The sequence below is a fragment of the Hemitrygon akajei genome, chromosome 27 (genome assembly GCF_048418815.1).
Source record: "Hemitrygon akajei chromosome 27, sHemAka1.3, whole genome shotgun sequence".
NCBI lineage: Eukaryota > Metazoa > Chordata > Chondrichthyes > Myliobatiformes > Dasyatidae > Hemitrygon > Hemitrygon akajei.
The window spans coordinates 49,753,015-49,897,193 of NC_133150.1; the positions used below are offsets into that span (position 1 = coordinate 49,753,015).

General features: G+C 45.6%; 1 protein-coding gene and 1 long non-coding RNA gene across 2 annotated transcripts in view; both read right to left on the reverse strand.

The window, feature by feature from the left end:
* Nucleotides 1–5,076, reverse strand: part of LOC140717053 (uncharacterized) — a 62,890-nt gene extending 57,814 nt beyond the window's left edge. Inside the window, exon 1 of the long non-coding RNA XR_012096431.1 lies at nucleotides 5,013–5,076. This is a non-coding gene — a long non-coding RNA (uncharacterized lncRNA). The remainder of the gene's footprint in view (nucleotides 1–5,012) is intronic.
* A 19,135-nt stretch (nucleotides 5,077–24,211) lies between these two features.
* Nucleotides 24,212–86,035, reverse strand: cd34 (CD34 molecule). Its single transcript, XM_073030936.1, has 5 exons — nucleotides 85,828–86,035; nucleotides 71,752–71,814; nucleotides 67,331–67,515; nucleotides 48,646–48,780; nucleotides 24,212–26,345 (listed from the first exon to the last, which is right to left on the reverse strand). Exons 1-5 carry the CDS (start codon nucleotides 85,904–85,906, stop codon nucleotides 26,157–26,159), a joined length of 651 nt encoding a protein of 216 aa, XP_072887037.1. The 5' UTR covers nucleotides 85,907–86,035; the 3' UTR covers nucleotides 24,212–26,156.
* Nucleotides 86,036–144,179: the final 58,144 nt, after the last annotated feature.

Genomic DNA, 144,179 nt, shown 5'->3' on the forward strand with positions numbered 1-144,179 from the left:
CACACTCACCTGTCCTTTTACATCTCTCACCCCCCCACAGACACACTCACCTGTCCTTTTACATCTCTCACCCCCCCCACAGACACACACACTCACCTGTCCTTTCACATCTCTCACCCCCCCACAGACACACTCACCTGTCCTTTTACATCTCTCACCCCCCCCACAGACACACACACTCACCTGTCCTTTTACATCTCTCACTCCCCCACAGACACACACACTCACCTGTCCTTTTACATCTCTCACCCCCCACAGACACACTCACCTGTCCTTTTACATCTCTCACCCCCCCCACAGACACACTCACCTGTCCTTTTACATCTCTCACCCCCTCCACAGACACACTCACCTGTCCTTTTACATCTCTAACCCCCCCACAGACACACTCACCCGTCCTTTTACATCTCTCACCCCCCACAGACACACTCACCTGTCCTTTTACATCTCTCACCCCCCCACAGACACACTCACCCGTCCTTTTACATCTCTCACCCCCCCACAGACACACTCACCTGTCCTTTTACATCTCTCACCCCCCCCCCAAAGACACACTCACCTGTCCTTTTACATCTCTCACCCCCCCAAAGACACACTCACCTGTCCTTTTACATCTCTCACCCCCCCCCCAAAGACACACTCACCTGTCCTTTTACATCTCTCACCCCCCCACAGACACACTCACCTGTCCTTTTACATCTCTCACCCCCCCACAGACACACTCACCTGTCCTTTTACATCTCTCACCCCCCCACAGACACACTCACCTGTCCTTTTACATCTCTCACCCCCCCACAGACACACTCACCTGTCCTTTTACATCTCTCACCCCCCCCACAGACACACACACGCACCTGTCCTTTTACATCTCTCACTCCCCCACAGACACACTCACCTGTCCTTTTACATCTCTCACCCCCACACAGACACACTCACCTGTCCTTTTACATCTCTCACCCCCCCACAGACACACACACTCACCTGTCCTTTTCCATCTCTCACCCCCCCACAGACACACACACTCACCTGTCCTTTTACATCTCTCACCCCCCCACAGACACACACACTCACCTGTCCTTTTACATCTCTCACCCCCAGACACACTCACCTGTCCTTTTACATCTCTCACCCCCCCACAGACACACTCACCTGTCCTTTTACATCTCTCACCCCCTCCACAGACACACTCACCTGTCCTTTTACATCTCTCACCCCCTCCACAGACACACTCACCTGTCCTTTTACATCTCTCACCCCCCCACAGACACACTCACCCGTCCTTTTACATCTCTCACCCCCCCACAGACACACTCACCTGTCCTTTTACATCTCTCACCCCCCCCACAGACACACTCACCCGTCCTTTTACATCTCTCACCCCCCCACAGACACACTCACCTGTCCTTTTACATCTCTCACCCCCCCACAGACACACTCACCCGTCCTTTTACATCTCTCACCCCCCCACAGACACACTCACCTGTCCTTTTACATCTCTCACCCCCACAGACACACACACTCACCTGTCCTTTTACATCTCTCACCCCCCCACAGACACACACACTCACCTGTCCTTTCACATCTCTCACCCCCCCAAAGACACACTCACCTGTCCTTTTACATCTCTCACCCCCCCAAAGACACACTCACCTGTCCTTTTACATCTCTCACTCCCCCACAGACACACTCACCTGTCCTTTTACATCTCTCACCCCCCCCACAGACACACTCACCTGTCCTTTTACATCTCTCACCCCCCCACAGACACACTCACCTGTCCTTTTACATCTCTCACCCCCCCACAGACACACTCACCTGTCCTTTTACATCTCTCACCCCCACACAGACACACTCACCTGTCCTTTTACATCTCTCACCCCCCCCCACACTCACCTGTCCTTTTACATCTCTCACCCCCCCCCACAGACACACTCACCTGTCCTTTTACATCTCTCACCCCCACACAGACACACTCACCTGTCCTTTTACATCTCTCACCCCCCCCACACACACTCACCCGTCCTTTTACATCTCTCACCCCCTCCACAGACACACTCACCTGTCCTTTTACATCTCTCACCCCCCCACAGACACACTCACCTGTCCTTTTACATCTCTCACCCCCCCACACACACACTCACCTGTCCTTTTACATCTCTCACCCCCCCACAGACACACACACTCACCTGTCCTTTTACATCTCTCACCCCCCCCACACTCACCTGTCCTTTTACATCTCTCACCCCCCCACACTCACCTGTCCTTTTACATCTCTCACCCCCCCCCCACAGACACACTCACCTGTCCTTTTACATCTCTCACCCCCCCACAGACACACTCACCCGTCCTTTTACATCTCTCACCCCCCCCACACAGACACACTCACCTGTCCTTTTACATCTCTCACCCCCCCCACACTCACCTGTCCTTTTACATCTCTCACCCCCCCACAGACACACACACTCACCTGTCCTTTTACATCTCTCACCCCCCCCACACAGACACACTCACCTGTCCTTTTACATCTCTCACCCCCCCACACACACACTCACCTGTCCTTTTACATCTCTCACCCCCCCACAGACACACACACTCACCTGTCCTTTTACATCTCTCACCCCCCCCACACTCACCTGTCCTTTTACATCTCTCACCCCCCACACTCACCTGTCCTTTTACATCTCTCACCCCCCCCCACAGACACACTCACCTGTCCTTTTACATCTCTCACCCCCCCACAGACACACTCACCCGTCCTTTTACATCTCTCACCCCCCCCACACAGACACACTCACCTGTCCTTTTACATCTCTCACCCCCCCCCCAAAGACACACTCACCTGTCCTTTTACATCTCTCACCCCCCCACAGACACACTCACCTGTCCTTTTACATCTCTCACCCCCCCACAGACACACACACCTGTCCTTTTACATCTCTCACCCCCCCACAGACACACTCACTCACCTGTCCTTTTACATCTCACCCCCACACAGACACACTCACCTGTCCTTTTACATCTCTCACCCCCCCACAGACACACTCACCCGTCCTTTTACATCTCTCACCCCCCCACAGACACACTCACCTGTCCTTTTACATCTCTCACCCCCCCACAGACACACTCACCCGTCCTTTTACATCTCTCACCCCCCACAGACACACTCACCCGTCCTTTTACGTCTCTCACCCCCCACAGACACACTCACCCGTCCTTTTACATCTCTCACCCCCCACAGACACACTCACCTGTCCTTTTACATCTCTCACCCCCCCACAGACACACTCACCTGTCCTTTTACATCTCTCACCCCCCACAGACACACTCACCCGTCCTTTTACATCTCTCACCCCCCCACAGACACACTCACCTGTCCTTTTACATCTCTCACCCCCTCCACAGACACACTCACCTGTCCTTTTACATCTCTCACCCCCAGACACACTCACCTGTCCTTTTACATCTCTCACCCCCCCACAGACACACTCACCTGTCCTTTTACATCTCTCACCCCCCACAGACACACTCACCTGTCCTTTTACATCTCTCACCCCCTCCACAGACACACTCACCTGTCCTTTTACATCTCTCACCCCCCCAAAGACACACTCACCTGTCCTTTTACATCTCTCACCCCCTCCACAGACACACTCACCTGTCCTTTTACATCTCTCACCCCCCACAGACACACTCACCTGTCCTTTTACATCTCTCACCCCCCCACAGACACACTCACCTGTCCTTTTACATCTCTCACCCACCCACAGACACACTCACCTGTCCTTTTACATCTCTCACCCCCCCCAAAGACACACTCACCTGTCCTTTTACATCTCTCACACACCCACAGACACACTCACCTGTCCTTTTACATCTCTCACCCCCCCACAGACACACACACTCACCTGTCCTTTTACATCTCTCACCCCCCCAGACACACTCACCTGTCCTTTTACATCTCACCCCCCACAGACACACACACTCACCTGTCCTTTTACATCTCTCACCCACCCACAGACACACTCACCTGTCCTTTTACATCTCTCACCCCCCCACAGACACACTCATCTGTCCTTTTACATCTCTCACCCCCCCACAGACACACTCACCTGTCCTTTTACATCTCTCACCCCCCCACAGACACACTCACCTGTCCTTTTACATCTCTCACCCCCCAGACACTCACACTCACCTGTCCTTTTACATCTCTCACCCCCTCCACAGACACACTCATCTGTCCTTTTACATCTCTCACCCCCCCACAGACACACTCACCTGTCCTTTTACATCTCTCACCCCCCCACAGACACACTCACCTGTCCTTTTACATCTCTCACCCCCCAGACACTCACACTCACCTGTCCTTTTACATCTGTCACCCCTCCAGACACTCACCTGTCCTTTTACATCTCTCACCCCCCCACAGACACACTCACTCACCCGTCCTTTTACATCTCTCACCCCCCACAGACACACACACTCACCCGTCCTTTTACATCTCTCACCCACCCACAGACACACTCACCTGTCCTTTTACATCTCTCACCCCTCCAGACACTCACCTGTCCTTTTACATCTCTCACCCCCACACAGACACACTCACCTGTCCTTTTACATCTCTCACCCCCCCACAGACACACCCACCTGTCCTTTTACATCTCTCACCCCCCCACAGACACACTCACCTGTCCTTTTACATCTCTCACCCCCCCACAGACACACTCACCTGTCCTTTTACATCTCTCACCCCCCCACAGACACACTCACCTGTTGTCCCTGTCCTCACCCCCCCACAGACACACCCACCTGTCCTTTTACATCTCTCACCCCCCCCACAGACACACTCACCTGTCCTTTTACATCTCTCACCCCCCCACAGACACACTCACCTGTCCTTTTACATCTCTCACCCCCCCACAGACACACTCACCCGTCCTTTTACATCTCTCACCCCCCCACAGACACACTCACCTGTCCTTTTACATCTCTCACCCCCCCACAGACACACTCACCTGTTGTCCCTGTCCTCACCCAACACGCACCTGTTTCGCCTCGGAACTCTGCCCTCTCTCGCTCCCCATTCAGAAATTTGAGACAGTCACGCAGCCCAGTGACGTCAGACGCACGATGACGCGAGATAAAAGTCCAGCGGCAGCTCGTGGCCGTGACGTACTTTCAAAACAGCAACACTGCGGCTGCCATGGAAACCCGGGGCCGGGGGCGGGGTCGATGGACTGGCGGAAGTATCACTCTTCCCTCCCGTCCTTCTCAAATTACCCACCCCTCCATCCGTCCTACAGCCTCCTCTAATTCCCTCCTCCTCCTACACCCACCACCCTCCTCGCCGTCCCCCACCTTCTCTCCACCCTGCCCTCCCACCCTCCTCTCCATCACTCCAAATTTACACCTCTCCCACACCCTCTTCTCTACCTTTCCACTCTTCTCCCCATTGCACACCTCTCCACCACTGCTGTACCTCTCCTACCCGTTCCTCCGCTTCACCACTCTCCTCCCCTCTTATCCCTCCCACACCCTCCTCTCCACATCACTCCTCCTTCAACCCCCAAAACTGTACCCCACCCTCATCCTCCTTCACCACTCCCCTGCGATCCTCTTCTTTCTACAATCCTACAACACCTCCCCGACGCCGCCCCCTGCAACCCCCTCCCCTTGGTCCCACACCTCCCCTCCAGCCCTCCTCTACTTCATTCCACACCCTCCGCCACTCTACCCTTCTCCTCCGTCTCTCTCACTTCCTCCATCACCACTAAATCCTCTGCTCCATCCCTCACCTCACTTCCCGCGTCCATCCAACCCTCTTGCTTTTACCTGCTTCACTCCTTTGCCTATCCCACACCTGTCTCCCTTCTCCACGCAGGCCACCCAATCACGTCCCCTGCAAACGCCCCCACCAGACCTGCATCATCTCCCACCCACATCGCATGTCTGCCACACACCTACCCCCCGGAGGTCTTCATAGTCCACAGTTCTCCAGTCTCCGATAATTCAGCACTCTCACCTGTCTGTGGTGGATCACAGCATTCCTTCGGCCAGTCCTGTTGCCTGTGTTCAGCCATACCACTCCTCACCACACACCTATCCAAATGGCCCCTGAAAGCTGCTCAGCCACTTCCTCTAGCAGCTCACATCTCTCTGAAGAAGTTACCCCTCAGGTCTCTTTAATTTCCTCCCTCTGAACTTTTACGTATCCCCTCTATTTTCGGATCTCCATCCATTCTTCTTCTGCTCTAATGGTGACTTGCACCTATCAGGAAGGTGCACTACCGCCACCTAGTGTCACGGAGTATGAAGGCAGCCGTGAAGGGGATCAGATCCCACCTCCCAAACCTGTACTAATTCAACAGTTCATCAGTGCCTTACAGGATTTAACTCTCCTTGCCTCAGGTGCTGGAATAATCAGCAAACAAGGCACCCCAGGTCTACCCAATAATTGCATAAAAGCTTCCCACATTCCAACGAATATCTATGGCACAGCATAAATGCATGTTCCACAGTCCCTGGGAGCTTACAGAATTCACACCAGCCATTCCCATTCTTGGCAACAGGTGCCCAGAATGGTGCACCTACCTTCCTGATAGGTGCAAGTCACCATTAGAGCAGAAGAAGAATGGATGGAGATCCAAAAATAGAGGGGATACGTAAAAGTTCAGAGGGAGGAAATTAAAGAGACCTGAGGGGTAACTTCTTTAGAGAGAAGTGAGCTGCTGTTCTTGGCAACAGGTGCCCAGAATGGAGTGCAAACCCGTCAATCTCACCAACCTCACATCTTCCCTCCCAAAAAGTGCCTCTCCTGGACTGATGGAAAGAAATGGTAATACCACCTCCCTGTCCCACTCCTATCCCACAATTTCTGCCATTTCCCAATCCCAGCCAACTTCATACAGGATTTGGCTTCACTCTTTCACATATTAACTATAATATCTACCTCTGACTTAGTGCCTGCTTTGCTATAACATGGGCCCTTTCCTTGCCCGATACACCCACATGTGTTGGTACTGAACTAGTATTCCCACACTCGCAAGCAGTTAGATCATAATACATGTCCATCAATAGATCAGGTCTCCTTCAACACTTTGACTCCAAACTCTGCAATACTGAGGCAAGAGTCCAGGCAGATCACGACCCTACTTGGCTTAACTTGTTCCACCCGTTGCAAACGAATGATAGGAGCCATAAATTCTGCTGTACAGACAGACATCTGTCAGGCTTTTCTCCACCTCAATATTAAACCAGGGGATAAACATCCCTGAGCCCACCTGATTACTAACTGGGCCTTTAGGACCATCTGTAAAGGCGGCAAAAGGGAAAAATACTGCTGCCATAACTGACCAGACACCCTCTCACCACTCACAAGACCCTGTCTATCCTTCAGTAATCTCAAATCTATTCCTGCATCTGGAAATTTCCACAGCGGAACTCCTGGCCAAGCCTCAGTACGGCTCAATCTGCAAATCCCCAAGTGCTTTACTCCCACACATATTCTCTAATTATCCGCCCAGAACATTTACCAACACTGCTAGTATATTCCCAACAATGTATTAAAACTCAACACGTCAAGTGGGACACCCTCCCACCCTACTAAGGAAGTCCAGTAGGCAAAGCTCAATTTTTCCCTCACAGGTCAAGAAGCAACTGGCCTAGTTTAACCCCCTAATGCCCCTCGGTGTGGTCCAGAATGCTCCACCACAGATATTAAGTGCCCTGGCCCGTGGGACATCCAACCTATATAAAACTGAAAGTGGTGCCTCCCCATAAATCATACAACCATAATCCAGACAAGAGAGCATTAAAGTGCGATAAATTGTCACTAAAACACCCCTAGAAGTGCCCCAGTCCTACCCAGCCACACAACTCAAAGTTAGTGACCTGCTTACATTTATCTTTCAATAACTTTCAAGAACAGTACAGCACAGGAACAGGCCATTCGGCCCACAATGCTGTGCTGAACCAGTTAAAAAGTAAATCAAAACACCCAAACACTAATCCCTCCTACCTACACCATGTCCATATCTCTCCATCTTCCTCACATCCATGTGCCTATCCAAACACCTCTGAGAAGCCATTAATGTATTTGCCTCTACCACCACACCAGGCATCCACCATTCTCTGAGTAAAAAGCTTACCCCTCACATCCCTCCCTTACCTTCATATGTGTTTTCCACGTCAGTCTTGCATTCAGCCAAATATTTAAACACGGGGGACCCTAGACAGTGAACCACCACACAGAGTAAGCAGATCCCCCTCCTCCTTTTGCTCTGATGGTGGCTTGCACCTGTCGGAAAGGTGCATTACCGCCATCTACTGTCGTGGAGTATGAAGGACGCCCCGAGGCAGATCAGGCCCTGTCTCCCAAACCTGTTTTAGATAGATAGATAGATAGATAGATACTTTATTCATCCCCATGGGGAAATTCAACTTTTTTCCAATGTCCCATACACTTGTTGTAGCAAAACTAATTACATACAATACTTAACTCAATCACGCGGTAGAATTGTAAAGCCTAATGGCATTGGGGAGTATTGACCTCTTCATCCTGTCTGAGGAGCATTGCATCGATAGTAACCTGTCGCTGAAACTGCTTCTCTGTCTCTGGATGGTGCTATGTAGAGGATGTTCAGAGTTTTCCATAATTGACCGTAGCCTACTCAGCGCCCTTCGCTCAGCTACCAATGTTAAACTCTCCAGCACTTTGCCCACGACAGAGCCCGCCTTCCTTACCAGCTTATTAAGACGTGAGGCGTCCCTCTTCTTAATGCTTCCTCCCCAACACGCCACCACAAAGAAGAGGGCGCTCTCCACAACTGACCTATAGAACATCTTCAGCATCTCACTACAGACATTGAATGACGCCAACCTTCTAAGGAAGTACAGTCGACTCTGTGCCTTCCTGCACAAGGCATCTGTGTTGGCAGTCCAGTCTAGCTTCTCGTCTAACTGTACTCCCAGATACTTGTAGGTCTTAACCTGCTCCACACATTCTCCATTAATGATCACTGGCTCCATATGAGGCCTAGATCTCCTAAAGTCCACCACCATCTCCTTGGTCTTGGTGATATTGAGACGCAGGTAGTTTGAGTTGCACCATATCACAAAGTCCTGTATCAGTTTCCTATACTCCTCCTCCTGTCCATTCCTGACACACCCCACTATGGCCGTGTCATCAGCGAACTTCTGCACATGGCCCGAACCAGGCCCGCCTTCCAGGCCCACACCAGGTTCACCAGGGCCCGACAGGATTTAACTGCCCCTGCCTCAGGGGTCAGAATATATCCCCATCCTACGGGGTTAAAATCTTTTTAATGGCTGCAGTCAATCAGTTAAGTTGTCAAATTAACTAACAATTTACAATTTTCCCTCTTTTAGGGTTCCAATAAGTGAAAGTCACCAGCAAGTTCAGAAAGCCAATTCTTTCTACACATTCATCTCCATCTGCTAAACTTTCATCCAGTCACTCAACTTGTCCTTCTGCAGAGACTCGGCATTCCCTCTACCATATGTTCTCCATCGCACTCCATGTCACTGGTAAACCTGGCAACCCGCTTCTCTACACCATGAACATAAACTGGTCCCAACATACACACCTTGCTCATGGTAAGATGGTGGCGTGCTTGGACACAGCAACTTCAGCAGGGTCAGCCAAAGGTGTTATTGTCTTTTTTAAATGTATTTTTTTTAAGAATCACAAGACCTCGCTGGACATTGAGAACTTAAAGTTCTGCAGGTCTACCCCATCAGTGGGTTGGGACATGTTCGGCACAACTTTGTGGGCCGAAGGGCCTGTATTGTGCTGTAGGTTTTCTATGTTCTAAACTTGAAGGAGCTGGACTGCGATGATGCCTACGACAGAGAGGCGTCGGTGCGTGAAGGAAGGGTGCGGTCTAACAACAGGTAATCATCTTAGCTGCTTTTCTTGTGCTCACAAGAGCCCGTTGGACAAGGGTGGTTGGAATGTTGCCAGTGCAATTCATTGGTTTTTTGGCGAACGGCTTGAGAGCTGCATGGCCTCGGTCATGGTGAGGACTAGGCCTCGTCACCTACTTGCGGCCGTCCGGGGAGACAGCGGAGTGGGGCACTCCTCCGGGGTGCTGGAGGTGGTTTCGGCACTGTGTCCATGCTGGAGTCGGTGCTGCCCCCCGGTGTTCGCTTGGCAGAATGCAAGCTGCATTGTCCATAGACTCAGGCTATGTCACACTAGACCAGATAAATCCATAACCGAAGCTTTTTCTCTTCGTTTTGACCCTCTGTCCACACTGAAACAGCATCTTCCTCCCCCAAAAATGGAGCTTTTCTAAAACGCCCTCCAGAGTGTGTAAATTTGAAAATGGGCAAGAGTAGTGTGGACGGGGTAACCGGAGATTTCTAGAAACGCTGTCATGATGTGCTGGAACAGATGGTGACATTTCATTGTTTTCTTGAACGCAACCCCCACACAATCTGACAATTTCAGAACAGACGGCAACGAGACCGAAGCCAGAAGAGTTAGAAATGTACTCACCAAATACTTACTGAATAAATAAGTATACTCACTTTGCCCTGTTTTCTGTCCTTGCTTGAATGAAGGTGGTTTACCTATTTATGCAAGTACTTCTCTGACAATAGATGTGTAACAGTCAAATGTAACATTGTATGGAAATACAAGTTAACACTGATGCAGACAAGTTTTATACATTTAACAAGGTGCTTTATTAATGCAACAGAGTTAGTCAGTTTTTCAATGTTTGTCATCAGCCGGGTCATACTGTCTGTGAACTCCCTGTCGGTTGCCTCTATATGCTTCAGTATTTGTTTTTTTTTTAGTTTTAAGCCCTCCTGCGCAACAGCCAACAGCTGACTGTCATTTGGCAATTTTGTTTTAAGTTGTTCTAGTCTGTAACTGGACAAACGTGCCTTTTCACTGCGAGATTCGACCCCAAACATGTCGCTTGTTTTCTGTAGATGTGTCCTGCACATGCCCAGTAGGAGGAGATTCGCACAAATATCTGATTCAATGTGGACGGAGGGTTTTTCAAAAACGCTTGGTGTGGACGCCTATCGTTTTTACGTGAAACCGGCATTTTCAAAATTATCTAAGGTGGATGTGCCTTAGAGCCTTGGTGTGTGACTGTATTTTACTGGTAACTTATACGTGCCTTTAGCTGTGTGCAAAAGGCCTGCAGCACAATACAGGCCCTTCGGCCCACAAAGCTGTGCTGTGTGTGACTGTTGTACTGTGTGTTGTACCGTGACCCTACAGTGACACTGTCACATTTGGCTGTAGTCATGTATGGTTGAATGACAGTTAAACTTCAACTTGAACAATTATAAAGGAGGCATGAGGCGGTTACACTTAATTAGGAATTTGAGGAGATCTGGTATGCCAGTTAACATTCCAGTACATTTCGACAGGTGTCATTCTGACAGACTTAGCTCAGTATTCCTCTGTTGCATTTTTTATTTATTTTGTAATTTTTGCTCTGCGACTGATTATTATTCTGTGATTTGCTGTTTGGAGATCTGCAGTCGCCAAGCGGATTCCATGAGATAGAGGCAGCGTGCGCGAGCCTCGTGGCGGGGCAGGCGCAAGCCGATGTTTGACTCCATTTCATGGATTAAAGCTTTCATTAAAGCAACGAGGGGTTGCGACATCGAGGCGAACGCAGAAGGTGAGCACTGGCTGCCCGCCTTTTGATCGCCCTGCTAGCGGAGACAGGAGAGACTGCTACTGTGCCGTGAGAGTTAAAATCCCTCAGTATACACACCACCGGTGATCCCACCTGGACGGTACACACTGGCTTTGTGGCAAGAAAATGTCCCTCGGTATACACACCAACGGTGATCCCACCTGGACGGTACACACCGGCTTTGTGGCATAAAAATGTCCCTCGGTATACACACCACCGGTGATCCCACCTGGACGGTACACACCGGCTTTGTGGCATAAAAATGTCCCTCGGTATACACACCACCGGTGATCCCACCTGGAAGGTACACACCGGCTTTGTGGCATAAAAATGTCCCTCGGTATACACACCACCGGTGATCCCACCTGGACGGTACACACCGGCTTTGTGGTAAGAAAATGTCCCTCGGTATACACACCACCGGTGATCCCACCTGGACGGTACACACCGGCTTTGTGGCATAAAAATGTCCCTCGGTATACACACCACCGGTGATCCCACCTGGACGGTACACACCGGCTTTGTGGCATAAAAATGTCCCTCGGTATACACACCACCGGTGATCCCACCTGGACGGTACACACCGGCTTTGTGGCATAAAAATGTCCCTCGGTATACACACCACCGGTGATCCCACCTGGACGGTACACACCGGCTTTGTGGCATAAAAATGTCCCTCGGTATACACACCACCGGTGATCCCACCTGGACGGTACACACCGGCTTTGTGGCATAAAAATGTCCCTCGGTATACACACCACCGGTGATCCCACCTGGACGGTACACACCGGCTTTGTGGCATAAAAATGTCCCTCGGTATACACACCACCGGTGATCCCACCTGGACGGTACACACCGGCTTTGTGGCATAAAAATGTCCCTCGGTATACACACCACCGGGGATCCCACCTGGACGGTACACACCGGCTTTGTGGCATAAAAATGTCCCTCGGTATACACACCACCGGTGATCCCACCTGGACGGTACACACCGGCTTTGTGGTAAGAAAATGTCCCTCGGTATACACACCACCGGTGATCCCACCTGGACGGTACACACCGGCTTTGTGGCAAGAAAATGTCCCTCGGTATACACACCACCGGTGATCCCACCTGGACGGTACACACCGGCTTTGTGGCAAGAAAATGTCCCTCGGTATACACACCACCGGTGATCCCACCTGGACGGTACACACCGGCTTTGTGGCATAAAAATGTCCCTCGGTATACACACCACCGGTGATCCCACCTGGACGGTACACACCGGCTTTTTGGCAAAAAGAAGCACAACAACGTCTCTTCCACCTCGGGCGACTGAAGAAGTTCGCCATGGGCCCCCAAATCCTCAAGACCTTTTACAGGGCACCATTGGGAGTATCCTGACTGGCTGTATCACCGCCTGGAATGGGAACTGTACCAACCTTGATCACTGGGCACTGCAGAGAGTGGTACGGACAGCCCAGCACATCTGTAGATGTGAACTTCCCTCCTCTGAGGACATTTACAGCAGCAGGTGCAGAAAGAAGGCCTGGAAGATCATCGGGGACACCAGTCACCCCAACCATAAACTGTTTCAGCTGCTTCATCTGGCAAACGGTACCACAGCATTAAAGCCAGGACCAACAGGCTATGGGACAGTTTCTTTCTACAAGCCATTAGACTTCTAAATTCACATGACTGTACATTGCAACAGAGTCAGAACACAAGGATTTTTACTCCCTCACGTTGTGGGATGGATGTAAGATTTAAATAAATAAATAAAATAAAGAGAATGTTACCCAGCTTTTCTGTGTTTTGAAAATGGACTGTAGACTTTTCTTCAGTCTTATAATTTTTTATATTCTGTGTTCTTACCCGATCTCTCTTCTGTTTTTTTTTGTGTCGAGAGGGGGATTTAGGGGTCGATGTGGCTGTTCTGTATTTGCTTTTTTTGTGCGGGGAGGGGGGATTTTTGGGGTTGAAGATCGTGTTGTCTTTCTTTTCTTGGTTTCATGGTGACCCAGAGAACTGCAGAGTTGTACAGATTGATAATAAATGAACCTTTGATTTGTAGTAATTTTATGTCCTGTTCTATACTGCTGTCACAGAACAACAAACTTCATTCAATCTAAGCCAATGGTTATAAACGTGAAACTGATTCTGAGAATCAATCAAATCTGGTAGATGACAACTAGATTGTTCCCCATTTCTATCACCACCCACCACCCAGGACTTGCTCTATTCTTCTTCTCAGGAGGAAGGTACAAGAGCCTCAGGGTTCACACTGCTAGCCACAGTAACAGTTATTACCCTTCACCCAGGCCCTAGAACCAAAGGATAACTTCACCCAGCTTCACTTGCCCCGTCAGTGAACTGTGTGGCCACTGGGAAATGCTGCCTTTTGTCGGGGTAGAGTGAAGATGCTCAACGACTGTGTTTAATAAAGCAGGTCAAAGAAGCTAAATTAACACCTTTGAGTAAACAATGTGGCAGGAGCTGGTGGCAGACCAGAGGATTAGGATGGATCCAAAATACATGGCAAGGGACATGGTAGGCCAGAAGACTGGGATGGATCCAAATCTCAAAGGAAGGGAGAAAAGTGATTTTGAGAGAAATCATGTATGTAATAACAAAGCAAAGAGTTTCTCTGGCTACGCAAACAGGAGGAAGGCAGTTAAGACAGGTATGGTATGTCTAGAAAGCAATGCAGCATCCATCATCAGGTAGTCCCACCACCAACATCAGGCTCTCTTCTCGCTGCTGCTATCAGGAAGAAGGTACAGAAACCTCAGGACCTCACCACCAGGTTCAGGAACAGATATCACCCCTCAGCCATCAGGCTCCTGAACCAATGGGATAACTTCACTCAACTTCACTTGCCCCATCACTGAAGTGTTCCCACAACCTACGAGCTCACTTTCAAAGACTCTTCATCTCATGTTCTCGATATTTAGCTCCCTATTTATTTATTATTTCTTTATCTTTTGTATTTGCACAGTTTGTTGTCTTTTGCACACTGTTGGAATGCTCACATTGGTGCAGTCTTTCATTGATTCTATTGTGGTTATTATTCTATAGATTTATTGACTATACCCACAAGAAAATGAATCTCAGGGTGACATCTATGTACCGGTACTTTTATAATAAATTTATGGTGACATCTATGTACTTTTAAAATAAATTTACTTTGAGCTTTGGTCAGTTAAAAACAGGAACAAAGAAATTGGTTGCTTTGGTAAATAATTTTTTTGTATCAGTCTTCACTGTGGAAGATGCTGTTAATATCCCTAATGTAAGAGATTGGCTAAATCCAACAAGAAGGATGAATTTGTAAGTCTCAGTCAGAAGGGATATTTATTAAAGAAATACATGGGGCTAGAAGCGGATCAATCTCTGGGATCGATTGATTGCATCCTAGGCTTTGAAGGAAGATGTAGTGGACTCACTGGTTGAAACTCAGCAAACTCTGTGGACTGGAAAACACAGCACGTCTCTTTACTCAGTAACGGAGAAGGCAGTAGGCAGGGGAAGCGACAGGCCGGGTAGTTTGACAGGTATTATTGGCAAGATGCTAGAGCCAAGAGCAAATAGCTAATCATTTTGGAAAGTTAAATATAACTTAGTCTCATTGACATGATTTTATTAAAGTAAATCATATTTTAGAATTCTTTTGTAGACATGACAGAGAGATGTTGAAAGGGAAGCTATAGCAGTGTACAGGTTGTAACTCTACTCTGATCACACAAAGGTTAAAATCAACTGTCTCTATTACACTTTTCAAAAATGTTGCTTCCCCAGATAGTTTTTTTAAGATAAGCTGCTTGAAGCTAAACATAAATATTGTTTCAGACTATTTCTATCACATAGGAATTTAGAGCACAAGAAATTAGCTTTTATTGAATGTTATGGATTTAGTTGCTTAGCAGTACTGACACTTCGCAACACTTTTAACAAAGCTAAACATGTTTTGTTGATCAGTTTTATTTGTACTCAGTACCTGAGGCTTCTCATATAAATGTCCGACAATAATCAGCCAGCAATTATGGTTTCCCGTTGCCCTGATACAGTTTCTCCATTTCTGCAAAGCCCTGGTGAAACCTTTCACCACGTTCATCACTGACAATGCCAGGATTTGCAGGGAAGAAGCTTAAACAGGAATGCAGAAAATGAATCTTTAGTGACTTGTTGTACTCCATGACTTTGTATTTTGGAAGCATGTTGTCAGCCAGCTGCACGTAGTTTGGTGCACTGTAGTTGCCAAGAAAATTTTCAACAACATCCTTAAATGCCTTCCATGTGATTTTCTCCAGTCCCATCAGAAGATCTTCAAATTGCCTGTCTTTGATGACCTGTTTGATTTGTGGACCAACAAAAATGCTTTCCTTAATCTTGGCATCAGTTATTCTGGGAAACATTTGTCTCAAAATTTGAAATTTAGAGCCTTTCTAAATCCTGTCCTGCTGTGTAGCATCCACCCCGCCTAAGCAAGCCCAGATATGCCTGGACAAGGTAGAAAACATCAGCTTACACCGTGGGCAACATTTTAATTGATGAAAGCTCGTAATGAGGGGTCTTGGTTTGAAATGTTGACTATTTATTCCTGTCCGTAGATGCTGCCTGACCTGCTGAGCTCCTCCAGCAGATTGTGTGTATTGCTGTAGATGTCCAGCATCTGCAGGACCTCTTGTGTCTAACATTTTAATTGACTTGATTTATGAATTGAAATAACCAGGGGGAGACTTGGTTTGACATCTAAGACTTACAGATTTTTACTGATGTACATTGAAGAGCATTCTGAATGGTTCCCCACTGCCTGGTACGGAAGCCCCTATACACAGGATCACAGGAGGCTGCAGAGAGTTGTAGTCACAGTTCCATTAAAGGTGCAACCACCCCCCTCTCCCACCATCGAGGGCATCTTCAGGTGGCAATGCCTCAAGAAGGTGTCATCCATCTTTAAGGACCCTCAGTCCAGGATGTGCCCTCTTCTTTTTCTTGCCATCAGTGAGGAGATACAGGACCTTGATGACCCACACTCAATGTTTGACGAACAACTTCTTCCTCACCCACCATCAAATTTTTGAATGGGGCATGAACTCCACTGTCATTTCATTTTTATTGCACTATTTATTTATGTTTTTAATTTTTAATAATGTTTATATCTTTGCACTGTACTGCTCCCACAAAATAACAAACTTCACGTATCTTGGTCAGTAATATTGAAACCCATTCTGTTTCTGAAGTGCTGATGTGTCAGCACCTACTAAACCAGCAACGAATTTGACCTCATTCTGCCAGGAGGGGGCAGCTCTGAGCCAGTTTTTTTCTGGAAGGTCCATCAAAACCCCAAATTAACACAGCAGAAAAGTGGATTAAAACCAGCCCGAGCCGATAATAGAGAATATAATTTGTGCTGCGAAATTTCCATTAGATGAAGCGTGAAGTGCGTGTAGCAACTGGTAACTGGCCCAAGGGCAGAGACAGACTAGAAACACTGACAACAGATTATTGAGATCAGTTAGTTTTCTATACACCAGGGCGCAATGCAATTGAGTGTACAACACGTTAGCACAATGCTTTACTGTACCAGCAACCCAGGTTCAATTCCCACCACTGTCTGTACCGAGTTTGTAAATAATCCACATGACTGGGTTTCCTCCCACAGTCCAAAGACCTACCAGTTGGTATGTTAATTAGTCATTGTTAAATTGTCCCGTGACTAGGCTAGAGTTAAATCTGGGTGGCACAACTGGAAGGGCCAGAAGGGCCTATTGAACGTTGTACCTCAATAAATAAATTAATAAATAAACAGATAAACAATAAATACAGCAACATGTGTAAAACAGCAGAATGTTGCAAAGCGCAGTCATGTAAACTGAGGTAGTACAAAAATAAATGTTAAGGTGACAATAACATTTGAGGCAGCACGGTAGTGTTGTGGTTAGTCCATCATTTTAGAGTACTAGCGACCCGGGTTCAGTTCCCACTGCTGTCCGTTAGGAATTTATACTTTCTCACCGTGAATGTGTGGGTTTCATCCAGGTTGTCTGGTTTCCCCCCACAGTCCAAAGATGTGTTGGTTGGTAGGCTAATTGGTCATTGTAAATTGTCCCGTAGTTTGGCTCAAAGGGCCAAAAGGGCCTTTTCTGTGCTGTATCTAAAAAAAAACCAATAAATAAATAACTAAATAGATAAATAGCAGAAGAGGTAGGAAGTGAGCAAGAACACGGCAACACGACAGGGAGGGGAATGTATGAGAGAGGGGATTGCTTCTGGAGTCTAACAGCACGGAGGAAGAAGATGTTTTTGATCTAGCCCTTCAAGCCATCGCAACAACAACCTTGTACTCAGCGTGAGTAAGACCAAGGAACTGATTGTGGACACCAGGAAAGGGAAGTCAAGGAAAAACACACAAGTCCTCTTCAAGGGATTAGCAGTGGAAAGGTCGAGCAGGTTCAAGTTCCTGGGTGTCAACATCTCTGAAGATCTATCCTGGGTTGAGCATGTTGACGCAATTACAAAGAAGGCACAATGGTGGCCGTACTTCATTAAGAGTTTGAGGAGATTTGGTTTGTCACCAAATGTCTACAGATGTACCATGGAGAGCATTCGAACTGGCTGCATCACCACTGGTGTGGACATGCCACAGCTTCACCGTGGGCACTGGCCTCCCCAGCATCCAGGACATCTTCAAAAGGTGATGCTTCAGAAAGGCAGTACCCGTCATTGAGGTCCCCCATCACCCAGTCACTGAATTTATCTTTAATATATTGTAATTTATAGATTTTATTATTACATATTGCATGCACTGCTCCCACAAAACAACAAATTTCATGACATATGGCAGTGACATTAAACGTGGTTCTGATTCTCCCAGAAGGTGGAAGAGGGAAAAGGGAGTGGCCAGGGTGACAGGCGTTGTTGATAACACCGCTGGCTTTCCGTGAAGATGGACTGGATAGAAGTAAGGCATGAGCCGGTGATGGACTGGACAGCATCGACACTCCCTGACCTGACCAGACCAGACCAGAGCAGTGGCCATGACAGGCTGAAATGTAACCTGTCAGGATGTTTTCCACAGCATGTCTGTAAATATTTACACACTGATGTGTTTTCTTCATCACTATAGCAGTGTGGAAGGACCAGGAGAGGGGTCAGGTGTGTGGAGGGATGAGGAGAGGGGTCAGGTGTGTGGAGGGATGAGGAGAGGGTTTAGGTGTGTGGAGGGACCAGGAGAGGGTTCAGGTGTGTGGAGGGATGAGGAGAGGGTTCAGGTGTGTGGAGGAACCAGGAGAGGGGTCAGGTGTGTGGAGGAACCAGGGGAGGGTACAGGTGTGTGGAGGGACCAGGTGAGGGTTCAGGTGTGTGGAGGGATGAGGAGAGGGTTCAGGTGTGTGGAGGAACCAGGAGAGGGGTCAGGTGTGTGGAGGAACCAGGGGAGGGTACAGGTGTGTGGAGGGACCAGGTGAGGGTTCAGGTGTGAGGAGGAACCAGGAGAGGGGTCAGGTGTGTGGAGGAACCAGGGGAGGGTACAGGTGTGTGGAGGGACCAGGTGAGGGTTCAGGTGTGAGGAGGAACCAGGAGAGGGGTCAGTTGTGTGGAGGAACCAGGGGAGGGTACAGGTGTGTGGAGGGACCAGGTGAGGGTTCAGGTGTGAGGAGGAACCAGGAGAGGGGTCAGGTGTGTGGAGGAACCAGGGGAGGGTACAGGTGTGTGGAGGGACCAGGAGAGGGGTCAGGTGTGTGGAGGAACCAGGGGAGGGTACAGGTGTGTGGAGGGACCAGGTGAGGGTTCAGGTGTGAGAAGGAACCAGGAGAGGGGTCAGGTGTGTGGAGGAACCAGGGGAGGGTACAGGTGTGTGGAGGGACCAGGTGAGGGTTCAGGTGTGTGGAGGGTGTTCAGGTGATTTGGATGCCCAGGGACCTGAAGCTGTCGACCATCTCTGCAGCCGCTGTGTTAGGGTTGAGCATGTAAGTGTACACAAAGAAGATACAATTGTGCTTTTACTTTCTTACAAGTTTGCTCAGATTTGGAATGTCATCCAGAACTTTGACAAATGGAGAGAATCCTGACCAGTTACATCACACAGGACGCAGAATAGAGTGTAACAGCTACAGAGCAGGTACACAAAGGGGTGCAAGGCCATGACGAAACAGATAATGAGGTAAAAATCCATCTTATTGTATTCAGAAACCATTCAGTAGTCTTCTCTTGAGTGAGACTGCCCTTGAGCCTCATATATTGGTACTGGTTACACAGCAACATGCGCAAGATGCTGGAAGCATTCAGCAGGTCACAGCATCAGTGGAGAGGAATAAAGAGCCGATGTTTCGGGCTGAGACCCTCCATCTGTTCCGTGAAAGACAGGTCTTTCCCTCTACCTCGGCTCATGTGACAATAATAAACCAATTCCAGTATCCTCACGGGCGTCCCTCCACGGGGCCCCGGCGCACCATTCACGAATCCAGGATTCAAAAATATATTCAAGGTCATTTCCACTACAAGTGTAAAGGAGAATGAAATAATTGTTACTCCGGGTCCAATGCAGCACAAAAACGTACACAAATATAAGGAACAGAATAATAAAAATATATAAAAGGACATCAGATAGCGTGCACACAGATTGATAAAGTGACACTAGGCATTTGATGGACGTCCAACCCGAGAGGCGGTCAGTCCCTCACCCCCACCCTGCTGGCCCCATCCCCTGCAACATCACATCTGCTGTTTATTACAACAGCTGGCTCAGGAGCCCAGTTCTCCAAATGTTGATGTCACATCCAGGCCACACCCTTCCTCCCTGTCCTGACACGAACTGGCAGCCCTTCCTGCCCACGCTGTTAGACCAGGACAGCTCGGTACACCTGCACTGTCTTCACACTGACGATGCTGGCTCACTTCCCAGTAACTGACCGCTTCACATACAATAACCCTCACCTGCCCACGGCATGCTGAAGGGGAGCTGGAGGGCGATTTCCTACACACAGCGGCCTGCAGCCTCCCATACCCTCATTCCCTGCCTCTGTGCAGCCAACACCCATGTTGTTATACGGCAATAGATTTATTGAGTACTAGAGCACAGAAACAGGCCTTTCAGCCCATCTAGTTCATGCCAAAAATTGTTCTCCCACTTCCCATGGGCTGCACCTGAGTCTCCATACTCCAAACGCTGGAGGAACTCGGCAGGTCAGGCAGCATCCATGGAAGAGAGTCAACAGTCAATGTCTTGGGTTAAGACTCCTCGTCAGGAATTTGTGTGTGTTTCTTTGGGTTCCTTCCATACTCCCATTCATGTACCTATCTAAACTTCTCTTAAATGGTTCTCATCTCTGTTCTAAAGGGACGTCCTTGTATTCTGTGGCTGTGCCCTCTGCTCCTAGTCTCCACCACTGTTGAAAACATCATCTCCATGTCCACTCTTTCCAGGCTTTTCAATATTTGGCAGGCTTCAATAAGATCCCCATCCTTCCTTTAAACTCCAGCGAGTACAGGCCCAGAGCCATCAAACACTCTTCGTACATTAACCGTATCGCAGCCGGGAACATTCTCGTAATTCTTCTCTAGATATTCACGTCCTGTTTAGTTGCTGCCATCTCACTGGGCCGAACAATCCCAGTGTTCAATCAGTCATTACATTTACTACCAACAAAGTCCCACTTGGGCAGCCCTCAAAAGCTGTCATTTTCAAACTGCATTATTTAAATAACAATCGGAAACAGAATTTTTAAAAGGATAAAAAAAATCCCGTGAATGAATGGTATGAAAGCCAGCCTGAGGCCCAGTTACTGCTGGGATCAAAGTTCAAATTTCAAAAGTCAAAGTAAATTATTTATTATCAAAGTACATACAATACCGACTTACTTACAAACTGCCCATTACGCCAGTGGTATTTAGGGCAGCAATGAAGATCCCCCATCTCTGGCGGTGATCAGGGCTTCCTTCATCGTGTCAGTAGCTTCCTGTCAGTCACACAAGTCGCGGGTGGAGACTCAGGAATACCGTCACACTCAGATGCAGAAGGATTCTTCATTGCTATTTTTGTGACAATTTTTTTTTTGACCAGTCATGGTTGATAGTCCTGAGCTGAACCCCAGAACCTGGGGGATCGGTGGACCACTCTTAGTCTGGCCTCTACTAGGTGGCATGAGTGACCATACCAAGAGTCAAAACATAAAGCCCTGACTGAGTGATCGAGAGTCACAAGTCTTCAAACAATGACAAGCTTGTGCTCCTCCTGGAGCAGAGCACCTATATGACACCTTGGGTTTCATTTTCTGTGCTGGCATTTACAATATAGAAATACAATAGAATTTATAAAAAACGATACATTAACAAAGACTGACAAACAACCAATGGGCAAAGGAAGACTAATCCTGCAAATAAAAACCCAGAAGCCCCAGATGAACCATGAGATCTGCAATCTGCTGAGTGGCATTCAGGTCTGGCGACCACGGAGAATGCAAGAGATCTCTGGAAAACCATCTCAGGTGCAGAGTGGAGAACCTGGACCAAACGTGAATCACTGAAGGATGCTCGACAGCTGTGGCAGGGCTTGGATGCTCCTGTAAAGTGACTCCAAGCAACGTAGGTGACTCACAGCTTTGCTCCCAGATGAGCTCAATGCCTTTAATGCTTGTGTTGGCCATCAAACATGGAGGCATCTCAACAAATTCCCACAGCACTCGCTGACTCTGTGATTTTAATCTCTGAGACCAATGTGAGAGCATCCTTCAGGAGGGTGAGCGGGGCACCTAACTGGGTAGTAAAGACCTGTGCTGGAGTGTTCACCAATATCTTTAACCCCTCGCTTCAGCAGTCTGAGGCACACACCTACTTCAAGCAGTCTTCAATTATACCCGTGCTAGAGAAAAACTTGGTTACCAGCCTCAATGACTATCGTCCAGTAGCACTTACATCCACTGTGATGAAACACTCTGAGATGTTGGTGATGAAACCTTTCAACTCATGCTTGGGAAGTGACTTGGACAGCTCAAATATACCTACTGTCACAACAGGTCAACAGTTACTGCCATTTCATCAGCTCTTCACTCAACCCTGAAACATCTGGATGCTGCAGGTGCATAAATCAGGATGCTCTTTATTGACTACAGCTCAGCATTCAGTACCATCATCCCCTCAAAACTAATCAATAAGCTCCAACACGTAGGCCTCAATACCTCCTTATGCACGTGAATCAGTGTGGATTGGCAACAACCTTTCACTCATCGTCAGCAAGACCAAGGAGATGACGATTAACTTCTGAGGTAGAAACCTGGAGGTCATGAGTATCAGGGGATCAGAGTTGGAGAGGGTTAGCAATCGTAAGTTCCTCAGTGTTATCCCTTCACAGGATTTGTCCTGGTTCCAGCACGTAAGTGCCGTTATGAAGAAAGCACGGCGGCGCCTCTACGTTCTTAGCAGTTTGGGAAGTTTCGGCACTTTGTCCCAAACTTTGACAAACTTCTATAGATGTATATTGACTGGCTGCCTTACAGCCTGGTATGGAAACACCAATGCCCTTGAAAGGAATATTGTACAAAGAAGTAGTGGATACAGCCCAGTCCATCACAGGTACAGTCCTCCCCACCACTGAGCACACCCACTCAGAGCACTGTCACAAGAAAGCAGCATCCACCAGCAAGGACCCCCATTATCCAGGCCATGTCCTGTCTCGCTGCTGCTATCAGGAAGAAGGTACAGGTTGACGTGGGTAGGCAGTTTAAATGGTTCAGCAAGGACTAGATGGGCCCAAAGGCCTATTTCTGTCCTGTACTTTCCTACAACTCTATGAGCCTATAGAGTCACAAGTAACTACAGAACAGAAACAGGTCCTTCAGCCCATCTATTCCATGCAGAATTATATTTAGCATGAAGGATCACGTTACTGTGACCACTGGACACAGATGTTACAACAGAGTTCCCCTGCTTTGGAATCCCACTCTCATTAGCTGACGAGGTGTCTGGCTGGCAGATCGACACTCAGCCCAGTCCCACTCCTGGGCTGGACTCAGTACTCTTGGCCTCTGGGGGGGGGGGGGGGGGGGGAGGAGAAGGGACTGTTTTGCCTCCCAGATCCACAAGCAGAGCCCTCTCCACCACATGGAGCCCTGTCACCAGAACGTAGCATCCCCCATCAAGGACAGCCACCATCTCTTCCTGCTGCTACCATTGAGAAGGACGTACAGGAGCCTTTGATTTATAAAGGCCAATGTGCCAAAAGCTTTCTTTATGAGCCTATCCACCTGTGAAGCCTGTATTCCCAGATCCTTGTTCCACCGCACTCCTCAGTGCCCTACTGTTCACTGTGTAGGACCTACCCTGGTTGGTCCTACTGAAATGCAACGCCTGGCACCTGTCTGCATTAAATTGCATCTGCCATTTTCAGCCTTGTCCAGCTGGTTCAGATCCCACCACAAGCCGTGATCCACTACACTCCCAATCTTGGTGTCATGTCTATTCTGCTGGGACTTGTCACCTGGTAAACCTGTGTTCAAGTTTGCTCACTCTTCATGAACAAGGATTCTGTCGTCAATCCAAAAGTGCAATGTACATTATTTCAGAGACCTTTATTTCTGTTTAAAGTACAATTCACATTTATAAGACAACATTAGAATGTTCTGGGTACCTTCCCCAGGGGCACTTAACACCCAGAGAAACTATAAAATGAGACAATATGGTTACCTCGTGCTTACACACAAGGTGTTTTCTCCAAATATTGTTTTGTCATTTTTTAATCAAAAACAAGCACTTAACGTATTTCAAAGCACTCACAGACTGAATAAAATGCAACACTGCATGTCATATTTTACCAGCTTATACTGTGGCTGGAAGATCAGAGTTTAGTGGTGTGTTATTACAAGTTTCAGTCATTTACACAGTTCAATAATCGGGCAGGACCTCAGGAGATAGATAACCTTTGCAGGAAAGTTTGAAATGTTAGAATGCGAGTTTTACTTTAGTTTAAACACATGCCATTGACAGAGGAATCAGCCCACGTCTCCCACCCATCCTGTGAGCTGCTGGATTTATGGCCCCGTGGTCACCTGGCGCAGAATTAGCAGAAAAGTGAGGAATATACTGTGATCATTAAATTAGCCAGTATCTACGTCTACAACATTCTAACTTGATGATCTGAAATTAATCATTTACAGCAGGGGTTCCCAACCTTTATTATGCCATGGGCCCCTACCATTAACGGAGGGGTCTGTGGCTCCCGGGTTGGCAACCCCTGATTTTCAGGATGTTCTAACTTTGTAGATCAAGTTGACGTTCACAGGGATCGAGTACTATAGGTCCGTTATCAGAACAAGACCAGCTATCTGTAGGGCAGTTTGTCTGAAAGGGAAGACCTTGGCCCCAGGTTTGGGACTCTCTGGAGCCTGCGCCACAGTCACCTAACGCACACAGCTCAGGTTCCTCGGGAAGTGCGCAAATCCCCCCTGAGAAACGCGATGGAGGAGGAGACTGAGGGAGGAGAGTGAGTGACGAGGGACTCGGGGAAGAGAGTGACAGGGAGGGAGGAGGGTTTGAGGATATTGTCCATTGTTCCCAGTGATACCTGAGTGACCGTGCAGTCAGTGAACACACCAGGGTGCCTCTTGTCACTGTGCACACGGACCGTACGCTCCAGGGGCGGGTGGTGAAGGGGGCAGTTCCAGCCTTGTGCCTCTGGGAGAGATCGGCTCTTGGTCAATGTGTTAACATGATCCTCATCGCGTCAGCTTTCACTGACCAATCCACTTTGGACACTTCCCAACTGAGAATCTAACCATCTGTGTCAGCCTGCAGCCGGAGGGAGAAGGTTGCACCGCCCAGCCGAAGCAGGTCATGTCCTACTGCAGCAACAATCTCCCGTTAGTCACCAGGGGTGCCAGCCAGACCCTGAAGGACCAGTGTATTAACAAGTGAGAAGGAAATACCACCACCCCCACCCCCCCGTGTCCATGAATCTCCTAGGCAGAGTGACCTTGTGGTTTCGGAACCGTGGCGCTCTCCCGCGTCAGGAATGGAAAGGGAACCAGGCTGATTCAGCCTGTGACTACCCCTCCACCATGTGGATCAGACACATAACAAGCTCATCATGAGCAGCGTCTCAGAGGCTGGTTTGTCTTCCAGTGTTGTTGTGTGTCCAGGACAATGAGCGTGTGGATGAGCTGAATGGTCTGTTCTGTAAATGAGCCTATAGTACTGAGGTTTGGGAGTGATGGGCAAGAGATTTCACCACTGGTGATAGGTAAACACGTCTCCTGCCCCACCGATCAGAGAGACCCCCTTCCACGCAATCACCAGGTGAGTTATTTTCTGTTCAGAATGAGTGGAATGGGTACCTTCACCAGCTCTCTAAGTGAAGGCATCTTCCACTAGATCGCAAACTGGACCATCCTTACCCTAACCCTTTGTGAGCTCGTGTTTTAATGTTGTTTTCAAATCCAATGCTTTATGCCGAGTTCCTTTAGCCAGACGTATGGTACCTTCTGTGAGATCTGCCCCCTTGCTCTAGAGCTCCGTGTCCCCCTCCTCTTTGCCTTTCTTCGCTGGCCTCTCCCCTGCCTCTGCACTTGCTGCATCCTTGCTCGTCTTCTCCTTCTCCTGGGCTTCTCCGTTCTGTTTAGGCTTGTCAGCTTGGTCTTCCGAAGCAGCAGAGAAACGTACGGTGTCATGATCCCGTGCATCGGCTTCCTCGTTCTTGAAAGACGAAGGACAGTTTTAGTAACAGCGGCTGGTTGGTTAAGTTGCACAGAACACAGAACACAGAACGTAGAACATAGAACACAGAATGTAGACTGTAGAACACAGAAAACAGAACATGATGGATATAAAACACAGAACACAGAACATAGAACACAGAACACAGAACACAGAACACAGAACGTAGAACATAGAACACAGAATGTAGACTGTAGAACACAGAAAACAGAACATGATGGATATAAAACACAGAACACAGAACATAGAACACAGAACAAAGAACACAGAACACAGAATGTAGACTGTAGAACACAGAACACAGAACACGATGGATATAAAACACAGAACACAGAACGTAGAACACAGAACACAATGGACATAAAACACAGAACACAGAACGTAGAACACAGAACACAGAACACAGAATGTAGACCGTAGAACACAGAACACAAAGGATGTAAAACACAGAACACAGAACGTAGAACACAGAACACAAAGGATGTAAAACACAGAACACAGACCGTAGAACAGAATCAGAATCAGAATTAGAATCAGAATCAGGTTTATTATCACTGGCATGTGACGTGAAATTTGTTAACTTAGCAGCAGCGATTCAATGCAATACATAATCTAACAGAGAGAAAAAATTAATAATAAATAAACAAGTGAATCAATTACGTATATCAAATAGATTAAAAATGTGCAGAGCAGAAATACTGTATATTTTAAAAAGTGAGGTAGTGTCCAAAGCTTCAATGTCCATTAAGGAATCAGATGGCAGAGGGGAAGAATCTGTTCCTGAATCGCTGAGTGTGTGCCTTCAGGCTTCTGTATCTCCTACCTGATGGTAACAGTGAGAAAAGGGCATTCCCTGGGTGCTGGAGGTTTTTAATAATGGATGCTGCTGTTCTGAGACACCGCTCCCTAAAGATGTCCTGGGTACTTTGTAGGCTAGTACCCAAGATGGAGCTGACTAAATTTACAACCTTAGCGTAGAACCATAGAACATTACAGCACAGTACAGGCCCTTCAGCCCTCCAAGTTGTGCTGACCCATATAATCCTTAAAAAAAAGTACTAAGCCCACACTACCCCATAACCTTCTATTTTCCTTTCATCCGTGTGCCTGTCCAAGAGGCTCTTAAATACCCCTAATGTGTTAGCCTCCCCCACCATCCCTGGTAAGTCATTCCAGGCACTCACAACCCTCTGTGTAAAAAACTTACCCCTGATGTCTCCCCTAAACTTCCCTCCCTTACTTTTGTACATATGCCCTCTGGTGTTTGCTATTGGTGCCCTGGGAAACAGGTACTGACTATCCACCCTATCTATGTCTCTCATAATCTTGTTGACTTCCATCAAGTCCCCTCTCATTCTTTTACGCTTCAAAGAGAAAAGTCCCAGCTTTGTTAATCTTGCTTCATATGACTTGTTCTTCAAACCAGGCAACATCCTGGTAAATCCTGCACAGTAGCCCCTCCATACCAGACAGTGATGTAACCTGTCAGAATGCTCACCACAGCACAACTGTAGAAGTTTTTGAGTGTATTTGTTGACATGCCAAATCTCTTCGAACTCCTAATAACATAGCTGTTGTCTTGCCTTCCTTATAACACACCACACTCCTCATCCAACACTCCACACTCCTCATCCAACACTCCACACTCTTCATCCAACACATCACACTCCTCATCCAACACTCCACACTCCTCATCCAACACACCACACTCCTCATCCAACACACACACTCCTCATCCAACGCACCACACTCCTCATCCAACACTCCACAATCCTCATCCAACACTCCACACTCCTCATCCAACGCACCACACTCCTCATCCAACACTCCACACTCCTCATCCAACACACCACACTCCTCATCCAACACACACACTCCTCATCCAACACTCCACACTCCTCATCCAACGCACCACACTCCTCATCCAACGCACCACACTCCTCATCCAACACTCCACAATCCTCATCCAACACTCCACACTCCTCATCCAACGCACCACACTCCTCATCCAACACTCCACACTCCTCATCCAACACTCCACACTCCTCATCCAACACACACACTCCTCATCCAACACTCCACACTCCTCATCCAACGCACCACACTCCTCATCCAACATACACACTCCTCATCCAACGCACCACACTCCTCATCCAACACATCACACTCCTCGTCCAACACACACACTCCTCATCCAACACTCCACACTCCTCATCCAACACATCACACTCCTCATCCAACACTCCACACTCCTCATCCAACGCACCACGCTCCTCATCCAACACTCCACACTCCTCATCCAACACACCACACTCCTCATCCAACGCACCACACTCCTCATCCAACACACCACACTCCTCATCCAACACTCCACACTCCTCATCCAACACACCACACTCCTCATCCAACACTCCACACTCTTCATCCAACACTCCACACTCCTCATCCAACATACACACTCCTCATCCAACACACCACACTCCTCATCCAACACTCCACACTCCTCATCCAACACACCACACTTCTCATCCAACACTCCACACTCCTCATCCAACACTCCACACTCCTCATCCAACATACACACTCCTCATCCAACACACACACTCCTCATCCAACACATCACACTCCTCATCCAACACACACACTCCTCATCCAACACTCCACACTCCTCATCCAACACTCCACACTCCTCATCCAACACATCACACTCCTCATCCAACACACACACTCCTCATCCAACACTCCACACTCCTCATCCAACACATCACACTCCTCATCCAACACTCCACACTCCTCATCCAACGCACCACGCTCCTCATCCAACACTCCACACTCCTCATCCAACACACCACACTCCTCATCCAACGCACCACACTCCTCATCCAACACACCACACTCCTCATCCAACACTCCACACTCCTCATCCAACACACCACACTCCTCATCCAACACTCCACACTCTTCATCCAACACTCCACACTCCTCATCCAACATACACACTCCTCATCCAACACACCACACTCCTCATCCAACACTCCACACTCCTCATCCAACACACCACACTTCTCATCCAACACTCCACACTCCTCATCCAACACTCCACACTCCTCATCCAACATACACACTCCTCATCCAACACACCACACTCCTCATCCAACACACCACACTCCTCATCCAACACACACACTCCTCATTCAACACTCCACACTCCTCATCCAACACACACACACACTCCTCAGCCAACACATCACACTCCTCATCCAACACTCCACACTCCTCATCCAACGCACCACACTCCTCATCCAACACTCCACACTCCTCATCCAACACTCCACACTCCTCATCCAACACTCCACACTCCTCATCCAACACACACACTCCTCATCCAACACTCCACACTCCTCATCCAACACACCACACTCCTCATCCAACACTCCACAATCCTCATCCAACACTCCACACTCCTCATCCAACACTCCACACTCCTCATCCAACACACACACTCCTCATCCAACACACCACACTCCTCATCCAACACACACACTCCTCATCCAACACTCCACACTCCTCATCCAACACTCCACACTCCTCATCCAACACATCACACTCCTCATCCAACACTCCACACTCCTCATCCAACGCACCACGCTCCTCATCCAACACTCCACACTCCTCATCCAACACACCACACTCCTCATCCAACGCACCACACTCCTCATCCAACACACACACTCTTCATCCAACACTCCACACTCCTCATCCAACACACCACACTCCTCATCCAACACTCCACACTCTTCATCCAACACTCCACACTCCTCATCCAACATACACACTCCTCATCCAACATACACACTCCTCATCCAACACACACACTCCTCATCCAACACACCACACTCCTCATCCAACACACCACACTCCTCATCCAACACTCCACACTCCTCATCCAACACTCCACACTCCTCATCCAACATACACACTCCTCATCCAACACACACACTCCTCATCCAACACTCCACACTCCTCATCCAACACATCACACTCCTCATCCAACACTCCACACTCCTCATCCAACACACCACACTCCTCATCCAACACTCCACAATCCTCATCCAACACTCCACACTCTTCATCCAACACTCCACACTCCTCATCCAACACTCCACACTCCTCATCCAACATACACACTCCTCATCCAACATACACACTCCTCATCCAACACACACACTCCTCATCCAACATACACACTCCTCATCCAACATACACACTCCTCATCCAACACACACACTCCTCATCCAACACACCACACTCCTCATCCAACACACCACACTCCTCATCCAACACTCCACACTCCTCATCCAACACTCCACAATCCTCATCCAACACACACACACTCCTCAGCCAACACATCACACTCCTCATCCAACACTCCACACTCCTCATCCAACGCACCACACTCCTCATCCAACACTCCACACTCCTCATCCAACACTCCACACTCCTCATCCAACACTCCACACTCCTCATCCAACACACACACTCCTCATCCAACACTCCACACTCCTCATCCAACGCACCACACTCCTCATCCAACACATCACACTCCTCGTCCAACACACACACTCCTCATCCAACACTCCACACTCCTCATCCAACACTCCACACTCTTCATCCAACACATCACACTCCTCATCCAACACTCCACACTCCTCATCCAACACTCCACACTCCTCATCCAACGCACCACACTCCTCATCCAACGCACCACACTCCTCATCCAACACTCCACACTCCTCATCCAACACATCACACTCCTCATCCAACACTCCACACTCCTCATCCAACACTCCACACTCCTCATCCAACACACACACTCCTCATCCAACACTCCACACTCCTCATCCAACGCACCACACTCCTCATCCAACATACACACTCCTCATCCAACGCACCACACTCCTCATCCAACACATCACACTCCTCGTCCAACACATCACACTCCTCATCCAACACTCCACACTCCTCATCCAACACACCACACTCCTCATCCAACGCACCACACTCCTCATCCAACACACCACACTCCTCATCCAACACTCCACACTCCTCATCCAACACACCACACTCCTCATCCAACACTCCACACTCTTCATCCAACACTCCACACTCCTCATCCAACACACACACTCCTCATCCAACACTCCACACTCCTCATCCAACGCACCACACTCCTCATCCAACACATCACACTCCTCATCCAACACACCACACTCCTCATCCAACACTCCACACTCTTCATCCAACACTCCACACTCCTCATCCAACGCACCACACTCCTCATCCAACACTCCACACTCCTCATCCAACACTCCACACTCCTCATCCAACACACCACACTCCTCATCCAACACTCCACACTCCTCATCCAACACACCACACTCCTCATCCAACACTCCACACTCTTCATCCAACACTCCACACTCCTCATCCAACGCACCACACTCCTCATCCAACACTCCACACTCTTCATCCAACGCACCACACTCCTCATCCAACACACCACACTCCTCATCCAACATACACACTCCTCATCCAACACACCACACTCCTCATCCAACACTCCACACTCCTCATCCAACACTCCACACTCCTCATCCAACACACACACTCGTCATCCAACACACACACTCCTCATCCAACACTCCACACTCCTCATCCAACACACCACGCTCCTCATCCAACGCACCACACTCCTCATCCAACACTCCACACTCCTCATCCAACATACACACTCCTCATCCAACACACACACTCCTCATCCAACACACCACACTCCTCATCCAACATACACACTCCTCATCCAACGCACCACACTCCTCATCCAACACTCCACACTCCTCATCCAACGCACCACACTCCTCATCCAACACACCACACTCCTCATCCAACACTCCACACTCCTCATCCAACACTCCACACTCCTCATCCAACACACCACACTCCTCATCCAACATACACACTCCTCATCCAACGCACCACACTCCTCATCCAACACACCACACTCCTCATCCAACACACCACACTCCTCATCCAACACTCCACACTCCTCATCCAACACACCACACTCCTCATCCAACACTCCACACTCCTCATCCAACACACCACACTCCTCATCCAACACTCCACACTCCTCATCCAACATACACACTCCTCATCCAACACACACACTCCTCATCCAACACACCACACTCCTCATCCAACACACACACTCCTCATTCAACACTCCACACTCCTCATCCAACACACACACACTCCTCAGCCAACACATCACACTCCTCATCCAACACTCCACACTCCTCATCCAACACATCACACTCCTCATCCAACACTCCACACTCTTCATCCAACACATCACACTCCTCATCCAACACTCCACACTCCTCATCCAACACATCACACTCCTCATCCAACACTCCACACTCCTCATCCAACGCACCACGCTCCTCATCCAACACACCACACTCCTCATCCAACACTCCACACTCCTCATCCAACACTCCACACTCCTCATCCAACACTCCACACTCCTCATCCAACACATCACACTCCTCATCCAACACATCACACTCCTCATCCAACACTCCACAATCCTCATCCAACACATCACACTCCTCATCCAACGCACCACACTCCTCATCCAACACTCCACACTCCTCATCCAACATACACACTCCTCATCCAACACACCACACTCCTCATCCAACACACCACACTCCTCATCCAACACACACACTCCTCATTCAACACATCACACTCCTCATCCAACACACCACACTCCTCATCCAACACACACACTCCTCATTCAACACACACACTCCTCATCCAACACTCCACACTCCTCATCCAACACACACACTCCTCATCCAACACATCACACTCCTCATCCAACACACACACTCCTCATCCAACACACCACACTCCTCATCCAACACACCACACTCCTCATCCAACACTCCACAATCCTCATCCAACACACCACACTCCTCATCCAACACTCCACACTCCTCATCCAACACACCACACTCCTCATCCAACACTCCACACTCCTCATCCAACACTCCACACTCCTCATCCAACATACACACTCCTCATCCAACACACACACTCCTCATCCAACACACCACACTCCTCATCCAACACACCACACTCCTCATCCAACACACACACTCCTCATTCAACACTCCACACTCCTCATCCAACACACACACACTCCTCAGCCAACACATCACACTCCTCATCCAACACTCCACACTCCTCATCCAACACTCCACACTCTTCATCCAACACATCACACTCCTCATCCAACACTCCACACTCCTCATCCAACACATCACACTCCTCATCCAACACTCCACACTCCTCATCCAACACATCACACTCCTCATCCAACACTCCACAATCCTCATCCAACACATCACACTCCTCATCCAACACATCACACTCCTCATCCAACACTCCACAATCCTCATCCAACACATCACACTCCTCATCCAACACACCACACTCCTCATCCAACACTCCACACTCTTCATCCAACACTCCACACTCCTCATCCAACACTCCACACTCCTCATCCAACACATCACACTCCTCATCCAACACTCCACACTCCTCATCCAACACTCCACACTCCTCATCCAACACTCCACACTCCTCATCCAACACTCCACACTCCTCATCCAACACACCACACTCCTCATCCAACACTCCACACTCTTCATCCAACACTCCACACTCCTCATCCAACACTCCACACTCCTCATCCAACACACCACACTCCTCATCCAACACTCCACACTCCTCATCCAACACACCACACTCCTCATCCAACACTCCACACTCCTCATCCAACACTCCACACTCCTCATCCAACATACACACTCCTCATCCAACACACACACTCCTCATCCAACACACCACACTCCTCATCCAACACACCACACTCCTCATCCAACACACACACTCCTCATTCAACACTCCACACTCCTCATCCAACACACACACACACTCCTCATCCAACACATCACACTCCTCATCCAACACTCCACACTCCTCATCCAACACATCACACTCCTCATCCAACACTCCACACTCCTCATCCAACACATCACACTCCTCATCCAACACTCCACAATCCTCATCCAACACATCACACTCCTCATCCAACACATCACACTCCTCATCCAACACTCCACACTCCTCATCCAACACTCCACACTCTTCATCCAACACATCACACTCCTCATCCAACACTCCACACTCCTCATCCAACACATCACACTCCTCATCCAACACTCCACACTCCTCATCCAACACATCACACTCCTCATCCAACACTCCACAATCCTCATCCAACACATCACACTCCTCATCCAACACATCACACTCCTCATCCAACACTCCACAATCCTCATCCAACACATCACACTCCTCATCCAACACACCACACTCCTCATCCAACACTCCACACTCTTCATCCAACACTCCACACTCCTCATCCAACACTCCACACTCCTCATCCAACACATCACACTCCTCATCCAACACTCCACACTCCTCATCCAACACTCCACACTCCTCATCCAACACTCCACACTCCTCATCCAACACACCACACTCCTCATCCAACACTCCACACTCTTCATCCAACACTCCACACTCCTCATCCAACACTCCACACTCCTCATCCAACACACCACACTCCTCATCCAACACTCCACACTCCTCATCCAACACACCACACTCCTCATCCAACACTCCACACTCCTCATCCAACACTCCACACTCCTCATCCAACATACACACTCCTCATCCAACACACACACTCCTCATCCAACACACCACACTCCTCATCCAACACACCACACTCCTCATCCAACACACACACTCCTCATTCAACACTCCACACTCCTCATCCAACACACACACACACTCCTCATCCAACACATCACACTCCTCATCCAACACACCACACTCCTCATCCAACACTCCACACTCCTCATCCAACACACCACACTCCTCATCCAACACTCCACACTCCTCATCCAACACATCACACTCCTCATCCAACACACCACACTCCTCATCCAACACACCACACTCCTCATCCAACACTCCACACTCCTCATCCAACACATCACACTCCTCATCCAACACTCCACACTCCTCATCCAACACATCACACTCCTCATCCAACACTCCACAATCCTCATCCAACACATCACACTCCTCATCCAACACATCACACTCCTCATCCAACACTCCACAATCCTCATCCAACACACCACACTCCTCATCCAACACATCACACTCCTCATCCAACACACACACTCCTCATCCAACACTCCACACTCCTCATCCAACATACACACTCCTCATCCAACACACACACTCCTCATCCAACACACCACACTCCTCATCCAACACACCACACTCCTCATCCAACACACCACACTCCTCATCCAACACACACACTCCTCATTCAACACTCCACACTCCTCATCCAACACACACACACTCCTCAGCCAACACATCACACTCCTCATCCAACACTCCACACTCCTCATCCAACACTCCACACTCTTCATCCAACACATCACACTCCTCATCCAACACTCCACACTCCTCATCCAACACATCACACTCCTCATCCAACACTCCACACTCCTCATCCAACACATCACACTCCTCATCCAACACTCCACAATCCTCATCCAACACATCACACTCCTCATCCAACACATCACACTCCTCATCCAACACTCCACAATCCTCATCCAACACATCACACTCCTCATCCAACACACCACACTCCTCATCCAACACTCCACACTCTTCATCCAACACTCCACACTCCTCATCCAACACTCCACACTCCTCATCCAACACATCACACTCCTCATCCAACACTCCACACTCCTCATCCAACACTCCACACTCCTCATCCAACACTCCACACTCCTCATCCAACACACCACACTCCTCATCCAACACTCCACACTCTTCATCCAACACTCCACACTCCTCATCCAACACTCCACACTCCTCATCCAACACACCACACTCCTCATCCAACACTCCACACTCCTCATCCAACACACCACACTCCTCATCCAACACTCCACACTCCTCATCCAACACTCCACACTCCTCATCCAACATACACACTCCTCATCCAACACACACACTCCTCATCCAACACACCACACTCCTCATCCAACACACCACACTCCTCATCCAACACACACACTCCTCATTCAACACTCCACACTCCTCATCCAACACACACACACACTCCTCATCCAACACATCACACTCCTCATCCAACACACCACACTCCTCATCCAACACTCCACACTCCTCATCCAACACACCACACTCCTCATCCAACACTCCACACTCCTCATCCAACACATCACACTCCTCATCCAACACACCACACTCCTCATCCAACACACCACACTCCTCATCCAACACTCCACACTCCTCATCCAACACTCCACACTCCTCATCCAACGCACCACACTCCTCATCCAACACATCACACTCCTCATCCAACACTCCACACTCCTCATCCAACGCATCACACTCCTCATCCAACACTCCACACTCCTCATCCAACACATCACACTCCTCATCCAACACTCCACACTCCTCATCCAACACATCACACTGCTCATCCAACACTCCACAATCCTCATCCAACACATCACACTCCTCATCCAACACATCACACTCCTCATCCAACACTCCACAATCCTCATCCAACACTCCACACTCCTCATCCAACACACCACACTCCTCATCCAACACATCACACTCCTCATCCAACACACACACTCCTCATCCAACACTCCACACTCCTCATCCAACATACTGTTCTCCTTTGCCAACACACCACACTCCTTATTAAACATCCTATTAATTTACACAACTTTGAGAGACACAGTATATAGACATGGACCCCAAGATCCCTCTGTTCCTCCGTAGTACCATTAACCTGTGTTCATGTTCAACCTTTCAAAGTGAATCCCTTGACCCTTTTCCAGATTGAGCTCCATCTGCCATTTCTCCACCCAACCTAGCTACATCCCATGGTGACCCTCTGCACTATCCACAACACCACCAACCTTTGAGACATCTGCAAACTTACTGGCCTGCCCCTCAACTTTCTTATCCAGGTCATTTATAAAAATTAAATGAGTAGGGGTCCTATTTCAGATCCCATGGAAGAACACTGGTCACCGACATCCAGGCAGAATATTTTCCATCTACTACCACCCTCTGCCATTTGTGGGCAAATCAATTTTGAATCCATGCAGGCATAGTTTGTTTGATTCCATGCCTCCTGACAGTCCGAATGGGGAACTTTATCAACACCTTAGTAAAATCCACATACACTACAGCCTCTGCTTCATCAATCTGTTCTTTGTTACTTCATTGAAAAACTCCTTTAGTCTTTAGATCCATCCTGGGCCCAATATATTGATGCAATTACAAAGACAGCAGCTATGTTTCATGTGAAGTTTGGGGAGACTTGGTCTGACAGCAAATTCCTACTGACGTACCGTGGAGAGCATTCTAACTGGTCGTATCACTGTCTGGTATGGAGGGGCAAATCCGCAGGATCAGAAAAAGCTGCAAAAAGTTGTGAACTCTGCCAGCTCTACCATGGGCATGAGCTTCCCCAGCATCCAGCACACTTTCAAAAGGCGACGTCTTCAAAAGGCAGCATCCATGGTTAAAAAGACCCCCATCACCCAGGACATGTCCCCTTCTCAGTGCCACCATCAGGGAGGAGGTAGAGGCGCCTGAAGACCCACTCTCAAAAATTCAGGAACAGCATATTGTCCTCTGCCATCCGATTTCTGAATGGACATTGAACCCCTGATCACTATCTCAATATTTTACTTTGATCTCTTTTTGCACTAAATATTTACTTTTAAAAAATATATTTCTTATTATAAGTTATAGTTTTTGATTATGTATCGTGCTGTACTGCTGTTGCAAAACAACAAATTTCACAACACATGCCAGTGATAATAAACCTGATTCTGATTTTAAGCTACAACCAGCCCCTCAGAAGTCCACGCTGACCATCACTAATCAGACTATGCTCATAAATCCTGTCCCTAAGGGAGGATGCAAAGACCATCATCAATTCCCCAATAATTCCATAGTAACCTGGGGTATATCCTGCCTGGCCCAGGGGACTTATCTATTGTAATATTTTTCTGAAGTTCCACGGTTGATAGGGGACTTCATCTCTCCAAGAGAGGTGTAGGTGATGTCTGTGGGCAAGAGGAGTTGTCAGCATTTCAGGTCAAAACCCTACACCTGCTGATTGACTATGTTATTCCCTCTAAGCTGCAGGGGTGCACGGCCACGCAGTAACTGAAATGGTCCTGCGCACATAGCCTTCGTTGCCGCACAGTTTGAATTTTCTTTTATATAATGTTTTATTAAAGTGCCGCGCGCTTTTCAGGCCAGATAAAAATTTCCTGCTCAGAGGAGTGTTTGCTCCAAGCAGCTGATAAAAAAATAGAGGGAATGTCGATTGACCGGTTGAGTTCCTCCAGCCAATTATTTGCTGCCCATTGTGGTGTGGTTGGTCATGGATTCCACACAGGACACGATGGGAGTTGGCTCCAAATCCCACCTTCTGTGCAAGGAACTCCCAGTTCCAGGCTACCGGAGCAGAGTGAGGAACCAGTGTTAGAGACCAAGGCCTGGGTTCCTCTCCCTCCACTGAGGAGTCCAGTAAATGAAGGACTTCAGATGGAGACACAGGAAGCAGCAGACGCCGCAGTCTGGGAGCAATACTAAGCTGCTGGAGGAACTCAGCAGGTAATGCAGCATCTGTCAGGGGGAGAGGAAAGTTTCAACTGGAGACCATTTGGGCCCCAGTTGTCCAGTTTACGTGGTATTCATTTGGAAACGCAACTCCTCCACTTAGGGAGCATACGCGTTTGTACATAATGACAGTCATAGATTACTGCAGCACAGACAGGCCATTCAGCCTATTTAGCCCATGCTGCACTCCCACCAATCATAGCTGTCCACACCCCTCCCATCCATGTACTTAACCAAACTTCTCTTAAATGTTGTATTTGAACCCACATCCACCACTTTCACCGGCAGCTTGCTCCACCCTATCACCACCTTCTGAGTGCATGTTCCCCTTAAATATTTCACCTTTCACCCTTAACCTATGACCTCTAGCCTCAGCCAACCTCAGTGGGAAAAGCCTGCTCGATCTATACCCTTCATAATTTTGTATACCTCTATCCTATCTCTCCTCAGTCTCCTGCATTCCAGGGAAAAATATCCCAACCTATTCAACCTTTGCTCAAGTCCTGACAACATCTTTGTAATGCTCTTCTGCACTCTTTGAATCTAACTGACACCTTTCCTCAAGCTAATTAACCAGAACTGCACACGATAGTCCAACATCTTATACAGCTTCAAAAAAAAAACACAACTCCTGTAATCAAAACTTTGATTTATGAAGGCCAATGCACCACAAGCTCTCTTTATGACCCTATCTAACTGTGCTGCTGTTTTCAAGGAATTAAGGATCATTTTTCCCAGATCTCTCTGTTCCTCTGCACTCCTCAGTACCCTACGGTTCACTGTGTAAGTCCTACCTTGGTTTGTCCTCCCAAAGTGCAACACTTTCCACGTCTGCATAAAAATCTGCCATTTTAGTTAGAGCAGGGGGTCCCCAACCATTTTTTATTAACCGGAGGGTCTCTGAACCCCAGGTTGGGATCCCCTGGTGGTGCAGAACAGGACTTTCAGCCCTTCGGACTGCCCTACCCAGCAACATGCCCATTCCCAATTTAACTCTAACCTAATCACAGTTTTTCAGCCTATATTCCCATCTAGTCCGGGTTCCACTGTTAGCTTTGACGGTCTTCTTCGCTGTCCGCTACACCCCAGGTCTTGCTGTCATCCGTAAGTTTGCTAGTGCAAATCTATCATCCAGATCATTACCTTATTGTAACCTTATCATAGAAACATAAACCATAGGAATCTACAGCACACTACAGACCCTTCGGCCCACAATGTTGTGCTGACCATGTAACCTACTCTAGAAACCGCCTAGAATTTCCCTACCGCATAGCCCTCTAAGCTGCATGCACCTGTTTAAGAGTCTCTATTGTTTCCAGCTCTATCAGCTTCGCTGGAAGTGTATTCCAAGCATCCACCACTCTCTGTGTGAAAACGTTACCTCTGACATCCCCCTTGTACCTACTTCCAAGCACCTTAAAACTTTGCCCCCTCATGTTAGCTGTTTCAGCCCTGGGAAAAAGCCTCTGACTATCCACACGGTCAATGCCTCTCATCATGTTATACACCTCTATCAGGTCAACTCTCATCCTTCATTGCTCCAAGGAGAAAAGGCCGAGTTCACTCAACCTATTCTCATAAGTCATTTTCTCCTTTCCAGGCAACATCCTTGTAAATCTCCTCTGCACTCTCTCTATAGCATCGTCCAGGTCAATGATATAGATGACAAACAACAACAGACCCTGTGCTGATCCCTGTGGCACACCAATAGTCACAGGCGTCCAGTCAGAGAGCCAAACATTAAGGAACGCCAGCATTTGAACATCAGTCCCAATGGTTTCTGATGACTGGAGATATTTGGAAGGTGGTCCTCCCATTCCCCAACCCCTTACTGTGCTCTGATGCTGAGGATCGGCCCAATGAGATTCAGTGTGACATCATTTATGTCCTCGAATAACTGCAGCCATCAGTCAGTTCATTATAAATGGACTAACAACACTCATGAAGTAATTGGCACTGGAATTTAATATCTGTCCAATAACCTTTGATGAATTCACTTTTAATCTGCAAAGACTGTGCATCATTCTAATAAATTAGAGTTAGCAGGAAGATTATAAACCTTCGCATGAGACCGAGACTAATCAGTGTGTGATTTGTGGTCACCGGCTCACTGGGATTCATTGGCATTGTGATTTCTCTGGCTTGGCGGTCTCACCAGGACAGCGGGATGGGTACAGATCCTGCCCGGCGACTGCCTGTGATGGCCTACTGCCAAATGTGTTGCACCCTGTCTACATCAGTCAGGGCACTGGGTATAAAAGTTGAGAGGTCATGGTGTGGTTGTACAGGACACTGGCGAGGCCAAACTTGGAGCACTGTGTTCAATCTTGGTCAGTTTTACAGTGGAAAGGGGATATTAAGCTGGAAATGACATGGTGCTGCCAGGACTTGAGGGACTGAGTAATAGAGAAAGATTGGCCGGGCCAGAAATTTATTCCTTAGAGCCAGATGGAGTCATAGAAAAGTACAGCACAGGAACAGCTCTTTGGCCCATCTGGTCCATGCTGAACCAAGTGTACAGTAAGAATTTCAAGCTGTACACTGTGTACATCCTTTGATATTCAATTGAACCATGGACTAGATGGGCTGAAGGGCCTGTTTTTCTGCTGTAGTGCTCTATGGCCCTAATTATCTATATGGATAGGAGACTAAGGGGTGATCTTATTGGAATTGTTGCCTGGATTGGGGAGCATGCCTTATGAGAAGAGGTGGAGTGAACTGGGCCTTTTCTCCTTGGACCGAAGGAGGATGAGAGGTGACCTGTTAGAGTTGTACAAGATGATGAGAGGCATTGATCGTGTGGATAGCCAGAGGCTTTTTCCCAAGGCTGAAATGGTTGCCACAAGCGGACTCAGAATTAAGGTGCTGGGGAGTAGGTACAGAGGAGATGTCAGGGGTAAGTTTTTTACTCATAGAGTGGTGGATGCGTGGAAGGGGATGTCAGCAACGGTGGTGGAGGCGGATACGATAGGGTCTTTTAAGAGGCTTTTAGATAGGTACATGGAGCTTAGTAAAATAGAGGGCTATAGGTAAGCCAGTAATTTCTAAGGTAGGGACATGTTCGGCACAGCTTTGTGGGCCGAAGGGCCTGTATTGTGCTGTAGGTTTTCTGTGTTTCTATGTTCTATGTTAGAATCAGGTTTACTACCACTGACATCTGTTGTGAAATTTGTTGCTTTGTAGCAGCTGTACACTGCATTACTGTAAGTTGTAACACAAGTTATAAGAGAAATAGTGAGGTAGTGTTCATGGGCCATTCAGAAATCTACTGACCTCACACAAAGTTGCTCCTGACACACTGAGTGTGTAAAAGCACGAGGGTCACAAGCAGAGTGAATGCACTCAGTCCTCACCCAGAGAAGTGGAATAAGAACCCAAGGGAACAGGTTTAAGGAGAGAGGGGAGGGGTTTAACAGAAACTTGAGGGGAACTGCTTTCAAGTTCAAATTTATTACCTTCTGACTACAGATATTCAGCCAAACTAAACAACACTACTCCGGACACACAAAGGTTTAATATTTATGTGGCATGTCCTGCCAGAGGAAACATGTCCTGCAGGTACAGTAATGACTTTTAAAAGACATTTTGATGGGTATATGGATTGGAAGGATTTAGAATGTTATGGATCAAATGCCAGCAAATTGGACTAGCTAGGATAGAGTCAACGTGGAACAATTGGGCCAAATGGCCTGTTTTTATGTGGTATTGACTCTGTGACTCTCCTTGCTAGTGGCTCTACTGACTAGATAGGGATCTTTAGAAACAGCTGAGAACATTACATAAATAAAAATGTCACAAATAGTTTTTTAATAAAAAAACAATATATTTATTTGAAATCTATTAAACTACATGATGGTTTTAAGGTGTCGTGGTATTAATTCTTTCCTTACAGATTCCAGTTGTTCTTTGGCACTGGTTTGGGACCACAGGGCAGAGTTTGGTGTCCTCTCCCTCCCTCCTGAATAAGTGACACCACTTCTTATCCCATCCAATCTATGGGGACAACTCTAGTCTATGAAAGTTTGGCAGATGAGCCTCCACAAACCACATTTCACACTCATCACCAGCTGCTAGGGATTCATCAGCTTCCAGTCTCACACCGAAGCAAGAAGCCCTAGAGAGCAGGTTCACAGATATTCCCGGGGTGGGTCTGACCAGAGTCTGGCTCAGGGTTTGGGGTCAGTAGGTGCAGAGAGTACTGAGAGGTGTGGACGGGGTGGGAGCAAGAGTTCCAGCATTCTGTGAACAGCTGGCAGCATGTCTGAACACACACTCACACACATAATACATAATGCACACTCATATACGCACACACTCACACACATAATACATAATGCACACTCATTTACACACACTCACACACATAATGCACACTCATATACACACACACACACTCACACATAATGCACACTCATATACACACACACTCACACACATAATACATAATGCACACTCATATACACACACACTCACACACATAATACATAATGCACACTCATATACACACACACTCACACACATAATGCACACTCATATACACACACACTCACACACATAATACATAATGCACACTCATATACACACACACTCACACACATAATACATAATGCACACTCATATACACACACACTTACACACATAATACATAATGCACACTCATACACACACACATAATACATAATGCACACTCATATTCACACACACACTCACACTCACACACACCATCCCCCACCGAACCACAGGCATGAAGATGTGTCGTTATCAAGTGGCCTTGGAGAAGCTTTCAGTGAGAGTCACTCAGCAGAGCATTTTCTCACTACCACTTCCTCATCTCCCTTTTCTCACCTCCTCTTCTTCATGCTCTCCTATCTTCCTCCTCACTACCTCGACCTCATCGCCTCATCCTTACCTCTACACCACTCCCTCAGCTCCACCTTTTCCTTATTGCCTCCCCTCCTCACTGCCTCACCCTCACCTCCTCATCACCTCCTCAGCTTTGCATATTCCTCATTGCCTAATCCTCACCTTCTCAGCGTTTCGACCTCATTGCCTCATCTTCACCTCCTCACTGTCTCACCCTCATCCTCACCTCCTTGCTCCTTTGTTTCTTCCTCATCACCTTATTCTCACCTCCTCACTCATTGCCTCATCCTCCTCACCTCATCACCTCGATCTCATCCCTTCGTCCTCACATCTTCATCTCCTCACCACCTTGTCCTCATCCTCACCACATCCTCACCGACTGACAAGTGAAGTCAGAGCCAAACTGAAAGCAAAAGAGAGGGCATACAAGGAAGCCAGAGCTAGTGGGAAGATAGAGGATTGCGGAACTTTTAAAAACTTGCAGAAGAAAACTAAGAAAGTCATTCGGAGGGAAAAGATGGATTATGAAAGGAAGCTGGTGACTAATATCAAAGAAGATACTGAAAGCTTTTTTAAGTACATAAAGGGTAAAAGAGAGTTGAGGGTAGATATCGGACCAATACAAAATGATGCTGGAGATATTGTAATGTGAGACGCAGAGATGGCAGAGGGAATGAATGTGTATTTTGCATCTGTCTTCACAGTGGAAGACGTCTTCAGTATATCGGACATTCAAGAGTTTTAGGGAAGTTTGTGCAGTGAAAGTTGAGACTGAGAAGGTGCTCAGGAAGCTTAATGGTCTGAGGGTGGATAAATCTCATGGACCTGATGGAATGTACCCTTGGGTTCTGAAGGAAGAATCTGGAGAGATTGCAGAGGCATTAGCGATGATCTTTCAAGAATCGATAGATTCTGGCATTGTACTGGATGACTGGAAAATTGGAAATGTTACTCCGCTATTTAAGAAGGGTGGGAGGCAGCAGAAAGGGAACTATAGACCTGTTACCCTGACATCAGTGGTTGGGAAGTTGTTGGAACTGATTGTTAGGGATGAGATTACGGAGTACCTGGAGGCACATGACAAGATAGGCCAAAGCCAGCGTGGTTTCCTGAAAGGAAAATTCTGCCTGACTAACCTAATGCAATTCTTTGAGGAAATTACAAGCAGGGTAGACAAAGGAGATGCAGTAGACATGGTGTACTTGGATTTTCAGAAGGCCTTTGATAAGGTGCTGCACATGAAGCTGCTTAGCAAGATAAGAGTCCATGGAATTACAGGTAAGTTACTAGCGTGGATGGAGCATTGGCTGGTCGGCAGAAAATAGAGAGTGGGAATAAAGGAATCCTATTCTGGCTGGTTACCAGTGGAGTTCCACAGGGGTTGATGTTGGGACTACTGCTTTTCACAATGTATGTCAATGATTTGGACTACAGTATTAATAGATTTGTGGCAAGATTTGCTGATGATACAAAGATAGGTAGAGGAGCTGGTAGTGTTGAGGAAACAGAGAGCCTGCAGAGAGACTTAGATAGTTTATGGGAATGGGCAAGGAAGTGGCAAATGAAATACAATGTTGGAAAGTGTATAGTCAGACACATTGGTGGAAGAAATTTAAATGGGCAGACTATTATTTAGATGGGGAGAGAATTCAAAATGCAGAGAGTACTTGGGAGTCCTTGTGCAAGATACCCTAAAGGTTAACCTCCAGGTTGAGTTGGTTGTGAAGAAGGCGAATGCAATGTTGGCATTCATTTCTAGAGGTATAGAATATAAGAGCAGGGATGTGATGTTGAGGCTCTATAAGGCACTCGTGAGACCACACTTGGTGTATTGTGTGCAGTTTTGGGTTCTTTATTTTAGAAAGGATATACTGACATTGGAGAGGGTTCAGAGAAGATTCCAGGAATGAAAGGGTTACCATATGAGGAACATCTGGCAGCTCTTGGGCTGTATTCCCTGGAGTTCAGAAGAGTGAGGGGGGATCTCATAGAAACATTCCGAATGTTAAAAGGCCTGAACAAATTAGATATGACAAAGTTATTTCCCATGGTGGGGGATTCTAGGACAAGAGGGGACGACTTCAGAATTGAAGGATGTTCTTTTAGAACAGAGATGCAGAGAAATTACTTTAGTCAGAGGGTGGTAAATCTGTGGAATTTGTTACCACGAGCAGCTGTGGAGACCAAATCATTGGGTGTCTTTAAGGCAGAGATAGATAGGTTCTTGATTAGCCAGACATCAAAGGTTATGGTGAAAGCAGGGGAATGGGGATGACTGGAAGAATTGGATCAGCCCATGACTGAATGGCGGAGTAGACTCGATGGGCCGAATGGCCTACTTCTGCTCCTGTATCTTATGGTCTTCTAGGAACAGGCCTTTCAGCCCGTCGTGTCTGTGCTGACAACAATGCCAATTAAGCTAAAGCCCTTCTACTGCACGTGATCCATGTCCCTCAGATGCATGAACGTGCATGTGTGTCTGTCTAACAGCCTCTTAAACACCACCATTGTTGTTGCCTCCTCCACCACCCGTGGTATCCACGACTCCCTGTATAAACTCTCATCCTATACATCTCCTTTAAACGTTCCCCTCTCGCCTTAGATGCTCACCCTGTCGTACTTGCTGTTGCTATCCTGAGATCAAATCTATGACTATCGACACTATCTCTGCCTCTCATAACGTTATAAACCTCCATCAGTTCTCCCCTCAGCCTCCGTTCCTCCAGAGAAAGCCACCTGAGTTAATTCAACCTCTCCTTGTCTCTACTCCCGGCAGCATCCTGGTGAACTTCAGCACCCTCCCCAAAACCTCCACATCCCTCCTGTAATGGGGCAGCCAGAACTGCACACAATTCTCCAAGCGTGGCACAAGTGACGTTTTATACCACTGCAACATGACCTCCTGCCTCTTATACTCAATACCCCTTGTGATGAAGGCAAGCATGTCCTAATGAAGAACCTTGGCCCAAAATGCTGACTGTTTATTCATTTCTATAGTTACTGCCTGACCTGCTGAGTTCCTCCGGCATTATGTGTGTGTTGCTCTGGATTTCCAGCGTCTGCAGAATCTCTTCTGTTTAAGCATCACATTCACCTTCTTTACCACTCCATCTACTTCTGTAGCCAAGTTCATACAACATAGAACATGGAACACTACAGAACAGTCCAGATCCTTTGTCCCACAACGTTGTGCCAACCTTATAACCTGCTCTAAGATCAAACTAACTCTTCCCTTCCACATAGCCTCCATTTTTCTATCATCCATGTGCCTATCTAAGAATTTCTTACGTCCCTAATGTATGTCTCTATCACCACTCCTAACAGTGCGTTTCAATCACCTACCACTCTCTGTGTAAAAAACTTAACTCTGACATCCCCTCTATACTTTCCTCCAGTCACTTTAAACTTAAGCCATCTGTTCTCTCCTGATACTAGTCGCTGTTGCGACAAGTGTAAAGGGGGCGAGGCTTCCCTTATTCATATGTATTGGGTTTGTCCTAGCTTGGAGAAATTCTGGAGAGGTGTCTTTTTAACTTTATCTCATATACTTAATTGTTACTTGGAACTGAACCCTCTGATTGCTCTTTTCAGCACTTCGGGAGAAGTTGACACAAATCTGACTCTGACTAAGCGTCGTACATTGTCTTTCGCCTCTCTTTTGGCCAGACGTGCAGTCCTTAGGTGGAGAGATGCTGACCTCCCACTCATGCTCAATGGCTGAGAGACATTATGTTCCTGTTTAGACCTTGAAAAGATTCATTATTCACTTCTTAATTTGGACATAAAGTTCCAAAAGGTGTGGGGACCTTTTCTTGAATATTTCATAATTCCCATTTAGATTAAGGGTGCATCCCTCTCTTTTTTCTTTTTGCATTTAAACCCCTTACTTCCAGCTTCTTTTGGTTAAGATTTATGTTTTTTTTGATGTGTAAACATATAATAGCTCAGGTAGTAGGCAATATACCTTCTTTTTATAAATACAGCTCTGTGGTGGTAAATGTTCTGATTAACTTTTTTTATATATTGTAAGGTTGGCTTGGAGTTGGGTAGTGGGAGGGTGGGGTGGTAACTAAATTCATACAATTCTACTATGGGTGCTTTTTCTTAATTGTTATGAACTGTACATTTGAAATGTTTGTTTTGCACTGTATAAGCCTCTTCTTGTACTGTTTTTGTTTGTTTTGTCGCATTGTAGAAACTTATAAAAAATTAATTTAAAAGTATCATGCCATTACTCATTTCCACCCTGGGGAAAAGTCACTGGCTGTCCACTCGATCGAAGCCTCTTATTTTATACACCTCTATCGTCTCATATCCTCCTTTGCTCCAAAGAGAAATGGCCTTGGAGCCTGAGGTTGCTTAGGGTGTGGCCTTTTACAAGTCATCCCCTGGGTCTCTGGCCTCTGCCCATGCAGACACCCAGCACCTGCGTCACTGTATTCTAACCTAATGCTGTTGGGTCTGCCTATGGAATATCAGTAAACCTCTGTGGAAAGGCAGTTACCAGTCTCCTGCACGGGGGAGTCCTGCTCTTCTTGCACGAATGGTAGGTGGCGCCCAGCAACCCTCCAGCACACACCAGCCCCAAGGTAAGTAAAGAGATGAGCACCGTAGGAGGTTTGGTCTTGGGCTCTGTACCCTGAGGAAAAAAAAGATGCCGATCTTAGTGTGAAAATGGCTAAATTAATCTACGCCCCTAGAAACATCAGAGGCTGCTAAAAGTCTTTGGATAATTAAATATTATTGTAATGATATCCTGATTCTCCATGCTTGAAGTCACCTTCAAAGATTAAAGTTCAAAGTAAATTTATTATCAAAGTACATATATATGACCATATGCAACCCTGAGATTTGTTTTCTTGAGGGCATACTCAACAAATCTATAGAATTATAACCATAGCAGAATCAATGAAAGACCGCCTTACTTTGGCGTTCAACCAGAGTGCAGAAGACAACAAACTGTGCAAGAACAAAAGAAAAAAATAGTAATAATTAATGAATAATAATATTGAAAACTTGAGAAGAAGCATCTTTGAATGTGAGTTCACTGGTTGTGGGAACATTTCAATAATGGGGCAAGTGAAGTTGAATGGAGCTTTCCCCTCTGGTTCAAGAGCCTGATGGTTGAGGGGTAGTAACTGTTCCTGAGCACGGTGGTGTGAGACCTGAGGCTCCTTCCTGTATCTTCTCCCTGATGGCAGCAGTGAGAAGAGAGCATGTCCTAGGTGGCGGGAACCCTGATGATGGATGCTGCTTTCCTGTGACAGCACTGGTGGGGAGGGCTTTACTCGTGATGGACGGCTACATCCACTACTTTTTGTAGCATTTACAGGAAAAATAAAGAAATGCAATAGAATTTACAAAAAAAAACTCTACATAAATAAAGTCTGACAAACAACCAGCATGCAAAAGAAGATAAACTGCGCAAATAAAAAATAAACAAGAGAAAATCTGCAGGTGCTGGAAATCCAAGCAACACACACAAGATGCTGGAGGAACTCAGCAGGCCAGGCAGCATCTATGGAAAAGAGTACAGTCGACCATTTGGGCCGAAACCCTTTGGTAGGACTTCCAAAGGGTTTCAGCCCGAAACATCAACTTTTCCATAGATGCTGCCCAGCCTGCTGAATTCCTCCAGTATTTTGTGTGTGTTACTCAAATAAAAAAAATATTGAGAATATGAGTCTGTAGGTTTCAGAATCAGTTCAGAGTTGAGGTGAGTGAAGTTGTCTACACTGGTCCAGGAACCTGATTGTTGTAGGGTTCCTAAATTTTGCTGTGGGACGTAAGGCTTCTTGATAGTTTAAAGATAAAGATTAGCTTTATTTGTCATGCGTACATCGAAATTAACAGTGAAAGATATTGTTTTGCATCAAATCAAATCAGCCTGGATTGTGCTGGGCAGTCCACGAGGGATGCCATGATTCCAATGCCAACGTAGCATGGCCACAACTCACTAACCCTAATTGCATGGCTTTGGAATGTGGGAGGAAATCAGAGCAGCTGAGGAAACCCATACAGTCACAGGGAGAACGTACAAACTCCTTAACAACCGCAGCTGAACCTCGATCTTACCGCTGGCGCTGTGGCATTGTACTAACCGTCACATCACCCACATTTTAATCCCACAACATTTGGCCGATCACTTGCCTCAGAGTTAGATACATGGGTTATGACCAAAGGAAAAATTACTGGAGTTGTTTAACACTTTAGTGCAAGGATGTTTATTAGATGTGTCAGAAATTACCAAGAATATTGAAAAGAAAACTGCCAATAATTACAGAAAGGTATCTACCAAAAAAAATGCAACAATAGCTTCATACTTATTCTTGTCCAGTGTGAGTTCCTGGCAGCACCCATCTGTCTCTCACTGAGCGTAATCTGCTGCTTTATACTTGCCATTAGGATGTACCATCACAACTACCAACAAAGTTAACTTAAGACTACACATGAATCAGAATATGATGCGCTCCACAATCTAGGTACAATCATATTACAAAATAAACAGATGTATCGACCTTTAAAACATACACATATCCCCATTACTAAAGAAGTAGAATATTCCGCTGTGTATGGCAGGAAAGGCAGCATAAAACCAACCCGAGTGCATCAGCTGGGTTTCGGACCCAGTAGACGGCACGGGACCGCCGGGAGACGACTGCCAGTAACAGCAGAACGCTCAACACGTGTTCGGTTAAATACAAATAAAGAATGAAACTACACCAAACTTTGGTGTCTGACTCCGAAGGCATGTAGCAATGTGGAGAGAAAGGAGTGGGTTAATTGTGAGAATATACTGGGGAAGACATTGAAATGTGTACACTCAGCGCATCGCAGAACGACCAGGCGAGAGGATGAACGTGTGTAAGGAGTGCGTTAACCGCATGCGCTCCGTCACACTCAGTGTATCTTGGTTATCAAAATGTGTCACCTGGTCAGAGGGGCTTACAATTTTGAAAACCGTACTAAGGTTCACTTACTTGCCCCGTGTTCATTAGATCGCACTCCACAGGCTAACAGCAATAGAATTTGTTGAACACATTTGTTGAATTTGTTTTGCGCTCTAACCACTGAGGAGAGAACCCTTGGTTCCCGCCAAGGAAATCTGCACTTACTCAATTCTGACATTAAAATTAGCCTGAAGAAATTCAACAATACATCTAAAGACTGGGAAGACATTGCACTTGGAGGAAATCTTTTAGGAGGGAGCTGCATTACATGAGAGAGACCTCCACCGTTTCACAGAGAGCATACACCAGCTGCAAAAAGCGAGTCTGAACAACCGAAAGGCCCAACCAGTGACTCATGCCCACACTACACTAGAATCTGAGGCCACCTGAGGACACACCGACGACAACCCCTCAGGAGAACATTTTATTAGCCATACAGTGAGGACAAGGCCCTTGTGGACCTTCGAGCCAATCCGTGCAACCCCCGATTAGGTCTAAGCTAATCAAGGGACAATGTACAATGATCAATTAACCTACGTGGTACATCTTTGGACTGTGGGAGGAAACCAGAGCACTTGGGGAAACCACGGGGAGGATGTACAGACGTTTTACAGAATGGCACTGGAATTGAACTCTGAACTCTGGAACTCCCGAAGCTGTAATAGCGTTGCACTATCCGCTAGGTTACCATGGCACCCATCATACTCGACTCAAGTGATTGCACCACACTACTGCTTAACTGATACCACAGTGCCTACGCAGTAGGACAGAGCATGAGCAGTATCTTAAAGCCTACACGGTACCTCAGTGATTACCCAATGCCATAGCGCATATACAGTACCTCAAAACAAGCAAAAATGTTTAAAAAAAGGTAGGGCTTGGGACTTGCTGGTGGACCTGGTGAGGTGAGCTAAGGTAAGGTGGGGCGAGGGTAAATTAGCTTTTTAGCCATTGTTGAACACAGTTCTTGGAACTGTGGGGAATTGCAAATCAGAAATCTTTCACTTTCAGACCAAAAATGTTAAAATATCTATGGGAAAAGTGCAAGGAATAATAACTTACCACTATTTAATCCAGAAGCTCAATTGAACTCTTTGAGGGAAAAGCATGAGAAGACAAACAAAGAGGGTATGACCGGAATATCCCAACCCACATAAATAGTTTTGCACAGTAGAAACACTTGTTTCCCTGACTGGTTCTCTGACAGATATATAAGAATGGACAAATATCTGACGAGTTTGCCAAGTGGCTTCATGCTTGGGTCAGGAGTAATTATCTTGGGGTGATTATTTTGCTGAACAATGGGTGATTTATGACAGGGGCACCATGAGTTTGTCGCTGCCAAACCTCAACGATGGAATTATTGTTGGGATCAGAGGCTGCGACTCACATCTGAGGGCTGATAGAAAATTGACTTTGCTGATGGAGAGGCGAGAGACCGCAGCTTGCTGGAAATCTGGAGCATTGCACAAGATGCAGGAGGAACACCATGGAACAGGCACCTTCTGCAGAAGGATAGATGTTTCAGGTCGAGACCCTTCATCTGTTACTGAAATGATAACGGGGAGTCAGTCATTCATTATGTGCTGTGTCATATGACATAGGTGATCATGGTTTTCCCACGATAATGAATTGCTCTTGGCAAATTTGTCCACAGGAGTGGTTTGCCATGGCTTCACGTGACCCTGATTGGGGGACAAAGCAGGTGCTACATTGCCCAAGGGTGACCTGCAGGCTAGTGGAAGGAAGGAGCTCCTTACATCTCCTTCGGTAGAGACGTATCTCCACCTCACCACCCTAAGAGAGGAGATAGCCAGGTTAAAAAGTTTGGGGACGGGGTGGCAGGTGATTGGTGGATCCAGAGGAGTAAGCGGTGATAATAGGCTGGGACCCCTGGCTGGTATTGCTAATGTTATTGGTTTATTTATTATTGTCACACCTTTTGACAAAGTTTGTTTTGCATGGATCATTATGGATCATTTCAAAACATAAATACACTCAAGGGCAGTACAAGGAAGAAACAATGTTAGGCTAAGTACAAAGCAGGAATCGCAGGCGGGATTCAGTCAGGAAGCTTGGCAGGGCAGGCCCAAAATCAAAAAGTCTCCAGGGAACTGGCACTATCTCCAATAACTGTCAGATAAACATGAGGATCTGCAGATGCTGTAAACGTAGAGCAAAACACTCAAAATGCTGCAGGAGCTCAGCAGGACAGGCAGTGCTAGGAAAGGGAATGAGTCCTGATGAATAGTTTCAGTCCAAAATGTTGGTGGTCTGTTCCTCTCCGTAGATGCTGCACGAACTGCTGAGCTCTGTTGGCCCTTTGTGGAATGAAGTTTGGATCTGTCTCAGGTGCTTCCTCCAGGAGGCATCTAACCCAGAGATGTTCCCACTCACCTCACCAGGTTCCCGTGGCAATGCGAGTTGCCAGGAGGAAAGGTAGGAGCAGGACAGGCTCGGCCATATAAAGTCATGGACCCTCACCATCCAGAGCATTCCCTCTCCTCACTACAGAGAGGAGGTACAGGAGCCCGTGGAAGCACACTCAGTGTTTTGCAAACAGCTTCTTATCCTCTGCCATCAGATTTCTGAACAGTCCAGAGATCCGTGAACATTACCACAATATTTTGTTCTCATTTTGTGCTATTTATATTTTGTATATTCTTGTACAAGTTACTTGTAGTAATTTTTTATACATTGCACTGTACTGCTGCTGCACAGCTAGATACTAGACACAAGAATACTACAGCACAGAACAGGCCCTTCAGCCCTCAATGTTGTGCCGACCCATATACCCTTAAAAAGCACTTCTACCTCATAACTCTCCATTTTTCTTTCATCCATGTGCCTGTCCAAGAGGCTCTTAAATATCCCTAATGTTTTAGCCTCCACCACCATCCCTGGCAAGTCATCCCAGGCACTCACAACCCTCTGTGTAAAAAACTTACCCCTGATGTCTCCCCTAAACTTCCCTCCCTTAACTTTGTACATATGCCCTCTGGTGTTTGCTATTGGTGCCCTGGGAAACAGGTACTGGCTATCCACCCTATCTATACCTCTCATAATCTTGTAGACCTCTATCAAGTCCCCTCGCATCCTTCTATGCTCCAAAGAGAAAAGTCCCAGCTCTGCTAACCTTGCCTCGTAAGACTTGTTTTCCAATCCAGGCAACATCCTTGTAAATCTCCTCTGCACCCTCTCCATAGCTTCCACATCCTTCCTATAATGAGGTGACCAGAACTGAACACAATACTCTAAGTGCGGTCTCACCAGAGATTTGTAGAGTTGCAACAAGACCTCTCTACTCTTGAACTCAATCCCCCTAAAAATGAGGCCTAGCATCCCATAGGCCTTTTTAACTATCCTATCGACCTGTGCAGTGACCTTGAGGGATGTATGGATTTGAACCCCAAGGTTCCTCTGTTCATCCACGCTCTTAAGTAACCGACTATTAACCCTGTACTCAGCTTTCTGGTTTGTCCTTCCAAAATGCATCACCTCACACTTGTCCGGATTGAACACCATCTGCCACTTTTCAGCCCAACTCTGCACCCTGTCTATATCCTCTTGTAACCTTCAACAACCTACAGCTCCATTCACAACTCCTCCAATCTTCGTGTCATCTGCAAACTTACACACCCATCCTTCCGTCTCTTCATCCAGGTCGTTTATAAAAATCACAAAGAGCAGGGGTCCCAGGAAAGATCCCTGCAGCACTCCACTAGTCACCGACCTCCAGGCAGAATACTTTCCTTCCACTACTACCCTCTGCTTTCTTCCTGTAAGCCAATATTTTATCCGAACAGCCAAGGTTCCACTGATTCCATGCCTCATGACTTTCTGGATGAGTCTCTCATGGGGAACTTTGTCAAATGCCTTGCTAAAATCCATGTAGACCACATCTACCGCCCTACCCTCACCAACTTCTTTTGTTACCTCTTCAAAAAACTCAATTAGGCTCGTGAGGCACGACCTTCCCTTCATAAAGCCATATTGACTATACTTGAGTAGACTGTACTTCTCCAAATGCTTGTAGATCCTATCCTTAAGAATCCTTTCCAATAGTTTGCAGACCACTGACGTAAGATTCACTGGTCTATAGTTCCCAGGATTCTCCCTATTACCTTTTTTAAACAAAGGAACTACATTTACCGTTCTCCTGTCCTCCGGCACTTCCCCTACAGCCAAAGAGGCTTCAAAAATCATAGCTACTGCTCCAGCGATCTCTTCTCTCATTTCCCACAGCAACCTGGGGTATATCACGCCTGGCCTTGGGGACTTATCAATCCTGATGTTTTTAAGAAGATCCAACACTTCTTCTTCCTTAATCTCCATGTTGTCTAGCACACAGGCCTGATCTATTTTGACCTCGCCCTGATCAAGGTCCTTTTCACTTGTGAATACTGAAGCAAAGTATTCATTTGGGACCTCCCCAACCTCCTCTACCTCCAGGCACGTGTTGCCTTCTTTATCCTTTAGCGGCCCCACCTTCATTCTTGTCATCCTTCTTCACATACACATAGAACACCTTAGGGTTATCCTTAATCCTACATGCCAAGGCCTTCTCATGCCCCCTTTGAGCTCTCCTAAGTCCTTTCTTAAGCTCCTTCCTGGCTACTCTATATTTCTCATGAGCCCCTCCTTTTAGTAGACCCTTTCAGCTCAATGAGCCGCACTGTCCAGCAGCACCCCCCCCCCCCAATTTAACCCAGAACAATTTGCAATGACCAATTAACCTACTAACTGGTACGTCTTCGGACTGTGGGAGGAAACCAGAGCACCTGGAGGAAACCCATGCAGTCATGGGGAGAACGCACAAATCCCTTACAGGTGGCAGCAGATTTGAACTCTGAACTCTTACACTCTGACATGTAATAGCGTCGCACTAACCACTAAGCTCCCTTGGCGCACCTCTGTACTGCACTCAAAGGTTAGATAAAATCTTTAAATATTTCAGAATCTCATCAATAACAAGCCCATGGATTTAAATGCATGTATACGATGTTCATGGCACCAGAAATAAAAGAAGAAATTCTCAGCAGTGGAAAGAGGAGTTAATATTTTTGCTTGGTTCCATTTTGTTAGAATGATTGTGCTGAAGAGTCACTGTCTTGAAACATTAACTGATTCACAGCTGCTGACTGACCTGCTGAGAGTTTACAGCACTTCAAAGTTCAAAGTTCAAAGGAAATTCATTATCAAAGTACATATATATATATATGTCACCCTCGGGTAGATGGAGTTCGTCAGCCTGGGAAGGCAGTCCATCTAAGAGAGGGAAAACTCTGATTTCAAACCTCCGCTGCCTTGCGGCCATACCCACTCATGGGAAAGGCTTCGGGAGTAAACCCTGAGGACAAATCCGGAGCTGGAGTCCCTAAGGCAGTCCGACGTTGTCTTCAACCTTGTTCTGGCAACTCCTGCGATGTCACTGGTGCTAAGCTGTATCGGCCCTTGCCCTTCCCTTGGACAACATCGGTGGCATGGAGAGAGCAGACTTACTGCATGGGCAACTGCCGGTCTTCCATACAACCTTGCCCAGGCCTGTGCCCTGGAAACCCTTCCAAGCGCAGATCCATGGTCTCGCGAGACTAACAGATGCCACCATATATGTCACCATATACATCCCTGAAGTTAGTTTCCTCGCAGACATAATAAATCCATAATAGAATAACAACCATAATGTAATCAATGGAAGACCACACCAGCCGGGCGTTCGACCAAACGACACCAAATCATGCAAATACAAAAAGAAAGAAATAGTAATAACCGTAACAATAAATAAATGAGCAATAAATATTGACGATGTGAGATGAAGAGCCCTTGAAAATGAGTTCAAAGTTTGTGGGGACATTTCAATGATCGGGCAAGTGAAGTTGAGTGATATTATCCCCTTTGGTTCAAGAATCTGATGGCTAAAGTGTAATAACTGTTCCTGAACGTGGTGGTGTGAGACCTATGATTCCTGTGCCTTTGTCCTGATGGCAGCAGTGAGAAGAGAGCATGACCTGGGTGGTGGTGGAGCTGATGATGGCTGCTGCTCTCCTGCGACAATGCTTCACGTAGATGTGCTCAGTGTTGATGGACTGGAACATACCCATCACTTTTTGTAGGACTTTCCATTCGAGGGCATTGGTATTTCCACACCAGGCTGTGATGTATCCAGTCGAAATACTCTCCCTACACTTCTATAGAAGTTTGTAAAGGTTTTAGATGTCACGTCGAATCTTTGCATACTCATAAAGAAGTAGAGGCACTGCTGTGCTTTCTTCGGGTAATTGCACCTACAAGCTGGAATCCTCGGAAATGATAACTACATCACTACGTGATAGTGATGGCAAGAATTGGTGGAGATGGCAGTTGAATGCGTGGCTGAGGAGTAGGTGCAGGGGGCAGGGTTTTAGATTTTTGGACCATTGGGATCTCTTCTGGGGAAGGTGGGACCTGTACAGATTGGATGGGTTGCACCTGAACTCGAGGTGGAGCAATATCCTTGCTGGTAGGTTTGCTAGCATGGTTTGGGAGGGTTTAAACTAATTTGCAAGGGGGATGGGACCCGGAGCGATAGAGCAGTGAAAGAAGTGCATGGAGTAAAGCCAGATCTAACAGATAGGGAGGCTTTGAGGAAAGAGCAGCAGAATAAAGGGTGTAAAGGTAGTAAGGGAGAAGGGCTAAAGTGTGTGCACTTCAATGCAAGAAGCATCAGGAACAAAGGTGATGAACTGAGAGCTTGGATTGTTACGTACTCATGACACGTGACAGTGGTACCCTTGTCACGTGACTGGGGTTGAAGCTATACTGGACTTGAGGTAATGGTCTTGTGATGGTGGAGTGACGTCATTTTCCCGCCAGTAGAGTTCATGTGACAGGTTTTTTTTACAGGGTATAAGAGGAGGACCCCGCCCTGTGGGGAGGGGCAGTTCGTGGCTGGATTTGCCAAGCTGACTTCATGCCACTGCGTGATTTAATGTGATGACGCAGTTTAGTTGAAAGATGAAGTTTTATCTAATGCCTAAAGTTTAAAAGGTCATTGCCAGCAGTTTCTTTACAATACTGCTAGTGGAGAGTGAAGATAAAAGTTCGGGAGTTAAAGATCGAGGAGAATCGAATTTCGACGGTGGAATGGGTTCGACCTTGTGTGATCCTCATTCGGAAGGATTTCGTTGACTGTTCTCGTGTTAATCTCTGCGGGATAGCAGAAGATTGAGGACAGAGTGATAAAGGGAAGGTCAGTGCCTTTAAGCAGTTACGTTTCATAAAATTAGTCGTGGGAAGAGTTGGACACCGGGGATCGAAGGAAAACGACGTGGAAGAGAATTTAAATCGCCTTAAAAAGTCTCTCCTTTTAAATGGACTGAGCATTTTGAACTTTTGGCAATATCGCTTTAAACAACTGTTTTTGCAACATCGCTTTAAGAACTGTTAAGCTGCCGCACAGCAGCTGTTTTCCGGTTACGTTAGTGTTTGTTTACTTTTGGGGGGTTTGTTTTCAGTGTTTAATAAACATGTTATTTGTTATTAAAACCCTTGCCTAAATCACATATATTTATTGTTGCCTGAATACGTAACAGGATACATACATGGAATTATGATGCGGTGGCCATTACGGAGACTTGGCTGGCACCAGGGTAGGAATGGATTCTCAATATTCCTGGATTTCAGTGCTTTAAAAGGGATAGAGAGGGGGGGAAAGGGGAGGAGGGGTGGCATTACTGGTCAGGGATACTATTACAGCTGTAGAAAGGGTGGGTAATGTAGCAGGATCCTCTTTTGAGTCAGTATGGGTGGAAGTCAGGAACAGGAAGGGAGCAGTTACTCTACTGAGGGTATTCTATAGGCCCCCTGGTAGCAGCAGAGATACCGAGCAGCAGATTGGGAGGCAGATTTTGGAAAGGTGCAAAAATAACAGGGTTGTTATCATGGGTGACTTTAACTTCCCTAATATTGATTGGCACTTGATTAGTTCCAAGGGTTTAGATGGGGCAGAATTTAAGTGTGTCCAGGATGGATTCCTGTCACAGTATGTTGACAGGCCAACTAGGGGGAATGCCATACTAGATCTAGTATCAGGTAATCAACCGGGTCAGGTCATAGATGTGTCAGTTGGTGAGCATCTGGGGGACAGTGATCACCACTCCCTGACCTTTAGCATTATCATGGAAAAGGATAGAATCAGAGAGGACAGGAAAATTTTTAATTGGGGAAGGGCAAATTATGAGGCTATAAGGCGAGAACTTGCGGGTGTGAATTGGGATGATGTTTTTGCAGGGAAATGTACTATGGACATGTGGTCAATGTTTAAGGATCTTTTGCAGGATGTTAGGGATAAATTTGTCCCAGTGAGGAAGATAAAGAATGGTAGGGTGAAGGAACCATGGGTGACAAGTGAAGTGGAAAATCTAGTCAGATGGAAGAAGGCAGCATACATAAGGTTTAGGAAGCAAGGATCAGATGGATCTATTGAGGAATATAGGGTAGCAAAAAAGGAGCTTTAGGAGGAGCTGAGAAGAGCAAGAAGGGGGCATGAGAAGGCCTAGGCGAGTAGGGTAAAGGAAAACCCCAAGGCATTCTTCAATTATGTGAAGAACAAAAGGATGACAGGAGTGAAGGTAGGACCGATTAGAGATAAAAGTGGGAAGATGTGCCTGGAGGCTGTGGAAGTGAGTGAGGTCCTCAATGAATACTTCTCTTTGGTATTCACCACTGAGAGGGAACTTGATGACAGTGAGGACAATATGAGTGAGGTTGATGTTGTGGAGCATGTTGATATTAAGGGAGAGGAGGTGTTGGAGTTGTTAAAATACATTAGGATGGATAAGTCCCCGGGGCCTGATGGAACATTCCCCAGGCTGCTTCACGAGGCAAGGGATGAGATTGCTGAGCCTCTGGCTAGGATCTCTATGTCCTTGTTGTCCATGGGAATGGTACCGGAGGATTGGAGGGAGGTGAATGTTGTCCCCTTGTTCAAAAAAGGTAGTAGGGATAGTCCAGGTAATTATAGACCAGTGAGCCTTATGTCTGTGGTGGGAAAGCTGTTGGAAAAGATTCTTAGAGATAGGATCTATGGGCATTTAGAGAATCATGGTCTGATCAGAGACAGTCAGCATGGCTTTGTGAAGGGCAGATCATGCCTAACAAGCCTGATAGAGTTCTTTGAGGAGGTGACCAGGCACATAGATGAGGGTAGTGCAGTGGATGTGATCTACATGGATTTTAGAAAGGCATTTGACAAGGTTCCACACGGTAGGCTTATTCAGAAAGTCAGAAGGCATGGGATCCAGGGAAGTTTGGCCAGGTGGATTCAGAATTGGCTTGCCTGCAGAAGGCAGAGGGTTGTGGTGGAGGGAGTACATTCAGATTGGAGGGTTGTGACTAGTGGTGTCCCACAAGGATCTGTTCTGGGACCTCTACTTTTTGTGATTTTTATTAACGACCTGGATGTGGGGGTAGAAGGGTGGGTTGGCAAGTTTGCAGATGACACAAAGGTTGGTGGTGTTGTAGATAGTGTAGAGGATTGTCGAAGATTGCAGAGAGATATTGATAGGATGCAGAAGTGGGCTGAGAAGTGGCAGATGGAGTTCAACCTGGAGAAGTGTGAGGTGGTACACTTTGGAAGGACAAACTCCAAGGTAGAGTACAGAGTAAATGGCAGGATACTTGGTAGTGTGGAGGAGCAGAGTTGAAAGTTGCCTCACAGGTAGATAGGGTAGTTAAGAAAGCTTATGGGGTGTTAGCTTTCATAAGTTGAGGGATAGAGTTTAAGAGATGCGATGTAATGATGCAGCTCTATAAAACTCTAGTTAGGCCACACTTGGAGTACTGTGTCCAGTTCTGGTTGCCTCATTATAGGAAGCATGTGGAAGGATTGGAGAGGGTACACAGGAGATTTACCAGGATGCTGCCTGGTTTAGAGAGTATGGATTATGATCAGAGAGTAAGGGAGCTAGGGCTTTACTCTTTGGAGAGAAGGAGGATGAGAGGAGACATGATAGAGGTGTACGAGATATTAAGAGGAATAGACAGAGTGGACAGCCAGCGCCTCTTCCCCAGGGCACCACTGCTCAGTACAAGAGGACATGGTTTTAAGGTAAGGGGAGGGAAGTTCAAGGGGGATATTAGAGGAAGGTTTTTCACTCAGAGAGTGGTTGGTGCGTGGAATGCACTGCCTGAGTCAGTGGTGGAGGCAGATACACTAGTGAAGTTTAAGAGACTACTAGACAGGTATATGGAGGAATTTAAGGTGGGGGGTTATATGGGAGGCAGGGTTTGAGGGTTGACACAACATTGTGGGCCGAAGGGCCTGTAATGTGCTGTACTATTCTATGTTCTATGTTCTATAACACCAAGGAATTCAAAGTTGCTGATCCTCTCCAATTCTGATTCACTGATGAAGACTGGCTCATGGACCTCTGTTTTCCTCCTCCTGGAGTCAATAATCAGCTTCTTGGTCTTGCTGACATCGAGTAAGAGGCTGTTGTTGTGGCATCACTCAGCCAGATTTTCAATTTCCCTCCTATGTGCTGATTCGTCACCACCATTGATTCACCCTACATCAGCAGACCTGAAAATGACATTGGGGCTCTACTTAACCACACAGTTATAAGTGTAAAGTGGGTAAAGCAGGTAGCTAAGCACACAGCCTTATGGTGCACCTTTGCTGATGGAGATTGTGGAAGAGATGTTGTTGCCAATCCAAATGACTGGGATCTGCAAGCGAGGAAATCAGGATCCAATTGCCCAAGGACGTATTAAGTCCTTGAAGCTTATTGATTAGTTTTGAGGAGATGATAGTTTTAAATGCGAAGCTGTAGTCAACAAAGAACACCACTGCTTTTATCTGGGAATTCCATCGTATGCTGTATTTTTTCTTTCATTTATGAAAGGCTCAAATTTTCCTCCTTTAGATCTCCCAGATTTCCTGCACTTTTCCATTCACCAAACCAATTCTGTCACAGGACCTTTGGAAGGATTCCCCAGAATGATCTAAATGGTTCCAGATTTCATCAGAAGCTCAAGGCTTCTAGGTATGCATGGATTTTCAATGAAGTAGGCAGAAATATCAGTAAATCCCAACAATTCCCTAATTATCCATCGCTAGTATCTACAGGAGGTGCTGCTTCAAGAAGGCAACAACTATCATCAAAGATAACCGCCACCCGGACCGTGCCAACTTCCCGCAGCTACCATTGGGCAGGAGGTACGGAGTGGCTGAACACAGTGAACTCCCACGATGGCTGAGCGGCTATCCCAGTGCCCTCATGCCCCCGTGCAGCTGAGTGACCGCCCAGCGTCCAAACCAGCAGCTGCTCACTTCCTCCATCCTCTGTTTTGACTTCTGTTGGGTTCCACTCTCATTGTCAATGTATTATAGAGGGAGATACAGTAACAGAACAGGCCCATTCACTCACAGTCATACAGCAATACAGTACGGATATAGGTCTTTCAGCCCATCCACTCTATGCTGACCATGATGCCCACTCAGCTAATCCCAATTTTCTGCATTCGGCCTATCATCTCTCCAAGCCCCACCCATCCTTGACCCATCCAAGTGCTTCTCAAATACAACTGTACCTGCTCAACCACTTCCTGTGGCAGCTGATTCCATACACTCACCAGTCTCTCTGTGAAAAAGTTGCTCCCTAGGTCCCTTTTATGTCTTTCTCCTCTCAACCTAAATCCATGCCCACCAGTTATGGACTTCCCTACACTGGGAAGGGGCTAATAGCATCCACCTTATCATTGTCTCTCTTAACTTCAAACATTTTTCTCATTCTCGGACTTGGCTCTCCCTATAACTCAGGCCCTCTAGTCCTGGAAACATACTTGTAAACATTTTCTGACTTTTACCAGTTTAACTACATGTATCCTAGAATGCTCAGTCATTAAGTGCCCTGTCGTATGACCTAGGCGATCATGGATTTTCCTTGACCATGATTGTTCTTGGCAAGTTTTTCTACAGAAGTGCCTTCTTCTGGGCAGTGTCTTTACAAGATAGGTGACTGGAACCACTGTCAATACTCTTCAGAGATTGTCAGCCTGGCGTCAGTGGTCGCATAACCAGGACTTGTGATATGCACCGGCTGCTCATACGACCATCCATCACCTGTTCCCATGGCTTCACGTGACCCTGATCGGGGGGCTAAGCAGGTGCTACACCTTCCCCAAGGGTGACCAAGACTCTAGCAGATGGAAGGAGAGTTTGATGGCTGGGCCTGTATTCATTGGAAGTCAGAAAAAATTGGGGGGGGGGGTGTTCTCATTGAAGCCTATTGAATGTTGAAAGGTCTCCATAGAATGGATGTGGGGAGAATGCTTCCTTTGGTAGGGGAGTCTCGGACCAGAGGGTACAGTCTCAGAATAGATGGGCATCCATTTAGAACAGAAATGAGGAGGAATTTCTTTAGCCAGAGAGTGGAGAATCTGTAGAATTTGCTGCCACAGGTGGCTGTGGAGGCCAAGACTTTGGGTATATTTAAGGCAAAGGTTGAAGATTTTTCATTAGTCAAGGCATGAAGGGATAAGTGGAGAAGGCAGGAGATTGGGGCTGAGAGGGAAATGGATCAGCTATGACTCGGTTGGGCCAAATGGGTCAACTCTGCTCCTATATCTTACGGTTTTATGGTCGCACACCTCCTTTGGTAGAGATCATTCTCCATCCTGCCACTCATAACAGAGTGACCAGAACTCTACACAGTACTCCCAGTGTGACCTCCGCAACAGCTTATACAACATAAGGACTGCAGTCTACTCTCCCCAGATGATTTCAGCTCCCCCTCACTCGGCTACACGCTAAGGACAATCTGTGCGACCAGTCAAGATGCAACAAAACAGATGAACCCTAGGGAAACAGTCATCTTCACAGGCAGAAGGTGTGAACTCCACACCACCAGCATTGATCCGGGGTCAGCATTGATCCGGGGCCTCTGATGATCAGACAGCAGCTCGGTACTTGCCTGACGGAGTTGTGGCTGTCGACATTATTTTGGCAACAGGCTTTGGGGCCTGTCCTGTCATCTGACAAAAAGTGGAAATATTTACAGATTTTTTGGATAAACCGGGGTCTAAGGAATCACATAAGGATGTTACAAAATGGGCTCTATGGACACATTATTAACAGCAGGAAATAGCTTTTTGGCCGTTTGAGAGAGGATGCTATAAGTTTACATCTTGAAAGAGGGCAATATGAGATAATGTTCCATTGATCCATTGTCAGTCCGTGGGAGTAAGGAAGCACATTTCCTGTTTTTAACGCAAATATATTAAAACATGTTTATGGAACAGCAATTAATCTAGAACTCATTGAGAAAGAAGGATATTTTATCTGCAGAGAAACATGAAGAACTAGTTTTGTTCAGAAGGTGTGTAGGCTTGCCTCTAATCTTCCCCTTCAATGTTCCTTCTAATTTTTTTTGCACATGTGGACCAACCATTGGCTTGAACAGGAATTGTTTACACAGTCTGAAACTGTGCATGTCTTAAAAAACTAAATGTTTAATTGTTTTTTGTCATGTCTATATATGAACATTTAGAAAAATTATAGATTATATTATTAACACATAATGAATTATAGGTATTTCACAAGTATATTAATGAAGATTTCAAAATATTAGCATATTTTTAAATTATATTAACATTATATCAAAGAAAATTCCAGCTGTGCGGCAATGACAGCTAAGTGTGTTGTGGATGGTGTGGAGGGCTGTCAGAGGTTACAGTGGGATATCAATATGATGCAAAACTGGGCTGAGAAGTCGCAGATGGAGTTCCACCCAGATAAGTGTGAAGTGGTTCATTTTAGTAGGTCAAGTATGATGACAGAATATAGTATTAATGGTAAGACTCTTGTCAGTGTGGAGGATCAGAGAGATCTTGGGGTCTGAGTCCATTGGACACTCAAAGCAGCTGTGCAGGTTGACTCTGTGGTTAAGAAGGCATACAGTGCATTGGCCTTCATCAATTGTGGGATTGAGTTTAGGAGCCAAGAGATAATGTTGCCACTACGTAGGACCCAGGTCAGACCACACTTGGAGTACTGTGCTCATTTCTGGTCGCCTCACTATAGGAAGGATGTGGAAGCTGTAGAAAGGGTGCAGAGGAGATTTACAAGGATATTGCCTGGATTGGGGAGCATGCCTTATGAGAATAGGTTGAGTGAACTTGGCCTTTTCTCCTTGCAGCGAAAGAGGATGAGAGGTGACCTGATAGAGGTGTATAAGAAGATGAAAGGCATTGATTGTGTGGATAATCAGAGGCTTTTTCCCAGGGCTGAAATGGCTAGCACAAGGGGGCACATTTAAAGTGCTTGGAAGTAGGTACAGAGGAGATATCAGGGGTAAGACTTTTATGCAGAGGGTGGTGAGAGCGTGGAATGGGCTCTAGTAGTGGAGGCAGAAACGACAGGGTCTTTTAAGAGACTTCTGGACAGGTATATAGAGCTCAGAAAAATTGAGGGCTATGGGTAACCCTAGATAATTTCTAAGTTAAGGACATGTTCGGCACAGCTTTGTGGGCTGAAGGGCCTGTATTGTGCTGTAGGTTTTCTATGTTTCTATGTGTGGGAGCATTTCAGTTACTGTGAGGCTGTGCACCCACCATCTGAGAGGGAACAGTTCGCAGCTATCCTCTTCTGTAGTGATGTGACACTCTAACTGTTCACAGACAAGTAGATCCTCAGATTACACAGCTGAGCAACATCTGACCGAGTTTGAGCTGGGCTGATGTTCCACAAGTGCTGTTCTGAGCCTGACTCGTGTGCCTCTCTCCCACACAGAAACGTTCTTTTGAATAGAGCCAAGGGTGTCAGGTATTAGCGAGTTTCTTTAGGTTCTCATAGCTGGGGGTGTGGGTGTAGTGGGGACGAGCTCCCACTACCTATTGAATGCTCCCAATAGCAAGCATTTCAAATAACCTCTTACAACCATGTCCAGCTCCTGGCCTTCACATGTGGCTTGGCTACTAAGCCTGGCAGAAATATTTCTATTGACAAGACAAGGGGCAAAGGCAGGTAACTGGCTCCTTAAAAACAATCACTCTGAGTAGATGGGGCTTGTCAGCTCATCTAGGAGAAGGAAAACTCTGATCCCATACCTCTTCTGCCTTGCAGCTACACCCACTCATGGGGAAGGGTTCAGGAGTAAATCCAAAGGAAAAATCTGCCGCTGGAGTCCCTATACAGTCCTATGTTGAGTTCTGTGCTGACAGGCAACTCTTGTGACTCCGCTGGTGCGAAACTGTGTTGGAGTCTGTCCTTTCCTTGGATTCATCAGCTGAGAGGGAGAGCTTGTTTATGGGCAACAGCTTGCACCCCACATCGTACTGCCCTGTCTTGCATATATGTAGACAGCTAGGATGCAACGTTAATGGGATTGGCCTTGGCCCACTGAGGTGGAAGTATTACAGACTCAGTTTCTATAGGTCCAGAAGTTGAGCAGCATTCTGGAGTGAAGTTCAGAATGACATAGAGGATGACAGAGGTTGGGAAATCTCTGCCTCAACCAGTGACTGATGTAGGGCCCATTGTTAGGTTTCTGCTGGAGACTGAAGCTGTCCTGCTAAACCAGATTTGGGACAATGGTGGCAGGTCATAGTAGAAAAAAGGTTAGTCAAGATCTCACTAAATTTCAGAGGAGGTTCCTTGGGTTAGGGTCATAGAGTACCACAGCACAAAAACAGGCAAGGAGATAGTGTGTTTATAAAGGCACGCAGTGTATTGTCCTTCATCATTAACGACAGGGACTACAGAAGGAGGGAGGTTATGCTCCAACTTTACAAAAAGTTCCGCTGGGGCACCGCGTGCTTTTCTGGCCACAACTCTATAGGAATTGTGACTTGTTGTATGGTATGGAGTGTTTTGGAGTCATAGAGTGCTACAGCACTGAAACAGGCCCTTCAGCCCATCTAGTCCATGCCAAACTGTTATTTTGTCTAGTCCCGTCAACCTGTACATGCACCATAGCCCTCCATACCCCTCCCAATCATGTACCTATCCAAACTTATCTTAAGTGTTGAAATCAAACCTACATCCACCATTTCCATTGGTCACAGTCGGACCAACCTCTGGGTTCTCCCACATGTTCCACTTAAATACTTCACCTTCTACGCTTAGCCTATGACCTAGTCTCACCCAACCTTACTGGGAAAGCTTGCACGTATGTACCCTATCTACGTATACCTGTCATGTGGAATATAGAATGTTGAACGACACCTCTGTGTTCTCTTGTTCGGAGTGAATAATGTTACCTGCATTTTGGATTTTTCTCCATTTTGTCCGGGTGAATCTTCTGGGTAACTCTCTGCCTGGCGTTCCATAGCAACATCTACGGGGTCAGTGAAGCTCCCACTGGAGATGCTCCTACCAGAACTTGTCCCAATGATTGTGGTGGCATTGATTTCTTGTGTTGAGTTGTCAGTTGTTGAATTCACACCTAAGGAGCAAGACAGGAGTTGTGCAGATCGTAAGACTAAACAACTATAAGATACAGGAACAGAAATATAGGAGCCCAGTTTGGGTTCTGTCAAGGCTACTCAGCTCCTGACCTCATCACCTCCTTGGTCCAAACATGGGCCAAAGAGCTACATACCAGAGGTGAGGTGAGAGTGATAGCCCTCGATATCAGGGCAGCATTTGACCGAGTATAGCATCAAAGTGCCCTAGCTGAAATGGAGTTGATGGGAATTAGGGGAAAACCCTCTGCTGGTTGGAATCACACCTGACACAAAGGAAGATGGTTGTGGTGGTTGGAGGTCAATCATCTCATCCTCAGGACATCACTGCAGGTGTTCCTCAGGGGAGTGTCCTGGGACCAACCACCTTCAGCTGCTTCATCAGTGACCTTCCTTTCATCATAAGCGCAGAAGTGGGGATGTTCACAGATGACTGCACAATGTTCTGTACCATTTGTGATTCCTCAGATAGTGAAGCAGTTCATACCCAAATGCAGCAGGACTGGACAATATCCAGACTTGGGCTGACAAGTGGCAAGTAACATTCAAGCCACGCAAGTGCCAGGCAATGACCATCTCCAACAAGAAAGGCTCTAACCATCGTCCCCTTGACATTCAGTGGCATCACCGTCACTGAATCCCCTACTATCAACATCCTGGGGGTTACCATTGACAGGAAACTGAACTGGTCTAGCCATATAAGCACAGTGGCTACCAGTACAGGTCAAAGGCTAAGAATCCTGTGGCGTGTAACTCACCTCCTGACTCCCCAAAGCCTATCCACCATCTACAAGGATCAGGTCAGGAGTGTAATGGAATACTCACCATTCGCCTGGATGAGTGCAGTTCCATCAACACTCAGGAAACTTGACACCATCCAGTACAAGGCAGCCCACTTGATTGGGACCCCTTCCACAAGCATCCGATCCCCCCACCATCGAACAGTTGCAGCAGTGTGTACTATCTACAAGATGCACTGCAACAACACACCAAAGTTCCTAAGGCAGCACCTTCCAGACCCACAACCACTACCATTTGGAAGGACAAGAACAGCAGATACCTAGGAACCCCATCACTTGGAAATCCCCCTGCAAGTCACTCACCATCCTGACTTGGAAACAAATTACCATTCCTTCATTGTCACTGGGTCAAAATCATGGAACTCCCTCCCTAACAGCACAGTGGGTGCACCTATATCTCAGGGACTGCAGCAGTTCAAGAGGGCAGCTCATCACCACCTTCTCAAGGGCAATTCGGGATGGACAATAAATGTTGGCTTAGCTGGCGATGCTCACTTCCCATAAAATGAATAAATTTAAAAAGAATAGGCAATTTGGCTCATCAAGTCTGATCTGCCATTTCAGCAGCGCCTTATAAAGCCTCAACTCACCCCTCTCAGTGTACCTGGATGGGCATTACGTATAGGCAGTACCATCTTTCACAACCTGTGCAAATGTCAGAGAACTTTTAACATGGGGTTTTGATGTTATGCCTTCAGTTTATTTGTGGTCAGCATGGTAATGAAGCAGTTAGCACAATGCTAAACAGCAACCAGATGCAAGGTTGGGTTTCAATACTGCCACATGTTCTTGATATTTATTGCTTACTTATTATTATTTTTTCTTTTTGTATTTGCAGTTTGTTACCTTTTGCACAATGGTTGAATGCCCAAGTTGGTGAGGTCCTTCAATGATACTGTTTGTCAATGGATTTGCTGAATATGCCCACAAAACAATGAATCTCAGGGTTTTACATGGTGATATATATGTACTTTGAAAACAAATTACTTTGAACTTTTTTGTATGTTCTCACCATGACCATGTGGGTTTCCTCTGGGTCCTACATTTTCCTCCCACACTCCAAAGACATTTGGGGGTGGCATTGTAGTGTGGTGGTTAGCACACTTCATAGCACCAGCAACCCGGGTTCAATTCCTGCCACTGTCTGTAAGGGGTTTGTACATTCTCCCAGTGACCACGTGGGTTTCCTCAGGGTGTTCTGGTGTACTGCCACAGTCCAAAGACGTACTGGATGGTAGGCTTATTGGTTATTGTAAAATTGCCCTATGATTATGCTAGCAATAATTTGGTGGATTTCTGGGTGGTGTGGCTCGAAGAGCGGGAAAAGCCTATTATGCTATCAATCTCAGTAAACAAATAAATAAAGAAGAGGCAGAAAGTTGTGGGCATGAGGTACTGCCACCAGAAACGTGGCAACACTTGCAGAGCACCTCCAGCACAATCCTTGCTGATTTGATTTGACACAAATGATGTATGTTTTAAGGTTTGTGACAAGGTTCATCTGTGATGTTTAAACTACTAACTGATGGAATTTGGTCTGTCGGTGAGCAGATGTTCGAGAACTGATGGAATTTGGTCTGTTGGTGAACAGAGATTCAGGAACTGATGGAATTTGACACTCAGTGAGCAGAGATTTGGGAATAATGGAATTTGGTCTGTTGGTGAGCAGAGATTTGGGAACTAATGGAATTTGGTCTGTTGGTGAGCAGAGATTTGGGAACTGATGGAATTTGGTCTGTATGTGAGCAGAGATTCAGGAACTGATGGAATTTGACTCTCGGTGAGCAGAGATTCGGGAATGATGGAATTTGGTCTGTTGGTGAGCAGAGATTTGGGAATGGTGATTCAGAGATGGTGATGTGTGTGTGTGTGTTCAGTGTAGGAGTAGTGGAAACTGTGGTGTGTGTGTCTGCCTGTTTGTGTGTTTATGTGGCAAATTGTTAGATTGGCGAGCTGAGGTCTAGTAGTCTATTGGACACTTGGTTGGCATAGCATCCCAAAACCGTCCCTGAGGGACTTCTGTTCTGGAACTTCATCAGTTTTTCAACTTTTGGTAAAGTCTTGGTTGTACATCTGTGTGTATGTGGTGGGCAGCTCTGGGAGAGGTTGTGATGTGTGTGTGTGTGTGTGTGTGTGTGTGTGTGTGTGTGTGTGTGTGTGTGTGTGTGTGTGTGTGTGTGTGTGTGTGTGTGTGTGTGTGTGTGTGTGTGTGTGTGTGTGTGTGAGAGAGAGAGAGAGAGAGAGAGAGAGAGAGAGAGAGAGAGAGAGAGAGAGAGAGAGAGAAGAGTTGTCTGCCTATTGAGATACTAGCACAGGTCAAGCTACCACTAAAGCTCAAAAAAAATGTTCTAGCTTCCAAGATGGATTCAAAAACACTGACAAAACCAGCAGTAGTCTTTAAGAGGGAATTGATCTGATCTCTGTTTCACAGTCTGTTATTGTTTTGGTATCTCTGGAGTAACTCTTGGAGGCAGGCCAGGTCTCTCAGACGTGCAGGCCCTGGAAGCTGGTATTGTTTACAAGGTAGTTAGTTGGAGCATTCTCTCTGTGTGGGCGGTGTGCCAACAACTTTCTGAAAGGCAACTCACCTACCTTCAGCCAGTAGGAATTGAGTGTTTATGTCAGAAACCCTCAGCAGAATCCCTCTGCATTTCCTGTTAACAATTATCAAAGGATTAAAGGAACAGGTCTAAACACCTCTGTGTTTCATCTAACAACTCACCTTCAAACAAAATTTATTTTCTGTTGCTGATAAAGATTCCTTATGTACAAATCAGATGTAAAATAAATACGATCCAGCTGGCCAGAGGGTTAAAGCATTTTGTTTTCTCCACGCCTGTGGCTGAATTCTCGATATATTGCTGTTATTAATTACAGGTTTCAAACTGTGTATTGTTCAGCTTAATTTATAAATTTGTGACATTCAAGCTACCTCCGACAGCAATAGAAATAGATTTGTCCATCGGATTCTGACTGCAAACTATTCTATTCACTGAACCCATCTCATGCGATGAGTCTTGATGTTGTTTCAAGTTCACTTTGTCATTCAACCATACACATATATAAAGATAAATGAAACATCGTTCCTCTGGGACTAAGGCGCAGAACACAGTACATACTGTGTACCACATGCAGCACATAAAATTATAGTTTTTAGAAATGTTCTTTTTTATTGAGATACAAAGTGGCATTGTCCCTTCTTGCTCTTCAAGCCGTGCCACCCAACGATCCCCAGTCAGAGTCTAATCACAGGACAATTTACAATGACCAATTAACCTACCAACTGATACATCTTAATAGATGATAAAAACTATTCTCTAGATGTCCAAGATGGCATAAAGTGCATAAAGAGTACAACATTTAGTTAACTACACAACACTATTAGTGTTACTGGACGACAGCCACTCCTGGACTCACCTGGAGTGTATGTAATCTTGCTGGTTTCCGTGGTTTCCTCAGAACAGTGGCAGCTCCGTTGGACTGAGGTTGAAGAAAAATATCACATTAAGTTGGTAAACTGGTAGAATGGTTTGTTATATATACAGTGAAAATCTAGTCTTTCATACCATCCCTAGGAAGTTGTGGGAACTCATGGAAGAAATTGTTGGGCCCTGTGTCATCATACACCCAGGCTGAAGTACTGGAAGAGTGGAAGGCAGCCAAGGTTGTGCCTATATCTACGTAGGGCTGCAGGTGCTAACCAGGGACCTACAGGCCAGTGAGTCCAACGGACCAGAATCACAGAATCATACTGCAGCGAAACAGTTCCTTCAGCTCAACTGGTCCATGCCGACCAAGATTCCCATTGACCTGTGGCCCATAACTTTCCAAACCTTCCCTATCCATGTACCTGTCTAAGTGTGTTTGCTGATCCCTCTGTTCTACTGCATTCCTTAGTGCCCTTCCATTCACTGTGTAAGTCCTACTCTGGTTTGTCCATCCAACACCTCACATTTGTCTGCATTAAATTCTATCTGCTACCCTCCTTTATGTTCTCGGAGCTGGACTATCTACAGCGATCACTGGAAAATGCCTCCATCACTGTCCACAAAAGTACTTCCAGTGGCACTGGGAGATGCCTTCAGTATTGTCCACAAGACTAACTACAGCAGGAACTGAGAAATGCATCCAATATCATTCACAAAAGCACCTGTAGTGGGCACTTGGTACTGCCTTCAACATTCTTCACAAAATTACCTACAGCAGAAACTGGAATAGGGTCCAGCACTGTCTACAGAACTACTTGGAGCACGCACTGGGAAATGGTCCAGCACCGTCTACAGATCTAATTACAGCAGGCACTGGGAAATGTCTCCAGCAGTTTCTGCACAAACCCTCCAGATTCCCAGGAAAAAGGAACAATTTGGCACCAGTGTCCTGTCCCAGCATTGTGTCCAGGGTCACAGTCAGTTACCTTGGGCAGGGCTCGTGTCCAACATCTGGTCCTGAAACAGACCACTGGGGCCAGAGCTCAGGTCAGCTCGGAGATGCTCAGGGGAACAGAGGGAGTGGATCCAGCTCCGCAAGGAAGTGAAGACCTGACCCCTGAGTGCAGCCTTGGTCGGAGCTCTATGGTCAGCTCTGGGGACCACTGCGGGGCGCTGAGTCCCGGATGGGGTGTGGAGGAGATCTTGCAGGTGGCCCCAGGAGAAGAGTTGTGCAAGCTGAGGAGGGAAGGTTGTTCCGGGTTGGGAGGGGAGAGATCATTTGACTCAAAGGAAGTTTGATGAGTATGTGATTGAGCGTTCAAGGTCACGAGGGATGCTGAGGAGCAGCACTGAGTGAAGTAAACTAGATGGGGCTGGAGGTGCTGGAAGATCTGAAAACAAGCAATGAAAAGGGACTGATTTGAACTACTAGCTTGGGTGACTCTCTACAATGCCATCTGACCTGTTGTGAGTTTTTATCTGGCACACAGCGACATAGAAATGTACAGCTCAATACAAGACCTGCGGACCACAACGTTGTGCCGACCATTTAACCTACTCAAAGAACAATTTAACCCTTCCGTCCCACATAGCCTTCCATTTTTCTATCATCCATATGGCTTTCTAAGAGTCTCATAAATGTCCTTAATGTACCTGCCTCTCCCACCACCCCTAGCAGCACATTTCATGCACACACCACTCTCTGTGTAAAAAATCTACCCCAGACCTCCTCCTATATTTTCCTACACTCATTTTAAAATTATGCCCCCTTGTATTCACAATTTCTGCTCAGGGAAACGTCTCTGGCTGTCTACTTGATATACTCCTCTTGCTATCTTGTAGATCTTTATCATCGTCCTTCACTCCAGAGAAAAGCCTTCGCTTGTTCAACTTATCCTCATAAGTCATGCTCTCTAATCCAGTCAGCAAGCTGGTAAATCTCCTCTACACCCTCTCTAAAGCTTTCACATCCTTCTTAAAATGAGATGACCAGAACTGAATACGATATTCCAAGTGTGGTCCAATAAGAGTTTTATAGAAATGCAACGTTACCTCATGGCCACCACACCATACACTACACCTTCTTAACCACCTCATCAACTTTCGTAGCAACTTTGAGGGTTCCATTTCTGTGGGCCCAAGATCCCTTCTTTCCAAGAAGATTCAGACATGATTTTGTTATCTGAAAAGGAAGCTATCAGATTATCAGATTCTACAGGAACTTCTGAAAGGAGTTTGGTAAAACCTGTAAAGGAGTGGGAATACTGGAGCCAGAGGGAAGAATGGGATTGAAAGTTTGATCGGAGAGTTTCGCCAATGAACCAGAGCCAAACATTCGCCAGCTGGGCTTCTCCAAAGATTGTTTCAGGTCATACTGGAATCTGATGACTAAGAATCAGAATATCACGGAATCTAATGATTGTGTATCGGAATGTTCCAGAATCTGATGATTGTGTAATGCCCTGGTTAAGATTTTTACTGTTATTGTGGTAGGGTTTTTCATTTAGTAGCTTTCTGTAGATGCAGTGTGCCCTGCTGATAGCATGTTTGGATTTCGGTGAAAGATAAGTGGCTATGATGTTCAACTTAGGAATGTTGTGTCAGCCAATCAGGATGGTGAAATTGAGAGAAGGTTCTAGAGAAAGCTGGGCAGAGAGAGATTTGTGATGGACACTGATTGGGTTCGCGGTCTGTTTGGTGGGAGCTGCAGAGCTACAGAGGGGACAGGAGAGAAGATGGCTGAGGATGTCATGGGGAATAGTGTCCCCATTGCACAAGGTGCTTTGTGCAGATGAATGGCTTCAAGGAGGAAGGGCCAATACTCCTGAGAGACAGCCCGTTTGTTCGAGAGGGATTCTGAGTGAAGTTTGGTATGGAGGCTGTGGATCCAGCATGTGAGTAAAAAGACAACTTCAAGATGAGCTCCAACGACGTGCACATTTAACCGTAATCAGCCTTTTTATTTTTCCTTTTTTTTTTCCTACTAGCTGTTTGATAAAGCTGATATTCACAAATATGCTTTACTTATAACTTTACAGCGTGTACAATTTGTTATTTCTTGCGGACCAACAATTGTGTATGGAAGGTATTTACGTGCATTTGCTCAGGTTTGAGGTTTATTTAGTCAGAACATAACAGCGTACACAAGAACATAAGAAATAGGAGCAGGAGTTGGCCGTCTGCTCTGTTGAGCCTGCTCCGCCATTCAATAAGATCATGGCTGATCTGGCCATCTCCACCTACCTGCCTTTTCCCCATAGCCCTTAATTCCTTACTATGCAAAAATCTGTCCAACCTTCTCTTAAATATATTTACTGAGGCAGCCTCCACTGCTTCATTGGGCAGAGAATGCCACGGATTTGCCACTCTCTGGGAAAAGCAGTTCTTCCTCTTCTTTGTCCTAAATCTACTCTCCCGAATCTTGTGGCTATGTCCCTTAGTTCTAATCTCATCTACCAGTGGAAACAACTTTCCTGCCTCTATTTTATTTATCTCTTTCATAATTTTATATGTTTCTATAAAATCTCCTCTCATTCTTCTGAATTCCAGTGAGTACAGTCCCAGGTGACTCAAACTCTACTTATAGTCTAACCCCCTCACCTCTAGAATCAACCTGGTGAACCTCCTCTGTACCACCTCCAAACGCCCTGTTTGGCTGGGCCCCAAATCATACCGATTCTAGGCGCCTGTTGTTTATGAAAGGTGGCCTCTTCACCGCTGAGTCCCACGGCCATTAGCGGGGACGGCAATGAGCCAAGTTTCCATACGAGCCCAATAAGGGGGCTGCAGTCGTGTACCAGAAATGGAATCTGATTATCTTATATCAGAATGTTGCCGAATCTGATGATTGTGTATCGGAATGTTCCAGAATCTGGCGATTGTGTGTTGGAATGTTGAAGCCTCATTGTCAGCGTGAGGCCTGAACACAACTGCTGGTTGATGTTATTTTCTGTATAAACTGTCCTCTGGTTTTTAGATGAATTAATCGCATTTGTTCCAAGGAACCCAAGAGGAAGGAACAATCTTGGTGCCATGGGAACAGAACTGATGAGGTCAGTTAATGTCATGGTTACAGTAACACTCTCAGTGACTGATGATTCCCTGCCTGCACACTGAAAACTAACTATGTCCAGCAAGGCAGACTGAATGCAATAACGGGAAAATTATTGATTTTCGCAATCCATGGGAACAGTGCCAACTTGTCCTGGGACAGCTGCAGGGTTTTATGGACTGGCCACTGTCCTGTCACCAGGTTAGCTTAGAGACTCTCCAATACACGAGTATCGGACAGCATCAGCCCCAACTGGAAAAGTCAGGCCCAGGGCGAATCAAGGCAGCAAGGTCCAGGCCCCAGAGCGTATCGAAGCCACTGAACCCTACGTTCAGACGATGATCTAGGTGCCAGGCCAGATTGAGAAGGTCAGGGTGTTGAGGCCCGAGGTGAGGTATGGGCCAGTTCAGCTCGCTGGCTCATGATGTTTACTCAGCTCTGCACTGAACTAAGGATTTGAGGACAGACTGTCCTTGTGGACTTAAGTTTAGAACGTTATTTGTTTGTGTCTATTGTTTGCGTGAGTTTTTTTTCTTTTCTCTGCACATTGGGTGCTTGACGATCTTCTATTTTTTAATGTTTTTTTGGGGGGGGAGTTCTTTGTTCTGTGTTTGCCTGTAAGGAGATGAATCACAAGGTTGTATGATGCATACATATTTTGATGATAAATGTACATTGAACTTTAGTCATGCTGATTCAGAGGTCCATTGGAAGTTAAGAATGAAGCATAAGCTTGCTTACAGCATAAATCCTGTAGATGTGGCCCAACTCTGTGTGATAAGGATGTAATAAATCTGTTCTTGAAGGAGCGGGGTAGGTAGGTCAGTCAGTCCAAAGCAGGATGGTCATTGGGGAAGGGTCCACAGCTAGTCTGGGGGTTACAACGTGGTTGGGGGGTGGAGTTCTGAGAGGGATCTCTCTGTGCTGGGCTCTCATTCTGCCAGTATAGTGTAGACTTTTACCCCACCCTCCTGGCCCAACACCACCCTCAACTCACAGTCCTCACTTGTGACGCCCACCCACCTCAGTGAAACCTGCTGCCTTTAGGATCATAGGTTTGGAGGTTGGAGGCCCCAGCGATGGACTGTCCTGGGGTCTGTGTGTGCAAGTGGGAAAAAGGGGTCTGCTTTGTTGTTGTTGTATGTTGTCTGTGTGTTGTGCTGCTGAACACGCTACATTGGCGCCGGAACATGTGGCACACCTGTGGGCTGCCCCCAGCACATCCTCACATTGTGTTGGCTGTTAACACAAATGATGTATTTCTTTGTCCGTTTTGATGCCATCATCACCATTATTTGTCGTGTCTTATGACGCTGGCGCTCATGGTCTTGATCATGATTTTTCTACTGAAGTGGTTTGCCATTGCCTTCATCAAAACATTGGGGTCTAAGGAGGGGTGACGGTGGAGATACGTCTCTGCCAAAGGAGATGCAAGTCAATATTTCCCTCTGCTAGCCTGCAGGTCACCCTTGGGTAAGGTGGAGCACCTGATAGTCCCCAGTGTTCCAATGTACATGTGATAATTAAATTCAAATCAACTGGTGGTCAAACACGATCCCAGCAGACATGGTGGCTTGGTTCTGCCTACAAGCATAGAAGAGAGAACAGTACAGTATAGTATACAGGCCCTTTGGCTCACAATGTTGTGGCTACCTTATAGCCTACTCTGAGATCAGTCTAACCCATCCCTTCTACATAGCCCTACACTTTTTTTCTATCATCATGCGCCTGGCTACGAAGAAGTGCCCATGATGATGCCATCGCCAATAGTCTTCACTGGATTTTTGTGTTGGGGACGGGGCCGAGGCTGAGGGTGAAACCCTGGCTGTTCTTTTGTTTTCGAACTTCACTCTGGAAAATCTTACAGGGTTGTGCTGACTGAACTGCCTTCATCCCCTTTCAGGACTAGTCCCAGCCAACTCTTGGCAGTCGTGGGTCCTAAGGCGGGAATGAGGCTGCAGATGTCTTGGACTACGTTGCATTGTTCTGCAAGGAACAGCAAGTTGGATAAAGCCCTCGAGATAACATCAGTGAAATGATTTTATGAGAGGTTCACTGGGCACAGAAACTCAAGCAGGAAATTTAGTTTTTTGTAAATTCACTGTTGTAAAAGTAATACACACAATAGGCAGAAAGCAGAGCCAGAGATAAATAATTCATTTTTGTGCTGTTTGACCCATCGTTGATTTCTAACATATTACACTGTCCTGTCACTATAGTTATAATTAATCCCCTAAAGTGTTTTTACGATGCTTGACAGTGATGCATTGCAGTTATTCAGGCCGGCTCTTTGGGCAGCAGCCTCCTAAAACACATCATCCAGCCAGAAGGACGAGGTCAGGAGGCAGCAACAACCTTGCACTCAATGGCATTTAGACCAAAGGCCAAGGTAAGCTGGGGGAACACATTCCAGTCTTCACAGAGGGAGCAAAAGTGGAGAGAGTGAGCAATTTCAAGTTCCGGGGGTAGGGTGGCCAATACCTCTGAGGACCCAACTTGATGCAACTTGACAACATTTATGTTTCATGAGAAGTTTGAAGAGATTTGGTTTGTCAACTAAAACCCTTGAACATTTCTATAAGTTTACCATAGAGAGCATTCTGACTGGCTGCTACCACTGTCTGGTATGAGGTGCTGCAGAGAATTGTAAACTTAGTCAGCTCCGTCATGAGCAATAGCTTCCGCAGTATCCAAGGAGCAGTGACTCAAAAAGGCAGATCCATAGTTAAGGACCCCGATCACCCAGAACATGCCTTGTTCTCATTGTTACCATCAGAAGGAGGTACCGAAGCCTGAAGGCACACACTCAATGATTCAGGAACAGCTTCTTCCCCTCAGCCATCCAATTTATGAATTGACGTTGAACCCATGGACACTACCCCACTACTTTTTTATTTCTATTTTTGCACTAATATAATTTAACTATTTTATATATATAATTCAAAGTTTTTCTCTATTATTATGTATTGCATTGTACTGCTGTCGCAAAGACAGCAAATTTCACGACATATATTAAACCTCAGTCTGATTCCGATCTGGAACACCAAGTCACTCGCCATCCTGAACTGGAAACTTGTTGCTGATCTGTCATTGTCACAGGAGCTAAGGATATTGCTGGGACTTGAGGACCTGAGTTATAGGGAAAGGTTGAATAAGTCAGGACTTTCGCTGAACTTCCCAGTGGTCAAACATTCTAATTTTGATTCCCATATCCATTCCGATGTGTCGGTCCATGGCCTCCTCCTATACCAAGAAGAGGTCACCCTCAGGTGGAGAAGCTATAACATATCCCATCTGGGTAGCCTCCAACTTGATGGCATGAACATCGATCTCTCCTTCCAGTAAAAAAAATTCCCTCTACCTCCCCTCTTCTTTTTTTCTCACACTGGTCTTTTACCTCTTCGCTCCTGCCTATCATCTCTCCCCAGATCCCCTACTCCTTCCTTTTCTATGATGGTCCACTCACCTCTCCTATCAGATTACTTTTTCTCCAACCCTTTACCTCTCCCACCCACCTGGCTTCATCCATCATTTTCTAGCTATCCTCCTTCCCCTCTCCCCACCTTTTCATTCTGGCATCTTTCCCCTTCCTTCTCAGTCCTGAAGAAGGGTCTTGGCCCTAAACATTGACCATTGATTCATTTCCATAGACGTTTCGTAACCCTGCTTAGTTCCTCCGACATTTTGTGGATGTTGCATAAGACTATACTCCCTGGAGCATAGGAGGATGAGGGGAGATTTGATAGAGGTATACAAAATTATGAGGGGTATAAATAGGGTAAGTACAAGCGGGCTTTTTCCACTGAGGTTGGGTGAGAGAAGAATAGAGGTCAGGGGTTAAGGATAACACACACAAAATGCTGGAGGAACTCAACAGGTCAGGCAGCATCTATGGAAAGGAATAAACAGTCAATATTTTGGTTTGAGACCATTCTTCAAGACTCAACCTGAAATGTTGACTTTTACTCCTTTCTTTAGATGCTGTCCGACCTGCTGAGTTCAATAGACAATAGGTGCAGGAGTAAGCCATTCAGCCCTTCGAGCCAGCACCACCATTCAATGTGATCATGGCTGATCATCCACAATCAGTACTCGTTCCTGCTTCTCCCCATATCCCTTGACTCTGCTATCTTTAAGAGCTCTATCTAACTCTTTCTTGAAAGCATCCAGAGAATTGGCCTCTACTGCCTTCTGAGGCAGAGCATTCCATAGATCCACAACTCTCTGGGTGAAAAAGTTTTTCCTCAACTCTGTTCTAAATGGCCTACCCCTTATCCTTAAATTGTGGCCTCTGGTTCTGGACTCCCCCAACATTGGGAACATGTTTCCTGCCTCTAGCGTGTCCAATCCCTTAATAATCTTATATGTTTCAATCAGATCCCCTCATCCTTCTAAATTCCAGTGTGCATTTTGTGTGTGTTACTCCAGATTTCCAGCGTCTGTAAAATCTCTTGTGCTGACAGTTTTATGGTGAAAGGTAAAATATGTGAGGCGATTCTGAGGGGGAGCTCCTTCACTCAGAGGGCTGTATGAGTGTGGAGCAAGCTGCCAGCATAAGTGTTGGATGCAGACTGAATCGTAATGTTTAAACAAAATTTGGACAGGTACATGGATGAGAGGGGTATGGAGAACTATAGTTCAGGCGTTGTTTCATAAGACAAGGCAGAATAAGTTTGATATGGACTGGAAGGGCCAAGGAACCTGTTTCTGTGCTGTAGTGTTCTATGACTATGATTCTATAACCTGAAACTCCCTCCTCAGCAGCACACGGAAGCTCCTTCATAACGTGGACTGCCACGGTTTAAGGTGACGGCCCACCCCAACCTTCTCAAGGTCTGTCAGCGTTGACAGAAAATGCAGAGACAAATCCCAGAAAACCAATGAAATGATGGAGCTGCTGTGCTGTGCGGTAATATTGTTTCACTAAAGTTTAGGAGCCTTCTGAGGCTTCCGGTGCAGAATTTTTCTTGGCTGCAGCCTGGCCACAGAGGAGTGGTGGTGGGACATTGAGTGCATTTAACCTCCAACTCGTCAGGTGGTCGGAAAGCCCTGCTTGAGGGTCTGATTTTGAAGAAAATTCTGTGCTTACCCACTCTTCAACAGAGCAATAGTTTCTAATGGGCCATCATGGAGGAACTGAAAATGTGGGGAGAACAAATCTAGCCGATGAACATTAAACAACACATGTCCCAAATAGCAATGAAACCATTTTGCTTCACTGTAAAAACAATCGGATCTTTAAATTACTGCTGGAGGTTGAGGGATCTTGTCTGAATGACTCCCTTTCCTCAGCCAGAGTCCGTGGTGTTGCTTCTGGTTATCAGTTTTAAGTGGCAGTGTTGATTTTTTCTGGTGGATATTGACCTGTCAATGTTGGTCCTCACCTGCTGCGGGATCAGAAGGAAGCCTAATTGGCAGTTAGTTCGGTGGAACCTTCTCTTCTCCTCATCTGCCTTTCACTTCCTTCTGATGCCCTTCTCTTTCCCTTTCTCCATGGTCCACTCGCCTCTCCTATCAGATTCCTTCACCTTCAGACCTTTACCTTTTCCAACCATCACCTCCCAATTTCTCACTTCATTCCCCCTCCCCCTCCCACCTCACCTGGCTTCACCTATCACCTGCCAGCTTGAACTCCTACCGTATCCCAACTTATTAGTTGGCTTCTGCCCCCTTCCTTTCCAGTCTCGGTGAAGAGTCTCAACCTGAAATGTCAGCTACTTATTCCTCTCCTGATCTGCCGAGTTCCTCCAGCATTTTGTGTGTGTTGCTCCATAGGCAGTGGGAAGTCTCTTTGTTTCATCCATCAAAAAAAGTGGGATCTGTTCAAGGGCATTGGTGTTTCCAAGCAGGCTGTGATGCAGCCATTCACTACACAGTTATAGAAGTTTGTCAGTGTTTTTGACGTCAAGCTGAAGTTTCCCTCAGTAAACTGAGGAAAGTTCAAAGACAGCTGGAGTGCTTGAACCAAAAAAGGTTAGCATATGTTCCCACTTGTCCATGCAGGGAAATAGCACGTTGGCTTTCATTGCGAACAGGTTGGAGTTTAGAAATAGGAAGCTTTTGTTGCAGTTGTCTGGGAAATTGGTGAGGTCATACCTGGAGTGGTGCACAGTTTTCAACCCTTGACCTAAAACAAGGATGCAATAGTATTGGAGGTGGTCTAAAGGAGATTCATTGGGCTAAATAGTGTGCACTGGGGTCCACATCCCCTGAATGAGGGTGAACTTACTGAAACATTAAATTCTAAAGGACAGATTCTGGGATGCTTTCGCTCACAGGAGAACCTTGAACAACGGGGCGTGTTGGTCTGTTATTTAAAACCAAGGCATGGAGGAAGCTCAGGAGTGTGGTGGAGGCTGGATTATCAGACATATTTAAGGTAATGGAAGATGCCTGAAAGACTGGGGATTGAGGGTGGCAGGGAACAGGGACAGTGGAGAAGATCAGGCCTAGAGTGGAGGGCCCCAGGGGAAATCTCTTTTTGCAGGGGTCCCTCCCCATGTGCATTGGGGTGGAAGGTGTTGCACAGGGCAGTAATGTCCAACAGGATTTTAAGCGGGTCCAATGACAGCCTGTGACCGGGAGGAGTCAGTGTACCACGCTGATATGGAGTGGACAGGTTTCCGTCTCCGTTTGAGTATCTGAAGGGGCTCCTGTTCAGGTTCTAGTTGCTCCTCATATACGGGCACCCATATGGAAGGAGGCGGGTCGCGAGGAGGATCTGCTGGTGGGCTTGCTCCTGGGCCTGGCCAAGATGGCCACTCAGGGGTCTATAGGGCAGAAAGTCAAGGACTTTCCAGCGCTGACTGCCTGCCCCTTTCTGAGGATACGTTCGTGCCCGGCTGTCCTTGGAGAGGGAGCCTGCAGTCACTATGGGTACAGCGGGGATTTCTGGCAGCGCTAGGCCCCGCTAAGGAATTGACTGTTTTATAGACAGTAGTAATCATATTTTAATTTGAATTTATTCAGTCTTGTAAATACTTAATGTTTGTACTTTGTGTAAATAAACTTTTATAGCTTTGTTAAAAAAGCAGGCCTAGGGTAGATCAGCCATGATCATACTGAATGCTGGGACAGGTTTGAGGGGCTGAGTGGCCTCCACTGCCCCTGTTTTCATGTTTTCCAGTGAAAGCCCCATTGTTTTCATTAGGGAATGGGTGGAGTGAATCAGGACAGGCGGGAAACACGTCCTCTGCACAACGTCTGTTTCATGGAGTGTGGAGTCCCAGTGGTCTAGGCTCACAATAGATATCGCCTTTCACTCCTTTAACGAGTTGGCTCATTAGTGTGGACATGGAAACCCTCCAACAGTCACTGATGGTGAGGCACAGGCTGCCTCTTTTAACATTTATACACACATATAATTCAAGTAATTATAGTCATCCAAACAATAGTCTGGAGAAAATATTATATGGCTTTAGATTCATTTGTATGTTACATCTGGTTGTCTGAAATACACATGTTACTGATTATTGAATACTGTAATTTTGAGGCTTGTGTGTTTGTGCAACTCCCCACCTTCATGTTGTTTTCTCACACTGTAATCTCACTTTGGCTCCCCTGAACATCGTTGGCAACCTGTTCCCACAATCAAGGGCAAACCACTGGGCTGTTCACCACTGCTGGCTCAAACCAGGGGCAAATACACATGCCTCGTAATGGGGGTCCAGACGTTAAATGTCCTGAGGGTGGAACATAGCTCAACATTTCCCGTACACTTGGTTACTGTTTTCTGTGTTTGCAGTCAGGAGGAGGGTAAAGAATTACACCAGCTCCGAGTAGCATTGGCTGCAGACTGATGTTTGAACCTGGACAACAAGAGCTGGACATTAGGAAGCATCAGGAATGGAGACGAACCCTGGACTTCCACTGTGGCAGCAGGAGGAAATGTCCCAAGACAGAGGGGAAGGGTTGAATGAGAGGTGAGGAGTGGTGGGAAGTGTGCAGGTTGGGGGTCTCCACACTAGGGAGGCACGCACGTTTTTGGTGTGTGCATAGGGCCAAGGTCTGAGAGGAGAGTTGCTGCATTGGTTGAAGGTCTCTGCAGCTTTCAGAGTTAACTTGCAACAGGCACCAATTTATTTCTAGTCACAAAATCAGTGCAGCGTAAACATTTAACCACGCCCTGTCCAAACCAAAACAAAGATTCTCTCTGCCAAGTGCCCGTCTCTGAATCTTTCATTCTTTCCCCCAGGCTCTGGGACAGATGAGTGAACACTTGCCCTGGTCAGCCACAATATCTGATCATCTCCATCTCCTGCAAGGACTCTGTTCCATTCTGCCGGTTTCACCCTGTTTCACATGCCAGATTTGCCCACAGTACATCGGAAATGAATTCCATTATCCTTGACCTCTGGCTGTCAGGATATTGGGCTAGTTCCTGTTTCCTGTGTCTGCTCACTTCCAGAGCCAGGGTGGGGTCCATTGCCGTCTCTTTCCACCTTTCAGTCTTTCCCGACCCTCTTCTGCATTTGCATTCCCCCCTCCAGACTGATGCCACTTGCAGATTCCCTCCTCCCGTTCAGGGTTGAAGGATCATTCTCCCTGTGAACCGTTGGGTCAGTGCAACCAGAGGAGATACGTCACCTGCCCCTTCACCCCACCCATTCTCAACATCTAGACCTCCAGTCACTTCATTGGCTGTTCTCTGATGGATCAACAGTACACATCATTATTACACCCAAACCCAGTCAGCGGTAAGGGTGAGATCGCCAGTCCTGGTTTCAGGACATTCACTCCGCACTCTTTCCACACCATTAAGTGGACCTCTTGATAAGACAATAAGATATAGGAACAGAAGTAGGCTATTCGGCCCATCAAGTCTGCTCTGCCATTCAATCATGGGTTGATCCAATTCTTCCACTCATGCCCACTCCCCTTCCTTCTCCCCATATCCTTTGATGCCCTGGCTAATCAAGAACCTATCTATCTCTGCCTTAATGATAGACTCTTGGCCTCACAATCTACCTCGTTATGATCTTGCACTTTATTTTTACCTGCACTGCACTTTCTCTGTAACTGTAATGCTTTATTCTACATTCTGTTATTGTTTTACCTTGAACACCCTTGGTAATCTGATCTGTATAAACACAGGACATAGTGGAGCACAGTACAGGTCTTTCAGTCCACAATGTTGTGCTGACCTTTTAACCCACTCTCAGATCAATTTAACCCTTCCCTCATTCATAACCATCCATTTTTCTATCACCCATGTGTTCCTTAACTGTCCCTAATGTACCTGCCTCTACCCTGGAAGGTCATTCCACACCCCCACCACTTTCTTCATAAATTACTGGAATGAAATTGATTAGAGTGCTTGATTTTAGCTGTCCTAATCTATTCTGTATTAGGAATCCACTTGATAACATGCCTACAATTCTCACTGGGAGCTGATCAGATTTTAAATGCTCTGCACAGTTTATTTGGCTCTAGAAACTGATTGCCGACTTGAAGCGTTCGCTCTGTTCCCCTCCCCGCAGGAGACGTGTACCTCCACCCTTTTCTGTCTGAGTTCAGATTTTGAGCACGTGCGATGTGTATCACTAGTCTTGTTAGCTTGGCACAGTTTTAAAAAAAGAAACATTGGCAGAGGCTGGGAGTAGTACACAGAGTTTCCGTAAAACTTCATGTGAACACTTTCTTCAAAATGGTACTCATAAAATATAGCTGAATCTTGGAATGCAAAATGTTAAAGCTATATTCGGTGACATGTTGGGATTTTCAGAACAAAAGTGGGTCAGAATTTTAACCAAAACTCGGAGTTACTAACTCACCATTTGAAGATTGCCAATTCCTTGCCATTAAACTTCCAATATTATTATATTTTGACATGTTTAAAAGCAAACTGTTTTTCCTAAAATTATTTTGATTGCTTTTGTAGAATGTAAGAATATTTTTGTCTCCTTTAGGAGGAAGTACTTGCATTAAATAAACATCATCTTTATGTAGTGAAACAAAAGGCACACCTCTGCAGCTCTGGTACATCTGCTTATTAGCTCCACATACTTTACTCACCAATCAAACCCAGGACGCACAACATCAAGGTGAACCGCTGTCCCTTGGAAACATTTACCAAGTTCCAGAAGATGGACATGGTGTTTAAAAGCTGATTTCTTGCTGCAAGTAGCTTCTGGTTACTTTGCAAGCTCAGAGCCCAACATTACACCCAGATGGGTATGGAGTGTGTCTGTTGGGAGCGGATGTTTTATACACAGTTACTCACAGCCCCCTCCCATTCTCTCCACCTCCTTCACGAACAAACACACTCCAGAAGCTAGCCTTCTGGCTGATAGTGCCCCACACAGAGGAAGTAAGTGTATGTGGATGGAACTGCTGCGTGGATAACTAACAGCATCAGGAAACAGCAAAGAAACACACAAAAAGAGTTATAAATGCGTTCTTTGTGTGAGACATTATTCTGTGAGACACATTTTCCCCTGTATCCTGACCTGGTTCATTTCCTTTGGGGTATAAGTGCTAAACACACTTCAATTAAGTGTGTGCTTATTAACCCTGACTTTCCCAGCGTCCTATATTCCTGCAATGAATGTTTTGACAACATAGAACAACAGTGCAGGCTTTGCAGCCCATAATGCTGTGTCGACCTCTTTTAACCTACTCTAAAATTAATCTAGCTCTTCCCTCCCACGTAGCTCTCTATCCTTCTATCGTCCATGTGCTTAAGATTCTCTTAAGTGTCCCAAATGTATCGGCCTCGACCACCACTCCTGGCAGCCTGTTCCACACACTCTCCACTCTGTGTAAAAAAAGCTACCTCTGATGTCCACCTATACTTTCCTCCATTATGCCTTAAATTATGCCTTCACATATTAGCCATTACCACCCTGGGGAAAAGGCACTGACCATCCACTCTATCTCTAATTCTTATCATCGTATAACCTCATCAAGTTACACCCTCAATCTGTATGCCCCTACCATTCTCTGTGTAAAAAAATTACCTCTGACATCACCCTCTCCCAGTGGTTCCTCCAGTCATATTGAAATTATGTCCCCTCGGATTAGTCATTTGAAGGAGATTTGGAGGGAAGTATAGGAAGTGACCAGTTTACAGAGAAAACTGTTTTGAGCTGAGCTGGTGATGAACTTTATACTTACATATTGACAAGTCCATTTATAAACTGGAGTTTATATTACTTTTGAGAAAAAGCTCAGAATTGGCCCTTTGAACTATGCTGCCCAGCAACCCCAATTTAACCACTGAACCAATGTACAATGACCAATTAACCTATCAACTGGTACGTTTTTGGACTGTGGGAGGAAACCAGAGCACCCGGAGGAAACCCGCGCAGTCACAGGGAGAACGCACAAACTCCTTACAGACAGCGGCGGTGGGTATTGAACACAGGTTGCATGTACTGTAAAGCGTCGCGCTACCGAGCAGTCCTCTGAAATACTTCTGGAAACGTGTCAGCAAAAGCCCGGAGCAACAACATGAAAATGTTCGGAATCTGTTACTGCGGGTGTAAATACTGTTCTCAGGATCTGCAGGCTAAGCTGTGAATTAGGGTTCTCTAATACATCTCTCTCCTACCCAAGAGAGAAGGTGATGACATCTGGTAAAATCCACTTGAGTGGAGTTTCAAAGCTCATGCATTAATTGTGAAAACTATGTTCATGCCTAGACCAAGGAATCAGCCATCTGTTATCCTGCTCAGCGACCAACCCCGAGTACTAGAGGCTGAAGTCTACTCTTTTGCTTCCACGCAGTACTTTGTACTAATGCTGCCGACAGCTGCACAGTCGGGGGGGATGCTGGTTCAAGCTGCGCTGCGTGTTAATCAGGAGGGCACCGACAGTCGTGATGGACCACGTTCAGTGCAGCTTCTGCCCACGGCTTATTTTTCATTTAACGTCTGACTTCAAAACACACATTCAGCACGTGGAGTGAAAAGATTTACGAGGATGTTGCCGGGACTTGAGAGACTGAATTGTAGAGAGTGGTTGGGCAGGCTAGGACTTCATTCATCAGAGTGTTGGAGAATGCATGGTGACCTTATGGAGGTATGCCAAATCATGAGGGACACAGATAGGGTGAGAACACACTGTTTTTCCCTATGGCTCGGGGATCAAGAACCAGAGGACAGGGAAGAGGGAAGAGATTTAGTAGGAAACTGAGGGGCAATGCCTTCAATCAGAGGATCAGATCAGTATCGGAAAAGAAAAATCAGCCTTCAATGACAAACAATCTGAGGATGTGCCGAAGGCTGAGGGAGGACTGAGGATCCTTTGCCACACACGAAGCATCTCACAGAGTTCTGACCAAGTCCTCGTTGAGTGCTTGAGAATTCTGGCAAAGAGGCATTCTGCTGAATGACTTTAGTATCTGCTCCAGGAACCATCCCACAAGATCCTGTCGGACATTTTGTGCAGACCACTTCCTGCTAGGCTTGTGATTAGAGAAGTTTTTCCCAAAAAGTGTTTCTCTGATTTGGGGCTGGTGATTTGGGGAAGTCCACCCGAAGAGCATGTTCCACAGTAACAAGGACATGTCCATCTTCATCACCGGGCTCAGCTTATGTCACAACACTTTGTGTTTGTATTCCTTGTTTCACACGTACCACGAGGACTTGCTGGAGTTTAGAAGAATGAAGGGGATCTTAATGAAACCTACTGAATATTGAAAGTCCTAGATGTGGAGAGGCTGTTTCCTGTAGTGGGGGAGTCTACGACCGGAGGACACAACCTCAGAATAGAGAGATGTCTACCTAGAACAGAGATGAGGAAGAATTTCTTTAGCCCGAGGGAAGTGAATCTGGGACATCCATTGCCAGAGGTGGCAATGGAGAGCAAGTCATTGAGTATATTTGAAGCTTTGATTGATAGATTCTTGATTAGTCAGGGCGTCAAAGTTTACAGGGAGAGGACGGGGCTGAGAGGGATAATAAATCAGCCATGATGAAATGGTGGGGCAGGTTCAATGGGCCAAATGGCCTAATTCTGTTCTAGTGTCTTATGGTCTTATGGACTGAGCCACACGTTGAAGGTATGACTGACCAGCTGTTGTGCACTCTCTATCCCTGGTGCAATTCTGAACTATCTTCATTAACTCTGAAATCACGTAGACAGGTCATTACCTGCATTGACTGGCCCCTCCTTGCTCCTTTCTAACAAACGAGCTCAGTGCCGCACAGTTCTTCATTAGAAGTGCTGGTAAAGGCTGCAGAGTCTCTGTTTTCCATACTCCCCTTCTCAGTCATTTCCCCTGCTACCAAACTCCTCACTTGTGAATTACTCAGGAATTTCCTCCTGGTGGCCAGTGTTGTCCGCCCAAGTTTACAATAAGTTTTTCAGATATCCTGAATTACAAACAGACAACCCAGCCTTCGACATTTCATTTCCAGCTTATCTGGATCAAATTCCATCAGAAATCTATCTTAATTCTATAATTGATGTGCCATCCGAACATGGAACAGAGAACATATAACATAGAATATAGAACATAGAACAGTACAGCTCAGTACAGACCCTTTGACCCACAATGTTTTTAACCCCTTTTAACCTACTCCAGATCAGACCAAGCCATCCCTCCCAATTAACCCTCCATTTCTCTATCACCCATCGCCTAAAAGTCCTTTAAACGTCGGAAACGTATCAGCCTCTACTACCACGTCCAGCAGTGTGTTCCACACACCCACCACTCTCTGTGTAAAAGAACTTACCTCTGAAATGCCCCCTATACTTTTGCCTTGAAGTTATGCTCCCTTGTATTAGCCATTTCTACCCTGGGAAAAAGGAGCTGACTGTTCATTTTATCACCTTGTACTTCTCTGTCAAGTCACCTCTCGTCTTCCTTCACACCAAAGGGAAAAGCCCTAGCTTGCTCAACCTATCCTCATAATCCTGATAAATATCCTCTGCGCCCTCTCTAAAGTTTCCACGTCCTTCCTATAAGAACTGAACATAATAAACATCCAACTAAAACTGATATACTGAAAAAAATAAGATTTAATTGTCATATAAATGCTGAACTTTTTCAAAAACTACGGGAGTATTTCCTGTGCCTGAGTTCCAGTAAAATTAATAATCTGTTTCGAAAGGCATGCTTGCCATTGTTTCTGCTCCCTGTATTCTAACAGAACCATCTCCCCTGTGGGTAGATATCAAGTCTGTGCCATCAGAAAGAATGTTGAGATGGAAATGATGAGATTGAGATTGAGATTAAGCTGAAGGAGACAGAGGTGAAACAGATAAACTTCAAACCCAAGGCCTTGGCGCTGAAAAATGTAGAGAACTAGGAAGTTTGTCCACTGGTTTTCATTGCCACAGACGCTGTGGAGGCCAAGTTATTGGAGATATTTAAAACAGAGATGATAGGTTCTTCATTACTCAGGGTGTCAAAGGTTACGGGTAGAAGACAAGAATGGGGTTGAAACATAGAAACATAGAAAATAGGTGCAGGAGTAGGCCATTCGGCCCTTTGAGCCTGCACCGCCATTCAGTATGGTCATGGCTGATCATCCAACTCAGAACCCTGTACCTGCTTTCTCTCCATACCCCCTGATCCCTTTAGCCACAAGGGCCATATCTAACTTCCTCTTAAATATAGCCAATGAACCGGCCTCAACTGTTTCCTGTGGCAGAGAATTCCACAGATTCACCACTCTCTGTGTGAAGGAGTTTTTCCTCATCTCGGTCCTAAAAGGCTTCCCCTTTATCCTTAAACTGTGACCCCTCGTTCTGGACTTCCCCAACATCGGAAACAATCTTCCTGCATCTAGCCTGTCCAATCCCTTTAGAATCTTATACATTTCAATAAGATCTCCCCTCAATCTTCTAAATTCCAGTGAGTATAAGCCTAGTCGATCCAGTCTTTCTTCATATGGAAGTCCTGGGATGGAAGTCCTGCCATCCCAGGAATCAATCTGAGAGGCATATCAGTCATAATTCTGCTCCTTTATCTTCTGGTTGGATCAGTAGATCGGTTGGACATGTGGGCAGAGAAATGGTAGGTGGAGTTTAATCTGAACAAGCGGAGGTGTTGAATTTTAGGAGGTCAAATGGTAGGATTATACTGTGCCCCTGAAAGGGTATGCTGGCATGGAGAAGGTTCAAAAGGGATTCACGAGAATGACTCCGGGATTGAGGTGGCTTATCATGTGAGGAGTGTTTGATGGCTCTGAGCCTGTACTCAGTGGAATTCAGAAGGATGAGGGGGGAATCTCATTGATTCCTGTATCGAATGTTGAAAGGCTTTGATAGAGTAGGTGTGGGGAGGAAGTTATGGTGGGGGAGTCTAGAACCTGAGAACACGGCCTCAGAATAGAGGGTTGTTCATTTAGAACGGAAGTGAGGAGAAATTTCTTTAACCAGTGAGTGGCAAAACTGGAATTTGTAGCCACAGGCAGCTGTGGAGGCCAAGTTATTGGGTATATTTAAGGCAGAAGTTGACAGATTCTTGATTAGTCAGGGCATGAAGGGTTATGAGGAGAAGGCAGGAGATTGGGGCTGAGAGGGAAAATGGATCAGACATTATGAAATGGCAGAGCAGACTTGATAATGGTGTAACTTTGTTCCTATATCTTCTTTCTGGTCTTATGGACCCTTAGGAGCATTAATATATACCAAGAACATGGAAAACCAGCATGCTAGCTTAGAAGTTAGTGAAATCGTTTTACAGTGCTAGCCGTAAAATCAATCTGGGTTCAACGTCAGTGTTGCAATGAGTGACTGAAGCAAACCCAAATGCAGGACACAGGCATGAAGATTGAGTTTGGATGTTTTACACGGGCATAGATGCCGAACAGCAAGCAGGAGGGATCTTGAGATGGAGCCTGATATGCAACCTTGACATGAAGCTTTTGACTCAGAGACTTGACATGAAGCCTTGACTCAGAGAAATGGAGTCTTATAGGTAACCCTGGAAACTGAAGCTAAACTTAGAACAAACAGTTCTAAGCGGTCGGGAAACATAGTTTACTAACGGAAAAAAGACCAACGAACTGGCAACTAGTGTTTGTGACGTAGGGGTTCTTATACTGAGTCTTTGATGGAAACCAGGTGTGCCATCATTAAAGAGAATTGGAAGCAATTAGGGAAATTAACGATCGGGACCATGACATACAGACACTGCCCGTAAGGATTTGTACGTTCTCCTCGTGACCGCGCGGGTTTCCTCTGGGTGCTCCGGTTCCCTTCCATGTTCCAAAGATGTATCGACTAGGGTTTAGTGAGTTATGGGCATGCTACATTGGTGCTGGAAACGTGGCAACACTAACGGGCTGCCCCCAGCACATCCTCAGACCATGTTGTTCCATTGACACATTTCATTGTATATGTGACAAATAAAGTTGATCGCTAATCCTTACAAGAGATTGGGTGCTAAGAAGGTGTGTGGTATGCTTACATTGCTAGGACAGGGTGTTGAGTAATTGGTAATGCTTTATTACACTGGACAACAAACTTTTTCAGAAGTGTTGCTTCCTCAGAATTTCCTTTTGTTTAAGATAGACTTCTTAAAGCTGAAGTGTTGGCATGTGGATAAGGCATCAGACTAGTAATCTGAAAGTCACTGGTTTGAGCCTCAGCTGAGGCAGTGTGTTGTATCCTTGAGCAAGGCACTTAACAACACATTGCCCTGCGACGACACCGGTGCCAAGCTGCTTGGGTCCTAGTGCCCTTCCCTTGGACAACATCGGTGGCGAGGAGAGGGGAAGGCTTGCAGCTTGGGCAACTGCCGGTCTCCCATACAACCCTGCCCAGGCCTGCGCCCTGGAAACCATCCAAGGCACAAATCCATGGTCTCACGAGACTAATGGATGTCTATTTCTTAAAGCTGAATACACATATAATTTTAGACTACTTGTATCATACATGAATTTGGAAAAACCAGAAATTAACTTTTATGGAATGTAATGCATTTAATTGCATAACGGTTTGAATTGATTTGCAATTCAAACTAAACTAAACTCAACTAAAACTTGATGATGATTTTCCTTTGTACTCAGTGTCTGAGGCTTCTCACTTATATGTCCAGCAATAATCAGCCAGCACTGATGGATTCCCGTTTCCCTGATATCGTTTCTCCATGACCGCAATGCCCTGGTGGAACCTTTCAGTGTGCTCATGTAACCAAGGTTAATTAAACTCAAAGATGTAATGTTAGAAAGCTCCACCTGTGCAGGGATGAAAATGATGTTTACAATAAAAAAGGGAACTTGAAAAAGAAGCTGTTTGAGAACCAGGCATGGCTGACAAGGTGACAGGGCTGACAGAAATGCAGCAAACTACAGAAACTAACTAAAGATAAAAACTGTTAAAAGCAGAATTAGTAGTTAGTATTTCTACCCCACTTACTTGAAAACCTCAGGGCAAAACCTCTGGAGGAAAGACAATATCAATAAAAAATCTATTGGAGCTATGGCTATAAGCACCAGTGAGACTATATTGGCAGAGAGTAGTGTCCGAGATCTCTACCGTGTAACCGGGAATTAGTTCTGTTAAATCATACCAAGGGATTGTTGAGTTAAAACACTTTTACTGCTCCGAGTGTATGATTTGTGTGCAAAATATGTTCAGTAGTGTTGTAACAAAGAAATGTTTGGAAATGATAGTGACATTGAGTTACAGTACCTATAAAAAGTATCCACCCCCCCCCCACCCCGGAAGTTTTCATGCTTTATTGCAGTGGATTTAATTTGCTTTTTTGACACTGATCAACAAAGAAAGACTCTTTCGTGTCAAAGTGAAAACATCTCTAGAAAATAATCTAAATTAATTACAAATATAAAATACAAAATAATTGATTTGCTTAAGTATTCACCCCTTTAATATGACACACCAAACCATCACTGGTGCAGCCAATTGGTTTTAGAAGTCACATGATTAGTTAAGTGGAGATCACCTGTGTGCAGTCAAGGTGTTTCAAGTGATCGTGGTAAAAATACACCTGTATCTGGAAGGTCCACCTGCTGGTGAGTCCGTATCCTGGCAAAAACTACACCATGAAGACAAAAGAACACTCCAAGCAACTCCGCAAAAAGGTTATTGAAAAGCACAAGTCAGGAGATGGATACAAGGAAATTTCCAAGTCACTGAACATCCCTTAGAGTACAGTTAAATCAATCATCAAGAAATGGAAAGAATATGGCACAGATGTAAATCTGCCTAGAGCAGGCAGTCTTCAAAATATGATTGACCATGCAAGAAGGGGAGAAGTAAGGGAGGTTACCAAGAGGCCTATGGCAATGCTGGAGGAGTTAGAGGCTTCAGTGGCTGAGATGGGAGAGACTATGCATACAACAACAGTTGCCCAGGTGCTTCACCAGTTGCAGCTTTATGGGAGAGAGGCAAAGAAAAAGCTATTGTTGAAAAAAACTCACAGGAAATCTCAGCTAGAGTTTGCTGGAAGAAGTGGGGGACTCTGAAGTCAGCTGGAAGAAGGTTCTATGGTCTGATGAAACCAAAATTGAGCTTTTTGGCCATCAGACTAAACATTATGTTTGGAGTAAGCCAAACACTGCACATCATTGTAAACACACCATCCCTACCATGAAGCATGGTGGTGGGGCATCATGCTGTGGGGAAGTTTCACTGCAGCAGGCTCTGGAAGGCTTGTGAAGGTAGAGGGTAGAATGAATGCAGCAAAATACAGGGAAATCCTGGAGGAAAACCTGAAGCAGTCTGCAAGAGAACTACAACTTGGGAGAAGATTTGTTTTCCAGCAAGACAATGATACCAAGCATAAAGCCAAAGCTACACAGGAGTGGCTTAAAAGCAACAAAGTTAACATCTTGGACTGACCAAGTCAGAGTCTAGACCACAATCTAATTGAGAATTTGTGCCTGGACTTGAAAAAGACTGTTCACTCATGATCCCCATGCAATCTGACAGAGCTTGAGCAGTTTTGTAAAGAAGAATGGTGAAAATTCCAGTGTTCAGATGTGCAAAGCTGATAGAGACCTGTCCACACAGACTGAAGGCTGTAATTGCTGCCAACGGTGCATCTACTAAATACTGACTTGAAGGCAGATTATGAGATTTGCTGATGACTTACTCTTGCAAGACTCAAATGAGTCAGATCTTCATAGAACATGGAAAACATGTGAAAGTATTCTTCCACCAGCTTCTGATATCATCAAGTCAATAAGCCCTGGAGCTTCACCCGCTAATTGCATACAACTGCCAGATTCAGCTTTTGTCACTGTGGAAAATGGTGACCAAATTCATGAACACATTACAGAGCATGGGTGAAAAACCATCTGCCTACCTACAGTGGCTACAAATAGCGCTGACACTGACTGTAAAAGCAAGGTGGAGTTGCCGAAACTGAGGCTAACAAGCATCTCTTAAAGCAGTTTTAGATAGATAGATAGATACTTTATTCATCCCCATGGGGAAATTCAACTTTTTTTCCAATGTCCCATACACTTGTTGTAGCAAAACTAATTACATACAATACTTAACTCAGTAAAAAATATGATATGCATCTAAATCACTATCTCAAAAAGCATTAATAATAGCCTTTAAAAAGTTCTTAAGTCCTGGTGGTTGAATTGTAAAGCCTAATGGCATTGGGGAGTATTGACCTCTTCATCCTGTCTGAGGAGCATTGCATCGATAGTAACCTGTCGCTGAAACTGCTGGAGATGTTGAAACAGTTCCCTGATCTTACAGCTTCAGCAGGAACAGAAAAAAAGCCTACCATCGTTTACTGGGCTGTTGAGATTCCTATGGACCGAGGAGCACAAGCATGCTTCCAGAACTGCAGACATGAAACAGCATTTAGGGACGGTCAAACAACGTGCGGTTGCAGTCTCAGACTGCAAGTGCCTGTAAAGAAGATGATGTAGCACAGCCAACTTCAGTTACTTCTCAACTGACTAAACAAGCTGCTGAGCTTCCAAGACTCTAACCACAAAACAGCAGAAGTTAAAGTGAGCTCTAAGACAGCAAGTGATATGCCGGGAGAAGGAAAGGCTGACATAAAAGATAAACAAGAGTCCACAACCGCTGACAAGCAGCCAAGTGTCAAACCAAAACCTTGGTACCGTTTTAAATGTGGCAAAGATGGGCACATAGCCAGCTCCTGCTGCTATGAACCCAATCCTGCATTAGTAGTAGAAAAAAGAAGATAGCTCGAAAAGAGAGGGAGTGAGTGGAAGACACGTCATGGTACTCCTAAGCCTCATTTTAAACTAGGAGCGGTTCCTGTGCAGGGGCAACCAGGGACTGATGTTGGCAAAACATGTCCCAAAAGCTCCATGATCTCACTTGGTGAAACTAAGTCTGGAAGATAGACTATTAACCTACCTGAGGGATTAATCAGCACGGTGTGCACTGCTCAAGGAAGCCTAGCCATTAGAAAATACAATTGTTTATTTGATACAGAATCACAGTTCACTACCATCTCTATGTGGTGAACTATATATACCTGTCTGAACACACCCCCCCGCTGACTGCTCCTGTGGCTCCTCCCACGGACCCCGGTATAAAGGCGATTGGGGTCTCCGCCCCGGCCTCAGTCTCCAGGATGTAGTATGGTGGTCAATTGCTGCTTGTTCTTTCTTCCAGCCAATAAAAGCCTATATCTCGTCTCACATCTCCAAGAGTTATTGATGGTGCATCACTCTAAATCCTACTATAATCACAACATGAACATACCAGTTCATTCTCTCACCAACTTGTTGCAGGTGAAGGGTGCTAATGGACAAGCTGTCCCATACCTGGGATGTGTAGATGTCAATGTTACCTTCCCAAAAAACTTTGTGGGAGTGGATACAGAAGCTCCCACCCTGGCATTGATTGTTTTAGATGTCTCTACGTTCACAGTTCTGGTGTTTGTTGGCATGAGTACCCTTGATGAGCTGTATATAGACTACTCCAAGCTGCAAAGAAGCCAGAAATTCTCTCCCAAGTTTGGCTACAAGCAAGTCCTGGAAGTTTTACAAAAGTGACAAAGACAGACTACAGAGGGAAATGTTCGGCTGGTCAGAGTACCCAGCAAGGCCCTTAGAAAAATTCTGGCTGGGCAGTCTCTATACTTGTGTGGGTCGATCGCAGTCAGAACACTGCACCCTGATAAATGGGCTAGTGTGGAGCACGCATTTTCTTCTCTCTTGCCTGGAGGACTTGTAGTAAAGACTTGCCTGGTTACTTTGGAAAACAAGCAACATTGTCTCTCGCCTGTTGTGATCTCCAATATTACAGAACGTGCTGTCACGAATCCTCCCAGGTGCATTATAGCTGAACTATATTCAGTACAACCTGTGCTTCTGAAAGAACCACCAAATAAAATTTCCAGTGAGTCTGAGTCCATTCAAGTGTCAAGCCCAGAGATTAACTTTGGTGATTCTCCTATCCCCGCTGAGTGGAAGGTGAGAGAACATCACTGATGCTTTCTCATGCCTTTAGTTAGATTTCAAATGTACTGACAAGGTGAGCCTTCAGATCAACCTTATTGATGAAACACCGTTCAAACACCAACCTCGATGTGTACACACAGAAGATAGAGAAGAATCTCCAAGAACTGCTAAATGCAGGAGTGATGAGAGAGTCCGAGTCTCCTTTATCTTCTCTAATTGTGGAGAGATGTCCATTTGTCTATCGATTATCAGAGGTTAAATCAACAGACAATTAAAGTTGCCTATGCACTCCCGGAGCTTGAAGTCACTCTTATGGCTTTGTCCAGTTCCAAATGGTTTTCAGTTCTTGATGTAAAATCTGGTTATGACCAGAGAGAGCTTGAAGAAGCCAATAAGCTTAAAACCGTGAGGGAAGTCCTTGTCTTCATCAGCAACATCATTGTGTTCCTGAAAGTCTTGCATGAGTATCAGTTATGAGAGTCCTGAGTTGACTCAGAGAGGATAGTCTGAAACTAGCTCCAGGAAAGAGTGTTTCTGCACAGACCTCAGTCACATACCCCAGACATATTGTGTCTCGTCAAAGAGTTCAAATTGACTCTGAAAAGATAGCTGCAGTCAAAACCTGGCCAATTCCCAGGAATCAGAAGGAATTGAAGTCCCTCCTTGGATTTATCGCATATATCCGCCAACTTATCAATGATTTTTCTCGAAAAGTTAAGTCGGGGTACCAGTCTACCAGAAAGAACTGCAAGATGAAGAATGACAGCCAGTATCATCATCCAAAAGACCCATTTAGAGGCAGGTGGACTACCGCATGTCAAGAAGCATTTGATCTAATCATCTGCTCCAGGGCTGGCATTTACTTATCCTCTGCTGCCATACGTTTTACACACAGATGCCAGCACCGCTTGTTTAGGGGATGCCCTCTACCGAGAACAGGCCGTGCATCATTAGGGTCAATGCTTATGCCAGTAGGGGACTCTCCCATAGTGAATCGTGACATCCTGCCCATAAATAGACTTCCTAGCACTAAAATGAGCAGTCAGTGAAAAATGTCATGATTATCTTTACGGTAGTTCATTTGCTGTGCTAACACACAGTAACCCCCTGACTTGAATGCTTTCCACAGCTAGACTGAATGCAACCAGTTACAGATGGCTAGCTGCTCTGTCAACTGATCATTTCAGGCTGCAGTATAGGTCCAGGAAGCTGAACAATGATGCTGACGGGTTGACCCGACGACCGCGTGGAGGACTATCAGATAATCTCTCGTCCCAGTAAGAGTGGGAACACATTTTGAAGTTCGCTGACGGTCATCAGGTGATGCGGGTGAAGTTAACGCTGACATTGTGCAAGTTGTACGCGAGAGTTGATTTATCCAATAGACAGAATCTGCCACAAATGTCGCCATTTCATTTGTTCTCTCCTTAACGATGCATTCAGTGCTGTACCTGACAGTTACGCACAAGATTATCAGTGTGGGGGACATCTCTCGTCTCTCTGATGCCGAGATTTCAGACTCCCAGTTAGCTGATCCAGGTTTAAGGGAAGTCATCAAGCAGACCAAAATGGAGAAAAACCATCCCCTTCAGTGAAGAACGCAATCCCCAGACTACCCTACCTTCTCAGAGGGTGGGATTGTCCAGAGCTAAAAGACGGAATTCACTACGGGAAAAGATTAATCGGGGATGAAACAACATATCGGCTTATATTAGCTGAAAAGTTTCAGTCTGATGTACTTAAGAGTCTTCACGATGACTTTGGCCACCTGGGTATTGATCGTAGCTTGGATTTAATCAGAAGCTGAGTCTTTTGGCCTAAGTTGGCTACTGATGTGGAACACAAGACTAAAACATGCAATCGATGCATAAGAAGAAAGACCTTGCCTGAGAAAACTGCTCCGTTAGTGAATATTGTGACTAATCGACCCTTACAGCTGGTCTGCATGGACTTTCTTACATTAGACCCCCCAATCAAAATAACACAAATCATGCATTAGTAATAACTAGCAAGAAAAAAAATCTGCAGATACTGAAATCCACACAACACACACAAAATGCTGGAGGAACTCAGCAGGCCAGGCAGCATCTATGGAAAAGAGTACAGCTGACGTTTCGAGCCAAGACCCTTCAGTTCTGTTAAATCATTTGGTGAGTTAAACCACTGTTACTGTTCCGAGTGTATAATTTGTATAGGAAATGTATTCAGTGGTGTGGTAACTGAGAAACATTTGGAAATAACAATGTGATATTGGGTTATTTTAAAAAAGAATGTGTATAAGAACTTGCAGATTGTAATCCTGTTGTATACAGGTCAGTTTGTTTTGTGTAAATATTGTGAATTGATGACCCACCATTTCATCCAGCGAACCAAGAAACAAGATGGTGAGCCAGGCAAGATCAAAGAGCCAGCATGGGAATAGAATGCTTCAAGATGTAGAACATTTGATAGGGTCTGATGTATAATTTTATTTCTCATTCGAAGGATCTGAACCTCATTTTCTGGAAGAACTGATTATTATTGCAAAGACTTTGATAAGTAACTGAAAGAGATTTACTTTTTTTTTTAAGAAGTTGTGATGTTGAAGAATTTTGTGAAAGGAGTTAAGCTGTATGTGTATGTAGACGTGTATATATTATATTATAATTTATTTTGGAGGAGGTGTTGAATTTGAATTTGTAGACACTGACCTGAAAATGAAACTGAAGTTAACCGTAATATTTAGGAAAGTAATTGAATTCCTATTCTTAACTACTAGGGTTAAATAAAAAGGAAAGGTTAGTCTGTAAACCTTTAAGCAGGGAAAAACACTTAATCTAGTTGGTTAGAGAAACTGAAGTACAAAGATTATTCTATGAATCTCACTGATTGTATCTAGAAAGGAATTTTGTTTTTGTTGATATCTGAGATTTGGAACTGAAACAGAATGTTGGAATTTTGAATTGTTCTTACTATTTCTATTTTTATAAACAAATCTACCTTCAGAAGTGTGTGTTTTCTATTCACTGCCTCCTTTCCATACCTAGAGCTTCTGGTGTCCTTCTAGCACCTAGTGTGGTACTATGTAATTTGATTTTCTCATAAACAGTATGGCGACCAGTCACACGGGATAAGATGAGCACGACACAGGTGGTACACTCGTCACTGACAGCGTCAAGATTTGCAGGGAAGAACTATAAATGAGTATGCAGAAACTGATCCTTCAGTGACATGTTGCACTTCATGGTTTTGTATGCTTGAACCATGTTGTCAACCAGCCGCACGTAGTTTGGTGCTCTGTAGTTGCCAAGACAAACTTCAGCAACATCTTTGAATGGCTTCTGCATGATTTTCTCCAGTGCCACTGGAAATTCTTCGAATTGCATGTCATTGATGATCTGATTGATCTGTGGACCAACGAAAGCACCTTCCTTATTCTTGGAATCAGTTATTCTGACTTGAATCATAAATTGAAATAACAAATATAAGTGATTTCAAATAAATGGTGCATGATAGGGAAATCTCGTGGAGACTTTTCATGATCAGCTGCCCAAAAGCATAAGATACACCCAAAAGTATTCAGGAAGCAAAACCTTTGTTATCCAGAGTAATTGTTACATGTACAGTGGTAAATTTTGTCTTTGCATGCCTTCCATACAGTTCATTTTAATCATTCCAGTATGTGGATGTAACACAAGAGAAAAGCATTAACAGAGTGCAGTATAAAGTGTTACAACTACGGAGAAAGTCCAATTAATTCCCACATGGAGGTGTTGATTGATTTTCTTTCCCCTGGTGGTTGTACATTTTCTACACTTGCTCCCTGCTGCTGAACTCTGAATCACAGTACTCTACGTGTTTTACCAACTATTCCCCGTACAGCCATGTTCCTTCCCAGGGTTTGGTCTGTTCACCTGCAAGCTGTGCCTCTTTGAGAACTTTGCCTCTCTGTATCCTGTCAGCTGAAATTTATCATGTCCATTGAGCACAAGAACATTAGGAGCAGGAGTCGACCATCTGGCCCATCAAGCCTGCTCCACCATTCAATAAGATCATGGTTGATCTGGCCATGGCCTCATCTCCACCTACCTGTCTTTTCCCCATAACCCTTAATTCCCCTACTATGCAAAAATCTATCCAACCTTGTCTTAAATATTTACTGAGCTAGCCTCCACTGCTTCTTTGGGCAGAGAATGCCACAGATTCATCACTCTCTGGGAAAAGCATTTTCTTCACATCTCCATCTTCTTCTCTGAATCTTGAGGCTATGTCCCCAAGTTCTAGTCTCACATACTAGTGGAAACAACTTTCTTGCCTCTATCTTATCTATCCCTTTCATAATTTTATATGTTTGTATAAGATCTCCTCTCATTCTTCTAAATTTCAGCGAGTAAAGTCCCAGGCGATTCAATCTCTCCTTTTAATCTAACCCCCTCATCTCTGGAATCAACCTGGTGAACCTCCTCTGCACTGCCTCCAAAGCCAGTATATCCTTCCTCAAGTAAGGAGACCAGAACTGCACACAGTGGCCTCACCAGTACCCTGTACAGTTGCAAAATAACCTTCCTACTCTTAAATTTAATCCCCCTAGCAATGAAGGCCAACATTCCATTTGCCTTCTTGATAGCCTGCTGCACCTGCAAACCAACCTTTTGTGATTCATGTACAAGCACTCCCAAGTCACTCTGCACAGCAGCATGCTGCAGTCTTTTACCATTTAAATAATACGCTGATCTTCCATTTTTCCTTCCAAATTGGATGACCTCACATTTACCAACATTGTACTCCATCTACCACACTCTTGCCCATTCACTTAACCTATCTATATCTCTCTGCAGACTCTCTGTATCTACTGCACAATTTGCTTTTCCACTCAAATTAGTGTCATCAGCAAACTTAGATAAACTACACTCTTCCGGATCGTTAATGTATATCGTGTGCAGTTGTGGGCCCAGTACTGACTCCAGCAGCACACTGCTCGCCACTGATTACCAACCAGAGTAACACCCATGTATCCCAACTCTCTGCTTTATATTAGTTAACCAATTCTCTATTCATGCTAATACATCACCCCCAATTTTATGCTTCCTTATCTTATGGATAAGTCTTTTATGCGGCACCTTATTGAATGCCTTCTGGAAATCCAAGTAAATAACATCTATCTGTTCCCCTCTATACACTGCCTTGTTATATCCTCAAAGAACTACAATAAGTTTGTCAAACAAGACCTGCCTTTGCTGAATCCAAGCTGCGTCTGTCTGATAGATCCATTTCTTTCCAAATGATTTGCTATTTCATCTTTAGTGATAATTTCAAGCATTTTCCCCAACTATAGATGTTAAACTAACTGGCCTATAGTTACCTGCCTTTTCCCTACATCCTTTTTTTTTGATCAGTGGCATGACATTTGCTGTCTTCCAATCTGCTGGGACTTAGCCAGAGTCCAGAGAATTTTGGTAAATTATCACCAAAGCCTCTACTATGACTTCTGCTATTTCTTTCAGTACCCTGGGATGCATTCCATCTGGACCAGGGGTCTTGTCTATCTTCAGGCCCACAAGTTTGCACAGCATTACCTCTTTTGTGATAGCTATTGTATCGAGATCCTCACCTCCCATCGCACCCAAAACATCTCTCTTTGGCATGCTAGACGTGTCCTCAAGCATGAAGACTGACACAAAATAGTCATTCAAGGCCTCAGTCATTTCCTCATTACCCAATACCAACTTCTTGTCCTCCAAGGAATCTATGTCCACTTTAGTCACCTTTTTCCACTTAATATAATTATAAAAACTTTTACTATCTTTTTTATACTTTGTGCTAGTTTATTTTCATAGTCTATCCTCCCTTTCTTTATTGCTCACTTAGTGGTTCTTCGTTGTTTTTAAAACTTTGCCCAGTCTTCCAGTTTCCCGCTACTCTTGGCAATAGTTTGATGTCTTTGTTTATTTCCTTAGTTACCCAAGACTGGCTCTCCCCACCCTTACTGTTAAGGAGTTCAGGCATAGTCGCTGTGGTGTTTGAATAGGAAATCATGTTTCACCAATTTATGATTCCCTGAAGAAGAGTATGGACAAGGGGGAGCATATCAATATGGTATACCAAGGTTTCCAGTAGGTATCTTACCAGGAGTCACATCAAAGTTTATCAAACTACATCAAAGCTCATGATGTAGGAGATGATGTTTTGCTCTGGATTGAAGATTGCCGGCCACAGGAAGTGGAAAGTGGGCAAAAGCAGGCCCTTGGCTGGTTGGTCAAAGCACTGAGGGCAGGGTCACATAGATCAGAGCTGGGGCATCAAGGTTTTTAATCGCTTACATAAATAAATTGGATGGAAGTGCCGAGGGTATCATTATTGAAGATACAGGGATAGGTAGCAATGTAAATAGTAAAGGGAACAAAATCAGTAAGGGGACGTCGATATGGTGGGCGACCCTGGTCGAGACCCTGGAACTGGGGCTGTGTATGGGAAAATGTGGAATTGTCCAATGCAATCCCAGTAACTGATTGCAGAGCTGAGGGAGGCAGAGATTCACAGTGGACAAGTACTTAGGTGCTTCAAGGAAATCAGAAAGGATCAAGGATCAATTATTCACCTTGTACATTTACATGCATTAAGAACTTGCTGCGGTGTGTTGGTTGGGGTGCAACATGCACCAGAAACAACAATCTTCAACAGTTATAAAGGATAAAAACTATATAAAAATAGACATTTATAAATAAAAAATAGCTAATAAAGTTAGAGATTAAAGGACAGATGTGGAATAAAATGTACGTACTTAAATAAAGACCTTCTCCTATTTTTTTTTGCTTTTGTTTGATTTGTGATCATTCGAGTCGAGTATGTTGTTCCCCAAATGGAGAACGCCTGCACGTGACTTTGTTTAACAAGGGGTGCCTAATGCACGGGCAGCCACCACACGGTCCTTGACAGGTAGGGGCTTGTGTCCAGAGGCATGCAATGCAAGACAACTGGGGACCCTTCCCTGCTGCAGCCTCCCTCCACCTTCACTGCCTTGTGGTGTGTCACCATCTTCTGCCAGCTCCACCAATGAGGTCTTGGTTGGATCGCTCCTTGTCTGGAACCTCCCCCTTGGCCTTTCTGTGAGCAGCTAAACTCCACGAGGCATCGCTCCCTAGATGCCATCTGCTGGAGTTTACAAGAGTGGGAATGAACTACAATGGACCCAGAAGGGTCTCAAGGTGGACAGAATGAGAGAATCTCGATCTGAAAAGTCATTAATTCAGCATGTCATAGAATCATACAGTAAAACTGAGGTTGGGTGGGACTACAACAGGAGGTCATGAGTTAAGGGTGAAAGGTGAAAAATTTAAGCAGAATATGAGGGAGACATCTTTACATAGAAGACAGAGAGAGTGTGGAATGAGCTGCTAGCACAAATGGTGCAGGCAAGCTCAACTTCAATGTGTAAGAGAAGTTTGGATAGGTAGAGAGATGGGTAGGGGTATGGAGAGCTGTGGTCCATGTTTAGGTTGATGGGAGTAGGCAGTTTAAATGGGTTGGCACAGACTAGACAGGCCAAAGCGTCTGTTTCTGTGCTGTACTTTTCTATGACTCCATGACTTGAGTAAAACTGGCCTTTCAGCCTCAACACTGTCAAACACGTTGTCTACCTGAGCTAATCAGATCGGCCTGCATTTGACTGCTACCACCCTGAACCTCTCCTATCCGTGTACCTGTCTAAATGCATTTTAAATTTTGTCAATGGGCCAGCTTATTCAATATACTTATCTTTACAAACTTGGAAAAGTTGCCCCTCAGATAGTCTTTAAATCATTCCTCTCTCACAAATATAATTTTGGACTCCCTTGCCCTAGGGAAAAGATTGTGACCCATCTCCATATCTATACCCCTTATAATTTCATAAGCATCTGTAGGGTCACCCCTCGGCCTCCTATACTCCAGTGAGGATATAACGTCCTATCCAGTCTCCCATTTCTGCAGCCCTCCATTCCAGGAAATGTCCAGCTGAACTTCCTGGTGAGATCCTTCTCTTCCTATCCCCCCCACCCCCACCTTCTTATTCTGGCGCTGCCCTCTTCTTTTCCAGTCTTGATGAAGGGTCTTGGCCCAAAACGTCGACTGTTTATTCCTCTCCATAGCTGCTGCCTGACCTGCCGAGTATTTCCAGGGAGCTAAAAAGGCTTGCACCTCTATTCACCGACACAGGTTGACAGGGCCATTACGAAAGCTTTTGGCACATTGGCCTTCATAAATCGAAGTACTGAGTACAGGAGATGGGATGTTACATTGAAATTGTATACGACGGTGTGAGGCCAAAACTGGAGTATTGTGTGCAGTTTTGGTCACCTACCTACAGGAAAAATGTAAATAAAGTTGAAAAGAGTACAGAAGAAATTTACAAGGATGTTGCTGGGTCTGGACAACCTGAGTCATAAGGAAAGGTTGAATAGCTTAGGATCATATTCCTCGGAGCGTAGAATGTTGGGAGGAGATTTGATAGCGGTATACAAAATTATAAAGGGTGTAGAAAGGGTATGTTCAAACAGGCTTTCTACAATGAGTTTGGGTGCGACTAAAACCAGGGTGAAAGCTGAAATGTTTAAGGGGAACATGAGAGAAAGCTTATTCACGCAAAGGGTTGTGAGAGTGTGGAATGAGCTGTTAGCACAAGTGGTGCATGCGAGCTTGATTTAAACATTTAAGAGAAGTTTGGATAGGTACATGGATGATAGAGTTATGGAGGGGGATGGTCCTGGTGCAGGTCGATTGGACTAGGCAGTTTAAATGGGTTGACATGGACTAGGTGGGCTGAAGGGCTTGTTTCAGTGCAGCACTTTTCTATGACACTATGACTCCTGAGGACACCATGGCACTACGTAGCAGCATTCTGTACCCTGACTGTGTACTGAACACTCCTGAGTGTATCACACTGTGGTTCCTTTGACTTTCGACTTGCCCGGTTCGCTGGGTTGAACACTGAGGTATAGTTTGTTTGTAGGCCCTTGGCTCAGGCACGTGGCTTTGACCAACTCTACAGCTGGACTGTATCCCTCTGGTCCGACCCATGAACTGCACACTGAGGAGCAGGAACCATAGCCAACAACAGCTGTTGTCCACATCTGGTAGACCCACAGAGGGAGAGAGGGTGCGGTGAGCAGGATGTCATGGACACAGAGTAAGATTCACAATATGAAAACTCCCTTCAGGAGCTTGAAGTTCTGAATGGATTTTAAAAAGAAAATAACAGTCTGGGTTACAGTTAGAACCAGTGCACGAGTGGCTTGGTGACTGAGACTGCAAATGCTGGAGATCAGTGCTGCTCAGACAGTCCATCTCACCACAGATGCTGCCCAACCTGCTGAGTATCACTGGTATGTTTGGTTTCTAATTTAGGCTACCACTACTTTTGCCTTTTATTAGTTTCAGAGGGAACTCCTCTGACCCCCAACCTTTCCCACTTCAGAGGGAACACCTCTGACCCCCAACCTCTCCCCCTTCAGAGAGGAACACCTCTGACCTCCAACCTCTCCCCTTTCAGAGGGAACACCCCTGACCCCCAACCTCTCCCCCTTCAGAGAGGAACACCTCTGACCCCCAACCTCTCCCCTCTCAGAGAGGAACACCTCTGACCTCCAACCTCTCCCCCTTCAGAGAGGAACACCTCTGACCTCCAACCTCTCCCCTTTCAGAGGGAACACCCCTGACCCCCAACCTCTCCCCTTTAAGAGGGAACACCCCTGACCCCCCAACCTCTCCCCTTTAAGAGGGAACACCTCTGACCCCCAACCTCTCCCCCTTCAGAGAGAAATACCTCTGACCTCCAACCTCTCCCCTTTCAGAGGGAACACCCCTGACCCCCAACCTTTCCCATTTTATAGAACACCTCTGGCTCCAAACCCTCCTGAACTGGAGTTTCTGTACCAGCTCTTGCGTGGACTAGCCCTTCATCTTCAGGATGTGAGCCGCACTGTGAAGGCCTGCAGCGAACAATCCGCTGGAGGATCTCAGTGGGAGGAAAGGAATTGTCAGCCGATTGTTTGTTGCTCCAGATTCCGAGGAGTTGGTTTGTCACGTGTACATCTGAGGGGCAAAGAGATTTGGGAGTCCTCATGCAGGATGTCTGTTTGTCGATATATTTATTGAGCTGCTGAGTGGAATAGGCTCTTCCAGCCCCTCGAACCTCGCTGCCCAGCAACCCCTGGTTTAATCTTAGCCTAATTATGGGACAATTTACAATGACCTATTCATCTACCAACCTACTGGTATATCTTCGGACTGTGGGAGGAAACCAGAGCAGCTGGAGGAAACCTATGTGGTCATGGGGAGAAGCTACAAACTCCTTACAGGCAGTGGCAGCAATTGAACCTGGCTCGCTGGTACTGTAAAGTGTTGTGCTAACTAATATGCTAGCGTGCTGTTAATTTGCAGGTTGAGTCTGTGGTGAGGAAGGCAAATGCAATGTTAGCATTCATTTCAGTTGGACTAGAATACAAAGTAAAGTTTGTATTTAAATGTAAAGTTGAGACTTTATAAAGCACTGGTGAGACTTCACTCGGAGCATTGTCAGAAGTTTTAGACCCCTTATCTAAAAAAGGATGTGCTGACATTGGAGAAGATTCAGAGGAGTTTCACAAGAATGGTTCCTGGAATGAAAAGGTTACTACTTGTGGACTGATTGATGGCTCTGGGCCTGTACTCACTGGAATTCAGAAGACTGAGAGGTTGGCTCATTGAACCCTATCAAATGTTGAAAAGTCTCGATAAAGTTGATGTGGAGAGGATGTTTCCCATGGTGGAGGAGTCCAGGACCTGAGGGCACAGCTTCAGAATAGAGGGATGTCCATTTAGAACCAAGATGAGGAGGAATTTCTTTTAGCCAGAGAGTGGAAAATCTGTAGAATTTGTTGCCACAGATGGCTGGGGAGGCCAAGTCATTGGGTATATTTAAGGCAGAGGTTGACAGATTCTTGATTAGTCAGGGCATGAAGGGATAAGGGGAGAAGGCAGGAGATTGGGGCTGACAGGGAAATGGCTGAGCAGACTTGATGGGCTAAACATCCTAATTCTGCTCCTTTATCTTACAGTTTTATAGTCTAAAACATACAGTGAACTGCTCGCCCTGTTTAAACAAGTAACCAACACAAACAAAGGTGGAGCTGGGAACATCCTGCAAGTCCTGCCTCACGTTCTAGTGCTAACAGAGTCACAGAGGACAATAGCACAGAACCAGACCCTTTGGCCCATCTACTCCATGCTGAACTATTATTCTGCCAGATCCCATCAACCTGCACTGGACCATGGCCCTCTATATCCTTTCCATCCATGTACTTATTCAAACTTCTTAAACGTTGAAATCGAACCCACTTCCACCACTTGTGCTGGCAGCTCATTCCACTCTCTCTCCACCTTCGGAGTGAAGAAATTTCACCTTTTATCTTTCATCTTTAACCTATGATCTGGAGTCCTAGTCTCATCCAACTTTGGTGGAAAAAGCCTACTTGTATTTATCTTATCTATACCCCTCATAATTTCATATACTGAACCTCTATTAAATCTCCCTTCAATCTCCTACACTCTAGGGAATAAACTTTTCTCTGTACTCTTTCAATCATATTGATATCTTTCCTGTATGTGGGTGACCAGTACTGCACATAATACTCCAGATTAGTCCTCACCAATGTCTTGTGCGACATCACCAGAACATAAAGAAACACAAGAGATTCTGCAGATGCTGGAAACCCAGAGCAACACACACAAAATCCTGGAGGAACTCATTGGGTCGGACACCATCTATGGAGATGAATAAAGAGTCAACACTTTGGACTGAGACTGGAAAGGAAGGTGGGGAGAGACCAGATTAAGATGATGGGGGGAGGGGTAGGAGTACAAGATAGAAGGTGATAGGTGAAGCCACATGAGTGGGGAGGATGAAGTGAGAAGTTGGGAGGTGATAGGTGGAAAAGATAAAAGGGTGTAGAAGAAGGAATCTGATAGGAAAAACAGAGTAGACTATGGGAAAAGAGGAAGGAAGAGGAGAACCAGGGAGAGGCCATAGACTGGTGAGAGTGAGAGGGGAGCCGGAGTGGGGAATGGAAGAGGAGGGATGGTGGAAGGAGAAAATTATCAGAAGTTAGAGAAATCTATGTTCATACCACCAGGTTGAGCTGACAAAATATAATGGTGTTACCCCTCCAATCTGAAGTGGCCTTTTCATGGCAGTAGGGGAGGCCATGGACTATCATGTCAGGCTGGGAATGGGGATTGGAATTAAAGTGGTTAGCCACCAGGAAATCCTGCTTTTTATGGATGGAGCAAAGGTGATTGACAAAGCAGTCCCCCAATCTATGTCCGGTCTCGTTATGTCAACATAACATCCTGTACTCAATACTTTGATTTACGAAGGCCGATGTGCCAAAAGCTCTCCTTATGCACTTATGACTCCATTTTAAGGAATGATGGATGTGTATTCCCAGAATTTTTTGTTCTACTTGTTCTACTTTGTTCTACTGCACTCCTCAGTGCCCTACCATCCTCTAAGTTTACACAGGGAACACAGGCAACCTAACGCCTGATCTATGAAGTCTACACCAAGTTCGCAAAGAAGCAGGAAAATACTTACAATCAACAAGCACAGATTACAGTATAATGATTTACTGAGGGAACACGTCATTCTAATTGAAGTGAGTAGTGCACAGAGCAGCTGTTTCCTATTCTTACAAAGGGGTCCCATTTGGGGAATGGAATGTCAGCCTGCAGGAGAATAACGTACAAGTTACATGGTGAGTACACACATCAGCAGAGGCTTCTCTAGGCAAATGCTGAGAGAATCCGCAATCCCAATGTGTAGAGTCATGGACTCGTAGAGAAATTCAGCACAGATACAGGACCTTTGGCCCATCAAGTCCTGATGCCCCTGTTTCCCATCCAGCTGGTCCCAATTTCCTGCGGATCAGTCCACGCCCCTCTGAGTCCCATCCTCCATGTATCTGTCCAAGTGGTTCTCAAATGATATTATTGTAGCTGCCTCAGCCACTTCCCCGGCAGCTCATGAGGTTCAAAGTAAATTTATTATCAAAGAACACATATTATTACATATTACCTTGAGATTCACTTTATTGCAGGCATTTACCAGAAAAATGAACAAATACAATAGAATTTACAAAGAAGACCATACATAAACAAAGACTGACAAATAACCAATGTGCAAATACTCAACAGCCTCTGCATGAAAAAGTTGCCTCTCTGGTTCCCTCTCACTCTAAAATGATTCCCTCTAGTTTTTGGTCTCCTTACTCTGGGTGAGGGGTGGAGAATGTCTCAACCAAAGGAGGTGTAAGGCACTCCTTCCCTCCGCTAGCCTGCAGGTCACCCTTGGGCAAGGTGTAGCACCTAATTAGACCCCGATCAGGGTCACGTGAAGCCATGGGAGCAGGTGGTGGACGGTCGTATGAGCAGCCGGTGCAGATCACAAGTCCTGGTTATGCAACCACTGACACCAGGCAGACAATCTCTGAAGAGTTTTGATAGTGGCTGGGGGTGGGTGGGGGGGGGGGTCACCCATCTTGTAAAGACACTGCCCAGAAGAAGGCAATGGCAAACCACTTCTGTGGAAATATTTGCCAAGAACAATCATGGTCATGGAAAGGCCATGATTGTCCACATCATGTGCCATAGCACATAATGATGATGTAATACGACACAGCACATTATGATGATGATGATGATGACGACAATTCTGGGAAAAGACTGCTACCATTCACCTTATTGAAGCCTCTCAAAATTGCAAACATACACTCACCAATGTTCCAAGGAATAGAGACCAGCCTGGTCAACCTTCCCCTATAACTTAGGGACTCTAGTCCTGGAAATACTCTCTTAGTTCTTTTCTACACTCCTTCCATTTAACCATATCTTCCCTACAACAGGATGACCACAACTATACACAGTACTCCAAGAGTGGGCTCACCAGTGGCACATACAACATATTTACATGGCTGACAAATGCCAGCAGTTTTTGTCCACCCTCTCTTGTCCTGAATTCTGGAGGTTGACAGGAGTGAACCAGACCAGTGGAGGCACAAAGTGCAGTAAAAGCACAAAGCAGGTTGTGGGGTAGGCAGCTTCCAGGGAGGAAAGGAGATGGTCTGTGTTTCATCTTGGTGGGTCAGGGATGATGCTGAGGTGAGAACCAGTGGGGAAGGTTTCCTTCCTGAAACACATGGGGTTTGGTAGTCCTCAGTAGCTTATGGTCACCACTATTGAGTAAAGTGTGCAGTTTTGGGATCCTGTCTAAGAAACGCTGTCTTTGGAGAGGGTCCAGATGAGAATGATCCTGGGAATGAAAGGGTTAATGTATGAGGAGCATTTGAATGCTTTGGGCCTAAACTCACTGAAATTTAGAAAAATTAGGGGGGGAGGGATCTCCTTGAAATTTACCAAATATTGTAAGGCTTAGATCGAGTGGACGTGAAGAGGGCGGTTTCCTGTAGTGGGTGAGTCCAGGACTGTAGGAAACAGCCTCAGAATAGAAGGACGACCCTTTAGAACAGAGATAAGTAAGAATTTCTTTAGCCAGAGGATGGTGAATGTGTAGAATTCATTGCCACAGACAGCTGTGGAGGCCGTCATTGGGGGTTGATAGGTTCTTGATGAGTCAGGGCATCAAAGGTTATGGAAAGAAGGCAGGAGAATGGGGTTGAGAGGGATAATAAATCAGTCATGATGGAATGGTGGAGTAGACCTAATGGACTGAATGGCCTAATTCTCCTCCAATGTCTAATGACCTTATAATCTAAAAAATGTTCCTTGCTATTATTATTTTGGAAGAGCTGTGCTGGGCTCAGCATGAAAGTTCCATTACAAAGAAAGCATGACAGTGCCTCTACTATCTTGGGAATTTGCAAATATTTGGGATGACATCTAAAACTATGACGAACTTTGACAGATGTGTGGTGGAGAGTATATTGACCGGTTGCATAACAGCCTGGCATGGAAACACCAATGCCCTTGAGCGAAAAATCCCACAAAATGTAGCAGATACAGCCCTCCACGCAGGTAAAGACCTCCCCGCCATTGAGCACATCGACATGATACGCTGTCAGAAGAAAGCAGCATCCATCATCAGGGACCCCCCACCATCCAGGCCATGCTCTCTTCTCGCTCTGCCACCAGGAAGAAGGTACAGGAGCCTCAGAACTCTCACCACCAGGTTCCAGAACAGTTAGTACCTCTCAACCATCAGGATAACTTCACTCAAAGGGGATAATTTCACTCAACATCACTGAACTGTTCCCACAACCAATGGACTCACTTTCATCTCATGTTCTCGATACTTATTGCTTATTTATCTATTATTATTTCTTGAATTTTGTACTTGCATAGCTTGTTGTCTTTTGCACACTGGTTGTATAGCCCAAGTTGGTGTGGTCTTTCATTGATTCTATTTTGATTATTACTCTATTATGGATTCATTGAGTATGTCTGCAAGAAAATGAATCTCAGGGTTGTGTATAATGACATATCTGTACTTGGATAATAAATTTACTTTGAACTTTAAAGGTTGAATTCTGATTTACCCCAGTGCCTAAAATCAAACTCGGCAATCACTACGCTGTGTTTACAGCACATGGTCAACACTTGGGTGTTGTCCCATAAAAACACTCTGTCCCCTCTCACACTGAGCAGCAGGGAACTGGTTGTTCAGGTTGCCTCGTTACAGCAGGAATGTGGAAGCTTTAGAGAGGGTGCAGAGGAGGCTTACCAGGATGCTGCCTGGATTAGAGAAGGTGCAGAGGGGATTCACCAGGATGCTGCCTGGATTAGAGAGGGTGCAGAGGAGATTGACCAGGATGCTGCCTGGATTAGAGTGGGTGCAGAGGAGATTCACCAGGATGCTGCCTGGATTAGAGAGGGTGCAGAGGAGATTGACCAGGATGCTGCCTGGATTAGAGAGGGTGCAGAGGAGATTGACCAGGATGCTGCCTGGATTAGAGAGGGTGCAGAGGAGATTGACCGGGATGCTGCCTGGATTAGAGAGGGTGCAGAGGAGATTCACCAGGATGCTGCCTGGATTAGAGAGGGTGCAAAGGAGATTTACCAGGATGCTGCCTGGATTAGAGAACATGTCCTGTGAGGATAGGTTGAGTGAACTAGGGCTTTTCCCTCTGGAGCGAAGGAGGATCAGAGGTGACTTGATAGAGGTTTTTAAGATGATAAGTGGCATAGATCAAGTGGGCAGTCAATACCTTTCTCCCAGGGTGGAAATGGCTAATACAAGAAGGCTGGAAATCAAGACAATTGGAGGAAAGTATAGGGGGATGTCAGAGGTAGGCTTTTTACACAGAGAGTGGTGAGTGTGAGGAATGCGCTGGCAGAGGCTGATACATTAGGGGCATTTAAGAGACTCTTAGGTAGGCACATGGCTGAAAGAGAAATGGAGTCCTATGTGGGAGGGAAGGGTGAGATTGATCTTAGAGTAGGTTAAAAAGTTGCCCCAACATTGTGGGTCAAAAGGTTTGTATTGTGCTTACTGTTCTATATTTGATGTAAACTCTGCCTTTCTGCCATTTAAATAACTTTCAAATATTGTAATTGTACCTGCCTTTACCACATTCTCTACCATAACCAGAATCATCTTGTTGTACAAACCCCCCATCCTCTGTGCAGCAACCTGGCCTCAGGGCCTCTTCAATTATTTTCCCTCTGAACTTAAAACGGTGCCCTCTCATTCCAGACTCCCTTTCCCTGGGATATAGATTCTGTCAATCCATCTCTGTCTCTCATTTCTTAATAAATCTCTGTCTGGCAGCACCTCAGGCTTCCTGTGAGAATCAAGGGGACAACGACACTATTTGATCAAAATTGTGCTTCTGGGATTTGGTCCTCTGATATTTAAAGATAATGCTGTGATTGGTAGCACTGCAGCAGAACTCCAGTTTATTGTGTGTGCCGGCTTTCTGATCAGCACAGCAGGACAGCACACTGGGGTTCAAACTCAAAGTACATTTATTATCAAAGTATATTTATGTAACTATATCCAACCCGGAGATTCATTTTCTTGTGGGCATTCATAAATACAAAATACACAATGGAAGGCACACCCAACAGGGCAGACTGACAGCCATCGTGCAAAAGATAACAAACTCTGCAAACGTAGGAGGAGGAAGAGGAATAATGAAAGTTAAAAAATTTACAGAACAGTCAGATAAAACTTCTAAGTACTTTCATCAACAAAAACAGGATCCAGCACTCCGCAGAAGCATCTGCAATTCTGATAAGAAGTACACACCAATAAATTTAAATGAAAGCACAACACAGAAACATGAAGCCATGATCACTGTAGAAGGAGAAGTGAACCAATGGAAGATCACGACCCTCCATGGGAGACCTCCCCACGGTCTGAGCAGAATAGATGTTGACAAGAAAGCGTTGAATGCTCGGTTCAGAATTGGAGACCTCCTCCTGGAATCAGAAGAGTTCCTTGTGGCGATTAAGGACCAGATGGCTAACACAAATAATTACCAAATGTACATAACAAAAGACCAAAAAATTCAGGATGATAAATGCAGAAAGTGCCGAGGGAAAACAGAAATAATCCAGCACATTACAGGATCCTGCAGTAGTTTAACTCGATCTGATGATTTACACAGGCACAATCAATTCACCAAAATCTTGCTTTAAAATACAAACTCATGAAAGACACAATACCTTATTATAAATAGAAGCCTGATCCAGATTTAGAGTCAGAATCCCACAAATTATATTGTGATCAATCCATTACTACTGATGGACAATCCCTAATAACAGTCCTTTAAATTAAAGCACAACACAGAAAAATAAATAAGTTGTCACTATAAAAGAAAAAGTTAACCAATGGAAGAGCACGACCCTCCATGGAAGACATCCCTGTGATCTGAGCAGACAAGGATGCATAGAACACCTGGCTAGGAATTAGAGACCTCATCCTAGAAACAGAAGAGTGAAGTTATCCCCTGTGGTTCAGGAGCCTAATGGCTGAGGTGTAATAACTGTTTCTGAACCTGGTGATGAGGGCCCCTGAGGCTCCTGTACTTTCTTCCTGATGGCAGCAGTGAGAAGAGAGCATGTCCTTGGTGGTGGGGGTTGTTGATGACACTGCTCTCCGGTGACAATGCTTCTTGTAGATGTGTTCACTGGTGTGGAGGGCTTTACCCATGATGGACTGGGCCATATCCACTACTTTCTGTAGGATTTTCTGTTCAAGAGCTTTGCAGCTTCCAAACCAGGCAGTGATGCAAACAGTCAATGTACTCTCCGCAACACATCTCTAGAGGTTCATTGTGTCGGGCCAGAGGTCACTCCCCACGAGACGCTATCTCTTGGCAGTAGGCCCAGGGAAGGATTGAATTTGAGCTGCTGTTTATGAAATTCCGAGATGTGTGTAATTATTGGGGTGGGCTGTAGTTTATATTGGTCTCCTTGAGTTTTCCGCTGTTTTCTTTCTTGTTGCCGATTGGTGAATAGGAAATAAGTTACTATTTTGGGTGAGAGAGGAGTTGGATGTTTCATGTCATTGTTGCTGTTGTTTTGCATGGGAGGAGCTTGGGGTTGGGGTTGGGATCGTCCTGATGGGCGATCTGTTAGTTTTTGTGTGAGGGAGAGGTTGGGGTTCGGGGTTTGATGTTTTAGCTGCTGTGTCCTGATGGGCGATCTGTTAGTTTTTGTGTGAGGGAGAGGTTGGGGTTAGGGGTTTGATGTTTTAGCTGCTGTGTCATGATGGGCGATCTGTTAGTTTTTGTGTGAGGGAGAGGTTGGGGTTCGGGGTTTGATGTTTTAGCTGCTGTGTCCTGATGGGCGATCTGTTAGTTTTTGTGTGAGGGAGAGGTTGGGGTTAGGGGTTTGATGTTTTAGCTGCTGTGTCCTGATGGGCGATCTGTTAGTTTTTGTGTGAGGGAGAGGTTGGGGTTAGGGGTTTGATGTTTTAGCTGCTGTATCGTGATGGGCGATCTGTTATTTTTTGTGTGTGGGAGAGGTTGGGGTTAGGGGTTTGATGTTTTAGCTGCTGTGTCCTGATGGGCGATCTGTTAGTTTTTGTGTGAGGGAGAGGTTGGGGTTAGGAGTTTGATGTTTTAGCTGCTGTGTCCTGATGGGCGATCTGTTAGTTTTTGTGTGAGGGAGAGGTTTGGGGTAGGGGTTTGATGTTTTACCTGCTGTGTCCTGGTGGGCGATCTGTTAGTTTTTGTGTGAGGGAGAGGTTGGGGTTAGGGGTTTGATGTTTTAGCTGCTGTGTCCTGATGGGCGATCTGTTAGTTTTTGTGTGAGGGAGAGGTTGGGGTTAGGGGTTTGATGTTTTAGCTGCTGTGTCCTGATGGGCGATCTGTTAGTTTTTGTGTGAGGGAGAGGTTGGGGTAAGGGGTTTGATGTTTTAGCTGCTGTGTCCTGATGGGCGATCTGTTAGTTTTTGTGTGAGGGAGAGGTTGGGGTTAGGGGTTTGATGTTTTAGCTGCTGTGTCCTGATGGGCGATCTGTTAGTTTTTGTGTGAGGGGGAGGTTGGGGTTAGGGGTTTGATGTTTTAGCTGCTGTGTCCTGATGGGCGATCCGTTAGTTTTTGTGTGAGGGAGAGGTTGGGGTAAGGGGTTTGATGTTTTAGCTGCTGTGTCCTGATGGGCGATCTGTTAGTTTTTGTGTGAGGGAGAGGTTGGGGTTAGGAGTTTGATGTTTTAGCTGCTGTGTCGTGATGGGCGATCTGTTAGTTTTTGTGTGAGGGAGAGGTTGGGGTTAGGGGTTTGATGTTTTAGCTGCTGTGTCCTGATGGGCGATCTGTTAGTTTTTGTGTGAGGGAGAGGTTGGGGTTAGGGGTTTGATGTTTTAGCTGCTGTGTCCTGATGGGCGATCTGTTAGTTTTTGTGTGAGAGAGAGGTTGGGGTAAGGGGTTTGATGTTTTAGCTGCTGTGTCCTGATGGGCGATCTGTTAGTTTTTGTGTGAGGGAGAGGTTGGGGTTAGGGGTTTGATGTTTTAGCTGCTGTGTCCTGATGGGCGATCTGTTAGTTTTTGTGTGAGGGAGAGGTTGGGGTTCGGGGTTTGATGTTTTAGCTACTGTGTCCTGATGGGCGATCTGTTAGTTTTTGTGTGAGGGGGAGGTTGGGGTTAGGGGTTTGATGTTTTAGCTGCTGTGTCCGGCTGGGCGATCTGTTAGTTTTTGTGTGAGGGAGAGGTTGGGGTAAGGGGTTTGATGTTTTAGCTGCTGTGTCCTGATGGGCGATCCGTTAGTTTTTGTGTGAGGGAGAGGTTGGGGTAAGGGGTTTGATGTTTTAGCTGCTGTGTCCTGATGGGCGATCTGTTAGTTTTTGTGTGAGGGAGAGGTTGGGGTTAGGAGTTTGATGTTTTAGCTGCTGTGTCCTGATGGGCGATCTGTTAGTTTTTGTGTGAGGGAGAGGTTGGGGTTAGGGGTTTGATGTTTTAGCTGCTGTGTCCTGATGGGCGATCTGTTAGTTTTTGTGTGAGGAAGAGGTTGGGGTTAGGGGTTTGATGTTTTAGCTGCTGTGTCCTGATGGGCGATCTGTTAGTTTTTGTGTGAGGGAGAGGTTGGGGTTAGGGGTTTGATGTTTTAGCTGCTGTGTCCTGATGGGCGATCTGTTAGTTTTTGTGTGAGGGAGAGGTTGGGGTAAGGGGTTTGATGTTTTAGCTGCTGTGTCCTGATGGGCGATCTGTTAGTTTTTGTGTGAGGGAGAGGTTGGGGTTAGGGGTTTGATGTTTTAGCTGCTGTGTCCTGATGGGCGATCTGTTAGTTTTTGTGTGAGGGAGAGGTTGGGGTTCGGGGTTTGATGTTTTAGCTGCTGTGTCCTGATGGGCGATCTGTTAGTTTTTGTGTGAGGGGGAGGTTGGGGTTAGGGGTTTGATGTTTTAGCTGCTGTGTCCGGCTGGGCGATCTGTTAGTTTTTGTGTGAGGGAGAGGTTGGGGTAAGGGGTTTGATGTTTTAGCTGCTGTGTCCTGATGGGCGATCCGTTAGTTTTTGTGTGAGGGAGAGGTTGGGGTAAGGGGTTTGATGTTTTAGCTGCTGTGTCCTGATGGGCGATCTGTTAGTTTTTGTGTGAGGGAGAGGTTGGGGTTAGGAGTTTGATGTTTTAGCTGCTGTGTCCTGATGGGCGATCTGTTAGTTTTTGTGTGAGGGAGAGGTTGGGGTTAGGGGTTTGATGTTTTAGCTGCTGTGTCCTGATGGGCGATCTGTTAGTTTTTGTGTGAGGAAGAGGTTGGGGTTCGGGGTTTGATGTTTTAGCTGCTGTGTCGTGATGGGCGATCTGTTAGTTTTTGTGTGAGGGAGAGGTTGGGGTTCGGGGTTTGATGTTTTAGCTGCTGTGTCCTGATGGGCGATCTGTTAGTTTTTGTGTGAGGGAGAGGTTGGGGTTAGGGGTTTGATGTTTTAGCTGCTGTGTCATGATGGGCGATCTGTTAGTTTTTGTGTGAGGGAGAGGTTGGGGTTCGGGGTTTGATGTTTTAGCTGCTGTGTCCTGATGGGCGATCTGTTAGTTTTTGTGTGAGGGAGAGGTTGGGGTTAGGGGTTTGATGTTTTAGCTGCTGTGTCCTGATGGGCGATCTGTTAGTTTTTGTGTGAGGGAGAGGTTGGGGTTAGGGGTTTGATGTTTTAGCTGCTGTATCGTGATGGGCGATCTGTTATTTTTTGTGTGTGGGAGAGGTTGGGGTTAGGGGTTTGATGTTTTAGCTGCTGTGTCCTGATGGGCGATCTGTTAGTTTTTGTGTGAGGGAGAGGTTGGGGTTAGGAGTTTGATGTTTTAGCTGCTGTGTCCTGATGGGCGATCTGTTAGTTTTTGTGTGAGGGAGAGGTTTGGGGTAGGGGTTTGATGTTTTACCTGCTGTGTCCTGGTGGGCGATCTGTTAGTTTTTGTGTGAGGGAGAGGTTGGGGTTAGGGGTTTGATGTTTTAGCTGCTGTGTCCTGATGGGCGATCTGTTAGTTTTTGTGTGAGGGAGAGGTTGGGGTTAGGGGTTTGATGTTTTAGCTGCTGTGTCCTGATGGGCGATCTGTTAGTTTTTGTGTGAGGGAGAGGTTGGGGTAAGGGGTTTGATGTTTTAGCTGCTGTGTCCTGATGGGCGATCTGTTAGTTTTTGTGTGAGGGAGAGGTTGGGGTTAGGGGTTTGATGTTTTAGCTGCTGTGTCCTGATGGGCGATCTGTTAGTTTTTGTGTGAGGGGGAGGTTGGGGTTAGGGGTTTGATGTTTTAGCTGCTGTGTCCTGATGGGCGATCCGTTAGTTTTTGTGTGAGGGAGAGGTTGGGGTAAGGGGTTTGATGTTTTAGCTGCTGTGTCCTGATGGGCGATCTGTTAGTTTTTGTGTGAGGGAGAGGTTGGGGTTAGGAGTTTGATGTTTTAGCTGCTGTGTCGTGATGGGCGATCTGTTAGTTTTTGTGTGAGGGAGAGGTTGGGGTTAGGGGTTTGATGTTTTAGCTGCTGTGTCCTGATGGGCGATCTGTTAGTTTTTGTGTGAGGGAGAGGTTGGGGTTAGGGGTTTGATGTTTTAGCTGCTGTGTCCTGATGGGCGATCTGTTAGTTTTTGTGTGAGGGAGAGGTTGGGGTAAGGGGTTTGATGTTTTAGCTGCTGTGTCCTGATGGGCGATCTGTTAGTTTTTGTGTGAGGGAGAGGTTGGGGTTAGGGGTTTGATGTTTTAGCTGCTGTGTCCTGATGGGCGATCTGTTAGTTTTTGTGTGAGGGAGAGGTTGGGGTTCGGGGTTTGATGTTTTAGCTGCTGTGTCCTGATGGGCGATCTGTTAGTTTTTGTGTGAGGGGGAGGTTGGGGTTAGGGGTTTGATGTTTTAGCTGCTGTGTCCGGCTGGGCGATCTGTTAGTTTTTGTGTGAGGGAGAGGTTGGGGTAAGGGGTTTGATGTTTTAGCTGCTGTGTCCTGATGGGCGATCCGTTAGTTTTTGTGTGAGGGAGAGGTTGGGGTAAGGGGTTTGATGTTTTAGCTGCTGTGTCCTGATGGGCGATCTGTTAGTTTTTGTGTGAGGGAGAGGTTGGGGTTAGGAGTTTGATGTTTTAGCTGCTGTGTCCTGATGGGCGATCTGTTAGTTTTTGTGTGAGGGAGAGGTTGGGGTTAGGGGTTTGATGTTTTAGCTGCTGTGTCCTGATGGGCGATCTGTTAGTTTTTGTGTGAGGAAGAGGTTGGGGTTAGGGGTTTGATGTTTTAGCTGCTGTGTCCTGATGGGCGATCTGTTAGTTTTTGTGTGAGGGAGAGGTTGGGGTTAGGGGTTTGATGTTTTAGCTGCTGTGTCCTGATGGGCGATCTGTTAGTTTTTGTGTGAGGGAGAGGTTGGGGTAAGGGGTTTGATGTTTTAGCTGCTGTGTCCTGATGGGCGATCTGTTAGTTTTTGTGTGAGGGAGAGGTTGGGGTTAGGGGTTTGATGTTTTAGCTGCTGTGTCCTGATGGGCGATCTGTTAGTTTTTGTGTGAGGGAGAGGTTGGGGTTCGGGGTTTGATGTTTTAGCTGCTGTGTCCTGATGGGCGATCTGTTAGTTTTTGTGTGAGGGGGAGGTTGGGGTTAGGTTTTGATGTTTTAGCTGCTGTGTCCGGCTGGGCGATCTGTTAGTTTTTGTGTGAGGGAGAGGTTGGGGTAAGGGGTTTGATGTTTTAGCTGCTGTGTCCTGATGGGCGATCCGTTAGTTTTTGTGTGAGGGAGAGGTTGGGGTAAGGGGTTTGATGTTTTAGCTGCTGTGTCCTGATGGGCGATCTGTTAGTTTTTGTGTGAGGGAGAGGTTGGGGTTAGGAGTTTGATGTTTTAGCTGCTGTGTCCTGATGGGCGATCTGTTAGTTTTTGTGTGAGGGAGAGGTTGGGGTTAGGGGTTTGATGTTTTAGCTGCTGTGTCCTGATGGGCGATCTGTTAGTTTTTGTGTGAGGAAGAGGTTGGGGTTCGGGGTTTGATGTTTTAGCTGCTGTGTCCTAATGGGCGATCTGTTAGTTTTTGTGTGAGGGAGAGGTTTGGGGTTAGGGGTTTGATGTTTTAGCTGCTGTGTCCGGCTGGGCAATCCGTTAGTTTTTGTGTGAGGGAGAGGTTGGGGTTAGGGGTTTGATGTTTTAGCTGCTGTGTCGTGATGGGCGATCTGTTAGTTTTTGTGTGAGGGAGAGGTTGGGGTTAGGGGTTTGATGTTTTAGCTGCTGTGTCGTGATGGGCGATCTGTTAGTTTTTGAGTGAGGGGGAGGTTGGGGTTCGGGGTTTGATGTTTTAGCTGCTGTGTCGTGATGGGCGATCTGTTAGTTTTTGTGTGAGGGAGAGGTTGGGGTAAGGGGTTTGATGTTTTAGCTGCTGTGTCCTGATGGGCGATCTGTTAGTTTTTGTGTGAGGGAGAGGTTGGGGTTAGGGGTTTGATGTTTTAGCTGCTGTGTCCTGATGGGCGATCTGTTAGTTTTTGTGTGAGGGAGAGGTTGGGGTAAGGGGTTTAATGTTTTAGCTGCTGTATCCTGATGGGCGATCTGTTAGTTTTTGTGTGAGGGGGAGGTTGGGGTTAGGGGTTTGATGTTTTAGCTGCTGTGTCCTGATGGGCGATCTGTTAGTTTTTGTGTGAGGGAGAGGTTGGGGTTAGGGGTTTGATGTTTTAGCTGCTGTGTCCTGATGGGTGATCTGTTAGTTTTTGTGTGAGGGAGAGGTTGGGGTTAGGGGTTTGATGTTTTAGCTGCTGTGTCCTGATGGGCGATCTGTTAGTTTTTGTGTGAGGGAGAGGTTGGGGTTAGGGGTTTGATGTTTTAGCTGCTGTGTCCTGATGGGCGATCTGTTAGTTTTTGTGTGAGGGAGAGGTTGGGGTTAGGGGTTTGATGTTTTAGCTGCTGTGTCCTGATGGGCGATCTGTTAGTTTTTGTGTGAGGGAGAGGTTGGGGTAAGGGGTTTGATGTTTTAGCTGCTGTGTCGTGATGGGCGATCTGTTAGTTTTTGTGTGAGGGAGAGGTTGGGGTTCGGGGTTTGATGTTTTAGCTGCTGTGTCCTGATGGGCGATCTGTTAGTTTTTGTGTGAGGGAGAGGTTGGGGTTAGGGGTTTGATGTTTTAGCTGCTGTGTCCTGATGGGCGATCTGTTAGTTTTTGTGTGAGGGAGAGGTTGGGGTTCGGGGTTTGATGTTTTAGCTGCTGTGTCGGTGATGGGCGATCTGTTAGTTTTTGTGTGAGGGAGAGGTTGGGGTTCGGGGTTTGATGTTTTAGCTGCTGTGTCGTGATGGGCGATCTGTTAGTTTTTGTGTGAGGGAGAGGTTGGGGTTAGGGGTTTGATGTTTTAGCTGCTGTGTCCTGATGGGCGATCTGTTAGTTTTTGTGTGAGGGAGAGGTTGGGGTTAGGGGTTTGATGTTTTAGCTGCTGTGTCCTAATGGGCGATCTGTTAGTTTTTGTGTGAGGGAGAGGTTTGGGGTTAGGGGTTTGATGTTTTAGCTGCTGTGTCCGGCTGGGCGATCCGTTAGTTTTTGTGTGAGGGAGAGGTTGGGGTAAGGGGTTTGATGTTTTAGCTGCTGTGTCCTGATGGGCGATCTGTTAGTTTTTGTGTGAGGGAGAGGTTGGGGTTAGGGGTTTGATGTTTTAGCTGCTGTGTCATGATGGGCGATCTGTTAGTTTTTGTGTGAGGGAGAGGTTGGGGTTCGGGGTTTGATGTTTTAGCTGCTGTGTCCTGATGGGCGATCTGTTAGTTTTTGTGTGAGGGAGAGGTTGGGGTAAAGGGTTTGATGTTTTAGCTGCTGTGTCGTGATGGGCGATCTGTTAGTTTTTGTGTGAGGGAGAGGTTGGGGTTCGGGGTTTGATGTTTTAGCTGCTGTGTCCTGATGGGCGATCTGTTAGTTTTTGTGTGAGGGAGAGGTTGGGGTTAGGGGTTTGATGTTTTAGCTGCTGTGTCCTGATGGGCGATCTGTTAGTTTTTGTGTGAGGGAGAGGTTGGGGTTCGGGGTTTGATGTTTTAGCTGCTGTGTCGTGATGGGCGATCTGTTAGTTTTTGTGTGAGGGAGAGGTTGGGGTTCGGGGTTTGATGTTTTAGCTGCTGTGTCGTGATGGGCGATCTGTTAGTTTTTGTGTGAGGGAGAGGTTGGGGTTAGGAGTTTGATGTTTTAGCTGCTGTGTCGTGATGGGCGATCTGTTAGTTTTTGTGTGAGGGAGAGGTTGGGGTTAGGGGTTTGATGTTTTAGCTGCTGTGTCCTGATGGGCGATCTGTTAGTTTTTGTGTGAGGGAGAGGTTGGGGTTCGGGGTTTGATGTTTTAGCTGCTGTGTCGTGATGGGCGATCTGTTAGTTTTTGTGTGAGGGAGAGGTTGGGGTTCGGGGTTTGATGTTTTAGCTGCTGTGTCGTGATGGGCGATCTGTTAGTTTTTGTGTGAGGGAGAGGTTGGGGTTAGGAGTTTGATGTTTTAGCTGCTGTGTCGTGATGGGCGATCTGTTAGTTTTTGTGTGAGGGAGAGGTTGGGGTTAGGGGTTTGATGTTTTAGCTGCTGTGTCCTGATGGGCGATCTGTTATTTTTTGTGTGAGGGAGAGGTTGGGGTTAGGGGTTTGATGTTTTAGCTGCTGTGTCCTGATGGGCGATCTGTTAGTTTTTGTGTGAGGGAGAGGTTGGGGTTAGGGGTTTGATGTTTTAGCTGCTGTGTCCTAATGGGCGATCTGTTAGTTTTTGTGTGAGGGAGAGGTTTGGGGTTAGGGGTTTGATGTTTTAGCTGCTGTGTCCGGCTGGGCGATCCGTTAGTTTTTGTGTGAGGGAGAGGTTGGGGTTAGGGGTTTGATGTTTTCGCTGCTGTGTCCTGATGGGCGATAGTTTTTGTGTGAGGGAAAAGTTGTGGGTTTGGAGTTTGTGAGTTTTCTGTTTCTTTATTTTATGTGGGTGGGGCCCTTAGCAACTTCTATAGTTTTTCTGTATTGTTTTGGCTATCTAAGAGAAGAGGAATCTGAGTTGTATTCTGTGTACATACTTTGAAAATAAAAGGAACCTTTGATCCTTTAAAAGTTTTAGATCACATGCTTAATCTTTGCAAACTTTTCTGTAGAGTGCTGCCGTGCTTTATTCTTTTTTTAATATTATTTATTTATTGAATTTTAGAGATTACAAAGAATAAATGTGGTGATAAAATAGTAAGAAAAATGATATTTACCCTCCCCCCCTTAACCCTTATCTAAAGAAAGAAGAAAAAAAGAAAGAAGAGAAAGATTGCCTGGATATCGGAGGATCCCCACATGCTCCATGGAGTTCAGAATAATTTTGATATTTATTTTCACTTTCCCCAATTACTATAATTTTATCTTCAAAGGACCTATGTATCTAATCCTATCTTTTGTAAGTATGGTGACCAAATTTTCAAAAATATATCATATTCATTTCTTAGATTATACGTAATTTTTTCAAGTGGAATACAACTATGTATTTCATTATTCCAACGATCCATAGTTAAATTTAAATCAGATTTCCAAGTAACTGCGATAACTTTTTTGGCTACTGCCAAAGCAATTTTTTTTTAAAATTTCTGATACTTATTCAATTTAAATTTCGTTATTGTCCCTTTACTGCCATGCTTTATTCTTTAGGTACTTACGTGCTGGACCCAGGACAGATCCTCTGATATAATAACACTGAGGAATTCAAAGTTGCTGACCCTGTCCACCTTTGATCCCCCAACGAGGACTGGCTTATGGACCTCCAGTTTCCTCCTCTTTAGCCTCCTACTGAATGCAGGTAGGATGAGGAAGCCAAATGATTGGATTTCCCAAAATGTGGTCTAGAGATCAAACGATAGGCATTCCTTACGGTAGTATAGAGTGGTCGAGTGTGTTGGCACTCCTGGTGCTGCCAGTGATGTATTGATGATAACTGGACAGAGATTTCTTCAAACAAGCCTGACCAAAGTTCCCAACAATGATTTAAGAGGCGTCGAGATCAGCTGTTTCTTGTTTGCTGATGGCAGCATTCAGAATCTCGAGTGCCTGCTTGAAATCGGCCTTTGGCAGTATGGTCAGGATGAGGAAGGGGAACTCTCCTGGTAAGGAGAATCATCACGTAATCATTAAATATTTCCAGGTCAGAGGAACAGGAGTGTGACAAGACTTGCTCAAACATTACTCCTGATATTCCACAGCGTTGGCTCTAGGGAGGAGAGCTTCTAGGGGAAGTGGATAAGCAGAAGCTTGTTTCTGGGTGAACTTCATGCCACATCTGGCAGAGGGGAGTACAGAAAGCCACCAGAGTAGGTACCATAGGTTAGATGACATTTCCAAATTACAGAATTAAAACCCTGTCTGACTAAAATTCAACTTTCAAAGTTCAAGGTAAACTTATTCTCCACTACATATATGTTACCATATACTACCCAGAAATTGATTTTCTTGTGGGCATTCGCAGTCAATACCAAGAAACACAAAAGAATCCATGAAAAACTGACAAATCACCGATGTGCAAAAGAGGGCAAACTGTGCAAATACAAAAGAAATTAATAATAATTATAAATTAATAGGTAAATAATATTGAGAGCACAAGATGAAGAGCCATTAGCAGTTAATCTGTAGGGGTTGTGGAATCAGTTCAGTTTTGACGTGAGTGGAGTTATCTACACTGGTTCAGAAGCCTGATGGTTGAAGGGTAATAACTGTTCCTGAATGTGGTGGTGTGGGACCTAAGGCTTCTGTACCTCCTTCCCGATGTCAACAGTGAGAGGAGAGCCTGGCCTGGATGGTGGGAATGGTAACTATTCATAAAACAACCAAACTGCTTCCAACTCTGTGTCAGTTCCTCCTCTGCTAATGCTGGCTGCTGCCCCAGATGTGGGACTGAAATGATGTCAGGGTTGACATGCTTGCTAGATGAGTTCATGGTTCTGCAGAAACTGGCTGTTTCAGAAGGCAAGTTCTAAATGCTCGGACATTGTTTGATTAGCTTGTGCACACCCAAATGATTCATGCTTTCAAGCAGAATTGAGTACTTTTCTGATTAAACATCTGTCTCAGAGTTGATATATGCTAGATGTGATTCAATTCTAAGACAGAGAGGTTGCTTGAGCTCTTCGATATAAAATGTTAAGAGATACAATTAGCCAGCAAACACAGTTAGGCTGATGGATAGGAGCAGCAATGTGTCTATGCTCCGTGGTTTTCTTCAGGCACTTAACTCAAGACCTTTGGAAAATTGGACCTTGCTCCTTTCACACCCAATCCCTTGGTCTGCTGTGCTGAAACACGGAAACCTCCTCAGCCCAGCATGGGCTCAGACATGCTGTAGTGATATTGGTGAGTGACAAGTACCAAATCTACAAACATTGGCATCAACTTTCATTGCTATCTCCCACCCATTATTTCTCCAGATGTAAACTCAAGCTGTTTCCAATGAAACATCTGCCAAGTTTTATCTCAGGCAATTGCAACGTGTCTTCAAGTACTGGACAGTCTGCATCTAGTGCGTGTTTACAGAGTCACATAGTGGGCCTGCTTCTCAACAAGGCTGTCTGGAACAATTCATGGTATCAAAAGCTCTGGAGCTGTAATGGTGGGCCTTCCCCATCACTGAGCACACCTACGTAGAGTGCTGCTGCTGGAAGTCAGCATCAATCATCAAGGGCCCCTTCTGTCGAGGACTTGCTACTTGCAGCTTTCATCGGGAAGGAGGTACAAGAACCTCAAGACCCGCACCACCAGGTTCAGGAACAGTTATTATCCCTCAACCATCAGGCTCTCGAACCAGAGGGGATACAGAGCCCATAAAAAGTATTCACCCCTCCCTTGCAAGCTTTCCTGTTTTATTGTTATACAACATTGAATCACAGTGGATTTAATTTGGCTTTTTTTGGCACAGATCAGCAGAAAAAGACTACTTCATGTCAAAGTGCAAACCAATCTCTACAAAGTGTTCTAAAATTATTTCAAATATAAAACACAAAATAAGTATTCACCTTCAAGTCAGTATTTAGTAGATGCACTTTTGGCAGCAATTGCAGCCTTGAGTCTATGTGGGTAGGTCTCTATCAGCTTTGCACATCTGGACACTGCAATTTTTCCCTATTCTTGTTTACAAAACTGCTCAAGTTCGGTTGGATTGCATGGGAATCATGAATGAACAAACTTTTTCAAGTCCAGGCACAAATTCTCAATTAGATAGTGGTCTGGACTCTGACTTGGTCAGTCCAAGACATTAACTTTGTTGTTTTTAAGCCATTCCTGTGTAGCTTTGGCTTTATGCTTGGGGTCATTGTCTTGCTGGAAAACGAATCTCCTCCCAAGTTGCATTTCTTCTGCAGACTGCATCAGGTTTTCCTCCAAGATTTCCATGTATTTTGCTGCTTTATTTTTACCCTCTACCTTCATAAGCCTGGCAGTGAAGCATCCCCACAGCATGATGCAGCCGCCACCATGCTTCACGGTGGGGATGGTGTGTTTTTGATGATGTGTGGTGCTTGGCTTATGCCAAACATAGCATTTAGTCTCATGGCCAAAAAACTCAATTTTAGTTACATCAGATCATACAACCTTCTTCCAGCCACCTTCAGAGACTCCCACATGCCTCAGGCAAACTCTTGCTGAGATTTTGTGTGAGACTTTTCAAAAGCGGCTTTCTCTTTGCCACTCTCCCATAAAGATGTGACTGGTGAAGCACCCGGACAACAGCTGTTGTATGTGCAGTGTCCCCCATTTCAGCCACTGAAACTTGTAACTCCTCCAGAGCTGTCATAGATCTCTTCCTGGCCACCCTCACTTATCTATTTAACTATATAACCATATAACAATTACAGCACAGAAACAGGCCATCTCGGCACTTCTAGCCCATGCTGAACGCTTACTCTCACCTAGTCCCACTGGCCTGCACTCAGCCCATAACCCTCCATTCCTTTCCTGTCCATATACCTATCCAATTTTACTTTAAATGACAATACCGAACCTGCCTCTATCACTTCAACTGGAAGCTTGTTCCACACAGCTACCACTCTCTGAGTAAAGAAATTCCCCCTTGTGTTACCCTTAAACTTTTGCCCCCTAACTCTCAACTCATGTCCTCTTGTTTGAATTTCCCCTACTCTCAATGGAAAAAGCCTATCCACGTCAACTCTATCTATCCCCCTCATAATTTTAAATACCTCTATCAAGTCCCCCCTCAACTTTCTACGCTCCAAAGAATAAAGACCTAACTTGTTCAGCCTTTCCCTGTAACTTAGGTGCTGAAACCCAGGTAACATTCTAGTAAATCTTCTCTGTACTGTCTCTATTTTATTGATATTTTTCTTATAATTTGGTGACCAGAACTGTACACAATACTCCAAATTCGGCCTTACCAATGCCTTGTACAATTTTAACATTACATCCCAACTCCTATACTCAATGCTCTGATTTATAAAGGCCAGCATATCAAAAGCTTTCTTCACCACCCTATCCACATGAGATTCCACCTTCAGGGAACTATGTACCATTATTCTTAGATCACTCTGTTCTACTGCATTCTTCAATGCCCTACCATTTACCATGTATGTCCTATTTGGATTATTCCTACCAAAATGTAGCACCTCACACTTAACAGCATTAAACTCCGTCTGCCATCTTTCAGCCCACTCTTCTAACTGGCCTAAATCTCTCTGCAAGCTTTGAAAACCTACTTAATTATCCACAATAGCACCTACCTTAGTATCATCTGCATACTTACTAATCCAATTTACCACCCCATCATCCAGATCGTTAATGTATATGACAAACAACATTGAACCCAGTACAGATCCCTGAGGCACACCACTAGTCACTGGCCTCCAACCTGACAAACAGTTATTTACCACTACTCTCTGGCATCTCCCATCCAGCCACTGTTGAATCCATTTCACTACTTTGATATTAATACCTAATGACTGAACCTTCCTAACTAATCTTCTGTGTGGAACCTTGTCAAAGGCCTTACTGAAGTCCATATAGACAACATCCACTGCTTTACCCTCGCCAACTTTCCTCATAACCTCTTCAAATATTCAATAAGATTTGTCAAACATGACCTTCCATGCACAAATCCACGTTGACTGTTCCTAATCAGACCCTGTCTATCCAGATAATTATATAAACCATCTCTAAGAATAATTTCCATTAATTTGACACCACTGATGTCAAACTGACAGGCCTATAATTGCTAGGTTTACTCTTAGAACCCTTTTTAAACAATGGAACCACATGAGCAATACGCCAGTCCTCCGGCACAATCCCCACTTCCAATGACATTTGAAATATTTCTGTCAGAGCCCCTGCTATTTCTACACTAACCTCCCTCAAGGTCCTAGGGAATATCCTGTCAGGAATCGGAGATTTATCCACTTTTATATTCCTTAAAAGCGCCAGCACTTCCTCCTCTTTAATCATCATGGTTTCCATAACTTCCCTACTTGTTTCCCTTACCTTACACAATTCAATATCTTTTTCCTTAGTGAATACCGAAGAAAAGAAATTGTTCAAAACCTCCCCCATCTCTTTCGGCTGCATACATAGCTGTCCACCCTGATTCTTTAAGGGACCAATTTTATCCCTCACTATCCTTTTGCTATTAATATAACTGTAGAAACCCTTCGGATTTATTTTCACCCTACTTGCCAAAGCAACCTCGTATCTTCTTTTAGCTTTTCTAATTTCTTCCTTAAGATTCTTCTGACATTCTTTATATTCCTCGAGCACCTCATTTACTCCATGCTGCCTATATTTATTGTAGATCTCCCTCTTTTCCTGAACCAAGTTTCCAATATCCCTTGAAAACCATGGCTCTCTCAAACTTTTAACCTTTCCTTTCAACCTAACAGGAACATAAAGATTCTGTACTCTCAAAATTTCACCTTTAAATGACCTCCATTTCTCTATTACATCCTTCCCATAAAACAAATTGTCCCAATCCACTCCTTCTAAATCCTTTTGCATCTCCTCAAAGTTAACGTTTCTTCAATCAAAAATCTCAACCCTGGGTCCAGTCCTATCTTTCTCCATAATTATATTGAAACTAATGACATTGTGATCACTGGACCCGAAGTGCTCCCCAACACATACCTCCATCACCTGACCTATCTCATTCCCTAACAGAAGATCCAACACTGCCCCTTCTCTAGTCGGTACCTCTATGTATTGCTGCAAAAAACTATCCTGCACACATTTTACAAACTCCAAACCATCCATCCCTTTTACAGAATGGGCTTCCCAGTCTATGTGTGGAAAATTAAAATCTTCCACAATCACAAACCTGTGCTTACTACAAGTATCTGCTATCTCCTTGTAAATTTGCTCCTCCAACTCTCGCATGGTCACTCAGTTTTTGAGGACAATCTGCTCTAGGCAGATTTACAGCTGTGCCATATTTTTCCCATTCCTCGATGATTGGCTTAACTGTGCTCAAAAGGACATTCAGTGACTTGAAAAAGTTCTTGTATCCATCTCCTGACTTGTGCTTTTCAATAACCTTTTTGCGGAGTTACTTGGAGTGTTCTTTTGTCTTCATGGTGAAGTTTTTGCCAGGATAATGACTCACCAGCAGGTGGACCTTTCAGATATAGGAAACAGATCTCAATTTAACTAATTATGTAACTTCTAAAACCAATTGGCTGCGCCAGTGATGATTTGTTGTGTCATATTAAAGGGAGTACTCACACAATCAATTATTTTGTGCTTTATACTTGTAATTAATTTAGATTGCATTGTGATCATCTGTTTTGACTTTGACACAACAGAGTCTTTCTTTGTTGATCATTGCGAAAAAACCAAATTAAATCCACTGTGCTTCAACATTGTAGAATAATAAACCCTGAAGACTTCTCGGGGGCGGGTGGGGTGCATACTTTTTATAGACACTCACCCCAACATTGAATTGTTCCCACAACCAGCTTCAAGGACTCTTCATCTCCTGCTCTTGATATTTATTTCTTATTAAATTATTACTATCAGTTTGGCCTTTTCTTTCTGTTTCTGCACACTGTTATTGTTCATCGTGTGATGTGCAGTCTATCATTGATTCAATTGTGATTCTTTGTATCTATGGCGAATGCCCACAAGAAAATCAATGTCAGGGTAGTACATGGTGACACGTACGTTCTTCGATGATAAATTTACTTTGAGCTTTGGAACTTCCGTAGGTGTTGCCTTACAATGTGACCTCTATCTCTTTGGGTAGGTGCATACGTCAGTATGTTTGTGAAGACATCACTACAATGTTGAGTGCAGACAAGGTAAATGTGATTCAGACCGCTGCCTTAAAGTTTACTAGGTACAATAGTCATATGTATGAATGCTCTGGATGATGATATGGTTAATTGGATCATCAAATTTGCAGACGATTTCCAGATTGGGGGAGGTAGTGGACAGCGAGGAAGACCAGCAGAGCTTGCAGTGGGATCAGGACCAGATGGAAAATGGCAGATGCAATTTTAATTCAGACAGTGTGAAGCGTTGCACTTTGGGAGGACAAACTAGGGTAGGATCAGTGGTGAGCGGTGGGGGAGTGCAACAGAGGGATCTGGGAAGACAGATCTATAATTCTGTGAAAGTGGGGTCACAGACAGATAGGATCATAAACAGCTTTTAGCATATTGGCCTTCAGAAATCAATGCACTGAGTACAGGAGTTGGAATGATATCTTGAGGCTGTGTGAGACATTGGGGGGGGGGGTAGTTTGGTGCAGTTTTGGTCACCCCACTACAGGAAGGGTGTGATTGCATTTGGAAGAGTGAAGAGGATAATGTTGCCTAGGATGCAGCATTCCAGTTTTGAAGAGAGACTGGATAGATTAGGTTTTATTTATTTATTTTTCATATAATACCTCAACAAATATCAAAATATTTACTAATTTAGCGATACAGCACGGAATAGGCCCACCGGTCCTTCGAGCCATGCTGCCTAGCAACCACCCGACAACCCCAAATAACCCTAAACCTAATCACGGGACAACTTACAATGACCAATTAAACTAGCTGCTACAGCTGCAGACTGTGGGAGGTAACTACAGCACCAAGGGAAAAGCTACACGTTCCACGGGACAGAGACTCATCACAGATGACAGGAAGTGAACTCCAAACTCCAGGATGGCCGGACTGTAATAGGTTTGTTTTCCTTGGAGCAAACAAGGCTGAGATGTCAGCTTAGATCTGGCTGTGGACAGCTGTCTGTGTTGCAGAGCTGTACTGTGTTCAGTACAGGAGACACAGCTTGAAACCGACTGGAGCTCGCTGTCCCACAGTTCCCATTCACGGTGTTCCCTGTTCCCCACCCAGCTTCCGCGCAGTCTCCCATTCCCGGGTCACCCACTCCATTGGCTGGGACACCGACCCCATTCCCCCAGGACACCGACCCCATTCCCACAGCACTATGCAAGCCAATGTCCAGAACTCAGATCTAGGATAGGTCCTGTCAGCATCTGCCCCTGTTATCAAACACTCTCTCTCTTTCCTGACTCACCTTGCACCACCGTGTGTGTTCGCTGACACTCACTCTGCCATCTGTGGCTTAACCCTCCCTATCTCTGCAATCCCTTCCAAACTCAGCACCACTCCCCGTGTCTGTAACATCTTCCGACCTCTACACCACTCCCCTTGGGAGACTGTTTCGCCAAGCACCTACTCTCTGTCCACCAGAAGCAGCGAGATCTCCCAGTGGCCGCCCATTTTAATTCTATTTCCCATTCTGATACTTCCATCCACGGCCTCCTCTACTGTCATGCTGAGGCCACACTCGGGTTTGAGGAGCAACACCTTATATTCCATCTGGGTAGCCTCCAACCTGATGGCATGAACATCGATTTCTCAAACTTCTGGTAATGCCTCCCCCCTCACCATTTCCCATCCCCTTTTCCCTCTCTCACCTTATCTCCTTGCCTGCCCATCACCTCTCTCTGATGTTCCTCCCCCCTTTTCTTTCTTCTATGGCCTTCCATTCTCTCTTATGGGTCTCTCTCTTCTCCAGCCCTGTATCTCTTTCACCAAATCAACTTCCCAGCTTTTTACTTCATCCTCCCCCTTCCTGGTTTCACCTATCACCTTGTGTCTCTGTCTCCTCTCCCCCACCTTTTAAATCTAATCTTTTTTTCTCCAGTCCTGTTGAAGGGTCACAGCCTGAAATGTCGACTGTACTCTTTTCCATAGATGCTACCTGGCCTGCTGAGTTCCTCCAATACTTTGTGTGTATTGCTCGGATTTCTAGCATCTGCAGATTTTCTCTTGTTTGTGGTGTCAGGTATCGACTCCTTGTGAAGTACTGTCTCTCTATGGTCAGCTACACGACTTTGAGTCCTGCTAGCCTCAACAGAACAAGCAAGAGATATAATCCTCTCTTCAATACACTGCATCTGCCATGTAATGCAAGATCCCGTGCACCCAGTCACCTCAGAGCCCTGCAGTGTAGTTGTAAGGGAAAATGTCTGGCTAAATTCACCAGCTCTTGCTGCACTTACAATCATTAAATGGAGGGTTCTGTGAAATCCCTTCAGCTGTCCTCTGTCACATTTACAACCACTTCACAAAGATCGCCATGTTTATTTCCAGACTGTTGAAGAATTGAACTTTGAAAGCTCTTGAACGTTGATGTCTGAAATGTTGCTTCATTTGTTTGATCAAGAACGTGGGGAAACTCTCCAAACGAAAGCACTTCAAAGTTCAAAGTACATATATATCGCCATCTACAACCTGAGATTCATTTCCTTGTGGGTGGGCGTACTCATACTCAGCAGGTTTTGGTGTGGAGATATGTCTCTACCAAAGGAGGTGTAAGGCACTCCTTCCCTCCGCTAACCTGAAGGTCAGCCTTGGGCAAGGTGTAGCACCTGCTTAGCCGCCGATCAGGGTCACATGAAGCCATGGGAGCAGGTGGTGGCTGGTTGTACGAGCAGCTGGTGCATATTACTAGTCCTGGTTATGTGACCACTGACACCAGGCAGACAATCTCTGAAGAGTATTGATAGTGGCTGGGGTCATCTGTCCTGTAAAGACACTGCTGAGAAGAAGGCAATAAACCACTTCTGTAGAAAAATTTGCCAAGAACAATCATGATCATGGATAGAGAAAAGAATAAGACCAACAGCATGAAGGGGCTCTTCCCCACAGGTAGGTTAATGTCAGATGGAAGACCATGATTGCCCATGCCATTTGACACAGCACAAAATGATGATGACGACTCAGTAATCCAAGAACCATAACAGAATCAATGAAAGACCGCACCAACTGGGCGGACAACCAGTGTGCAAATGACAACTGTGCAAATACACAAAGAAAGCAATGATAATAATAATAAATAAATATTGAGAACATGAGATGAAGAGTCCTTGAAACTGGGTTCATAGGTTATGGGATCAGTTCAGTGATGGAGCAAGTTATCCCCTCTGGTTCCGGAGCCTGATAACTGCTTCCGAACCTCGTGGTGTAGGTCCTGAGGCTTCCATACCTCCTTCCTGATGGCAGTAGCGAGAAGAGAAGATGGCCTGGATGGTGAGGGTCCTCGATGATGGATGCTGCTTTCCTGCAACAGCGCTCAATCCAGATGTGATCGATGGTGGGGTGGTCCCACCATTACAACTCATCTAGAGCTTTTGATACCATCGAATGTCCGAGACCATCAGTGGGAAGACTATGTGGTTGAGAAGCAGGTAAAGCACGTGACTCTGGTGCATCACAATATTTTCATTTCTAGAATCTTTTTATTGGTACATAATCTTCTACAGTTATATGATGATACAAAATTTCAACAAATTAATATATATACAATTAATAAAGCTGAAGAAAATAAAAGCTGATTGTAATATATAAAAATGAAAAAACATTTATATGTAAAGAAAATAAAGAAAAAAAACCCACCAACTACAAAAAAAAGAAAAAACCCATTAGGAATCAACCCCTGGAGCAATATGTCTTACCATCCTCTATAATATATATATATATATATATATATATATAAAAAGAAAAAGAACCATCAACCGCCAATTCATATTTATATAAAATAAAATTGGAAGGAAACCATATAGAATAATAAATGATAATATTTGGCAAAAGAGCCCCATCTTCTCTCAAAATTGAATTGGGGATCAAAAGTTCTACTTCCAATTTTTTCCAAACTGAGACATAACATTACTTGAGAAAACATTCAATTAATGTAGGGACAGAGGTATCTTTCCATTTTAATAAAATAGCCCTTCTTGCCAATAATGTAACAAATGCAATTACATGTTGATCTGAAGATGAAATACCCTGAATATGATGCTGAACTATTCCAAATAGAACAGCCAATCTGTTAGGTTGTAAATTCATTTTCAGAGCTTTAGAAATTGTAGAAAATAAAGATTTCCAAAATGGTTTTAATAAAGAACATGACCAGAACATATGTGACAAAGTAGCTACTTCAATTTTACACCTATCGCAGTGGTTATCTATACTAGGAAATATTTTAGATAGTCTCTCCTTTGTTAAATAATAACAAGTGAACAATTTTAAACTGAATTAAACAGTGATTGGCACATATAGAAGAAGAATTTACGTTTTTCAATCTTCATTAACAAAGGTCATAATAAGTTCTCTCTCCCAATCTTTAGTGAGAGGTTCTCTTTTTGTAACAAAAGTAAATTATAAATTTGCATCACAATATAAATACACATTAGATACAGAGTGTGCAGGATGGTGGGGAGGGCTTTACAATCATGCTCGGGGATAGAGACAAGAATAAGAGCAGATGGACTGGGCAGCAGAGTTGAGACTGTCTCAACTTTCTGCTGTGAATTCCTCCCAATACCCACAATCGCTCTCACTGGAATTCAGGTGAAAAGGTAACTGAGAGAGGGTTTAGATTGTACCTTTTAAGTTTAAAGACATAAAAATCACTATAAATTACAAAATTAATAGTGCAAATAAAAAGAATATAATGAGGGACAGTTCATGGGCCACTCATAACTCTGATGGTGGAGGGGAAGAAGCTTTTCCTGTACCTCCTCCCTGATGGTGGTAATGTGAAGAGGGAATGTCCTGTGTGATGGGGGTCAGTAATGATTGACGTTGCTTTCTTGCGACACCACCTCTTGAAGATGTCCTCAGTGGTGGGAGGGTAGTGACCCTGATGGGATTGGCTGAGTCTAGAACCCTCTGCAGGCTTTTGTGGTGCTGGGCACTGGAGCCCCCATACTAGGCCGCGATACGACCTGTCAGTGCACTCGCCATGGTACTTCTGTAGAAAGTTGTAAGATTCTTTGGTGACATTTCAATCCCCCCAAACTCCTAATGAAGTATAGCTGCTGGCAGGCCTCTTCATGATTGCATCGGTATGCTGGGCTCAAGGCAGATCTTCCAAGATGTTGAGATCCAGGAACCTGAAACTGATCATCCTTTCCACTGCTGATCCCTCGATGTGGACATGCTGAATCTAGCTGGTGATTGTAGAGAGAAAAGCTGGCATGTAATGGAGTACTGGGCACTTGCCCAGCCCCACACTCACACCAAGTCCACAGAAGTTCTATGGCTCCCCAGAAACACCAGTCCCTCAACTTCTGAACTTCACACCACCAGGTACATCTGTTGCGTCTCAGGCACATTGGGTACACCTGGTGAGGGCCATCCACATCTGGTACATTTCTTGAATCCCACCCCCATTTGGTACATCAGAGGTGGACAAGCCATATCTGGTACACCTTGTGTGGCCCATCCACATCTGTCACATCTGGAATGGTCCAATCACATCTGGTACACCTGGTTAAGTGAAGTCACAACTGGTGCTTCCTCAGCCACAGCTGGTGCCTTCGGTCGGACCCCGGTGACAGCTGGTACTTCTTTGACCGTTCTTCTGTTAGCATTCTCTCCACAGCTGCCTGACCCGCTCAGTTTTCAGCAATTTCCCCCAGATTTCCTGCATCTCCTTCTTTTTATTTTGAAAGAACAGAAAGCTTTCTTTTAATTGTCTTGAAATAAAAACAAGCACATGTACCGCGCCCTTCACCGCCGTATGTCATCTTGTTAATTTGCATAAGTTCAGTGTGTTTTCAGTGAACTGATTTGCATTTATTTTAAGTAGCTATCTTTAAATTATTTGCCTGTTTCTGAAGGTCTGCTGTCAGTGACACTTGGAAAGCCCTTTGACAGTAGGTTTTGTGTGCCCAGCGTGCTGTGAGGTGGCAGGACTCAGTTCCCAGCCTTGCTGGGGCTCGTGAGATGGCTGAGCAGCCTTGATACTTATGTTCGATCCTGCCGTGTGGGAGGGCCCGGCGCAACCCTGTCCGATTCCTGAACATCCGTATGTGCGGAGTTATTTGCAAAGGTTTGTCCCAGGATCCAAAGTTCAAAGTAAATTTCTTATCAAAGCACAGGTTGCCTAGATTGGGGAGCATGCCTTATGAGAACGGGTTGAGTGAACTCAGCCTTTTCTCCTTGGAGTGAAGGTGGTTGAGAGGTGACCTGATAGAGGTGTACAAGATGATGAGAGGCATTGATCATGTGGATAGTCAGAGGATTTCCCCAGGGCTGAAATGGTTGCCACAAGAGGACACAGGTTTAAGGTGCTGGGGAGTAGGTACAGGGGAGATGTCAGGGGTAAGTTTTTTTACTCAGAGACTGGTGAGTGCGTGGAATGGGCTGCCGGCAACTGTGGTGGAGGTGGATACGATAGGGTCTTTTAAGAGACTTCTGGATAGGTACATGGAGCTTAGAAAAATAGAGGGCTATAGGTAAGCCTAGTAATTTCTAAGGTAGGGGCATGTTCGGGACAACTTTGTGGGCTGAAGGGCCTGTATTGTGCTGTAGGTTTTCTATGTTTCGATATGTCACCAGACTCTACTGAGATTCATTATAATTTTGTTTACTGAAATATAGCACAGAATGACCCATCTAGCCCTTTGAGCCACACACCCAGCGATCCCCAATTTAACCCTAACCCCAGGACAATTCACAAAGACCAACTAACCTGCCAACCAGTACATCTCTGGATTGTGGGAGGAAACCCAGGCGGTCATGGGGAGAACGTACAAACTCCTTACAGGAGATGGCGGGAAAGAACCGGAGTCACCTGTACTGTAAAGCTTTGTGCTGACACTACGCTACTGTGTCACTCCATGGTATTTTCTTGCAGGCATTCACAGTAAGAACACAGAAACACAACAGAATCAATGTAGCACTGAACATGACAAAGACAGAGAAACAATATGCATAAGCCAACAAAGAATGCAAATACAAAAAAAACAAGTAACAATAATAATACATAATTAAATAACCAATACTGAGAACATGAGTTTAGTCCTTGGAAGTGACTCCAGAGGTTGGTCCAACAGTTCAGTATTGAGGAGAGAGAAGTTATCCTCGATGTTTGGAGATGGAGTTCTCCGGGGTAGAGTCCACCAGAAGCCCCGTTTCGGGGGACAATCTCGTGCGTTGTCTCAGGCAATGATATCCTCCCCCTGACATGCCCGTCCCGTTTCATTCACCAGCTTATTATGTCACTCACTTAACTCTGAGCATCAGTTGTTCCACACTGTAAAAGATGTTTAAGTTTGCTGACAGGATGAATCCATTTTTATCAATGTTCAGATGCCTGGAAATTACACAGAACTCTGCACACGTTGACTTGTCCAAAAGTACGTATGTCTCAGGGAATGCCATGTCTTCCATGGAAGAGGAGTTGAGTATAAAACTGAGAAGATAAGATGCTGCTATAGATACTCTAAATAAAACAGATATATAGATAGATATCTATATTCCCTCTCTACCACCTGATTTCCTAATGGATATTGAACCCGTGAACACTACTTCACTACTTTTTTTAAATTTATGCTTTGCACTACTTACTTAAGTTTTCATGTTTTATGGTTTTATAACATTGAATCTTGATTGATTTAATCTAGCTTTTTTTTGACACTGAACAACAGGAAAAGACCTTTGTGTCAAAGTGAAAGCAGAGCTCTACAAAGTGATTTAAATTTATTACAATTACTAAACACAAAACTTTTTCATAAGTATTCACCCCCTTCAAGTCAGTATTTAGTAGATGCACCGTTGGCAGCAGTTACAGCCTTGAGTCTGTGTGGACAGGTCTCTATCAGCTTTGCACATCTGGACACTACAGTTTTTCCCCATTCTTCTTTACAGAACTGCTCAGGCTCTGTCAGATTACAATGGGGATCATGAATGAACTGCACTTTTCAAGTCCAGCCACAAATTCTCAATTGGATTGAGGTCTGGACTCTGACTTGGCCACCCAGGACATTAACTTCAAAGGTATCAATAGGTACATTTAATGTCAGAGAAATGTATACAATATACATCCTGAAATGCTTGTTCTTCACAACCGTGCATGAAAACAGAGGAGTGCCCCAAAGAATGAACGACAGTTAAATGTTAGAACCCCAAAGTCCCCCCACAGCTCCCCTCCCTCCCACGTAAGCTGCAGCAAGTACGATCCCCCCACCCCCACCTGCAATAAAAATCATCGGCACCCGTCACTGAGCACTCAAGTGTGAGCAAGGCAACAGCAAAGACACAGACTTGCAGTTAGACCAAAGACTTCTTTACTCACCCGGTATCTGACATACCACAGGCACTCTGTCTCTGTGGTAAGGGGGAAAGAGATGTCTCCGTTTCACAGCGAGAGGGGAGACATAAACAACTCGCTGGCTTACGATGTTAAAAGCCCATTGCATTGCTTTTTCTGAGTTCTGTGCCCAAAGATCTCGGTTCTCTGGGCACACAGCCTTAGATCCTCCATCTCCCACGATGCACCGGTCTTCTGCCTTGTTGTCTTAAAGCCATTCCTGTGTAGCTTTGGCTTTATGCTTGGGGTCATTGTCTTGCTGGAGAACAAATCTTCTCCCAAACACAGTTCTCTTGCAGACTGCATCAGGTTTTCCTCCAGGATTTCCCGGTATTTTGCTGCATTCATTTTACCCTCTACCTTCACAAGCCTTCCAGGACCTGCTGCAGTGAGGCATCCCCACAGTATGATGCAGCCACCACCATGATTCATGGTGGAGACTGTGTTTCTGATGATGTGTGGTGTTTGCCTTAAGCCAAACATAGCATTTAGTCCGATGGCCAAAAAGCTCAATTTCGGTTTTATCAGACCATAGAACCTTCTTCCAGCTGAACTCAGGCAAGCTCCAGCCGAGATTTCATGTGAGGTTTTTTTCCAACAGTGGCTTTCTCTTTGCATTTTCTCATAAAACTGCAGCTGGCGAAGCACCTGGGCAATAGTTGTGTGCTCAGTGTCTCCTCTCTCAGCTACTGAAGCCTCTAACTCCTCCAGAGTTATAGGTCATAGGTCTCTTGGTGGCCTCCCTCACTTGTCCCCTTCACTCAGTTATTGAGGACGGCCTGCTCTAGACAGATTTATACATGTGCCATATTCTTCCATTTCTTGCTTATTTACTTATTATTCAGGATATTCAGTGACTTGGAAATTTTCTTGTACCCATCTCCTGACTTGTGCTTTTCAATAACCTTTTTGTAGAGTTGATTGGAGTGACTTCATGGTGTAGTTTTTGCCAGGATACTGACTCACCAGCAGTTGGACCTTCCAGATACAATCAATTGAACCACCTTGACTGCACACAGGTGATCTCCACTTAACTAATCATGTGACTTCTAAAACCAATTGGCTGCACCAGTGGTGACGGTGTGTCATATTAAAGGGGTGAATACTTATGCAATCAATTATTTTGTGTTTTATATTTGTAATTGATTTAGATCACTTTGTAGAGATCTGTTTTCACTTTGACACGAAGGAGTCTTTTACTGTTGATCAATGTTAAAAAAAGCCAAATTAAATCCATTGTGATTTAATGTTAAAAACAATAAAGCATGAAAACTTCGAGGGGAGGGATACTTTTTATAGGTACTGTACATACAAAGTTACTGTAATTCACATTTATTTTCTCTATTATTATGTATTACGTTGTACTGCTGCCGCATAGATTAACGAATTTCATGAGAACGCAAAATGCTGGAGGAACTCAGCAGGCCAGGCAGCATCTATGGAAAAGACATTTTGGGCTGAGTCCCTTCACCTGGTGTTGTGTGTGTTGCTTGGATTTCCAGCATCTGCAGATCTTCTCTCGTTTGAAATTTCACAACATATGCCTGATTCTGGTTTTGATATACAGAACTTATTTATTTATTTGTACAACTTGTATTTATTTATTTGTGTTGGCGTGTGGCCTAGTGGGCAAGGCATCAGACTAGTAACCTGAAGGTCACTGGTTCGAGTCTCAGCTGAGGCAGCATGTTTGTGTCCTTGAGCAAGGCACTTAACAACACATTGCTCTGTGACGACACCGGTGCCAAGCTGCATGGGTCCTAGTGCCCTTCCCTTGGACAACATCGGTGGTGTGGAGAGGGGAAGGCCTGCAGCTTGGGCAACTACCAGTCTCCCATACAACCCTGCCCAGGCCTGCGCCCTGGAAACTCCAGGCACAGATCCATGGTCTCTCGAGACCGATGGATGCCACCACCACAATTTGCCATCTTTGGAACATTGGTTGTTTCTCAGCCCCTGGTTCTGTACAGTCTTTCAGAAATTGTTTGTTTTCCTGCCCACAGAAAATGAATCTCAGGACTGTATATGGTGTCATTATATAGATTTTGATCATAAATTTAATGTTGGCCATTATATGAAGGATGCCCAGACCGTGGAAAGGCTACAAATGAGGTTTTGTGGCCTGTGTGGTCAGGTTAGGATGAAGGGCCTGTTTTCACACAGTACGACTCTATGAAGCCACGCAAGTTAATTCCTCTTCCCAACAAAGAACACTGTCACAATGTTCCTGACTGACCCCTGTGACAAACAATGAGAAGGAAACAGACGCTCTGCTGGCAGAGTCTCTGATGAGTTACAGCACCTCTGTTGATTTGATTTTCCAATGTTTAGCCTGGCTTTGCTCCGAGGAAACAAAGTCTGTGGATTTTGACGGTCCATCCTGTACAGGTGAATTGTCAGCGGTAAAGGTCAGATATTTCTCTGAGCCGTTTCACAGGACGAACGCTGTCCCGTCAGCAGTGGGAGGCAGTGCTTGTAGACAGATGTATCCCAATAGGGGGACAACTTCACCAGGTTGTGATTCTAGAGTTTGTTCGTTGCTGATTACTGCCTGGCCAGCTCTCACCTGTGGCTCCAAGCAGCTGCCTGCACGTGCAGCAGCCACACCCGAGTTCAGCAGGCGGAATCAGGAGAGGGGAGGGTAGCTGTCGGGTCTCGTACCGGCGAGGGAGGGAGATGTCCGTCCCAGCACGTGAAGTCAGCTCTGGCAGACTGGGTGGACGAGATCACCAGTGAGACGCATCAGCCAGGAAGGCAGTTCTGCAACACGCTATGGGGTGTGAAGGGCGTGACGATGCATAGAAGATGCTACCCCTGCGCCTGAGAAGGACCCCAGTTTGTGACGATTACTCGTACCGCTGCACCGGGACTTCCCAGCGAGAGTGGGTGGAACTGTCCCAGTGCAATGGCTTTCCACTTTACAGACTCTCCCACACGGTCTCAGGGAGGAGGCTATGTAGCATCCACACCAGGAATATCAGGCTCAAAGCCAGCTCCTTTCCCCAAGCAATTAAGCTGATCGGCACCTCCACCCACTAACCCACCCCTCCACAACCCCCACTGCAATTTCTTTAGGTTGTTTCCTGTCAGTCGCCTTACATACAGACACTCCCGTGCTGAGCATTGCTTTAAATGGACATACAATCAACCGATACACTTTTTTCATGGTTTAAAAAAAAATTGTTATGTTCTTTTTCCATTCTTTTGGTGCTGCATCGGATCTGGGGTAACAGTTATTTCATTCACACTCGTGCCTGCTCTTTTGCCTGTGATGCTGCGGACATTTGGGGCAGGGATGAAGGTCCTCCATATCTGGCAGTGTACAGAGCTTCCTTCCTCGTGTCAGTATCTTCCTCGTGGTTTTTGCTACTGTCACTCATACGAGTTCCAGTGGACACTCAGGAACACCACTGCACTCAGGGGAGCTTTTAATAACTTGCAGAAGGAAACCAAGAAGGTCATTCGGAAGGAAAAGATGAATTATGTGAGGAAGCTGGTGACTAATACCAAAGAAGATACTAAAAGCTTTTTTTAGTATATAAACGGTAAAAGAGAGTTGGGGGTAGATATGGGACCAATACAAAATGACGCTGTAGGTATTGTAATGAGAGATGCAGAGATGGCAGAAGAACTGAATGTGTATTTTGCATCAGTCTTCACAATGGAAGATGTCTACAGTACACTGGACATTCAAGAGTGTCAGGGAAGTGAAGTTTGTGCAGTGAAAATTACGATTGCGAAGGTGCTCAGGAAGCTTAATGGTCTGAGTGTGGATAAATCTCCTGGACCTGATGGAATGCACCCTCAGGTTCTGAAGGAAGAATCTGGAGAGATTGTGAAGGCATTAACAATGATCTTTCAAGAATCGATAGATTCTGGCATTGTACCAGATGACTGGAAAATTGGAAATGTTACTCCACTATTTAAGAAGATTGGGAGGCAGCAGAAAGGAAACTATAGACTTGTTACCCTGACATCAGTGGTTGGGAAGTTGTTGGAATCGATTTTTAGGGATGAGATTATGGAGTACCTGGAGGCACATGACAAGATAGGCCAAAGCCAGCATGGTTTCCTGAAAGGAAAATCCTGCCTGACAAACCCACTGCAATTCTTTGAGGAAATTACAAGCAGGATAGACAAAGGAGATGCAGTAGACGTGGTGTACTTGGATTTTCAGAAGGCCTTTGATAAGGTGCTGCACATGAGGCTGCTTAGCAAGATAAGAGTCCATGGAATTACAGGGAAGTTACTAGCGTGGATGGAGCATTGGCTGGTTGGCAGAAAATAGAGAGTGGGAATAAAGGAATCCTATTCTGGCTGGTTACCAGTGGAGTTCCACAGGGGTCGGTGTTGGGACCGTTGCTTTTTACAATGTATGTCAATGATTAATGGATTAATGGCATTAATGGATTTGTGGCTAAATTTGCTGATGATACAAAGATAGGCGGAGGAGCGGGTAGTGTTGAGGAAACAGAGCCTGCAGAGAGACTTAGATAGTTTAGGGGAATGGGCAAAGAAATGGCAAATGAAATTCAGTGTTGGAAAGTGTATGGTCATGCACTTTGGTGGAGGAAATAAATGGGCAGACTATTATTTAGATTGGGAGAGAATTCAAA

What these genes read in the sequence shown, in the direction of transcription:
- cd34 (XM_073030936.1), bottom strand. Translation starts at nt 85,906, where the DNA reads ATGTCCATCTTCTGGAACTTGGTAAATGTTTCCAAGGGACAGCGGTTC. An exon ending in GAGAAAAATCCAAAATGCAG is followed by an intron (nt 48,781 to 67,330) that starts GTAACATTATTC and finishes TTTTTTCCTCAG; the next exon opens with GGTACAGAGCCCAAGACCAA. An exon ending in CTCCCCCGTGCAGGAGACTG is followed by an intron (nt 26,346 to 48,645) that starts GTAACTGCCTTT and finishes TCGTCTTTCAAG; the next exon opens with AACGAGGAAGCCGATGCACG.